Source organism: Anastrepha ludens, chromosome 3 (assembly GCF_028408465.1).
Source record: "Anastrepha ludens isolate Willacy chromosome 3, idAnaLude1.1, whole genome shotgun sequence".
NCBI lineage: Eukaryota > Metazoa > Arthropoda > Insecta > Diptera > Tephritidae > Anastrepha > Anastrepha ludens.
Window position 1 is genome coordinate 27,843,369 of NC_071499.1, and position 132,897 is coordinate 27,976,265.

General features: G+C 36.5%; 2 protein-coding genes across 14 annotated transcripts; one reads left to right on the plus strand and one right to left on the minus strand.

Moving 5' to 3' along the window:
- Positions 1-37,765: 37,765 nt before the first annotated feature.
- Positions 37,766-112,474, minus strand: LOC128857249 (myb-like protein AA). Of its 4 annotated transcripts, none has more exons than XM_054092911.1 (3): positions 111,293-112,474; positions 109,593-110,704; positions 37,766-37,841 (listed from the first exon to the last, which is right to left on the minus strand). In XM_054092911.1, the coding sequence occupies exons 2-3, from the start codon at positions 110,544-110,546 to the stop codon at positions 37,803-37,805; spliced, it is 993 nt and encodes a 330-aa protein (XP_053948886.1). In that variant the 5' UTR covers positions 110,547-110,704; positions 111,293-112,474; the 3' UTR covers positions 37,766-37,802. The 4 variants fall into 4 exon arrangements, with proteins under 4 accessions (XP_053948886.1, XP_053948884.1, XP_053948883.1 ...); XM_054092909.1 differs by lacking the exon at positions 37,766-37,841 and adding an exon at positions 109,048-109,268 and having other exon boundaries at positions 111,892-112,474; XM_054092908.1 differs by lacking the exon at positions 37,766-37,841 and adding an exon at positions 109,048-109,268 and having other exon boundaries at positions 111,753-112,474.
- A 1,186-nt stretch (positions 112,475-113,660) lies between these two features.
- On the plus strand, positions 113,661-124,281 carry LOC128857250 (uncharacterized). Of its 10 annotated transcripts, none has more exons than XM_054092915.1 (5): positions 113,661-113,800; positions 118,651-119,252; positions 119,358-121,108; positions 121,171-121,913; positions 122,070-124,281. In XM_054092915.1, the coding sequence occupies exons 3-5, from the start codon at positions 119,391-119,393 to the stop codon at positions 122,912-122,914; spliced, it is 3,306 nt and encodes a 1,101-aa protein (XP_053948890.1). In that variant the 5' UTR covers positions 113,661-113,800; positions 118,651-119,252; positions 119,358-119,390; the 3' UTR covers positions 122,915-124,281. The 10 variants fall into 10 exon arrangements, with proteins under 10 accessions (XP_053948890.1, XP_053948889.1, XP_053948894.1 ...); XM_054092914.1 differs by having other exon boundaries at positions 118,651-118,810; positions 118,888-121,108; XM_054092919.1 differs by having other exon boundaries at positions 118,651-118,810.
- Positions 124,282-132,897: the final 8,616 nt, after the last annotated feature.

A 132,897-nucleotide genomic window follows, 5' to 3' on the forward strand; every position in this document is an offset into this window, starting at 1 on the left:
ACTGGCGCGCTTTGTTAAATTCGGCCAAAATCTCGTAAGCGGCTATCGCGCCAATTAAGAAGAAGAAGTTCAATCACCAGCGCGACAGTGTAAATTTTTAAAAATAATGTTATATGGAAGATGCACCCAGTTTGCCTGTTTGCTAAAGAGTAACCGAAAATCGATTTTTAACACCGAAACGAAGCCAAACTGAATATATTTTTAGGACTCCAAAAATAAACAAACAATGACAATTGCTTCCAACCCTTTTTTTCAACAGAAAATATGGACTTTGCTACGAGTAATTCCAAAATTGATGCAAAAACTGAAAGTTTATAAAATTTTTCACCATAAAAAAACCCAATTTTTTTTTTATATTCGCCTGTTTTTGCCGAATTTGAACCGAACTAAAACTGACCTTTTGAGGCTTTTCTCTACAGGGTCCGACACTCGACAGGGTCCGACACTCCGAATTTTGTGTTTTCTGACGAAAAATTGTTTCATATTGAGCAACTCGTAAACTCCCAAAACAATAAGGTTTATTTGACTGATCCTTAGAGTCATCGATTGGCCACAAAGAGGCTGCACCTGCCACCGGTAACGGTTTGGGCCGCTGTAACCGCAGATGTCCGCTCTCCAATCGTTTTCATCGAGCCTGGCGTTAAGGTAAATGCGAAATATTATCGGGATAGAGTTCTGGAAGTTGCTTTGAAGCCGCGGGCAAATATTTCGGTGGCAGCCCATGGGCGTTTTAACAGGACTCTGCACCGTCTCACAAAGCTCGAACGAACCAAGAATTGCTCAAAAACAACGTTCCGAACTTTATAACGTCCACAAAATGGCTCTCAAATTCACCAGACGCAACTTCGATGGCTTATTCTCTTTGGGTCATTTTGGAGAGCAAAGTTCGAACTAAACGCTTAACCAGTCTCGAGGTGCTGAAAATACCACTGTCCGCAAGTGGGCCAAAATACCTGCTAGTCACATTCGGGCAGCTTGCGATTCGTTTCTGGATCGTCTCAAGGCCATAGTCAAGGCAAAAGGTGGTCATATCGAGTAAAAGTAAAATGATTCCTAATTTTGTATTATTTTCACACATTTTTTACTTTGAATTGAATAAAAGTAATTTTCCAAACTAAAGTTAAGGCCAATTAACACTTCGAGTGCCGGTCCCTGTACTAATTGAAATACAAATGGCAAGACGCTGATCTGCCTATATTAACTCGTCAGGTTAAAATAGGTTAGGTTGCACATAGAGCAGAAATTGATGCATAGTGATACTTCGTTAGTTGAACACAAAATTTTTTAGAAGTAGAAACTGATTCAGTAAAAAACTAAAAATAAAAAAACAACTTTAACTTACATTTAATCCGAATTTATCGCTGTTTGTTACAAAGATTTTTCTTACCTGTAAAAGAAAGAAACAAAATATTTTTAATAAGAACATTCATATCCGTAGAGCAAAAGCATATATGTAAATAGAAATATTTAAGTAATATTTAGAATAAGGTGGCGCAAAATTTATCATCTAATTTTGATATTAAAATTGTTCTACTAATTAAAAAAAAAGGGCCTGAGTGATGGAAATCTTCAGTCTGATCTTTACGCGCTCCATTGCTTATCTGTTTACATATCGCAGCTGCCTACTTCACAAGTGTCAAATATGACTTCCGTACAACGCATTTGTCAAAAAATAAAATTATTCCGATAAAGTGTTTAATTCTGCGCCACCAAATAAGTACATATATAAAAATATCAAGAATTTCTATCAAAACCAAAAAACACTTGGAACTCGCAAAACGTTTTGAAATTAGAATAACGATTCCAATTTGTTGAACAAAAGCAAACAAAAATACTGCCATTCTGTCGTAACAACAGCTACTGCATAGAAAACAACAACAAGGCACTCAAGGCAAAAGGAATTGGGTGACGAATGGAATTTGGTTTGCCACGGAAATGTGGCATTTGGAGCCGTGTAAAGAGGAATGTTTGTACGGTTTTTGGCTTCACACAACTTTTTGTAACCGCAACACAGAGAGGAAGAGAGAGAGAAAGAGGAGGGAGAGTGAGCGAAATAAAATATATTGCAAGGGCGAGAAAGGCAAAAAGTTTACTTGCAAGCGAAGTTGCATGTTTTCATAGAAACAAAAAGCACCCTTTTCAGAGCGTCAAAAGGACAAGGGGAAGTGATGCTTCTGTTGTGAGCAGACAAATTTATATATTTTTGCATAATATATATATAGATATATATACATACTTGGGCATATCGCTCGTTTGCTGAAAGAAAGTCTTAATTCAAAAAATCGAAAATACGAAAAAACGGCGTCAAAGCTTGAAATTTAATTTACCAAAATGAAAAAAACATAAAAATTAAAAAAAAAACACAAAAAAATTAAATTACATGAAAAAACAACAATAAAAAACAACAATAAAAATGTATATAAAAGAAAAATATTTAGATCAAAACACAAAAAATTAATAAAAAAAATTAAAAATTAAAAAAAAAATAATTAAGAATTAAAAAAAAAAATTAAAGATAACATTAAAAATTAAAAAAAAATTAAAAATTAAAAAAAAAACTTAAAAATTAAGAAAAAAATTAAAAATTAAAAAAAATAAATAAAAATTAAAAAAAAAATTAAAAAATAAAAAAAAACTTAAAAATTAAAAAAAAAAACAAAAAAAATCAAAAATTAAAAATCAAAAATTAAAAAAAAAATGAGAAACCGACTGTTAATAGATATCGCCATTGATTTTTTACCACCTCCCCGGTGGTCATTTCTGCGCACTTGACTGAAAATATTTTTGATTACGACCTTTCTTGCTGCAAATGGGCAAATGTACCCGTATTAACCCGCGGTGAACAGCTAAGGGACGACCGTCCACATTTGAGGTTGACTAAAATATTGGGATTTGTTGTTGGTGATGGAGTTGTTGATGTCGTCTACTCCTCTTTATTTTTGTTTTTCTTCTTTCGCTTTCGTTAAGTCGTTGCGGTGTAATTAAAATTGCTTGCATAGCGTCAAAGCGGTAAGGAAATTAAATTGCGGGCAAATATTATTTAAAAAAAAAAATCCGTACAAATTTTATGATTGTGCATAGATGTATATGTGCGAGCACGTACACTCAAGAGCAATAAAATAGGTGTGTGACATTTTTTTTAACAGCCTCGGCTTTATTTGTGCAAAAGCTATAAAAATGATGGAAATTCTGCAAAGTTTCACCAAAATTGCAAATTTGTGGAATTTAAACAAAAAAAAATTTGTAGAAACATTTCGAGTATACTATTCTATAGCTTTTACAGAGCAAGTTTGAATCGCGTTGAATTTTACATTTTTGTTTTTTTCCAGGCAGTCTTGTGCCTTTTCTCCATATAAAAAAATTTCGAGCATATCAAAAATCAACGCAAAATGTGTGCCAGTTTATACTGGCAATATAGAAATTCTAATTAAAAAGTTTGAGATGTTGAAGGAAATTTTTGCATTTATTTCTTTTAACTTGCAATAAAATATGAAACTAGGATTTTATGTAAGAGAAACAACTGAATTTTCGAAAAAAATAATTAAAATTAAATAAGAAACAAATAAATTGTCTTAACTTGTGAATAAAGTTCTGACTAAAAGTTATGAGATTTGGATGAAAATTTGCTGAATTCTTTATTCAAAGTTTAAAACTTGGATTCATATGGTTTTTGTAGGAGAATAAATTATATTTTCGTAAAAAAATTATTCAAATTATATAAGGAATAAACAAATTATCAAAACTTGTGAATAAAATTCCCACTAAAAAGTGTTTGGTTTTATTGGTTTTTAGGAGTATGAATTTTCGTAAAAAACATATTCAAATTAATGAAGAAAGAAATAAATTGTGAAAATATGTTAACACAATTCCGATTAAAAAGTGTGAGATTTTAATGAAAATTTGTTGAATTTTTTTCTTAATTTTAATTTTTATTTTTTTTTTAATTTTATACAAATTTTGAAACTTGGATTTACATGTTTTTTGTAGAAGAATAATTTTGAAAATTTGTGTAATTTTTTATTTATTTCCACAAAGTTTAAAACTTGGATTTTTTAGGAGAATGAAATATATTTTTGTAAAAAAATATTAAAATTAAATAAGGAACAAATAAATTTTCAAAACTTGTCAATAAAATTCCGATCAAAAAGTGTGTGATTTTAATGAAAATTTGTTGAACTTTTTTCTTAGATTTATTGAAATTTTTGAAACTGGGATTTACAAGTTTTTTTTGTGGAAAATCAACCATACTTTCGTCTAAAAATAATTAAAATTAAAGAAGAAAGAAATAAATTTTCAAAACTTGTCAATAAAATTCCAACTAACAAGTTTGTGTTTTTGGTGAAAATTTGCTGATCTTTTTTGAATTTTTCACAAAGTTTGAAAGCTTGAGTTATATAGTGGTTTTTTAGGAGTATGAAATATGTTTTCGTAAAAAAAAATATTAAAATCAAATAGGAAACAAAGAAATTGTCAAAAAATGTCAATAAAATTCCGATTAAAAAGTTTGAGATTTTGATGAAAATTTGTTGAATTTTTTTAAATTTTGTACATAATTTGAACTTTGTATTTATAAGGATTTTTTAGGAGAAGAAACTACATTTTTGTAAGAAAATGATAAAATATAAATAAGAAATAAATAAATCATCAAAACTTGTAAATAAAATTTCGACTAAAAAGTTTGAGATTTTGATCGAAAATTTGTTGAATTTTTGTTCAAATTTTGCATAAAGTTTGGGTTAAATGATTTTATTTTGTACTATTAACTATATCAAAAAATATATATTATTATTAAAAAAAAACTAATATCTCACTGCTATTATTGTGCACACAGGTGTATGTACCTGTATGCTTGAACTTTTACGCCTAGAACAACTGTGAAAGAGCACATATACACACACACAGTGCTTTAGACACATTTTTCTCCACACAAGTTTCTACAACAACAAATCCTAAGCTGCGCCCTAAGCTTTAATGCTCTTACATAAATAAATAACATAGAAATATCTAAAAGTGTCAGCGCAACTCCCCCAGCCAGTCAGTGGTTGAGCGTCTGTACGAAATCAAGAAGGAATTTTAATTACGGTAATGGAAATTTATGCGGACGGAAATGCAAGGCAACTTGCCACTACTTCTACAAGTGCAACGCCGGAGTTTCTCTGTGTTTCAGATGCACTTAGCTCGAAGCACGCGCGTACATACATACATACATATGCACATAGAGTGAGATTGGAGCGGCAGATAGAAAGCCTACATGGCGCCAGCTCTGCAGGATTTAATTAAATTTGAAGTTTTAGTGTTGTTGTTAATGTAGCCGAAAATTATTTGATAAAAATAAACTTGAACAGCTTAAAGCTGTCAAACAAACTTGCGAAACCGCTTAGTAGAAGAACAGTAAACTTTTGCCACAAAAAAGGCGAACGAATACATTTGCAACTTTGTATAAAAATATTAAATTACTGGCTTGGCGCTTGTAAGTTAATTTCAGAAGCTCCCACGACCGCCTTCCGCCAACCATTGAACAGAAAAATCATCGCAGTATACGAGGTGTTTTCAAAAAGTAGGGTGACTTTTAACTATTATAGAAAAATATTTTTAAATTTATTAACTGAATTCATTATTATATTCATATGTTTTGGTCCCTTCAAAAAAATCCTCCTATGTCAACGCTTTTTCCAATACTCAAATCACTTCTCATTAAAAAGGACTTTGGCACGGCTTTAGCTCTTCCAGCTTCTTCTCCAGCTATGAGAAATTTATTTCGAAAATTGTGACAAATCTCCACGTTCCTTCACAAATTTTTTCTGCTTTCGGACCAATACAAAAAAGGTCGCAAGTCCACTGAGTACGGTGGTTGGGACGAGATTACGGTGTTATTTTTGGCCAGAAATTCAGATTTTTAATACATTTTTATCGATACCGGATCCATTTTTATGAAAACACTGAACTACGAAATTGGAAAAATCGCCTTACTTTTTGACACCCCTCGTATATTATATACAATATATCCAGAGCAAATGCAAGTTCCAGCTTGTTTAAAGAAATTTCTTTCATGTAGTGCCCCGTATCAGGTAGAAGATACCACTTATACAAGGTGGCCCAAAATTAATCAACCAATTTTGTTGTTCTTGATGTTCCACAAATGGAGGGACCTACAGTTTTAAGCCGACTCCGAACGGAGGACGAGCTTTTTCATGGCAGAATACACTCGGAAGAACATAGAGGGACATGGAATTGCTGATGAACTTGCCAGAAAGAGGATTGAATTGGCCTCAGTGTCTTCCTACCCGGTCATCGGCATCGCTCTGACAGTTATTAAAGGGGAACTGCACAAAATATTTATCAGGACAGCGCAGAAAAGATGGAGCTCCATTTTTTCATGCGCTATTTCAAAAACCCCTTTGCCTCAGTATACGGAAGAATCAGAAAATCTTGGGGATTCCATGACATACAATTTCCAAACTCGTAGCTGTATTTTGTTTACCGGTCACTGGACGATCGGCACTCCCGCGAAAAAGCTAGGGTTACCATTAAACCCCCATTGTAGAAGCTGGGGGACCTTCCCGAGAGGGAGACTGTTGAGCACTTTCTCTGTAAATGTCCGGGTTTGGCAGGTAGACTTTAAGGTCACTGGGTACTCCTTTCTGCGACAGTCTGGGGCAGTGCGCCAACCTAAATCCCATCAATCTTCTCCATTATATCAACAGCTCTGGTTGGATGTAGATATCTGCCTGTTGTAGGTTTCACAATGGTATCAAAATGGCGCTTTAGTGCTACTTGGGGAGTGCCAGTGTGGTACTTCAGCCATTTCATTACCTACACTCGGAGGATTGCCACTGCTTGTCGTGGGGTGACCGCTACTACTATAAAATGAAGTTTTTCTATCATTTTGTTGTTTCATGCACGGGGATTCAAACCTACGCACTTCAGAATGGTAGTAACACTCCATATTGCTAGAGCGGCTCCATTGCGAAAGGGTGTTTAATTTTGCACCACCTGGTATGTCCGTACCGAAAAAAATGTTTTTTATCGGCTACACGAATTCTATTGCTACCATAGCGTCCTCTTATTCAGAAGCAATCAAAATTGCAGTCCGTCGTGTGTCAGATATGTCCAATTGTTTCGATTGCTACGTATTTTCTCTTCCCACAAAGCTACAGGGAGTTCTGAAGAGTTCCCACATTCTAATCCTTCTTGCCGATACTGGATCATAACAATTGAACTGCTTCTTAGTTTCGAATAACCCATTTCTTCTAATCTATTTTGAAGAGATGATGATGATAACCGATCCACACTAGCTCGAACAAGGTGAGCTTTTTGTAACCCTAACTGAATATATTCAACTTCTCTATACATCTCTAGCTGCCGATGCCCATTTTTAAGGACTGATTCATAGAGCCCCACAGATGGTCCCTTTCCTATGGTTTTGCCCTTCAATTGGTTGTCGAGATTTCTTCCTATTCGGGATTATAAAAAAAGTTTCTTTCTTGTTGGAATTCCCCGCACTTCCATTTTCCTTACAAACTCTTGGTAGATAAATAAGTGAAACAATTTTCAACCGCTTCTTTGTTTCGCATTCTAAAATTAGGTCATTATGAACTACCTGGCTAGAGAGGTGCCGCATGTGTTGTTGTTGTAGCAGCTTAAAATTCCCCAGCATGTACGGGGAATGCTGCTGGAGTGCCAGTCCTTGGCCGAATATAACACCGGGTCGTACCGGTAACGTAGAACCGACTGTTGTGGGAACGTTTCCCGACTGCCCCAGTCCTCCAGGGCAGTTCTGTCTACCAGTTCTACATGATACTGAAAGCTTCAGTCTCTCAAAAAGGTAACTCTCCATATTGCATTCAATAGTCCTCAGAATAAGTATCGGAGTAATCAGATATTACAGCTGGTCGTTGCTAAGCTCGACGACCAAACTATCAGACATTCCACTCATCTCGGCTACATAGTAATACACGGCAGGGCTGGACGAGAGGGCTGAATCGTTGACAGAGCTGGGGCCATTTGTTAATTAAATTAAATCGGTGTCACTTCACTGTCCACACACACAGTGTATCCAAAAGAGTAGTGCAAAAGGCTGAAGCAAAATGAAACAAATGCATTTTCCTGCAAAACGTTTAAGCCGATTCAGTCCGCCTAAATTAAGAAAACTAATCCTCCTTAGCTTTGTGGTGCGAAGCCGCAACGTACTAAACAGGCTAACTGCCAGGCTACTTCTGGAGATCTCCTCGTGCTTCTTGACTAACAAGTGGTTTAAAGCTAGCAGTAATAGAAAATACAATGGACCATATCAGAGACCTCATTAAATAAACAATAATGGGCTAAAATAGAAACAACCGGAACTTTATTCTGGTAACTTCGAGTTTATTTATTCAAAATAGTCTCCTTTCCCCTCAACTCACAGTTTTGCGCGATCTAAAATCTCTTCGAAAGAGTGTTTCAGGTCATTGACCGGACTGTCCTTCAAGATATCGGTGCAAGCCTTTTGGATGGGCTCTATGGACACAAAACGTTTTCCTTTCATGGCCAAATGCAATTCTCCGAATAGGTAGAAGTCACAGGTAGCCATATCAGGCGAATACTGTAACTGATTGATGGTTAAAATGCGATTTCTAGTGAAAAAATCAGTCATAAGAGTGGATCGATGAGATGGTGCATTACTATACAATACGCGGCAGCTTCCTCCTTCGCAGTATTCAAGGCGATTTCGACGAATACGATGCAACAAACGTTTCAAAACGCCAAGATAGAAAATTACATTGACGCTTTGGCCCGTTGGCACGAACTCTTTGTGGGCAATCCCCTGGGAATCGTAAAAACAAATGAGCATCGACTTAATTTTTGGCTTCTCCAAACGCGATTTTTTGGATGATGGCTCGTCTGCAGCCTTCCATTCGGCACTTCGACGCTTAGTTTCAGGTTCATGTTGGAAACACCACGTTCCATCAGTAGTGACAATGGTGTAAAGGAAGTTCTCGTCTTTTCTCGCCTCTTTAAGGGGGGAGCCTGGTTTATGAGGTCTAAAAATTGCATCTTTTTGCAATTTTTTTTTTAAGGAAAAAATTAATTTAGCACTGCAAAGTTTTTTCTATCTTTTAATGAACTGGTGAAAATAAGTTGAAAAAAATGTTTAACATAGAAATTAGTAGAGCGCTGCAACGCTGGAGTTTCCAACTGGCCTACAAGATACCGCTCGTAATTATTATCTAAAGCAAAAAATTCAAATGGATTTCTAATTATCATGATTTTTTATTCTAGATGAACTAAGAAAACTGAGAGAAATTCCAAAATTTCAACTTTTTGGAGGTTTTAAAGGAAAAAATGCCTTTCTACAATATAAAAAAAAATTCACTTCAACTTGATATAAAAATCTTGAAAAAAATTTTTTTATCTATTTTGTTAGTTCAAATAGAAGAGAATTTAATACTGAAGGGAACAAGCTATGATTCATTTCAAAAGGTTCATTAGTTGCTTTTCATTCATGTACGCCAATTCAAAGAAATCATAAAAATGAAAAGTCGAGAAAAGAAGATAAAGTTTGTACTATAGCTGTCCGGTCACAGCGTAACTACCTAACGCTCGCTTTGGCTTTGTATCTACGGAAATATTGAGAATTAGGCTCTGTAACTTTGTGTGAATATTCTGAAATATATTAGGAATCGCTTAAAACGAAAAAAAAAATTGATTTTTGTGACCTTATAAACCAGGCTCCCCCCTTAATGAGGTCTTTCGCATGTTGAATTCTGAGCAATTTTTGGTCCTCAGTTGACTTGTGCGGAATAAAACGTGCACAGACCTTTCGTAAGCCCAAATGATCAGTTAAAATGGGATAAATCGATGTTATGGAGACATTCAACTCCAATTCCATGAATTTCAACGACGATTTCGGTTCATTTTTGATAAATTTACGAACAATTTCGATGGAGTTTTCGGTGATTACTGATTCTGGGCGGCCCGTATGTTCAAAGTCATTTACCTCCTCACAACCAGCTCTGAAACGTGTAAACAACTTATGAACTCTGGCACGAGATGGGCAATCATCGCCATAAACTTTTTTCATCAATTCAAATGATTCGGTAAACGTTTTACCGATTTTAAAATAAAATTTAATATCAGCTCTTTGGTCGAAACTCATTTTTGTACCGATGACACAAACATACTGACACTTTAGACGCAATAACTTTGCAGCCACTGAACCGAATGTTACAAAGCTTTCACTGGAAATCAGCTAGAGATGTAGCTTCCAACGCCCTAACTCATTGAAAAAATGGCGTCATCAAAAACATTTTTATGACGCTAGCCTTGTTTAGTTCGGACATCACCTTGTATAACAAATACACGGAACTTTTGTTTTTTTTTTTTGGTATGGAGAAAATGCGAAACATCGTTAGAGAAAAATATCAAAAATCGACAAAAATTTTTAGCGACATAAAATTTGCAATTTGTTATACTAAAGCATTTTTCATTTGAATTCTGTCCCTAAGCGAGCTCCCTACACCTTTGGTTGCATAACAAGGGACTATTGATGCGTGTGGAGTTTATCTCTTGGAATAAATTGTTCAATATGAAACGCATATTGAACAATTTAGCAAAAATATTTTTGCAAAAAGTGTCTCAAAAACTCTTAACCTTTAGATCATTTTTTGAGCAAAAAAGCTTAAATGTTTGAATTGCAGGAACCAAACCTCAGCTGCCAACCACACTAATAAAGTCACAACAGCAAGCCACAACGGGTATCGATATGCAATCGAGAGCAACAAATTTTCAACTACAAATAGAAAAACACAATAAAGCAGCAGAAAAACAAATCTATTTTATAGGTGTAATATGTGCTAGGTAGAAAAGCTGTACAGGTTATTCACCAGCTTGCAATTGCATTCGCAAAGCAGAACAGCAATCGAAGCGTGTAGCCGAAAAACAACACAAACAAACAGTGTTTACAGTTGTCCACAAACAGAGTTAACAATCACAAGAACCAGCAACCAGCAACCAGCTGCGTTCAATTGTACAGCCAAATGTTCTGCAAACTATTCGCAATGGAGATGCGCCAACTGCTATCCACGTGCATATGCATGGATGTATATATATATGTGTGTGTGTGTGCATTGAGTAGTTGGTCTCCTAGTTATAGACACGATTGCGGCAGGTACTTTCTTATTTAAACTTGCAGTGAGTAATCAAGCCATCTAGTACCGGCTCAGCAAACAGGCGAAATCCAGTTGTCGTTCAGTTCAGGACGTATTACGGCTGGTATTTGTGCTTGTGCTTGCATTTGTATTTGTATTTGTATTTATTCTGCTGTATTTTTGCGTTTCTAAACCACTTTATGGCATCGCACAGTAACAGCCAGCAATGCAAGTTGGCTATACGTGCAATAACAATAAGAAACAGACTGACAAACTGTGTTGGCACAACAAAAAGATATTGAAACAAAAAAAAGTAAAACAATCAAATGACCAATACAACTGTAAAAAGTGTAAGAATCACAACAGAGAGCGAGATATATAGAACGAGCAGCGGCTGGCAGATGATCAAACCGACTGGCGAACAGCCATAACTGCAATACTTTGATGCACACATACACGTATGTATGTATGTACGTGAATACGTAGGTGTGTAAACACCAAAGTCAAGTCGAACAAAAATATACGACTTTGGCCTTCATCGTTCGCAACGCACCGAGAGAAAATGTCGTCTGTAGTACGACATCCGACATCCTACGTCCAACGCCCGTCGCCTGCTGTCTGTCGTCTGTGATGACCATAACCAGCCACCGTCCGGCCAGTCGGCCGATGTGGCGGTGGGGCATTTCTGCCTTTCGCTGACTATGGCGCATGCAAGCCATCGTACAAGGCAAATATAAGTAACAAAAAATATATACACAAAACACACACACACATACACATTCACAACCATAAATGTATGTAAGTACGCATACAAAGTATGTATATGTATGTATGTATGTATGTGGGGGTAATGCTGCATAATAATGTTTGGTAAATCTGTTTCTGCTCGTAAGTGAAATAAGGTCAGAAGTGCTGCAAGTTGCCAAATGAGTCGCAACGAGCACCACAAGAGTAAAATCTAGTTGTTGTATGTTGTTGCAATGAGCGCAATAAAAACAATCCAAATGAAAAAGGCTAATCGAGGCGGAGCAAAAATAGAATTAGAGCAACGACAAGAACGAGCGCAAGCAAGGCGGATTTTGCAACGCTCAGCGTACTAGGGCATAAACCAAAAACATTAAAAAAAATAAATAAAAAATAAAAACAGATAATATTGTATTAAGAGCAATGAGGAATGAAGACGGCAACGGGCAAGCGCTCAAAAGAGCAAAAAAGCAAGCAAAGCAACAGCAAAAAAATTCAATTGCCAAAACGCGAGTTGCAGTGAAACTCAAAAACAAAAAATATGCCAATCTAACATTAAATTTTACAAGTAGACACTTAGTTGGACCTTAATATATGGAATTAAGTGCTTTGGCTAAGGCGCTGCAGCGAAATGTTGCTTCAAGTGGTCATTTGTGGGAAATTGTTGTTGCTACTCATTTAGTTGCAAGGCACATAACATTTTGCTATTTGAAATGGAATTAGTAAGAAGTTCGTTGTAAAATAAAAAAACAAAAACACCACACATTCACAAGTTTTGACTACATAGTATACTTTTTTTATATTAAACTTTTTTTTTTATAAAAAATATAGTTCACTTTATAACAAATACCATAATAATCCAGGTTTCCAGCTTTGTACGAGGTTTATAAAATTTCGGTAGATTTTCAATAAAATTTGAAACCTTTCACGAGGGTCACCGAATGAGGTCGTTGTCTCGCCGAATTTCTGCCTTTCTTCATTAATAGACTGACTGACTCGTCCCTGTGTATTTTTAAATAAACGGTAACTTGTAGGCGCCGTAGCGGAATGGCTTGGTGCGTGACTACCATTCGGAATTCAGAGAGAACGTAGGTTCGAATCTTGGTGAAACACAAAAATTAGGAAAAACATTTTTCTAATAGCGGTCGCCCCTCGGCAGGCAATGGCAAACCTCCGAGTGTATTTCTGGATTATGGCTATGATTGTATATCTCGTGCCAGAGTTCATGAGTGGTTTACAAGTTTCAGAGATGGTTGTGAGGACATAAATGACAATGAACATACGGGCCTAAAATCAATAATCACTGAAAACTCCATCGAAATTGTTCGTAAATTTATCAAAAATTAATTGAAATCATCGTTGAAATTCATGGAATCGTAGTTGAATATCTTCAAAACATCGATTTATCGCATTTTAACTGATCATTTGTGCACGTTTCATTCCGCATAAGTTAACTGAGGACCAAATATTGCTCAGAATTCAACATTCAAAAGATCTCATTATAGAGGCGAGACAACATTGTAACTGGTGATGAAACGTGGTGTCTTCAACATGCACCTGAAACTAAGCGTCAAAGTGCCGAATTGAAGGCCACAGACGAGTCCCCACCCAAAAAGTTGCGTTTGTTGGAGAAGTTAAAAATCAAGTGGACGCTCATTTATTTTTACGATTCCAAGAGAATTGTCCACAAGGAGTTCGTGCAAACGGGCCAAACCGTGAATGCAATTCTTCTTACTCTATCTTGGCGTTTTGAAGCGTTTGTTGCATCGCATTCGTCATATCATCTCAATTTGCTTCAAAATACAATAATAAAATTTTTTTCCAGAATGAGTTTTTTTTCCAATGATTTCGGGCTACGAGGCTGCCATGAAACGCATCATAAGTGGTGAATAACAAAGGCTGACTGTGAAAACCGCGGATAGTGAGAATTACTTGAATTGCTGGGCGAACTTGTTTGCGGCTTAATTTATTTGAGCCATTAGCGTACACCAATCTAACCCCAAAGATCTGAGCAATGGATTTATTCGTATGAGAAAAGCGATAAAAGATCGAAGAAATCGGCGCGAAGTCGCTCAAAAATTCGGATTTTCTTCTATTACACAGTCCTACAAGAATTCGATGACGAAAACATATACAATTTTTTTATTAACATTATGCAAATGTTTTCAATATTTTTGCTTTTCAAACGAGATTTCCATTGCATTCAAAAAATGTATCAGAAAGTGTGAAAAAAATAATGTCAGAACTCAAAATAGATAATTATTTGATGCAGCCTAAACACGCAAAAAATAGAATTATGCGATTTTCATTTATAAAGGGTGGTTAAGTTTCAAGGCCCGGGGTTGATTTTCAATAAAATAAATTTTTTTTTACGAAATTATTGTCATTTCTTTTTATTATGATAATAATGGTATAGCTCAATTTTGCATGGAACAAAATATTGGCCAAATGTCCGCCGCGGCCTCGGCGGCACACCTCCATCCGATGGTCTAAATTTTCGATGACGCTGAGGCATAATAGAGGTTCTATGCCGTTAATGTGCCGAATTATCTCATCCTTTAGCTCTTGAATTGTTCCTGGCTTATCGACGTACACCTTTTCTTTCAAATAACCCCAAACAAAGAACTGATATCGCCGCGATGTGAGATTATTCGGCCATCAAATATTTTGCGCAAAAGAGCCATTGTTTCGTTAGCTGTGTGACAAGTGGCACCGTCCTGTTGAAACCACATATCATTCACATCCATATCTTCCAATTCGGGCCATACAAATTTCGTTATCATCTCACGATAGCGAACACTATTCACAGTAACTGCCTGACCGGCCTCATTTTGGAAAAAATACAGCCCAATGATGCCACCGGCCCATAAACCGCAAGAAACAGTCACTCTTTGAGGGTGCATTGGTTTTTCGGCAATCACTCTTGGATTATCATTCGCCCAAATGCGGCAATTCTGCTTATTGACGAATCCACTGCTGTGAAAATGTGTCTCATCACTGAAGATGATTTTCTTCACGAAGTGCGCGAAATGCATTTTGATTTGAATCATAATAAGCCTGAATAACTTTAACGCGTGGCTCGATTGTGTATCTTTCCATGGTTCAAATTGAGTTAGTATGAAATTGAAAAATGTCAAATGAAATGTACAAAAAAACTTGACGTTTACGTGTGGTTCACATTCAACATAGGCCCTTGAAATTTAACTACCCTTTATATGATGGATATTTACATCTAGTTTGATTTTCCAACTGTGACGAATATTTATTTCATCCTTCAATACAAAGAAGCATTAGAAGGAGCAGCAGGTTAGGTTAGCCAGGTTGCTTATCAAGACACTCGGTGACCCTAAGGCCTATTGCAATACCTGTATTTGATTTTCCTCCCCTAAGTTGCTTAAACCACTTGGATTTTTTTAAGAGACACTTTGCAAGTTTCCCAGGTCTTCAAAGAAATATTGGCCAAATATTTTCGGCACGGTTTCTTTGAAGTGCAGGACATTCACAGAGGAGGTGCTGTAATGACTCAATTTCTTCTTCATCTCCACAGCTCGCAGTCTACAGTTCGTTTAGAGGAATCCTAATGACCTCTAGCACTCGCTGAAGGTCAAAGTCAGAGCATTTCCTTGTTCACTCATCCACTTTTACTTTTCCCTCCACTCCAGAGTGGCTGGAGGCCCAACAAAGTGTGGTGTTGTGTTGTTGGATAAGCGAGAGCGACCTCCTGCAGGGAGCAGCATAAGTTATATGGATGTTTAATTTGTCGACAAAATCCATAAGTTAAAGGAAGATGCAAAATCTCTAGTAATTTTTTCACATTGCCATTAAGAATGTGATAGAAAATTTGCTCTCTGAGCATTGATGAAAATGTCTATGTGCGTTCAAATGATAATGACTGTTCTTGTAGGGAGGTTTACGAAAATCATTCTAATTGTTTGTTTGTATGAAATAGGTTTCCGATGTAAGTTTATAAAAAAAATGATCAAAAATAAAAAAAAAAAATTCTCAAAAAAAAAACAAATTTTCTCAAAAGAAAAAAATGTTCTCAAAAAAAAAAATCTCAAAAATTTTCTAAAAACGCCTTTCCATTTTGTTTTTTTTTTTTCAGAGACATTTTTGTTTTTAGAAACTGTTTGTTTTTAGTCTTTTTTTTCTCTTTCAAAACACTTTTTTTTTTTTTTTTCAAAGTATATTTTATGTATTCGAAGCTCTGGAAAGTAAAAGGGTAGATAGTCAATGAGGAAAGGAGAGAAGTGTCAGAAAGAGATAAGAAAGAATGCAGATAGAGACAGAGATAGTTAGTCCCGTGAAGATTTTCCAGAATCTTTGGCATATCTGAAAATATCATCCAGTTTGAGCGAACGAATTTTACTCATTCTCATGAAATCGGAACCCAAAATTCGTAGCCTTGGGCTAGCAAAGGCAGGACACTCACAGAGAAAATGTTGAGTGCTATCCGGATACTCTAAGAAAAACAAATTGGGTCCTCCATTATTCCAATGGTGGTCACATGATGACCTTATGGGTAGTGTATTGTAATAATACCGGCCATCAACTGAGCGTCGGTAACTTCTACCAAGTTTTAGAAAAAAGTTGGACAGTTTTCTGTTCGGGCGCTTCTCACAAAACACTTTGCAGCTCTGCAGCCTTCTAGACTGGACTATCGCTCTTTATGAAAATTTCATAAATAATCGCTGCTACAATTCATGATTCCGGTAGCACTGATTTCGACTATTGGCTCTAGTCCCTGTGGGATAATCGCTGATTCGCAGCTGGTCAATTCTTCGGCAATTTCGTTTCCTTGAACACCGCGGTGTCCTGGAACCCATGAAAAAACAGGCCTTTTTCGTCTTGCAATAGAATTAAGCTTCTTCTTACATTGTTGAACAATCATCTTTGAGGTTTGCTTTGCGTTCTCCAGGGCCTTTAGCGCAGCTTGACTGTCCCAAAGATTCCAATCTCTTTCCCGCTCCATCTCCTCTGAATTATCCATTCTGCTACTTTCAGAAATTCCCGTTTAAAAAACAGTTGCCATTCCTCCCATAGCTTAAATATATTTATTACCATCCGGCTCCAGGAACTATGTCTTGGACCCATCGGTAAAAAAAATATTCGTACAATTTGTTATTATTTTATTGAAGCCTAGAAATAAACCGATTTTTAGCAGAATTATTGACACAGTCCGAATTACTTGAATCACTTGGCAGGAGAATCTCTCTCCTTTTTATACCTTTTCCACTTTGTAAGGTCAGAGTTTGCCATGTACTTTCAACTCGTGGTGATTTGACCTGCTTGTAAACTCATTCAAAGCTTGCACAAATTGTCCAAATTTACTTGTGAGCCAAATCGCAATCGTATGATCCAACTACAAATCAGCCACTCTATTTAACCGGTACGTCGTGAATCAATAACAGAAAACTTTACCTCTCAGCTGAAATTAGGATACACCAAAATGTACAGAGCAGCAATGAGGAGGTGGAGGTGGAGGGCGGAAAATATCTAAACGAGGTAATTTACTTAACACGAAAAATAAAAAGTTTTATTGAATGTGACCCACACAGCTAACCTCATTTCATTTCCATATATTTGCATGTGTGTGTGTATGTGTGTGTGTGTAGACTCGTAGTTCAACAAAACACTCTACTGTAAATAATGAAATCAAAACCGGGCAGATTGCATTACAGTGGAGTGTTTGTTGAATGTACTATGCAAATATGAAAAAGCAAAATGTCTGTTGCAACTCTTTAATTCGCTCTGATGTTGTGTGTCTTTAATTTGCAGCAGTGTTATGTGGTAGTACTGTGGCAAAGCCTGCGAGTTCATGGCTGTTTGCGCGTCGGTGCGTGTCGCAGCGCAATATAGACTTCGTACCTCTTCTGGCGCATTAACAGTTAGTTTGGCTGTTAGTTTTCCACAACACCACACACAACTGACGCATACGCCCATTCGACGCTCGACTCGGCTGGCTGCTTGCCTAACAGTGTTTTCTGTGTTACCTTCTTTCACCGACAAATATTTCAAAAGCTTAGCCACATCTGTTTGTAGGTGTGTAGATGCGTTGTTGGCAACGCTCCATATTTACTTTCAAATAAATGAAAGATTTACAGCAACTGTCGATTATCTCATTCCACGTGAACTGCGACCAGGGTTACTAACTTTTAGAATTACGAAAACTGGGTACTTTTTAAAAATATTAAAAGAGGAATGGAACGATGGTTATGTACGGTTACTTGTGGACTTTTGACTTTAAAAACTGCCTTGGCAGGTTACAATTAGGTGCGCAACTAAGTTCCCGCTGTCAATAGATGCCGCCGGCAGTGTGTGGTAGTCGATTCTAACATAACCTAAATGTCATAAACCAAGCTTAGACACATGGTAAACAAACTGCTTCGATACATTGGTGATTTTGTTTTGATATCATATACTTTTCGTTTTAAGAAAATGTCTGATTTTGTGCCGAATAATCGACATTTGCGGGAAGTGTTGATTTTCGTCTTTCATTCGAAAAAACCGAAAAACGGAGGCTGAAGCACATCGAGAGCTACAAAAAGTTTATGGAGATGCTGCTTTAAGTGAAACAACGTGCCGAGATTGGTCCCGTCGCTTCAAAGACGGTGATTTTAATGTTGACGACCGTACGCATGAAGGAATGCCAAAAACCTTCGAAGACGCTGAATTGGAGGCGTTGCTCAAGAAGAGCTTGCTTTAGTTTTAGGAGTTACCCGACAATCCATTTTCAAGCGATTGCATGCTTTGGGAATGATTCAGAAACAGGGAACTTGGATTCCTTATGAGTTAAAACCAAGGGATGTTGAACGTCGTTTTTTCGTCTGTGAACAACTGTTCCAGCGGCAAAAAAGGAAGGGTTTTCTTCATCATATCGTGACGGTTGATGAAACATGGATTCATTACAGCAATGCAAAGAAAAGAAAATCATGGGACTGCCCGGTTATGCTTCTACGTCGTCACCTCGACCGAGTATTCACGCTGCGAAGGTTATGCTTGGTGGGACCAAGTTGGTGTTATTTATTATGAACTGTTAAAACCAAGCGTAACCATCACTAGGGATCGGTATCCGGTATCGACTTCAGTTGATGCGATTGAGCCGAGCACTGCGCGAGAAACGGCCGCAAATCAGGGAGAGGCAGGAAAAGGTGATACTACAGCATGACAACGCTCAGCCTCACGTTGCCAAACCCGTTAAAACCTACCTGGAAACACTGAAATGGGACCATCATTTCCATTCGTATGAAGACATCAAAAAATGGCTTGATCCGTGGATAGCCTCAAAAGATGAACAGTTTTACCGCGACGGTATACGAGTTCTACCAGACAGATGAGGAAAAGTAGTAGCCAGCGATGGGCAATACTTTCAATGATTCACTTGTAACCATTTTTTTCATAATAAAGTTGTATTTCCTTAAAAAAAAAACAGCGAGAACTTAGTTGCGCACCTAATAAATGGCTTTAGTAGGTTCTACTTTCCACTTCAATTATTTTGTCAAATCCACACATATTATTTTGTCAAATATCCACACATAAATGTACCCACTATTAAATGGAATTGTGAACGGCCGGGAAATTTCCAAGCACTCACACAATATTGTCCATTATACAAGGAGGCGCAAAATTAATAATCCAATTTTGTTTTTAATAATATAATATTTGTATTAAATAAAAAAAAACGATGTTGTGAACTAGACAGCTGTAAATATTTCCATCAGTCAAAATATTTTTTTTTAATTTAATTTTTTCATTTAGCAGACAGTTATTCGGCTCTGAGTGAATTTGACATAATCAGTTGATGGGCTGACGTCACTTGGGACGTGTTTAATAAAGTTTAGCTTGCGTTAGTGATATACGAAAAAAATCAACCAATGACACTTCGTTGCCGTCTGAGCAACGACGGATTGGACGAGTGTGTGAATACATGTGATATGATCGTGCAGAATTCTGGTATCGAATCTCCCAAGTGTGGCAGCCGAAGTTCTCCTCACAAGTTTTTTCACCATAGCTAAACAGCAAACCTGGTCATCTATCATCCTTGCTTACTACCTAAGAAGAGAGAATTTTGAAGAAGAGGGAAAAACAGGTGTGGAGAGAATTCGTTGCTCCTCTGTAAACTGCTCAGACTCTTTAATGAATCATAACAGCTTGTCGAGGCAAAACAGATTGTAGCTAATCCATTCTCAATGCGTACGACCAAAAACGCACTATTGATGGCTGGCAAAGACCGAACAGAGGCAGAAAAAGTGTTCTGTACAATCCTCATCCTCCAAACAAGATATACAAAGTGGATCGTCGATGACCAGTCGTCAGTGACCAGAAGTCATTTTATTAGGGTTCGTAGCTTACTCGGCCTCGGTTTGTGGCCTAAGGAAATTTGTTACTACTCTGTCAAACTTTTAATGCAAACACTTGGTTGTTTTGCAGGTGCTGTACGAACGGTTTTCATGAGCTTTATTAAGGAGAACCTTGATGTAGCCGACTGTTTTCGCTATGCGTGGCCCTAAAATTGGTTCCGATTCCATTGGACGCTCCAAAATACCCCAGTTCGTCAATTTATTAGCTATAGAAGTTCTTTGTACTGAATACTGCAGAGTCCCGCGACCCAAATAAGTTCGAGCGTATTCCATCTTGCAACGAAGTTTAGCCTCAACAAACTTACATTCATAGAGTGGCTTCTGAGGCCAACTTCAACATACGAGAGGACTAACAAAACTTGTATTTGTTGATTATATAGAAAACACCAAAAACGGTTTCTATTCCATAACTTGAATATCCATCATTTTACGTTTTTTTTTTATATAATTTCCATTAATTCTTCTATATTTTAAACAACAGATAAAACTTTTGCTTTGCTAAAATAAGTTGACGTCTTTGGCTTTACAGCTTGGCTTTCATTGGTGGATTAGCACCATCGAATGATGTTCTTTGGTTTCAGGAACCTTAATAAAAAACCAATGATGTGTATCTTCACCTGTTAGGTAGGTAGATAGGTAAGAAATGGTTGAAGTACCACTCTGGCACTCTGATGTAATGGAGAAGATTGATTGGATTTAGGTTGGCGCACTGCCCCAGGCTGCCGAAGAAATGACTACTCAGCGACCCGCAGCTAGGCGAATATGAATCTAACTGTCAAACCCGGACTTTTACAGAGAAAGTGCTCAACAGTCTCCTTCTCGGAAAGGTCCCCACAGCTTCTGCAATGGGGATTAAATGGTAAATCTAGCTTTTTCGCGTATGTGTCGATCGTCTAGTGACCGGAAAACACAGCTACGAGTTTGGAAATTGAATGGCGTGGAGTCCCCAGGACTTTCTGAGTCCTCCGTCTATTATACTCGGGCCACACGGTTTTTGAAATAGCACACGAATAAATGGAGCTCCATCTTTTCTGCGCTTTTCTGAGAAATAATTCGTGCAGTTACCCTTTAACAACTGTCAGGGGGATAGCTGACCGAGTAGAAGGTCTCTGGGCCCAATTCCGTTCCCTCCCTAGCAAGCTCATCAGCAATTTCATTTCCCTCTACGTTCCTATGTCCTGGAACCCAGATCAGAGATGTGTTACCTGCAAACCCAAGAGATTTGATATCCACTTATAGGAGTTGACTAGTTTTGATCCCCACCATGGCGTCGTCAGAGCTTTGATCGCGGCTTGACTATCGGAAAAAATGTTAATAGTCGCCTCGCTCCCACATTCCTTAAGCATTTTGCATGCCTGCAGGACAGCAATGACTTCTGCTGGAAAAACACTAGCAGTATGGGGCCATTTTAAGAAAATATGTATATAAATTGGAAAGTCGGTTCTACGTAACTACCGAACGACCCGGATTTATATCCGGCCAAGAACTTTCACTGTATCAGCATTCCCCCTATACCCTATGATCTGAAAGTACCGAGAATGGTTAAATAAAACAAAACAGAGTTAAATTTCAGGCAAATTTATTTTATTTCCTTCAAAATATGACCCATCTGAAGCAACACACATGTGCCAACGTTTAGCCCAAACCTCCATGCACCCCTGGTAGGCCGACGAAAGGATCGACTGAAATCTCCTTCCACTCATCGTCGTAACTTCAACTTGGGAAGCAAAAAGAAGTCGCACGGGGCCATATCAGGTGAATACGGTGCCTGCACGATGATATTTATTGGATGTTTGGTCAAATAATCCAGCACACTTTGTGCTCGGTCCGATGACGCGTTATTATCATGCAAAATCCAAGAATTGTTTGCCCACATTTCCGGCCGGCCAGGAAAACACTAATGATCCGATGGTGCTGAAAAGTGACAGATGTGTATCTTACAGTCCTACCAACATAAGATAAAAATATCGACCGGTTTCCACGTGCCCGGTTCGTTTAAATTAAACATTCCCTGCACTTTCTGATCATAGAGTATATATGGGGAATGTTTATGCTGCTTTAACAATGATCCACTTCGGTGCAGATTTTCGCCTCGTTCCAATCCTGCCTACTTGGAGAAATTACCAGTATTGTAGATGTATGTATGCCCTCAGCTAACACCAAGGTTTTCTTACGAGTCTACTTCTTTAAATTCTTTATATCTACAAATGCACTGTAGCCCGTATCACTGGGCAAATATTTCACCAACTGACTCCGTAGTCAGCATCAGCCAATCATGTAACCAATTATTCTGTGTACATTTCACCTCATCCGACACAATAACTCCCCAATAAACAAATTGCGGTCAGGCTTGTGTGCTGCATCTAAAGTCGTAACGTCAATGCTAATGCTTTTGTTCGAGACGCAAAAGCTCCCCTAAATTCCAGCTGATTGACGCACGGAAGCCGCTGTAATAAACTCCAACTCCAACCAAGCACTGCACACTTCCCCCCCACACAAATACAAGTAGCACTCCATTTTTATATTACTTTTCCATGTTCGCTCTACCTTTGCTATTCCAATTTTGCTTGTCAACCCTCTCTTCGATTTCAAGACGAGTATTTGCAGTTCTTTTGCTGTTCCATTTGCTGGGGCCTTGCATAACTTACTTGCAGCTTTTATTATACGAGCGCTGACTTCCCCCATCGCAACGGTTGTCAATGTCACCAACGTTTTCCAATCAACTGTGCAGAATGTGGTAATATTTTCTAATTTTCGCCCAACGCGCTCCCATCTGGAAGTGTCAATTATTCATAGCTGACGCCCGCAAATACTCGTACACGAGCACTGTGGTCCAGCGCACCTGAAAGCGCATAAGGTCATTGGCACTGCTATGTATGAGGTATTTGCTGGGCGAAATGTGGCAACGCGTCAGTGCATGGCTGGCATGGTAGCCATGCGCTTACTGGACTTGGCAGTTCGTCGATTGAGCTTTAATGAATAAGTGACGCGTAAGTTTGTTAAGTGAATTGAAACTCCATTCCCGAAATTGGGTTTGAGCTCGTATGTCAAAGAACGAAATAAATAACATATGCACAATAAAATTTATGGGCGTCATGCTGCGCGTGAAACACCAATTGCTGACAGTTGTTGAATCCATTTAGACTGTAAAGTAAGAAGATGTAGCCGTATGCCAAAGCAAATGAAAAGTGCTGGCAAGTGGATGTGTAAAAGTAAAAGACGATAAGTAAAAAGCTTTGAATTTGATGCTATAAATAAATGAAAAATTTCAATTAATTCAGATATCTATCGACTGGCTGCAGCTAAGATAGGAAATTTAAGCACCCTTAAAGAGCGTCTCTCCATAAGCTGCATGGAACTTATGCTCTCCACCGAGGTTAATCATCTTGAAATAATTTTAGACAGAGAGCTCAGCAGGAATAGAAACAGCGAGTATAAACACAGACAAGCTGTCAATCGCTCTTGTACCGCTAAACACATGAAAAGCGGCTATAGAAGACAAAACAAGCAATGAAGCCGAATAGGTAGACAAGCACGGATTAGATTCATCACCCACTGCAATCTTTACCGCAGTCTTCGAGTTATTATAAATTAGGTAAAAAGTTACTGTTACTTAAAAAACCTTAGCCAACTACGGCAGAAGCACTGAAGCCTATTTAAAATTGGATGGATGGCATCACTCTTCCAAAGGCCACTGTAGATATAAGTTGATTTCCAAACAAGATGAATGCATAAGTGAAGGGTGTTTTTTTAGAGGTTAGGTTTTCAAGATGAAATAAAACGTATATAATTTAATGTTATGGCCAAGAATTTAGCTTTATTATAAAGATAAGGGTTTGCCATTATGTTTTAAAAATGATTTCGGGCAAGTGGCCGCCGCGGCTGGCTCAAATAAATTCCAGCCGAGAGGCCCAATTTTCGACCACTTTTTGCAGAAATAGGGGCCGTATGTCAGCAATAACGCGCCGAATATTCTCTTTCAAGACGTCAATCGTCTCGGGCTTATCTGCGTAGACAAGCGACTTCACATAGCCCCACAAGAAATAGTCCAGCGGTGTTATATCGCACGATCTTGGAGGCCACGCCACAGGTCCACGGCGCGAGATAATGCGCTCACCAAAAGTTTCCTTCAATAAATCGATTGTTGCGTTGGCTGTATGGCATGTAGCGCCGTCTTGTTGGAACCAAAGGTCGTCCACATCAACATCGTCCAATTCAGGCACGAAAAAGTCATTAATCATGGCTCTCCAGCGCTCTCCATTGACTGTAACATTATGGCCGGCTTCATTTTTAAAGAAATATGGACCAATGATTCCCTCTGCCCATAGAGCACACCAAACAGTGACTTTTTGAGGATGTAACGGCGTCTCAGCAATGGCTTGTGGATTATGTTCACTCCAAATGCGACAATTTTGCTTATTGACATACCCATTCAACCAAAAGTGAGCTTCATCGCTGAACAAAATTTTCTTGTGAAAATCGGGATCAGTGGCCATCTCGTTATGGGCCCATTCACCGAACGTGCGACGCGCTTGATCAGGTGTAAGCCTATTCATTATGAAATGGCAAACCAAACTGAGCATAAATCAAGTGACAGCTGTCAAAAAGACCATCTTTGAAAAAATAGTGCCAACTTGAAAACCTAACCTCTAAAAAAAAGCATGGCTAAACAGATCTCTGTCGAACCCAGATTCTCGGCGGACATGGTGGCTTGATTGCATACCTCTACCGATTTAATTTAGCAGATAATTCGACCTGCCCGAATTGTCACAGCGAAGATGAGAGTGCAGAACTCGTGACTCTTCACTGCTCTCGATTTTACGAAGAGCACTCTGAGCCCGCAAATGTCCCCGTCGTCGTCCTCACGTGAGATAACCTGGCACAAATGCCGAACTCGAAAGAGAAGTAGGAAGCAGTAAAAAAGTTTGCAGCAAGAATTGTAATAAAACTCTGAAGCATAGAATGGAAGCGTGAAGCGGAAGCAAGGCGTATGCGACCGAGCTACAACATCCAACAGATGTGGTGTAACGGCACCTTTGATGATGTTTCTGAGAAAAATAAAAATTGGAGTTTATTTTTTGTCGAACAAAGAAAGAAAGCCATGCGCTGCAAGGATGAGGCATAAAACTACTGCAAAACAAAATGAATACGCAAACTACAAATTGGAGTAGCAGCGGTTGTCCACTGTAGTACACACTCAGGCTCATGGCTCGGCCTAACTACCTGTAAAAAGTGATTGTACCATACGAGGATTGCTATTGAAGTTTAGAGATAGACAAGCAAATTACTTTCAATTTAGTTTTCTCTTATAATAGTAACCCATTCTGGACGGTTTTGACGCGATTCTTCTTGTAGCGAAGTGCAACCACGACTGAACCCCGAAAATCAGCGTAATAAGGTGGCTTACACTGACGTTGTTAGTTCCGGATTTTTTCAAACTGGATAAAGAAGCAAAGCGAATGGGTCTGGTGGTGAACGAGGACAAAACGAAGTACCTCCTGTCATCAAACATACAGTCGGCGCACACGCGTATCTCTCTTGCCAACAAGTGCTACTTTGGACTAAGTAGGCAACTGAGCAGTAAAGTCCTGTCTCGACCACCAGAACTAACACTCTGCAAGGCTCTCAAAATGTCTCTCCTAAAACATCGCGTAGACGATGACAACATCCGATAAAGCAACACTTGGAGTGTTTGAAAGAAAGATTCTGTGGAAGGCGTTTGGGTCTTTCCATGTTCGCAACGGCGAATATCGCAGGCGATGAAACGATGAGCTGTATGAGATTGACAACGGCATAGACATAGAGCAGCGAATAAAGATTCTGCGGCTTCGCTGGCTGGGTCATGTCGTCCGAATAGATACAAACGCTAAGGGGGTCTGAAAGTATTCGATGCGGTACCAGCTGGTAGTAGCAGAGGAAGAGGAAAACCTCCTCTGCGTTGGAAAGATCAGTTGGAGGACTTCACTTCACTTGGTGTGTCGGTTAGCACGAGAAAGAAACGACTGGCGCGCTTTGTTTTAAACTCGGCCAAAATCGCTTAAGCAGTTATCGCGCCAATTAAGAAGAAGAAGAAGAAGCTGACGTTTCGTCCCCAAAAGCCGAGCCGAAGAAAATTTGCGCACTAAAATTTTCAAGATTTCATTCCAATTTTCGGCCAATATGAATGTTTTGAGTACCTGTAAGCAACACAAATATCACCCATATGACAAAAATTTCTTGTGTATGAACCCGAACCCAAGCGAGGAGGGTCATACCAAGAGCAACCAATCTTGCTATTCGCTCAAGTGATTATCAAAATCGCAGGAAGTTTTGTCTTGAAGAAGACTTGGGAAGGGTTATCTCAAAACTGTAAATAAAATGACACAGAATGGATTCCTCAACGAAGAAGATGCCGGGGCAGTTGCCTGCGGACCGAGAAAAAGATACTCAGCAAACAAGAATAGATGACATCTCAAGCGGAAGTCTACGCAATAGAAAGATGCGCACACTTTAACCTTGAACGCAACTATAAAAATAAAAGTCATCTTTACTGATAGCCAGACAGCAATCAAGTCTCTCAATACTTACCCGGTTACATTAAAATTGAAGCAACATATCTTAGGCCAATACAATCAGGTACGGAGCCTATGGATTTCAGTGCACATAGGAATTACTAGAAACGAAATGTGAGATAACCAGGAAAGCCTGGATAGCCAGGAAAGGGACGGAGCCATTTTGTGGCCAAGGAAAGACTAACTTCTCCACTCTTATGCAGAAAATAGAGGAAAAACAAAGAATATCATGCAGAAAGTCAGCGTTTTACGAAGCTGGGAATATACTCTAATGGAACTTGCAGGTTCTGAAGGGAGTAGATTTAAACCGCCAAATATGTGTACTGGTATCGTGCCTAGATTAATACTGTTGTTGTTGCAGCATAAACATTGCTGTAGTCCTTGGCCGGTTATAAATTCTGGTAGTAGCGGTAACATAGAAACGGCTGACTTACCGAAGTCTATGCCAGCTTGAATGTGGCGTACTGGCTAATTGAGGAAAAGTGGCGGCGCAACAGTATTGAAATTTGTAGTGACAGTCAAGCTGCACTGAAGTTAGTCGGTGAATGTAAGACAAAACTGAACAGTGTTGCAAAACACAACAAAGTTAGTTTTATTTGGGTGCCTGGACATTGTGGTATTGCACGGAACGAGTTAGCTGACAAATTGGTTAATGAAGGCTCTGCAAGTATGCCACTAGGTCCTGAACCCTTTCTAGGTGTCAATTCCGCATCGATTCAACTATGGATTGAGGACATCATGAGATCTACCCCCAGAGGTCGTTGGTCTGAGTTGAACTCGTTGCCAAGTGCTGTGTGAAAGAACCAAACAGGAAAACAGCGACCTTTCTCCTAAAACTCAGCAGGAAGGACCTGAGAGTACCGGTGTGTGTAATCACAGGGCACAACGTCTTTGGTCAGCATATGGCTACCATGGGGGTCGTGGACAGTCCGATATGCCTATCCTGTCTTGAAGATGACGACACAGCAGAGAATTTTCTCTGCAGCTGTCCTGCATTTTCCAGAATCAGGCTTAGGATACTGGGTTGCGACACACTGAGTATGGACAAAGTTCATATTCTTCCTCTTCCGGATCTCTTAAAATTCATCAATGAATCCAAGAGATTTGCGAAATAGTGACCTCAAACTAATTTATCCGTTTTTACCATCCACCTTTTATCTTTCCAGTCTCTATTCTTTCTACTGATATCTATCCGGGTGTAGTATAATGGTCTACGGACTGAGTGCTTCGACGACTTGTCCAGCCCCCCACAAATCTAATCTAATCTAGACTACCATTCGGAATTCAGAGAGAACATAGAACGAATCTCGGTGAAACACCAAAATTAAGAAAAAGTTATTTTTAATAGCGGCCACCCCTCGGCAGGCAATGGCCAACTTCCGAGTGTATTTCTGCCATTAAAAAGCTCCTCACCATGAAAATATCAGCCGTTCGGAGTCGGCTTGAAACTGTAGGTCCCTCCATATTAATAATAATAATAAAGTGATGTTTTGAGCCTTCCGGAGGTTTGCAATTAATTTTACTTTATTACAAAAACAAAAATATTAACCAGCCACCAAAAGACAATTCATTACACGCAGTCATATCGCATAATGGGAAGAAAGCCTTGAGATATTTTTTTAATATACATTTTTTTAACATTCAATAAATAAACGAAGCAACATTTTTGTCGAAAAGAAGAAATAAATTAGAAAACAAGTGCTAAAAGTATTTGAGAAAGTAAATAAATAAGGAAAAGCGCAATTTAGCACATAAAAGAGGAACAGAGAAAATCTAAAAGTAAAAACTTGTAGTCCGCAAACTTTAATGTACAAAATCTATATATCACCAAGTAAACAAAGAGAGAGAGAGAGAGGGAGAGAAATGAAAATTTATAAGTGTGTAAATAAAAAAGTAGCTACACCTTTTATCTTACCTTGCTATTCTATTTAAGGCTCAGCGCACACAACAAAAAAGCAGGGGAAAATATGAAGCGCGTTAAGGTAAAGTGGTGCAGTCTATGTACAGTAGCAATAAGTTCGTCATAATGGACTTGCACATAGTTGTTTCCTAAGTGTTTTAAGGGGAAGGTAAAGTGAAAAACTTTTCAACAAAGGTGTTGAATAACTACTAACGGGAATTGAGTGAGCGCAAAAAGTTAGCCAGCAGGCGCTCTCCCTACATCCTACATCTACATAAAAACAAATATATACACCTACATACTTTAGAGGAAAAGTTGAAGGCAATTGTCGAACTGTTGAAGTTAAATATTTCGTGGCAGTTAAAAAGTAAATGGACAAAATAAAAAGTAAAAGACAGCAAGGGCAGAATGCAGCAAGGGTTGCACAGAATTGGCTTATATATTTAACTATTTTTTATTAAGAGTGATTTTATATAAATATTTATAGTTGCGGTCAAAATCTTAGTAGCGCACATACATAGAATGGAATGAGTTAAAAAGGTGCGTGTACTCGCTTTTATAAAAAATTTTATTTTTTCCCACATATAGCCCAAATGTCCAACAAAACAAATCCCAAAAAAAATCCAACGTTTATCTCATTTCAGTGACGCAAAATTATATTTAGAAAAACTGCAGCGAATTTTGAGCGGTCAAAAACTTAGTAGTGTAAAAAATTGTACGAAAAATTTTGACAAAACTTTTATATGATGGTGAATTTATTTTTATTTTTTCATGGGGGGTTGCAACGGCGTTGCATGAGTCAACAAGTTTTTGGCATCTTTCAATCGAAATCGACTCCCATGCGCTCTTTATAGCCTCCCATAGTTGCGTGTTAGATGTTGGCTTGCGTTGGGCTATTGCCTCCTTGACATCAACCAAATCATCAAATTTTCCATGGGGTTTATGTCTGGTGACTGTGGCGACCATTCCATTACGTTGATCTGACTCTTCTCAAACCATCTTTTAGCAACTTTGCACGTGTTTTTGGGGTCGTTGTCTCGCCGGAACAAGCCAAACAAGCGGCATTTCGTCTCTGGCATATGGCAGCATGATGTCCTTGAGTATATCAACATATGAAGCGCCAGTCATCATTTCTTTAACCCAATGAATGTGTCCCACGTCTAGCTAAGAAAAGCATGCCCAGACCATAATGTTAGAACCACCATGCTTTATTGCTTTTGTTGTATACTTTGGCTGGTATTCGGTGTTAGGGGGTTGTCTTACATATTGGCGCGATCCCTTTCCACCATACAAGACAATCTTCGACTCGTCCGACCATAAAATATTGTGCCATTTGGTCGAAGGCCAATTTATATGTTCTTTGGCGAATCGAAGTCTCTTTTCTCCATGCGCTTCTGTCAACAAAGGTACTTTTCTTGGACTGTGGGCACCCAGGTCGTGCTCCCGTAAACGCCCACGAACAGTCTCAACGCTCGAAGACACTTTTAAGGCATCTTTTCTCTCAGTAGCAGCCGCAAATGGAAACTGCTTTGAGTATCTGACGATAGACTTAACTTCTCTTGCCGACATTGCTGGCTTTCTTCCGCGCTTTTTGCCACTTGGTTTGTACTTGATGGCATTACGTACCATTGTTGGTGGTGAGCAACCAATGATATTTTGCACTTCCACATAAGTTTTTCCATCAGCAATCAATTTTTTTATGAGGGCGCGTTTCTCGGGTGTGCAATTTTTCCTTCTGGACATTGCTGAATGAGGAATAATAAAAATTTGGCCATTAGCTACAGAATATCAATTCAATAACCTTATCTCACCGTTTTTTTTTTTTTCACAAAGATGGCCGCGATAATATTAATTTTTCAAACACTTTTTCACGCTCTACTAAGATTTTGACTGACTAAAAAGCCGTTGCAACTAAAATTTCATGCACAATTAACGAAACGAACAGGTTAAGTTTAACAAGTGATTGCATAACTTGAGTTGATTTTACAGTGGATGGTGAAAAATTGTTGTGATAAAAAAAACGTGGCCACTTAAATATAATGAGCCATAAGCACTACTAAGATTCTGACCGCAACTGTATATATAAAGGTTGATATCGGATGTTAAAAAGACCGAAAAAGTAAAAACAATCAAGCGAAGCCAAAAATATATACAATACGAAAAAATGCTTACCTAATACATATCTACACGACTATCGCATGCAACTGGAGCACTATGATGTGAAGAGGGAAATTAATTTGTATTGCTCGAAAGAGAAAAACGGAAGACACAAAACCACTCACAAAGTAAACACAAAGAGCTGCATATAACCTGCAAACTCGATAGCTTTCAAGAAGACTTCAAGTCACATCAAAATTCTTATCAATGAGGTTTGCACTGATGATCAGAGTAAACTTACTTTTGCACTTATTGCGAGATCAATCACAACATTTTCACTTGTCTGAATGCTGCAAGAAAATACACAGAAAAACCTCATCTATTACTTACAATCAAGGCGCATTAATTAAAGGTGATGGCACTAACTAGACCAACAACAATATTTGGACGATTGATTGTCATTGGCAAATATTGGTAAAGTAGAAAACAAGGAATGAATTCGTTTTGCTTCTTTCTGAGCTGACCGCCACATGAACAAAAAACGAAAAAACAAATCCCAGCTAATTTACCGATACCACCTTTAATATTGTAGATTCCTTCCCCTTGCTTGCAATAGTAAGACAAAATACGAATTGCACCAACAAAAACTCCCGAGAGTTAATGCACTTGTTAGCAGAGCTATTCAAATACAATGCAGAGAGCTTCATAAGGTACACGCAGCACCACTACAACAGCATATGCGCAAAAGAGCGCATATCTGTCGAATGCAATATAAGTGTGCTGTGCGTGATCCACAAGATGTGTGGGGAGTGTACTTTTTTTATTTAATTTTTTGACTACAGTTTTTTTAATTTACCTTTTTGACTATAGTTTTTTTATTTAATTTTTTTATATTTTACTGAATGAAAAATTAATTTAATTAAATAATATAATAAAAACAATGCTGACAAACACTCTGCTCCATTGCTTCAACCAAGTATATATGTATATGTACAGGTATATGCATATGAATGCACACTTGTGCTTACAAGTTTAAGTCACTTCACATCTTTTTGCAATATTCTTAACACGTTCGCGGACGTGAATGCTATAGCATTCATTTTTATTGTGATGCAAAATGACGTTAATGATACAGCGTTCAAATTTTAAAGCCAATTTGTGTTCATTTAATTTCACGTAACCTTAAGTTTTTGTAATTAATATAAATTTCAAAGTAATGACCAATTAATTCATTAAGTAGGTACTTTCATATTATTTTATTTTTTCGCCTGGTATTTACAAATTTCCTTAAGCCGGCACATTGAGTAAACTAGAAGTGCAATACTTGACGCGAATACTATAGCATCTATATTTCGTAGAATTCTCAGAGGGAGCTGACACTATCATTGCACATTTTTCTCTGAGAATTTCTCTTACCTTCAACAATGTGCATTGCAAATGCTTAGGCATTTCATTATCTGCTTCAGTTAGACATTTGAGATTAAAGTGAAAACATCAGTTTTTTGAATTATCGTATAACTTTTTTGAAAAATGAATTCACGTAAGAACATACGCGAATTTTGAGATTATTTGATGATTCTGATTCAGATCAAGATATAGGTTAGTGTATTACGGATATAATTGGAAATGAAACCAATAAATTTATGGAGACTTTTGTGATAAAATATGGACAATTCAGCGAAAACTCAAGAGAATGTACCCCTAATATATTTTCGTCAAACAATATGGATTTATCAACATCATCATCTTTTGATTCAGAAAATTCTAACGGTATAAATATTTCAAATGGGTTAGATGAGACAACTACCTTGTGAAATGAAGATACTGCAGAAGACTTTCATTTTGATTGGTCTTAGTAGAATGGGTATAGCTGATGATCTAAAATATTGTAAAACTCAGGAAGAGATTTTCGGTAAAATTTGTTCTACGAAAATAATGCATTTAATTGTTAGTTGCACAAATGAATATGGGAAAAATATGCTCTCACTATCGCGTCCACATACATACGAGAAATTGCCGGATAAAGAGTGTCATAGAAACAAATTTTCAAGAAATGGGGTATTCTTCGGCCTTTGTTTGTTGCCGGCTCAAATAAAGACATCTAAAATTCGTTCAAATTGGTCTAACAATCCCTTATATTACCATCCAATTTTCGGGGCATCTATGACCGGGCGCAGGTTTGAACAGCTATTGCGTTGCTTACATTGTGAATCCGTACCAAATAATGACAGGCTATCTAAGATTTCCGCACTTCTGAAACTTGTAAATATTTCATTTCAAACGTCATACCTGGAAAAAAATTATCGCTAGATGAATCTATGATACTGCATCGACGGAGATTAAGTTTTCGGCAATTTATAAAATCAAAGAAAAATAAGTACGGAATTACATTCTATGAGCTTTTTACACATGATGGCTATGCTCTCAATATAAAAATATATGAAGGCAAAGTAACATATGAGGTGTCTTCCTTACCTGTAGTGGATTCCGTGGTTATGAGACTCATGGAACCATATTTATCGAAGGACCATTCATTATTTATGGACAACTACTATAATAGTGTTGGACTGAGCAATCTATTACTTAGTTTTAAAACTCATACTACTGGAACCTTACGTACCAATCGCAAAATGAATCTGAAAGTCGCAATACAAAAAAAATTGAAAAAAGGAGAACATATCGCACCCTAAATACAAAAGGGGCACAACTAAAAATTTTCCACACTCGAGCTTGACTTGTTTACAGTAGCACAGAAAACAAACTATGTGACATATCACGCTGAAATTTACCATGTAAGCTTATAACAGTCCTACCAAAAAACAAAAAATTTATTTTTGCCATATGTCATCCGCGGACTGTTTTATTGATAACGTCTCGTTCATATTTGAGCTTCTGCTCATTTTGAGTTGTGACCCTTTTGTATTTAGGGTGCGATATGTACAATATATGGAGAAGACAGGGCAACGTCTATATTAGTAAGTGGAAAGGCAGTCGAGATGTGCTTTGTATCACAACGGAAAATTAATTGGCGTGCATAATAAATATGGTATCTTGAAGAAAAAAACCAATCGAGATTGCTAATTATAACGCAAATACGTCTGGCATATACAGATGTGATCACTTCTGTTAGGTGTACACTTCTGTTAGGTGTTTGGCCGAGCTCCTCCTCCTATTTGTGGTGTGCGTCTTGATGTTGTTCCACAAATGGAGGGACCTACAGTTTCAAGCCTACTCCGAACGGCAGATATTTTTATGAGGAGCTTTTTCATGGCAGAAATACACTCGGAGGTTTGCCATTGCCTGCGGAGGGGCGACCGCTATTAGAAAATGTTTTTATTAATTTTGCTTTCACCGAGATTCGAACCAACGACCTCTCTGTCAATTCCGAATGGTAATCACGCACCAACCCATTCGGCTACGGCGGCCGGCCGTTGGTTGGATAATGAAACTATAATAAAACCTTTTTTTCTCATGTATTCTATGAATGAATGCTATAGCATTCACGTCATCCTAGTTGAAAAATATGACCTATATTGTCGTGGATGCTACAACATTCATTTCAAATAACAGTTAAAATACGATGTTCTGACTTCTCTTATAATAAATTTCAAATCAGATTTTTGATATTACAACTAGTTTCAAAAATAAGTGACTGCCTATTTTTGCAGCTTCCTGAAATTTTTAGTGTCCGCGAACGTGTTAATATTTTTCATGCACAATTTTTTTCTTTAATTTTTTTTTAAACTATAGTTTTTTATATAACACAAGCCACATAAATTAAAATTCTAACCGCTGCACGATATTAACAAACATTTAAAACAACTGTCATATAATTTTTCAAACTTTTAATCAGAATCTTTAGAAAATTGTTAGGCGTGCAGTTTTATAGTGAAAGTTTGAAGTCATCCAAAAATTGGATTGATTTTTGAAAATTTTTGTCGTTTACGATACAGAGAATTGTCGTCCATATGCAAAGGCTTCCGAAAATGTGCTTTGTAAAAAGATAAATAAATGTGAAGTGACTTAGTGATGTAAGCTCAAGTGTAGGCAGGTATAATGCGTAAAAATTTGCCAAAGGCAACACTAGCAAACGGAAGCGAGTACTGATATGAAAAGAAATGTGAGAAGTTATTTTAAAAAGCAACTGTGCAAAAATTGCGCAATAAGACGGAACTTACGTGTTGAAATATAATTAATTAATATTTTCATTACGAGTATAAGCAAAATTTAAATCCAAGTAAATACACAAGAAATTGCATAACCTGCAATTGCTATGCATGTCTGAGTGTGTATGTGTAAGAGCGCACATATGAAAGTAGTGGCATCCGCATGCGAATACTTGGGAGGCTCGCAAACTGGGCTAAATCAATTAATTGAAATTTTATGATTTTTTTAAGTTGACCAAACAGATTGGATATTAATATTGCTGAAATATATTTTTGTATATTTATTGCAGTGGCACGCATTGCTTAAACAAATGAAATGATAAGTGCAGTGCAAAATGAACTTGACTTGAAAAAAAAAAAATTGCATATAGGAGTATTTTTAGCTTAGGGATACAGGATACATTTAGGAAAGGTTGTTGTTGTTGTTGTAGTGGTTAAGTATTCCTGCTGAAATATTCGTAGTTAGTGACTAGCGCCGTTTTACTACTACTGTATTTGTGAGATGTGCTTGTTTTTTGTTTTGTTTTTTGTTTCGATTTGTTCAGGTCGCGTCCATTTCCTTAGATCAAAAGAAAAATCGTTTGGAAAAATAGGCATTTCATATTTTTAACTAAGTATTTATTGTTATTTTCTTATAAGATTTTAGGTGAAGATTTTTAAGTTTACTTGAATACGCTGGGTCTTGCTGGAGTCGAGATATTTCTAAAAAACACCAAAAGCTAGAGATAAGTGGGTGGAGAAAATAAGTTACTAAATGGCTGGCCCTAGCAGCGAGGTTGGATATACATATTTAATAACTTTATGCTAAGGTTGATTGGTTGGTTTAAGTGGTGATTCGTCCGGAATCCAACTAGCGCTTCCGCACCATTTCGTTGCCACATCCTCGTTACCAACTTGTTTACCAGCGATTTACAGCATGACTTTATTTAGACTGTGCGGTTCACGAACCTTATCAGGTTGTTGACATCTAAGCCGAGCAGTTGTTCGAGATTCTTGAACAGCGGTTGGCCCAGGGTTAACATTCTGTCCTTCTATAGAGCAGGGCATTCGCAGAGCAAATGGAAGATCGTTTTTTTTTCTCCGGTTGTTTACAACTGTGACGGTATGTATTGTGAAGGGCGCTCATTTTGGCGCTGGTTCTCCCACAGACCAAAAGCCAGTTATGACTCCAGGCGTCCCGTCGTTTCATGTTGATCAATGTTAACGATTGCTTAAGGTTGTAGGTGGGCCATAACGTTCTGCTAATTTTGGATTTCATCTGGTCTCTCCATCTACAATCCACGATTCGGAGGCATTTTAGGGAAATTGCACTCTTGACTGCATCTAATGGTGTGTATACCGATGCTGCAAGAGCGTTATTCATGGCAGAGCCCCCCCTTGCCAGTTCATCTGCTTTTTCGTTACCTTCAATGCTCCGATGTTCCGGGACCCAGATTAAGGTAGCTCTATGGTTTTTTTTTCTCAAGGTGGTGAGGCTATTCCTACTTTGTTCCACCAGTTTAGAGGCTGTTGTCGTCGAATCCAGTGACTTTATTGCAGCTTCGCTATCCGAAAGAAAAGCGATATTGCCCTTAAAAGAGGGATCTGCGATTAGTAACCTACAAGCTTCCCCAATTGCTAGTACTTCCGCCGGAAAGACACTGCTGGTATTAGGGAGACGCACAGATTTTTCAATTCCAAGTCTATGAGAATATACTCGTACTAGCTTCAACACCACAATCCATTTTACTGTCATCTGTATAGACTGTAGTGTCGCAGTTGTTTAGTGAGAATCCCTTATTCTATTCCTCCTTAGATGGAAAGAGAGTGGCAAAATTCCTGTTGAAAGTTACCGTTGGGATGATGTAGTCAGTCTTCTTCAAGGAATACTGTGTTTTTCACACTAATAGACTGGCATGGCCTTGCGTTTTTTCCTTCCAGCGACCTGCTTCATTTAACCTAAATGCACTCATGGTTGCCAGGGTCTTGATATGTAGATCTACCGGAATAACGTGCGTCAGAGCGTTCAAGGCCTCCCTAGGACATGATCTGATTGCACCGACTGTTATTGCACAGGCTGATCTTTGTCAAGTAATTTGATGTGGTATTCTCTCTCTAGCGCTTTCAACCAAACCACCGAGCCATACGTTAAAAATGGTTGTATAACCGCCTTATACAACCATAATGCATACTTGGGTTGAAGACCACATCTTCTTCCTAGCATACATTTACAGACATATACAGCGATTTCTGCTTTCTTTATCCGTTCTTCAATGTTTAATTTCCAGTTAAGTTTGGACTCCAGAATTACCGCTAAGTACTTTGCACTGGTTGAAAGTGAGAGGGTTTGTCCGTTAATATTTGGTAGGGCAAAAGTTGGTACCTTATATCTGGTCGTAGATAGCATGAGTTCTGTTTTACGCGCGTTTAAACTTAGGCCACAGCCTGTAGCCCAAGAGTTAAGCTCGCCTAGCGCCATAAAAAAGTGGTATAAATAATTTCAGAAGGTTAAATTGTTTTTAATGATTTGACCGTTAGCAGACTCTGAGCGAATTTGGCTGACGTAGCAGGGGTAATGATTGGTTTGTTTACGTAAACCCTAATAATGTGTAAGTGATATACAAAAAAAAACAACAACGACAGATTGGACGAGTATGTGAATATGTGTGAAATGATCGTACAGAATTCGGCTGGCGAATCACTTCCGTGGCATCCGAAGGTCCCCTCAAAATGTTGCCCTTCACCATAGTTTTTGTCCAAACCTAGTAGTCTTTCATCCTTGGAGTTCGGATTTAAGTCCGAAAGAGCATGTTCGGTAGTTTTTAGAGAGAAAAAGTCGACAAAATAGAGTAACAAATACTACTTCAACTTACTTTTAATCAGAAATTATCGTTGCTTGTTACAAAGCTTTTCCTTACCTGTAAAAGACAGAAAAAAAAAACATTTTTAATACGAATATTCATGTACGTAGGACAAAAAGCAAATAAATAAAAATATACAAGGTAGCGCAAAATTAATCATCCAATTTTTATATTCAAATTGTTCTGCTAAATGAAAAAAAATTATCTTGAGGGATGGAAATCTTTAGCCTGATCTTTACGCGCTTCATTGCTTGCCTGTTTGTATACTGCAGCTGCTGCCTACTTCTCAAGTGTCAAGTTTAATTGACGTACAGCGGCATTTGTAAAAATTATAAATCTACCGATAGGGTGATTAATTCTGCGCCACCTTGTGCATATATCCAAATAAGAATATAAAAATATCAAGAATTCATCAAAAGCAAAAAACACTTGGAACTCGCAAAACGTTTTGAAATTAGAATAACGATTCCAATTTGTTGTACGAAAGCAAACAAAAATACTGCCATTCTGTCGTAACAACAGCTACGGCATAGAAAACAACAACAAGGCGCACAAGGCAAAAGGAATTGGGTGACGAATGGAATTTGGTTTGCCACGGAAATGTGGCATTTGGGGCGGTGTAAAGCGGAATGTTTGTACGGCTTTTGGCCTCACACAACTTTTTGTAACCGCAACATAGTGAGGAAGTGAGAGATAGAGAGACTGCGAGAGAGGGAGACCGAAATATAATATATTGCAATGGCGAAAATGACAAAAAGTTTGCATGCAAGCGAATTTGCATGTTTTCATAGAAACAAAAAGCAAACTTTGCAGAGCGTCAAAAGGACATGGGAAAGTGATACTTTTGGGAGCACACAAACATAAACAAGTTGAGTGAATTGTTGTAGCACAGCTCTATTAAACTATGGAAATAAGGTTTGCCCAAAAACGCCGCATTCTCGCTGAGCAGCTGCAGAGGAGATGCTGTACCACGGGATCCCTACGAAATTCTGTATTTCAAAATTCTGTAAAAAATATTTTGTATTGCCGAAATGCTGTATTGACGAAATTCTGTATTGACGAAATTTTGTATTGACAAAATTTTGTATTGACGAAATGCTGTAAGTAAATGATAAGAAATTCAACAAATTTTATAAAAAAAAGTGCGCAAAAATACGGTGGATTGCGTAGCCGGAGTCGGGCTGATGAGGGTAATTTTTTTGAAGCACAGCCGAAGGCCGCCCACGCGAAAAGAAGTTCTACGCAAAAATACGGAGGATTACGTAGCCGGAGTCGGCAATACAAAATATTCTTTACAGAATTTTGAAATACAGAATTTCGTATACAGAATTCTATAATACAGAATTCTGAAATACAGAATTTTGTATACAGCATTTTGTAAACAGAATATTGTATCATACAGCATTACGTACCCAACCCGCTGTACCACCTCTATCTCTGCCACTTTTGGGAATTATCGGCTTGATCAACCAGTGTCCAGTGTCTTGTGAAAACAGCAAATAGATGACATCCTTCATGTAAATCCAGATTTCGAATTTTAAAACTTACTGTTGTGCTTTATATATTTAAGCAGATTTAAAAACAAATAGCAAAACAAAAAATATTTTTAAAATTTTAAATTAAAAAAAAAAAATTTTTTTAACTTTAAATTTTTTGAAAAAAATTTTTTTTTTTAATTTCAATATTTCTATTTATATAAAACAAAGCGTGGTATTATTTTTTTGTCTTCTTTGTAATGATATTGATCCAATGTCACACATTGGACTTTATCACCACTTTCATTGCCAGAAACATTAAGAAAATCATATCTGCTCAACAATACTTTTTCCCTTTAATTTTTATTTTTATTTCCTGCCAACCATTTGTTGAAGTAATTGTGAAATAGGTTTCGCTTATACGAAATCAACCTTTGGCAACAAATTGAAACGTTTTATATCTCAAAGTTGACATTCATTTGACAGCTGTCCAGGGTAAAAATATTGGCAAGCATCAGCTCAAAACTACCACTGGAAGAGGGGAAATGTCCAACATACAAAAACAAAACAAACAAAGCTCTTTACACTACATCACTTTTGGGCAGCATACACGTGACAAGAGCCAACATACACACACACACACACACACGGAGGCAAAAATATATATGTATGTATGTGTGTATGTCTACACAAGTCTACAACACACAGCTGGGTTTTTATGCGCCAAGCGCTGGACCTTTGGCGAGCAGAAGCGACATCTGACATCAAAGTGTAATTTTTCATGTCCTTTCTTTTACTTTTATTTTTATAGCCATTCTCTCTCCCTTCCTTTTTTTGTTTGGCAAGAACACACGGAACATATCGCCCTAATCGCTCTCCTTCCACTGGGGTCCCAGTTCGTATTTCAACTTTGTGCCACTGAAATGTAGCTTTTGAGCCTGTGCCAGTTCTCTGTATGACTGTGAAAAGTAAGTGTGCGTGCGTGTGTGGGTGTGTGTGTGTATGGGCGGGTATTACATGAAAAATATGGATATCAGCAATTTATTACATAAAGAGCATAAAGTATTTGGTAGATGGTGGATTATAACGAAGTTGGACAACTTTACGTACAGGGTTACTTAGTGACAACGAATTTGACTTTTCGTTATTTTGGATTTAGATGACCAAAGTAATGTGGTAACACCTACTGAGCTATAGATTTTATGTAGTATTGCTGAAAACTTATTTTTAATATAAAATCTATAGTTCCACGTGCATATGAGATGATTTTTGTACCACAGTGTATTAAGTGATGTGATAGAAATTCAGTTTATTTTATTTAAGTCATTCACAAAATTGACCGCTAATAACCGCAATTTTTTGTATGGACTCCTTGTCCATCGTTAAGAAGCTGGAGAAAGTCCAAAGGTCTGCCCTCATTGGAATCAGTGAGGCCCTTCGGTTCCGATCCACTCCTACTTCAACGTTATGTTGAATGTGATACCCGTGGCCATCGCAGGGAAAACTGCCGCTGCAGGCGTCGCAATCAGATTGCGATGTTCGGCCACAATCTCGACTTAAGCTATGGACACTCTAGTATGCTTAGAAACTTAGAGTTCATCCCCATGGTGCTTGATTAACGTACACCTTCGCTGCGTATGAGAGGTAAGTACATTTTGCATTCATTTTCCCTCAAGAGAGGAATGGGCGGTGTGCAACATTTGGTGATAGGGCATGGCTAACATGTTTACAGATGGCTCGAAGCTGGACGGAAAGGTTCGTGGGGGAGAAGCTCTCCATCAAGCTCAAACTTAGGCTTCCGGACCAGTTTTCCAAGCAGAGGTAGCCGCATTTAAAGAAGCAGTGGATTGACTGCCTACTTCTGTAATTATTGTAAGCGAGATAAATATCTACCTTGACAGCAAGACGACAATTAGGACCCTGGGCTCATTGTTTGCGCATTTAAAATTAGTGGGCGAATGCCTGATTTCTCTCTCGACTGCATTCGAATACTTCGATATTAGGCTTATTTGGGTTGCCGGTCACAGCGGCATTGGAGGGGGAAACGTTGCGTTGACCAGCTGGCAAGGCAGAGTACCCGGGAGGCGGTTCCACGCGAAATGAGAGCAATGGGGTTCCCTTGACAACCAGTGCTCTACTCCTGGGAAGATGGGTCTCGCATCAACTCAGCGAGGTCTAGGTTAATGCGCATACGTACAAAGTCGCGGTATCCATCTGGCCACCAGTAGATCGGATGCGTTTAAGGGAACTTCTAAGGTTAATAAGCCCGCAGCTCTCGAATTTGGTGGGTACCCTTACCGGGCATTGTCCGTTAAGTATCCATGCACCGAGATTTGCGATTACTTCAAATTCTTTCTGCAGAAGTGGACTCATTTCAGCGCCTTCTTCTCAGCTACCCTGTTCTCGTCGGGGTAAGATTTAGACATCGCGGCTCTCACTTTTTTACTACACCTGCGGATATAGCAGTTGTCAATATGACACACCAGGCGAATTTCATCAGCAGCTTGAAGCGGTTAATGCAAAGGTAATTAGCTAACGTTGGTCGTCATCCTCCAATCCAAAGCCTCCTTCTTCCTTTTTCCCCTCTATTTGGTAGTTTTCCTTCTGTTTCTCCTCTTTATGACATACCAATGGACGAATTTTAATTATTTGTCCAAGTGAGCCCCTCACGGGGGCTGCCCTTTATCCTAACTTAACCTACATTAAATTCCAAACGCTAGATGCAGCACCCTGTACATATATTTGTTTGTGTGCATTTGTACATATTTATATAATTTTTAATACCTAACAGAGCATTTATTCTACGAACATTTTAAAAGTTTTAAAGTAAATATTGAATTACTACGCCCTCATTTCCAAAGCCACTTTTCCACAAATCCCATCTAATACCGATGCTTGTCGCTACTTTTTCATTTTATTTTCTTATTTTTATTTTTTCGGTTTTTGTTTTACTTAGCAAGTACCACAGAAGCATACCTTAAGGCGTTTAAATGAAAATTCGCATTCTAATATACTCTCCGTCATCAACGTCATCATCTTTTCACTCTTGCCCTCCTCCACTCTCGCATGCCGTCTCCTGTGCGCGCACCACTTGCCATCAACCAACATCAACCCGATTCAATTTGTGCAAGCAAATTTGAGAAAATGAAAATATCAAAAGGCACAGCTCTTCTGTGGTAGGTGTGTCGTCGTGTTTTTTTGTGTTTTCGAAAGCAAAGGAATGGCGCGAGTTGGCAGGTGGTAACGACAACGAATTATAATGAGGAAGTTTTATGCAAATGCGATTACTTCGCGCCACAAAGAGACTACTGAGAGAAAAGCCAAAGAAAATACCCGTGCATTACACGACGATGAAACAGCAAAGCGAAGAAGTAAATGGAGGAAAATAATAATAATAATAATAACAAAAAAAAAACAGTTAACAACACTCCCTAACACTTACGTATGTACTTAGGCATGTATGTATGAATGTATGTGTGTATATTAGTAGACATGTCCGTTCACCGACTGACGGCGATGGCAACTAAGAAGCACGTCAAGTGTACCGCCAGAGTCGCAAACACCTGCATACCTCCAAGTACAGCGCAGCAGATAGCGAAATGGGCACGCGGTGTAGTTTGCAACTCTACACGCATACACACACACACATACATCCGTGCATACCTACTGATGGCACGCATCGCACGCGAATACGCAAGCAAAATTATAACAGCCAACCGCAAAACAATAGAAATAGTTAAGTCAACAGCTGTTAAAATGCACTACTGCTTTGCACATGACACCCAACAACAAATTATATAGTTTATTGCATAAGTGCAAAGTAACATTAAATCTGCTTCGTTATGTGCGGGTGTTGCGCCGAATGGCTTCGGTTACAATGGCTGGAAAATTTAGTTATTATAAAACAAACTTCAAATTTGCCATAAATTAAATAAGAAATTACAATTGCGCGGGAAATTAATGTTTATGTTCAAAAAAAATACTACAAAAAAAATACTACAAAAAAAATATATAATAATAATAATGGACTGGCCGCGCCAAGCATTCCTGAAAGGTATTAGTGTCAAACGCAGCTTGGAAGCTATCATTTTTTTATTTGTTATTATTTGGTCTAATAACTAAAGTTTCTTACAGACTATTTAGAACGAAAAGTAGCCGAATGAATTGGTGCGTGACTACCATTTTGGAGTGCGTATGTTTGAATCTCCCTGCAGGAAACACCAAAATGATAGAAGTTTTTTCTAATAGCGGTAGCACCACGGCAGACAATGGCTAATATCTGAGGGTATTTCTGTCATAAAAAAACTTGTCACAAAAAAATCATCTGCTGTTCGGAGTCAATTGTGGAAAAACATCAAGACGCACATTAAAAAAAGCAGGTGCTCGGCGAAATACCCAAAAAGCGTGTAACCACCACTTTGTACGAGTATAGTGACGAACGAAAGTATTCGCACAGCAAGAAACTTCCATTTTAACATTATTTTTTGTCCACTTATGAAGTGATTTTTAATCACAAAAAAATTGCTAGACAGAAGGACAAATTATATAATATATCATATGCCCTTTAACTCATTTTGTTATCTATTATATTTAATTCACACTAATTATAAAATAAAAAAAGTACTTATTATTTTTACAAAACATAACTTAAGGGAGCAATGAGCGGCGAACGAAAGATGAGCAAGAACGAGCGTTCTTCCGCGTTGTAGAATATAACTCAAAAAGTAATTAAGATTTAGACTTAAAATTTGACAGGGATATTCTTTTACATACTTATTGACCTTTGCACGTACCTTAAAATTTTATTTTATTACTAGCGGACCCGACAAACTCCGTACTGTCAAATAGAAATGAAAGTTTTTTGAACCGTATCGTTACTGGTGATGAAAAATGGGCCCTTTACAATAATCTTGTTCGCAAACGCCAATGGTTAGATAAAGACCCCTAGAGATGGCCTTCACCCCAAGAAGATTCTCCTGTCTATTTGGTGGGATATGACCGGTATTGTTTATTATGAACTTCTGGAACCAAAGCAGACGATAACTGCTGATTATTATTCCCATAAGTTATCAAACCTGAATGAGCCACTTAAAAAAATCGACCGTCTTTAGTGCATAGACGCAAAGTTTTGTTTCACCACGACAACGCAAGATCTCATACCGCAAGGAAAACATTAGGCAAGCTGAACGAGCTCGGATGGGAGCTAATGCTGGTGGTGGATACTCTCCGGATATTGCACCTTGGGATTATCACCTTTTCCGTGGACTTCAATCCCATATGAGTGACAAGAACTACTCTTCAAAAGAAGCTATAAAAAGGGATATCGAAGCGTATTTTGGCTCCAAGGACAAAAAATTTCTCGAGCAGGGAATTCAAAATTTGCCTAAACGTTGGGAAGACATTGTAAATAATGAAGGAAAATATATTATTGATTAATAAACACTTTAAACATCTTTTTATTAATTTTAAAACCACCTTTAAAAAACGCCCGAGCTTATCGACTGACCTGATATCTGCCCGCAGCATCCGCCGCATACTGAAAAATGATCTCAAAGTCAAGCCTTACAAGATCCAAAGCGCTTGATCTCACACCAAAGCAGCAACAAGTCAGACTTGAGAGAGCGAAAGAGTTGCTTCGGTTGGTCGAAAGCGGTCAATTAACGAACATTGTGTTTTCTGACGAGAAAATTTTTGAAATTGAGCAATTCGTAAACTCCCTAAACGATAGGGTTTATTTTACCGACAGTTCATACGAGAATTTGAGTCATCGATTGGCCACCGATGGCAGTACCCGCCACAGGTAATGGTTTGGGCCGCTGTAACCGCAGTTATGCGCTCTCCATTCGTATTCATCGAGCCTGGCGTTAAGGTAAATGGGAAATATTATCGGGAAAGTATTCTGGAGGTCGCTTTGACGCCGTAGACAGACAAACATTTTGGTGGCATACCATGGGCGTTCCAGCAGGACTCGGCACCGTCTCACAAAACTCGAGTGGACCAAGAATGACTAAAAAACAACTTTCTGAACTTCATAATTTTGTATTCTTAATTTTGTATTATTTTCACACATTTACTAATTACTTTGAATTGAATAAAAGTAATTCTCCAAACTAAATTTATGGCCGTTTTAATTGGTTACACTTCGAGTGTCGACCCTGCAGATGTAGCGGATAGAGCGCATCTTAGACTAACGAAGTTAAGTTTGAATGTGAAAGCCGCAGGATGGTTTAAAAGGGATTTCATGGTGTAAGGAAGAAGTTCCAGTGGCATCACAATGAACCTACGACAGGTTCGAGCGATATTTTTTAAATGTTATCGCGTTTATGGATTTTTTCTAGGTCAATGCAAAAGGACCTGGAAATCAAATTTTTGCCCTATGACACGAAAACACTGGATCATTGAATTTAAACAATGGGAACTGTTTGAGCGAAACATGGCTGCTAGGTAGAGTTTTTTCAGCGGAAACCTCTGCTGTCAGAACGAAATAGCAAAAGACGATTTAAGTTGGAAAAGAATTTTGTCCAGAATGTGCAGGTTAACGCGCGATAGAAAATTTAAATTGGCACTAGACTTGTACGTAACAAGTTGTGACCCTAGATGACCAACCAGAATAGGTGGAAGCATTAAAAAAAAAATAAAACAAAATTGAATTCTCCAAATCGGAAATTAAACACTTCCGATAACAAAAGTTTATATGAAATGGCAAACTATTCTAATGGAGTCTGTGATGCAATCACAAAATCTGTTATGAGTACCCCACATATACCGTTATTAACATATGTAGGAATATAGTTCTTTGAATAGGACACGTGATGTGATTTTATGATGAGTCCACCATTAAACTAAATGTAGCTAATTCTAAAAATCCACACATGTGCGTGCCGCCACTTAAACACCGAACATAGCACAGCACCGCACGTAGTTAAAGTATAACACGCTCCAGCGCCTAAAAGCACTCCATGCACACGTATTTGTATTTGTATTTACGCTTGTATGAAACTCAGAGCTCGTTTTGTGGCGCGTACTCTTTCTACCCGTCACATCCACTAACAGACGACAACTTTGTGATTTCCAATGCCAAAACACAAAAGCAAACCATAACAAAGGCGGGCACAAACACCCCAGTAGCAAAATATAAGTTGATAACAGCCTAAGTGTGGGGTCACACCGGTGAAGTTTTTGCTGAATTTGAAAACAGTGATGGCAAGACTATTTCGCTTGAAGGATAACAGGGTCCGAAAAAGGGACTAATTTTTAGGATTTATTTTGGAAATATGGAAAAAAGGCTAGCATTTCATTGCAGAAGATTTATTCAGCACATAGCCGAGAAAAAAGCGTTTCATTCTGAGGCAAACTGTCTTTTACTTCAGCACTCGCATTTCCAGGTAAAGTCTCTTGTAAGGTGTGAAACAAGAAACAAAATATTTCATGACTTAAATAATGTTGCTTTTGAAAGTATACATCACTTTCTTTTAAATGAATTTTTTTTAGAAATGGAGAGTTTTTGAGAAAATTGTTAGATTTTTTTTGCAAAATGGCGGCTACTTTGAGGTACGAATGGCGCGGTAGAGTCCACAACAAGAACACGAAACAAAGTTTTGTAAAGGTTGGTTAAATTTCAAGGGCCGATGTTGAATGTGAACCACACCTAAACTTCAAGTTTTTTTCTGCATTTCATTCGACATTTTTCAATTTCAGACTAACTCAAGTTGAACCATGGAAAGACACACAATCGAGCAACGCGTTAAGGTTATTCAGGCTTATTATGATTCAAATCAAAATGCATTTCGCGCACTTCGTGAAGAAAATCATCTTCAGTGGTGAGGCACATTTTCACAGCAGTGGATTCGTCAATAAGCAGAATTGCCGCATTTGGCGAATGATAATCCAAGAGTGATTCCCGAAAAACCAATGCACCCTCAAAGAGTGACTGTTTCTTGCGGTTTATGGGCCGGCGGCATCATTGGGGCGTATTTTTTCCAAAATGAGGCCGGTCAGGCAGTTACTGTGAATAGTGTTCGCTATCGTGAGATGATAACGAACTTTTTATGGCCCGAATTGGAAGATATGGATGTGGACGATATGTGGTTTCAACAGGACGGTGCCACTTGTCACACAACTAACGAAACAATGGCTCTTTTGCGCGAAAAATTTGATGGCCGAATAATCTCACGTCGTCAAAATCATGTGATTTGACACCGTTGGACTTGTTTCTTTGGGGTTTTTTGAAAGAAAAGGTGTACGTCGATAAGCCAGCACCTATTCAAGAGCTAAAGGATGAGATAATTCGGCACATTAACGGCATAGAAACTCAATTATGCCTCAGTGTCATCGAAAATTTGGACCATCGGATGGAGGTGTGCCACCGAGGCCGCGGCGGCCACTTGGCCGATATTTTGTTCCATACCAATATGATCATAATAAAGAGAAATGACAATCGTTTTCTAAAAAAATTGTATTTTATTCAAAATCAACACCAGCCCTTGAAACATAAACCACCCTTTATAATCGACTTACTTTCGGAAGTAAATACGATGTTTTTTTATCAAATTTTGTAAAAACGAATTTTTTTTTAGATTTTTGAACAAAAAAAAGTGAGTAGTAAACTGTCAATAAAAAAGGAAACTGAGGCATTCCCACGACAGTCGGTTGGTTCTACGTTACCGGAGCGACCACCTGGATTTATATCGGGCCCAGGGCTGTCACTCCAAGAGTACTCGCCGTACATGAATGTATGTTTATGCTACTGGAACAACAAAAAAGCTTGGATCTAATATTAGAACGGTTATGCATTTAAAATTTCTTTTAGGGCATTCGTTTTGACCATTAATGTATGTTTTAAACTCAATAAAAACAAAAAATATATAAATAGTTCATTCTATAAAAAATACCATAATAATCAAGGTTACAAGCTTTGTAAAAGATTTACAAAAATTTAAAAAAATTTCATTAAAATTTCAAACCTTCATTTGTTTTGATTTGCGTGCGTTGAAAAATTTATCTCGCCCAAAAAGTGAAAGTAACTCATGAAAATGTTCGTACGATGATTTTTCTGCATATAAAAAAAATCTGTGATATGAAGAAAGTGTGCAAAACCATCAGTGAAAAAAATTATCAAAAAGCGACAAGAATTTTGAGCCACTTGAAACTTTCATTTTATTACACTAATTTATTTATTTAATTATTGGGCCAAACATTTTTGTTTTTAACTTTTTTTTTTTAATTTTTTGTTTTTAACTTTTTTTTAATTTTTTTTTTTTCATTTTTTGTTTTTAATTTTTTTTTCGTGTTTCCTTTTTTTTTAATTTTTTTTTTTTAATTTTTTATTTTTAATTTTTTTTTTTGTTTTAATTTTTCCTTTTTTTAATATTTTTTTTTGTTTTGATATTGGTCGAGTTTTATAAATCTTGTACAAAGTTGAAAACTTGGATTTCTATGATATTTGTTGTAGACCGAACTATATTTTCATACGAAATTAATGAAAAAAAAAATTAGTTTGGGAGAAAAATCCATAATGTTTTTCGAAACTGGTCCAACCAACGCATTTCCAATTAGGCCGCTTAAAAAGGTTTCGAAAAAATGCGAGCAGATTCAAGGCACTGCGGCAAAGTCGGGTAGTTCATCATTAACATTTTTTTCCCCTCTACCAACTATGTAATATATTGGAGACACTTAGCTCCTATTAAAAAAAATCAAGTTTTCTAAAATCTTAAATTACCGCGTTCTTTCGCCTTAACCTACTACCAACTCGTCCAATACTCGCTTTTTCGGTAGTGCATAACTTCGCTAGTGGGGCACATACACACCACTGGCAGTCACGTGTGTGGGTAAACACGAAATAGTGGTGCGCCGAAATGTATGCAAAATGAATTGGAATTGCTCGCAGGTACATATGTATATGTATCTATTTAGTCCTTCGAGTGGCAATAAATACAAAGCAGTGAAGGTGGTGAAAGGGTTGATGGCAATGGCTGAGAGAATGTATAGTACGCACACATGTATGTATATGTGTGTGTGCGTGTTAGTCTGTTCGTGAATAAAAGCATGTGCATAGGCATGTGTGCGTTGAAGGTGCCAAGCAATTAGACTAATTTCGCTGGAAACAATTTCAAGGGAACTCTTAGCAAACACAGCCAATTCATTTGATAATGCACACATAAGTAAAATGTTACAAGCAAATTTTATGAAAGCATACTTTAGGGTGTTTGCATTATGTCAGTGTGTGTGTGTTAAAATACATATTTCACAATAACCGTATAATCTGTACAACGGCAAAGTGAATAGACAATAGACAAATGAGGCTAAATAAACCAACCGAAACGAAACATTTTCCCCAACTTTTTGTTTGTAGAGGCGCATATGAAATATCCTCATAGAGCGCTCCTCAGCTATAACGGTGGCTATGTGTGTATGTGGAATGTGGGTTGTGATAGGCAATTATTATATTTACCTGTTTCATTTACACACACACACACACACACGCACATGAAAGAGAGTGTAATTTGTTATGCGCCACATGAGTAACCCATTACGGTTATGTTAACTTTAAAATTCAGCAAATGCTCAAGCGTTTCAGTAGATTAAGCAATTCAAATTAAATTCTACATCAAATATAATTTTAAATTAAACTTTCTTTAGCAAATTCTTGGTATCTTAAAACAAACTACTTGCAAAGCATGCAAAGTTATGACATCTGGAAAAGCATTTTACTCGTTCACATTTGAAAAAGTCGGCATTAAAAGCGTTGCCCTATGTAATCTCATAATTAAATTATATTCAAATATATGTATGTAGACAGTCCTACACTACCAAGCCAGCCGCCAGCCAACCAGCCAGTCAGTCAGCCTTGGGGAAAGCATGTCATAGCCTCTCATCTACACCGACAAGTACACATATACATACATGGCATGCTTGCACTCTCAAACGCATAAATATGGCGCGCAATTGGTGTGTATGTGTGTATGGATGCATACATAAGAAAGCAACAATAGCAAAGCGACTTTTCATTTGAGTTCATTGCATAAATCGTGACATGCTGGTGTTGTTTTCGTTGTTTTTGTTGTTGCTGATGGTGGTAGTGGTGAATTTGTTGCAATTCTGCATAAGTACCTAAGAGCACCGGCTGGTGACAAGGGTCACCAAATGCTGCCAAAGGCGGCAGCGTCGGCAAAAGTATAGAAATCTTAACGGGTTATTCACAGACATAGATATGTAAGTGAGGGTGTAAATAAGTATGTTAAATTGTGATGGTGTACAGCAGTACAATTTTATGCAACGCTGAGTCAAATTTTGACCGAATAACTCATTAAAAGTACCGATGCGGCAACTGACTTAGACAGCATAGAATTAGGAGGAAGAGCTACTGCTAAGGGCAGTTGGTAAACTGATGGTCTCTTTATAACGGATATTATGCGAATGTGTGCGATAACGGGATGTGTGCTCTGGAACCTTTCTGTATTTCTTGTTACTCTGTATATACAAAATCTTACTGTTTTATGAACTATGTGGAGCCTCATTTTAGGTGGCAGTGGTGATACACTGGAACTAACTCGTTTCGCTAGTGCAACTTGGTGTGGTTTTATGGTTGTTATTGGGAAGTTACTAAATTAAACGTCTTGATGGTCGAGTTGATGACATTAGCTTGTAAGTAAATTTAATTTGAAGTATGAAGGCTTGGTGGCAATAAATGCTAACAGTTAACAGCAACGCTGACAGTTAACTTGTAGGTAGATAAAGTCTGCAACTGGCAGTTTGAGTTCAGTAACTATGCTTCAGTTTTGAAAGATGCGCAAATATTGTGAATTTTGCATAAATTCGAGCAATAATTCGCTTAAACATTAGGGTGAGAGTCTGAATCAATAAGTTTTATTCTCATGCTAATAAATTTCATAATTATTGAGATTTTTTTTTTTCAAGCATAAATGAAAGATAGCAAATTTAATGAATTTTAATTTCGTATATTAATTATTTGTATCGGTCAATGGGTTCTTCAGAGACGAGTCACTTTTATGGCCTAGCTTTTTTCTTTAATCCAAACCCGTTATTTGCCGATATGTCAAACACAGCGACGGATTTGATTTAGGAATTGGATGGCTTTAAAAAATCATTAATTATTTGTAAAGAGTTCTATTAGCAGCAGAATTTACCGCATTGTCTTAGGGGGCGTCCATAAATTCCGTGAAGTGTTTTTTTTTTTTCAATTTTCTGTACCTCCCTCCCCCCCTGATGAGATGTCGTGAGATTTTATTCAACCCCCCTCCCCATCCCCCAATGTCACGAGAGATTTTTCAAAATGTGGGTTTCTTATGTAAACGCGTTAGATTGTTATTGTAAAAAGAAAAAAAATTGCTTCGTGCTTTTATTTACGACTAGTTAAGACTAGTAATCAATATTGCTGAGAGTTATAAGTGTAATAAAAGTTTAACAATACTCGTAGAAGACTTAAATCGTAACTACTGCGATTAAAAAAAGAATATCTACTCTAATTCGGTCCATGGAGAATCATGCGCGGTTTCAAGAGAGACTATTGGGACCAACATGTCCATATGATTTTCAGTAAAATCATCTGTTCCTTCAACTTCGTTCTGATCTATCCACTCTAAGCCGTTGACGCTTGCGCACAGTAACTCATTTTGCGGTACATACGCGCTTGCTTAGTTGGTGCAATGTGAGCTGCTCGCCTGTGCTCTGCAGCTCTTGTGATAGATGCGAAGTAAATACCGCATGTACTGCAGCATAGTTTCTCTAAATCATCACGTATACTTGGGCAATAGAGATCACAAGGCGTGCTGATAAAGGCATTCAGCGGTTGAATCGGTAGGCGTATTAGAAATGGAGCAAATGACTTTCCGTCATGTTCTTTAAAGTCCGGAATTATCAAACGTCAATCAACCTAAGTGATGGGGTATGGAGGTGGCAGAAATCGGTCGTGAAGAATCATATGCAGATCACTCCGGCGTGGGCTGCAGCAGTTCTGATCATCGCATTTCACAACCTAAAAAAAATTAAAAACAATTTCCCTTTGTAACTCTTAATAAAAATTTGTTGACATTCGCGCTCGTTAAAAAACTAAAAAAAAAAATAGGCACGCATAAAAATTTGATATGAATCAATTGCAATGTACCCGGAGTAAATATTGGCTCTCTCTAAACAAAGAAGGTTGGAACCTGTCCGTGTGTCGCTGCCACTCAGCTCGTACGCTCTTGTTCATCGAGTCGCACGTTCGGCTGATTCGGTAAATTCAGATTAAATTGAGCTATTTGGTATAAAACAAATATGGTGGTTTGACAGCAGTAATGTATAACGTCGAAGTATGAATGAAATTATTTTCTTTCGAACGAATTAGTGAATGATCTTAATCATACTACGATTACGCTTAAGATTAAATCTTAAGCATGTACAATACAATCTGGATAATGGACCAAAATAGTATAATTTTTTTTTGTTTCAATCAGAAAAAAAATTGCGTGATATTTGCCGAGACCGCCCCCTCTCTCCAACGTAAGATTAGATGAGATTTGACTCGACCCCCTCCCCCCCTTAAATATCTCACGTTAATTAACGATTAGGACCAACATCTAATTTCGTGTGTGAGGCCGTTGGATTCACCTACCAACGTCACTTGGAACACTAAGACGTGAAAATACTTACTAACATTCGTAACGTCAATACAGTGGTTTTTATTTCAGTTTATGACTAGTGTGGATTTAAGGAGTAAGCAAAGCCTCTCTATCCAATGCGTCCGCTACATCATTCCCAGTTATACCCTTATGTCCTGGAGTCACTTTGTGTTGAAAGTGCATGAAAATTTTGCGGCAAAGAAAATTTAATTTATTTTAATTTATATGATCCAAGTGTTTGAACAAAGTCGCCAATTCTTCTCAAAATTGGTTTACTTGTAAGCGTGAGCAGATATAACAAGAATTAAACTCTTTTTTAATGCCGTTCTGATAATTCAATAATAATTTAATAATTTAGTGTTGAAAATTTTGATACACAGTTTTCTGAAGTAAAATATTTTCCGATATTTTGAACGTTTCTATAATTTGTGTGGTTGGATAAAATATACTTTTGGAAAAAAAAATTTTTTTTTTCTTGGGAAAAAATTAATATTGTTTTGTTCAATCTTTTTAAGGAAAAACAATTTTTTTTGCCATATTTGAGAAACAATTTTTGCTGTCAATTTCGAAGAATTTGTATAGAAATTTTTTAAGTCTAATGCCTTACGATATTTTCAACATTTTTATATTTTTTTATTTGTTAATTTTTTTTAACAAAATATGCTTTTGAAAAAAAATTTTTTTTTTTTTATAAATCTTATATTGTATATTTTGCTTTTAGTAACATTTTTATAAAAAAAAATTATACATTTTTGTTTAAAGTTTTTGAGAGACATTGTTTTTGTCATTTTTGAGAAACAAGTTTTTTTGACAATGTTTAAAAATTTGTATAGCGTTTTTTAAAGTTTTATATCTTTTGCTATTGTTAATATTTTTATATCTGTTTTGTTTTTTGTTTGTTTATTTATTATAATTTTTTTTTTGAAAAAAGTATACTTAAAAAAAGAAAATTTCTTTTATTGTTATTTTTTAGAAAGAATTGTTTTTGTTTTTGCCATTTTGGACAACAACAGACTTGGTTGGTTGGTTTAAGGGTGACCCCGCATCGGAGTGCCACATAGACCTCAAGTTGGGTCCGTTGTGTTGCCCTAGAGCTCATTATATTATATGAAACAACAGACGTAGTTTTTGTTTTTGTCATTTTGGAAAGAACACCACAATCAGATTGTTTTTTTTTTCATTCAACACTGAGGCTATGCTAAGTAATATTTGCAAGTTTCATATTGGGATTCGCATAGTTTTTGAGTTCTATTCAAATATGCACATCAAAATAGGTGGCGCAAAATTAATCGCCCTATCGGAAAATATATCATTTTTGCACATGGTCTCATACGTTAGTCATATTTGACATTGTAAAGTAGACCGCCGTAGTATACAAATGGACAAGGAATGGATCGCGTAGCGGTCAAGAGAAAAATTTGCATCACACAAAATATAAATTTTTTTATTTAGTAAAACTATTCTCTTTTATTTAGTAAAAATATTTTTTTTTTATTTAGTAAAAGTTGTTCCTTATTTTTAGTAAAATTATTTTTTTTATTTAGTAAAAATTATTATTTTTTATTTGGTAAAAAATATTTCTTATTATTTAGTAAAAATATTTTTTTATTTAGTAGTATTATTATTTTTTATTTAATAAAAATATGTTTTTTTTATTTAGTAAAAATTATTATTTTTTATTTATTAAAAATGATTTCTTATTATTTTGTAAAATTTAATATCAAACAAAGTTACTCGAAAAAAATTGGATGATGGATTTTGCGCCACCTTGTATAAACATAACTTGTTTACGCTAATTCTGATTTTTTAGTCGTAGCATTCCTCAAAAAGTGGTTACTTCAGGCCTCCACTCCTTTCAACTTTTACTTTATCTTTTTGTGACTCTTTCCCCATCACAAAAAGTTTATGGAACAATAACTACAATTTATAGACAACACTAACAAGACAAAAATTTATTGAAGTTTCAAAAATTATTATCAAATCTATTTGATAGTAAAAACTATCCTCCCCTTGTTCTTCAACAGCCCACTGTGCGTGCGCCTGGGCTTTACATGCAAAGAAAAAAATTGCAAAAATACAGAGAAAAAAGTATTATGCGAATAGAATGGGCAAGGAAAATGTAACGAATAAATCTAACATTGCGACACGAATTCCATTTTACGAAAGCACCGTTAGACCACTAGAGCTGTGCTTGCAGTGCCCACTGACACGGCTGCTTGCTTGCTGCTATCAAGTGGATGGTGACGAATGAGATGCGTTGGAACAAATTAAAAGAAAAATTACTTGTATGAATAATTTTTTATGTTGTCACATAAAATCAAATGGTGGTGGTGGACGAATGTAGAGTTAGGCAAAACAACTAAATATGTGGGGGACCAAATTGAGAAAAGCAAAACTGGGCGTAGTATAGCCGAGGGGCTCTTCAAAAGTGGAGAGTGTAGATTGTGTAGCCAGCGAGGCGGTTTTCAAAACAAAAATCATTAAATGCTGCAAGGGTATTTACTTATTAAAATGGAAAACATGTAGGCATTAGGAAACGTGTGTGTATGTGTGTATGTACATATGTATGTGGGTACGTGAAGGCATGCATACAACACATTTGCTAGTGAGATGGGATTATACGTTTTAGTGGGGCATGATTTGCACTTATTTGGGGTGAAGTGAAGCGTATTGCTAGAAAAGATATTATAAACCACTTAAAATTTAAATCCCCAAAAACTTTAAATTAACAAACGAAAATGGCGTAGAATAAATGAACTTAATTGAAATAGTTAAAAGAACCAAGCAAACATAGAAATTATGAGAGAGTAGAAAAATTTCAAGAAAAAACTAATTTTAATACGGCATCTAACTAAATTTCGACGCTGGCTATAAATATTTACCGTATTTGCAATTTACTCTCATTTAAACATTTGAATATTCACTTTAATCCTATTGAAAATTACTTTTGATCCTCAACAGAGCTCTACTCCGCACGCTCACTAAGCAAAAAGTCCAATAGCATTGTTACGCAAATGGCAAAAAAGAGCGTGCACATGCCTGCAGCCATACACACACACATGCATACATATTACGCACAAACACATAAATCCTCATTCCAGATTCATTAAAACAAGCTGCTTTGACTTGTACACGCAATTTTTGCCACCCCCACGTAGCACAAAGCGCAAAAAAAACAAAAAAAATACGCAGAAAACCAACAAATAGAAAGAAAGAAAAATGTACGCAGTTGACTACTTGACGCACCGAAAGTAGTAGAGAGTAAATAGTAATAGCGTCTGTTGCGCTCAGAGTGGAGCAGACAGGAATTAAAGCAGCTTAACATAAATTATATTTATGCATCCATTCACTTTGCCTGCCGTCATCTGTCTGTGCCGTAGCATTTGGTCGCACACTCCTCAGCACACAAAGCACGAAAAAAGAGAGTACTTTGCATCAATTCTCCAAAAAAAAAAAACAAAAAAAGTCACCACAGTGTTGTGGATTAATGTTTGTATACGTGACACATACACTCCCACAGAAGTGCATAAATAAAATTGTTTTGACAAGAGTAGCTTTATGAAGTAATTAATAGCCTTTTTTCTTTGGTTAAAGTAAACTAAGCTTGAAAAACAAATTAAAACAATTAAAAGAAGGCTTTTAGTTATTTGAGTGAGACAAGGAAAACAATTGCAGTTATTTGCAAGTACTTTATACTCTCGTACATCGATTGATGTGTATTTAAAAAAGAGAAAAAAATCTCCAAATACTTTTAATTGCTAAAAACTTTAGATAAAATGAAAATGGGTCTGTGTATTTAAAAAAAAAAATACAAAATACAAATTTTAATAACTATTTCAAAAATTGAATTAAACAAAAAAGTAATAGTATTTGCTGGAGACAGTTGCTCATGCAAAACACAACAAAGTTATTCAGTGGAACAAGCCATTAGGTCGTGCTGTGTCGTTTTGCACTTACTTCCCATCGACTTTTACGTTATTTCCATCGCAGCTCAAAGGGCAATCACGTCAAAGGAGGCAATCTCTCAAGGGACATGGTAACATTTTCGGGCAGTTTCCACCGTATTTCTCCGAACTTCGCACAAATCTCGCTATCCACAAACTATAGTTTGAGAGTCGTGCTAGGCCAAATTTTCCAAATAGGCAGGATTGGATAGAGAGGAAAATCTATATCAATGCTTGCACCTCTGTCTTCACTGACGGTGCCAAGATGGAATCGGGAGTCGGAGCAGGGGTTTTCTCTAAATCAGCTAATTTATATATTTCCTTAAAATGCCCGCATACTGCTAGTGTTTTTCAAGCAGAAGTCTTTGCGATCCTGTAGACATGCACATTGCTTAGGGAACGCGGGAACGAGGGAGATATTAACATTTTCTCCGTTAGTCAAGCCGCGATCAAGGCGAACGAAATTAGTAAACTCCTGTAAGGAGGAGTTAAAATCTCTTGGGTGTGCAGATAACATTTCTCTAATCTGTGTTCTAGGACATAGGAACATAGAGGGAAATGAAATTGCTGATGAGCTTGCCAGGAAGGGGACTGCATTCGCCTCAGAGATCTCCTACCCGGGCATCGACATCTCCCTGACAGTTGTTAAAGGGGAACTGCACAAATTATTTCTCAGGAAAGCGCAGAAATGATGGAGCCCCATTTCTTTATGTGCTATTTCGAAAACCCTTTGGCCCCAGTACAATATACGAAGGACTCAGAAAGTCCTTTAGACTCCTCGCCATTCAATTTTCAAACTCGTAACTGTGTTTTGTTTACCGGTCACTAGACGATCGTCACACATACGAAAAAGCTAGGATTACCATTTAACCCCCATTGCAGAAGCTGTGAGAACCTTTCAAAGAAGGGCACTGTTGAGCACTTTCTCTGTAAATGTCCGGGTTTGGCAACCAGACTGGCACTTCAACCATTTCACCTACCTACCCCGCCTACCTATCCAGTGGGCAAGTGCATGATTTTATCTATAAGTACATTGGTAATATCGCAAGGTGTTCCGCATTGAGCCCTCTTCTATTCAACCTGGTATTTAACTACATAACCGCCAACATTCAACGCAACGCCCCGTGGACCATATTGTACGCAGACGACATTTTGCTAGTGACAAAACAACCTCGAGCCGCCCGGGTTAAAAATAAGCAACAACAAGCTCAACACCAAATTTGTTGAACGGTAGCCCAATAAATGAGGTCTTCAGTTCAAATACTTATAACAAATACTGGAGAAGTTAAGGAAGACGTGTAGCATAGATTTTTAACTCGGCATGGTTAAAATGGAAAACTCTAACCGGGATGTTATGTGACAAAAGAATGGCACTTCACCCAAAAAGGCAAAATATATAAAACCGCCGTGCGTCCCACTGGGTTATATGGAGCCGAATACTGGAGCCTATAAAAAAAGTCACAGGAAAGAAAACTTCAAACGGCAGAATTAAAAATGTTGAGATGGAGAGCCTCGGTCACAATGCTGGCCAAGGTGTCTAATCGATTCATTTGTGGGAGTCTTAAAATTACGCTGATTGAGCAAAAACTACAAGAAAGTCATCTTCGCCAGGTCAACCACAACATATAGGTATGGACGAGGCAAGTAGTAGAAAGTGAAGAAGCAAATGAAAAAGTTCGAACTTCAACACGGAGCGAGGGTCGAAGAATCTGGAGATTACGTACTAGGAGATCTGACGCGCCAAGTGAAATGGGATAAAAGCAAGGAGGAAGAAGAAGGTAGTATCGCAAGGCGGAACTCAGTTTCCTAACCATTTTTGCGCCTTGATGATTTGAACTCAAAACAAAGGAGCCTCATGTTTGCTAAATAAAATTTCTATTGCAACTTGCATGGCCACACATTCGCAATGCTCCAACTTGGCCCTCTAAGATTTGATGATGATGTATACAAGTTTGTTTTATTGAGCGTTCAGCGTTTAAATGATGTCGCTCATACGCCCCGTATACCCCAAACTAAATTTTTAAAGTTGTCACATAAGCATTTATGTATGTACACCAGTGTTTAAAATAATAGGAGCGCGTTTGAATTTTATATATTTTTTTTATTACTTTTCTTTTTACATAATATTTTTATAAAAGTATGCTGTATTATACAACAAAAGCCTTGTAACGTAAAGCTACAAACTTTGTACGAAATTTCCAACAATATTCCAGTAAGTAAATGAAGGACAAATCGTCAACGAGTGTATAAAGTAGAAACGCGATTATGAACTCTCCTATGAAGCTTTTGAAATCACTGGATTTACCAAACCTGCCACAAAATTTGCGGTCACTTAAGGTGGATTCGCCGTCCATAATATGTCTGCCGAACATAAATTCAGCTCAAGTTTGAAATGGAACAGACATACATGCATCCAGTTAGCGCCAAAAGAAGGTGTAAACCACATATTGATAGATTTTGACTATAATCATTTATAAATTTTGTAATTTCAATTATTATTATTTTTTTTTAATATAGTTCAGACTACAACAGAAACCGTATAAAGTAAACTTTTCATCAAAATTTCAAACTTTTACTCAGAATTTCTGAAAAAAATCAAGTATACATTTTTATAATATAGCTCATTAAATTTCGGTGTTTAAGTAAAGTACAATTTTCAATTAGGTCAAAAATCACACTGGTTTTTGAGAATTTTTGTCGGTCGTAGTCTTGCGCATTTTCTCCATTTAACGCCTAATCCACATTTCTTTTATATGAAAGAAAACACCCAACACCATCAGCAGAAAAAATTGTCAAAAATCAATGCCATTTTTTAACCACTTGAGACTTGCACTTTATTACCGAAATTCAATGAACTATAAAACTGCATGGCGCCATAACGTGGCCGAGGGTATCCGCATGCGACCCCCGCTGCAGGCTGATAAAAAAGCGCACAGCCACAACAAGGATCGAAGGGGCGATCAGATGTCCGCTGAGGGAGCGGTCCTGCTGAAAAGCAACCGAGGCAAGAAAAAGGCAGCCATTGCCACACGAAGGATCACTAGATGACCTGGCCTAAGCGTAAACCCTACAACACCAGAAGGCAACTCGGATGCCTTCAAATAAATCTCCATCACGCAAAAGCAGCCTCGGACGTGCTTACGAGGAGATTTAACCAAGAACTCTTGGATGTAGCTTTCATTCAAGAACCATGGGTACGTAAAGGAGTCATTCAGGGGCTCCAGAGCGCAAACGGTAAGTTGATATATGCTGCCAACAAAGACCGTCCCAGAGCGGCGTTGATAATAAATAATCAACTAACCTTTATCCCAATATCACAGTTCATTACAGAAGACCTGGTGACGATTTGGGTAAAAGTGCCAACGAGCAAAGGTGAGCATGAGGTAGTACTTGCCTCCGCCTACCTTCCAGGAGATGAGGTCACTGCTCCAACAAGGGAGGTTATAGCCCTGGTGGAATATTGTCAGCAAAAACGTCTCCGGTGGATCCTCTGCTGTGATGCAAATGCGCACCACACAGCGTGGGGAAGCACAAACATCAATCCAAGAGGTGAGTACCTTATTGAATTTCTACTTAGGTATAATATATCTATCCTAAACCGAGGCAACGAACCTACATTCATTAATGCAATCAGGGGTGAAGTCTTGACATCACTCTCTCTAGCCATAATGTTTTGTCCGAAGTCTCAAATAGGCATGTGTCAGAGGAAACATCTATGTCGGATCACAGACATATCAGATTCGATATAGGTGCAACCAAACCACAAATGACAATTTACAGAAACCCCAGAAAAACTAACTGGGACTACTTTCACTTCTATTTAGAACAAAGTGTTAACTGCTCTAAGCGTCACATTCAGCTTATATCTGAGCTTGAGTTCGAATCGAACGAACTACATTCAAACATAATATCTGCGTTTCACCAAAGTTGCCCAGTAAAAGTGAAAAAGCCACAAAGAAATGTTCCTTGGTGGAATAGTACACTGTCCAACCTGCGTAAAGAAACAAGAACCCTATGGAATAGAGCTAAAGCAATAGGGGACTGGTCCTCCTACTCAACAGCCCTAACCAACTACAATAAAGAATTGAGGAAATCTAAAAGGGCTACTTGGAGGAATCACTGTGAAAAGATTTGTAGTCTTCCGGATGCTATTCGTATCCAAAAAGCCCTACTAAAAGATCACTCAAACGGCATTAGTACCCTGAAAAAGCCAGACGGAAGCTACACAAGGAATCCAGAGGAAACCAGCCAACTTCTGCTGGACACTCACTTCCCTGGATCCCTTGTGCTAGACGAGATCTCTGTACCGGCAGAAACTACTACATCTGCGGGTGCTGAGAACTTAAAACTAGCAAACAAGCTATTCCATGAAAAGCGGGTACAATGGGCGATATCAACATTCAGCCCATACCACAGTTGTAAAACCCATAGTCACTTATGCATCCTTAGCATGGTGGCCCAAGGTCAAGCAAAGAAAGGCGGCAAACGAATTAAGCAAACTGCATCGCCTGGTATGTGTTGGTATTACAGGGGCTATGAAAACGTGTCCCACGGATGCATTGGGTGTGCTCCTGAACATACCACCGCTTCCAATTCTAATTGAAAGGGAAGCTCGCTCAAGTGCCTTAAGTCTAAAAGGTATATCTGAACTTAAAAGTGGGGATATGAAAGGACATTTAAAGATCTTAGAAGACTTCCTACATAGTCCCATTCTTCATAGGGATGATATACTATCACCCAAACCAATACTCTTCAGGAACTTCCAAGTTATAATCAATGAACGAACAGACTGGAGAACTAACTCTATCACTTTCAAACCTGGCTCCCAGCTATGGTTTACTGATGGGTCCAAATTGGAAAATGGTAGAACAGGGGCAGGAATCAATGGGCCCAAATTCAAAAAATCGATTCCGATGGGATCCTACCCAACAATATTCCAGGCAGAAATACATGCCATTGAAATATGTGTGAGAGAATGACTTAGAAGGAAAATGAGAGGTACTCACATCTACATACTTTCAGATAGCCAAGCGGCTTTAAAAGCCCTTCTATCAACAACCATCACCTCTAAATTGGTAAACGATTGCCTAAACCTCCTAAACACGTTAGGAAACCTCAACACAGTAACACTATGTTGGATTCCGGGACATGAAGGACATGAGGGAAATGAAATGGCTGACGACCTTGCAAAACAAGGAGCAAATATGCAACTTACTGGTCCTGAGCCTTTCTGTGGACTGACAAAAGGCCACATTAATGAATTCCTTAGGAAATGGGAGGAAAGAAAACTTGCCGCACACTGGCTAAACTGTGCCGGTCAGCGTCAAGCCAAACTATTCCTAAGTCCCAACAAAGGAATATCTGACAAACTTCTCTCACTAAACAGAGTAGATCTGCGTCTTTTAACCGGATACCTTACAGGTCACTGCAGCCAGAGGTACCATCTAAACAATATTGGTCTATCCGAGACCAATGTCTGCCGCTTTTGCGAAATGGACATAGAAAGCACAGAACATGTGCTTTGTGAATGTCCTGCGTTGGGCAGACAAAGACTTCACCACCTTGGTGGTATCGTAGTATATCCATGCAATCTTTGGAACAACAAACCCAAAACTGTGCTAAAATTTCTAAAAAGCCTAAAACTCTAGGGTTACAAAATAGGCCTTCCACAATAGATCAGCTCTGGTCGCAGTGCGTAATGGCCTTCTAATAATAATAATAATAACTGCATACCGGTAAATTTTTTAAAAATTTTGAGTAAAAAGTTTTGAAAAATTAAAATTGATGAAAATTTGTCGAATTCTTACAAATTTGTACAAAGTTTGAAACTTTGCCTTATATGATTTTCGTTGCAGTATGAACTGTGTTTTTGTAAAAGAATAATTGAAATTACAAAATAAATAAATAAATAGTCAAAACTTATTAGTATTTGGTGAACACTTTCTTTTGACGTTGACTGTGCGTACACGCTTTGGTAAGTCATGAACTTCCAGTTTTTATTTCCTCGTAAATTATTCTGTATTATCCGGCGACATATTAAGACAAGCGAGTTAAATTATATAGCAAGTGGCGCAAAATTAATCACCCCATCGGAAAGTTTAAAATTTTTGCAAATGGTGTCGTACGTCAATCATATTTGACACTGCTGAAGTAGGCAGCTGTAAGCAATGACGCGCGTAAATTAAAGATTTGCTTCACTTAAAATATTTTTAATTTTTTTTTATTTACTTTGACCGCGTAAGGGTCAACAGAAAGATTTCTATCAGTCGAAATCTTTTTTTTTTATTTATTAAAAAAGTTAATTAAAAAGAAAAAAAGGATGAAATTTTGCGCTACCTTTAATTCAAATTTGATATTTAAAACACACACATCTAAAACAGTATTCTATCAGTCGAAGCTTTTTTGTTTTTATTTATTAAAAAAGTTATTAAAAAAAACACAAGGATGCCTAAATTTGCGCCACTTTTACTTCAAATTTAATATTTAGTAAAACAGTATTTAGTCAACAGCGCGTCAAGGTCAACAGAAAGATTTCAATCAGTGGAAATCATTTTTTAATTAATTAAAATAGTTATTAAAAACAACCAAAACAACAAAAGATGATTAATTTTGCGCCGCCTTTAATTCAAATTTAATAGGAAGTAAAAAAACTGTTTTCGAAAATTCCCCAATATCTAAGTATGGGAATGGGGAAAACACAGTAAAAACTTAAATTATTTTTCTAAGCCTGGAATACTCGAATAATCCATAGAACACAAACCCAGCTACATAGAAAATTTTTAGCACAACGTGGCGTGTGTTTTTACCATTGGCATTTTACGAAGAGGATGACGAAAGTATGTATGTATGTACGTGTGTGTGTGTGTGTGTGAGCACATTGGTCGGCTGCGCGGTCAGTTGGTCGACCACTTAGTGTGGTCTGCCTTTTTCCGAACTAACGATCTGTTTACGTTATCTATTGTGCATTTGCCAGTTAATTGTTGCAATTACATACAACGGACAAGTAGAAAGACAGCAACAACACAAACAACAACAACAACAGCAACAATATAAAACAGCCAGACAATTGCAGTGTACACCCTTACTTTGCTGCTTCTTTTGTTTTTCGCTTTTCGTTCTTCTCAGTTGTCAGCTTTCACAATTTGGTTTCATTGGAGTAATAAAAATTAATTACAAACATTGCCAAGTGTACGACTTGGCATCGAAGGAGACGACGACTAAGCTAAAAGTGATAAATGAAAAACATATCGGAAAAGACAAAAGAACAACTGCATATAAATAAAACTTAGTTTGCTGAAGTTGAAGCGCAAGCCACAGACTCAAGTAGCCAGATGGGTCGTCCGTCCTCCTTAAGTCAGCTCTCCAATACAAGAAATAGCAAAAAATAGCCACAACAACACAAATAGTAAAATTACACAAAAAGGAATGCACAACGCTAGAAATTATAAGCAAACTATGTACGAGTATAGGAAAAATATGATGAAGATTCACACAGCATTTATAGCGCCGTTAAGAGAGGGAGAGAGAGAGAGGGAGAGAAGTAATGAAACGATATACCACAGACATTTACAGTAGCAGCTAACGGTTGATTAGCAGCAGCTTTAATAAACTTTGAACTCGATTGCTTCAAATGGAGTGAAGTTCGCAATGCAAAAATAGAAAATAAAAACTACAGCAACACAAAATGCTGCGTAATGGGAAGTTGAACTCGTGCGTTCTGGTCGCTGTTCGCACTCTGTTCGCATACTGCTAATGATGATGATGTTGATTTTTTCAAAACAAAAGCAGTAAATATATTTAATTTTGCAAGTTATGGGTGTTTTTGTATAATTGCAATTCCGTATAGTACGATTTGAACACAGAAATGCATAAGTATATCGGGTTGTCCAGAAAGTAATTGCCGATTTTACATATAGACGGCGGCGGTGATACTTGTTTTGAACAGCTTATGTCTATTTATGTTGATTTTTTTCTTTTGGCAGTTATTAGCTGTCACTTGCTTAGCTGAAGCTTGCTTTAGGAAAAAAGTGCGCGTAATTTTGTTGATATTTGCTTGTTTGGCGTCAATTTTAATATGGAACCCACAAAGGAGTATTTTCGTCATATTTTACTTTATTATTTCCATAAAGGAAAAAGGGCAGAGAAGGTTGCTAAAAAGTTGCGTGATTTGTATGGTGATAAAGCCTTAAAAGAAAGATAGTGTCGAAATTGGTTTATCATATTTCGTTCTGGAGATTTTTCACTTGGCACGTTCAGGTCGGCTCTTCGTCTGCGATAGGTGGTGGTTGGACTACGATAACGGCATTCGGGAGTCGGGAGCTTAGGAAGGTGGTAATGGTCTCCCGATGAATGTCGTTTATGGTATGTCTGTACACTGTCCGACCCAGTAGCTGTTTTGGATCTCGTCCGCGTACTTGAGGAAGTGCCTCCTGACGTGCCTGGGAGATTGTTCAGGCTCAAGCAGATGTCTGCATGGGTGAGGCCTGCGGTAATAACCTAGCACGAACTGCTTGCTGAGCAGTTTGTTATGCTACTTCACAGGCAACATATGGGCCTCGTCATGTAGGTGTTGCATCGGAGACATCATGAGACATCCTGTCGCGGTTCTCATAGCAGTGTTTTGGCAGGTCGGTAGTTTCGTCCACTGCGAATCACTGGTTCCAGGCGACCAGACAGGCGCAGCATAGTTTAGAGCCGGTCGGCCAATTGCCTTGAAAGTCGACAGCAACATTTCCTTGTCTGTGCCCAAAGTGCTGCCGGCAAGCGACTTCAGGGCCTTGTTGCGATTCTGTACTTTAGTTGCAATAGCGGTTGTATGCACTGAGAAGGAGAGCAAGCTGTCAAAGGTAACTCCCAATATTTTGGGGATGTTTACCGTCGGAATTGGTGTGTCATCGACTTTTACCTTAAGTTGCAGCTTGACCTCCTTTGTGAAGAGGGTCGGCGTGGATTTAGTGGGGGAAAGTTGCAAGTTCCGCACAGTGAAGAAGCGAGAAAGGCAGGCGAGGTAGTCGTTTACCTTGGAGCATAGGCCATTAATGTCATTGCCCGACGCCATTATCGTGCAGTCGTCGGCGTAGGAGACCAGGGAAACTCCCTCTGGTGGCTGGGGGAGTTTAGAGATATTGAAATTGAAAAGCAAAGGTGAAAGGAAATCACCCTGCGGAGCTGCTGACTTTATTTTCTCTCTTTGGATGTTTGGTCTCGAAATATCACCGACGAATGACGACCACATAGGTAGTTCGCGGTCCACCTCTTCAGCCCTGGCGGGAGTGTCGACTGTAAAATGTCATCTAGTAGCGTGACGTGACTGACTGCATCGAAAGCCTTTTTTAGGTCCAACGCTAATAGGACAGTCCTCTCGCAGGGGCGGTTTTGGTTAAGTCCGCGGTTTACCTGGGTGTTAATGACGGTGAGTGCCGTGGTGGTGATTTGCACTCGTCGGAAACCAAGCTGGTGTGAGACTGGGGTCAGGTGTTTCGTAAAGAGTGGGAGTAGAAGGGTTTCAAGGGCCGTCACTACTGGGGAAAGGAGAATTATCGGACGATAGGACTCCCCTTGGTTGGCGGGTTTCCTAGGTTTCAATATTGGGACCACTCTCCCTAATTTTCACTTATCAGGAATGATGTGAGTGGCCATAGACAGATTGAAGACCTTAGTGAGGTATTCTACTCAAAATGGATCCAGCTTTTTCAACATCAGCATGTTTAGTCCGTCAGGGCCGCCGTAGCCGAATGGATTGGTACGTTACCACCATTCGGGAGTGGGTAGGTTCAAATCTGCGTGCTTGGACAAGCAAAATGATTGAAAAACTGTTTTCTAATAAGGGTCGCAAACCTCCGAGTGTATTTCTGCCATGAAAAGCTCTTAAAAAAAATCTTTTCCCGTTCGGAGTCGGTTTACAACTGTAGGTTCCTCCATTTGCAGAACAACATCAAGACACACAGCACAAACACATAAGGGAAGGAGCTCGGCCAAACACCTAACAGAAGTGTGTGCGCCAAATTATAACTATTTTTTTTTTCAAACATTTATCTGGTAACCCTGTTCGAAATTACTTAAAATTACAATTTTTTAATATTTTAAATAATATTTCACTTTACTCTTCTATTATATAATATTTTTTTTAATAAAATATGACACTTGAAATAGTAAAAAACTAATAAATATAAAAAATAATAATTCAAGGAAAAAAAAAAAATTTTTGTATACGATTATATTTTTGTATAGCCAAATATAATGAAATTAAAGGCAATGGAATAAAAAATAAACAAATGAATAAAAAATTTTACTTATCGAAAACTATTAACATGCCCATAACTGTAGGTTCGCATGTTAGCTGCCGTCTGCATGCCACAAAATTAATTTACATTACGCGCTTGCAGCAACTACGTACAACTTTCAGTCAAGTTAGTAAGTGCGAGAGTAAAGTCAGTGAGGCGCTGACACTGCCCCCTGGCACTCTTCACTCGATTCGCTCACCTCTCTAAATGACAGTAATAACGTTTTTGCCACGTAGACACGCAACGCAACAGCAACAGCAACTTAGCCAGTGAACCCTCGGCCAAACCGCACCACATCAGCCCAAAATGACTAACGACTTGTGGCTGGCGACACGTTGCCAACACGTTGTTGCTGATTTCGCTGCTGCTTCTATTTGCCACTACCGCTACTGCAATCTACACCGCAAAAACAACGACAACAACCCAAAAATAAAAAACACAATAATAACATACTATTGCGAGCAAAAAACCAAAAAACAGTGGCAAAAGGCGCCAACGTGTTAACGTCTGTTTTCGTAACAAATTCATTTGCTAGCGCCCAACTTACATGATCGCCGCCGCACATATGTATGTAAATCTATATATATTTACATGTAAAAACATGCAAACGTACAAAACTTTTAATGTGAAGAAAATGAGTGGTAAACGTTGAGCGCTAAACAACCAAAGTCGAATAGGGTGGCTCGAAAGGAGCACAGAGTTCTATGTAGAAAATTGCGTAAGAGTCCATGGGTTCACTGGTTCAAAGAAATAATTTTCAGTAATTGACGCTTGCACTTCTGTTAGGTGTTTGGCCGAGCTCCGCTTCCTTTTTGTGACACGCGTCTTGATGTTGTTCCACAAACGGCCAACTTTTTCCTCGCAGAACTACACTCGGACATTTGCCATTGCCTGCCGAGGGGTGACCGGTATTAGATAAAGCTTCTTCTATTATTTCATATTCATGTACGGGGATTCGAACCTGTGCACTTCGTACCAACCCGTTCGGCTACAGCGGCCAACTTCCTATCAGTTAAGGACATTAAATGAAATTTTAAGAAAATTTTGGAATACAAAAATTTTTTATGAAAATCATTATTTTCAAATATAAAGGGTTTTCCAATAAGAGGTGTTATTTTGATAAAACAAACAATGCTTTCGTATACATAAACGTTGTCCAGACCAATACCATCCAATTTCGGCAATAAAAAATTTGTTAATCATCTCTGGATAGCGCAATCCATTCACCGCAACTGTTGCTCCAGCTTCATTTTCGAAAAAGTTAGGTCCAATGACTCCGCCGGATCATAAACCGCACCAAGCAGTCGCACGTTGAGGATAGAGAGGCAACAACAACAACAACTCTTGGATTTACAACAATAACTCTTGGATTTTCTGGGCCCCAGTTCCCACTATTTTGCTTGTTGACGAAGCCACCGAGGTGGAAATAGGCCTCATCACTCAAGATGGTTTTTCGATGGAATTCCGGATCATTTTCATGCATTTCAACGACCCAATCAGCAAAGACACGCCGTTGTTGATGATCGGCCGGCTTGAGTTCTTGTGTTAACTGGACTTTATAAGCCTTACGACCCAAATCTTTATGCAAAATACGGTGTAATGACGTTTGTGGAATGCCTAATCCCAAAGAACGACGAGGAATGGACAAACCTGGGTTTACTTCAACACTTTCGGCTACAACAGCAATATTTTCGGTTGTTCTTGAGCGACGTGCACGGGTTTTATTCTTGACATCACTAACTTGTCCAAACAGCTCGAACTTTTTCACCAATTTCTGTATTGCGGTTCGACAAGGTGCTTCACGATGACCTAAAAATGTTCGAATTTTACGAACCGTCTCTGCCAAATTTTCACATTTTTATAATGAATTTGAATAATTTCAATGCGTTGTTTACGCGTGTGTCGTTCCATTTTAATGAATGGCGTAGTTACATTTTTCTAATAGCGGTCGCCTCTCGGCAGGCAATGGCAAACCTGTATTTCTGCTATGAAAAAGCTCAAATTTCGATTTTTTTGTGGCGATATGTTGGTACCCATGTCTCTCACTCATGCCGATGATTTCGGCCATTTTCAATTTTCAGTTAATTGTTGACAGCTGCTTTGCTTGCACGTTTTTCGGCTCGTCTTCGATTTTTACATATTCAAAAAGATGGAACAAAAAACCTGTATCAAATTTTGTGGGAAAAACGAAATTAAGTGCGCGGATGCATTCCGAATCATTCCGTTGACTGTGCCATACGGAGAAGCTACTTTGAACCAAAACAACGTTTATCGGCCGAGAAGATGTGAACGATGAAAAGCGTGCCGGACGCCCAAGCTCTTCAACAACAGACGAAAAAATTGATGAAATTAAAAATAGTATTGGCCAATCGTCGAATCACTATTAGAGAAGTTGCTGAGGACCTAGACATATCAGTTGGCTCGTGCTATTCGATTTTTTTTCAATGATTTGGGCATGAGACGGGTTGCCGCAAAATTCGTTCCAAAACTGCTCAATTTCGACTAAACGCAGCATCGCTTGAACATGGCTAATGAGATGTTGGTATCTGAACTCTGTCCGCGACGACCCAAATTTGCTCCAGAGGGCCATAACTGGTGATGAATCGTGGGTTTATGGTTATGACGTGGAAACAAAAATTCTATCATTTCAATGGAAGCTGCCGCACGAACCAAGACCGAAAAAAGCGCGCCAAGTTCGGTCGAATGTAAAAGTTTTGCTTACCGTTTTCTTCGATTGTAGGGGCGTTGTGCGGAATGAGTTCTTGCCACAGGGTAAAACGGTCAATAAGGAATATCACTTGCAAGTTATGCGCGATTTGCGAGAAGCAATCCGCCAGAAACTCCCGGATTTGCGGAAGAACAAAAATTGGCTCTTGCATCACGATAACGCCCCTGCTCACACATCGTTGCTTGTGCGCGACTTTTTGACTTTTTGGCCAAAAACAACCCACTAATGATGCCACAGCCTCCGTATTCCCCAGATCTGGCCCCCTGTGACTTTTTCTTGTTCCCGAAACTGAAGAGGCCCATGAAAGGAGGACGCTACGCTACGATTGACGAGATAAAGACGGCATCGAAGGAGGAGCTGAACAAGATAAAGATTTTTTGGAGTGCTTCGAAGATTGGTAAAAACGTTAGCACAAGTGCATAATATCTCATGGGGATTACTTTGAAAGGCGCAAAATAGATATTAATGAATAAATAAATAATTTTTGAAAAAACACAAATTTGGCGATACTTTTTGAACACACCTCGTATGCAATGTACTGTCTTTTAAGCGGACACCTAAGAGACTGAAAAAGAGACTATCAGCTTATGAGAAAAGTATAAAAAAAGTTAATATATGTTATGAGAGAGAATTAAGGTGCTATGGGAGCGTTGTCCGCTCAAGAGAAAAATATTTTTTTTTTAATGTGTTTTTGATATGTACTGAAAAATTTGTCCGCTTAAGCGAAGTGTACGTTAGGAGAAAGTACATTGTATTTTAACCATTTCTTCCACGTTTTTTAAAACAACTTATGCCAGGACATAAAAACTTTAGGAGGACGTAAAAACGATATTCGAGCTAACTTTTGCAGATCCATCGAGCATTTTACTGCTGCATAAATATAATTTTAGAAAATATAGTATTAAAAAAGTCCCGGCAAGTTTTAATTCCCATAAAATTGTGGCACAGTGTTGCTTTTTTTGTTTTTAAAAGGCTTAAGGCCATAGCAGCCATGGCTTTTTTCTTTTTTTCCCTTGTTCACTCCTCTCGGGAGCATAGGACCGCGACAAGACTTTTCCATCGTACACGGTTCTTGGCTGTTTTTTTTTTCACCGTCCATGAGATGGCGGCATCTGCTAGTTCGCGCAACATCGACCTTCTCCAAGTGTTTTTTTGGTCGACCGCAACCTCAGCTCCCTTGCGGGTTCCAGTCTAGTGGCATTCTCGCAATGCTATCTAGTGGTTTTTTAAATATGTGACCTTTCCATCGTCACTTTCTGCGTTTGATTTGCCTAAGGATGGGTTCCTCATTCGTTAATCTCCACAGTGCGTCGTTACTGATGGTGTTTGGCCAGAATATTTTGCAGATGATGTGGAGGCATTTGTTGACGAAAGATTGTAGCCGCTGTGTGATGGTGTTAGAGATCAGCCATATTTTGCTTCCGTATAACAATACGGATTTTACGCATGAGCCGAATATTCGTAGTTAAGTGCGTCTGGAGATTTGCGAACTCCCTCTTTGCTTTGTTTAGCCTGCAGTTGACATCTTCATCTACTCCACCATGTGCCGTGCAGTCGTGGCTCTTACCTTAGTTATATTTTTTTTTAGACTTAGGTTTAATAATAAAACCAAATAAAATAAAATAAATACTTCGTCAAAGTATTGAAGGGTTTGAGCATTACAGCAAGCACGAACATAATTCCGATAAAATAAGAACCAAGGAGATGTTCCTGTATCCGGATAGTCTTCCAGCATTCGCTAGCTTTCCGTACCCAGCGCACGGTTTCTATCTAATGAATTCCGGCTAAAAATGAATAATGGAATATTTTTTGTAGCGCAAGTTTAATCTGCAAAAAAAATCGAACCACCCTAATGCACATATAATGTGACTAATATGTATATTCGTAAATTTGTGCAACATGCGCTGTCGCCGTCTTCTATGGCAATACATTTAACATTTTCAAAGTATTTTTCGCTTATGCGGAAAAACGTGTCAAATGCTGATTGTTGTTACAAATTCTCAAATTACAGTCTTTTAATTCAATTCCTGTTTTTCACTGCGAAGCGCATTAGCGTTTTTGTTTTTGTTGTTTGAAAAATTTTCCCCTATACGTAACAAATTCTTCACATTAACTCAGACCTATAAGCATAAGGATGGATATGAATTACAAATAAATCATTTTGCAGGTGAAAATGCGGTCGCGATGCCAAATGGCGAACAACTAAACGACGAGGGGGAGGTTGGGCGGTGGCGGTAGCGGTGGTCCAATCAAGGTGTTGTCTCATTTGCGCTGCGCGTGCGTGTTTTTTCACTTATTAAGCAGATTAGTTTGCCACCCAGGTGTGTGAATATGTAGCCATGTGGGTGTGTATGTACGTGCATACATGAGTTTGAATGAATGCGAGAATTTTAGCTAGAAAAGTACATACACACATACAAACCCAAGTGTACGTATGCAATTATGAGAACCAAGCAAATAAAACAAAAAAAAAGACAATTTGGATTTTTGGAACAAAAGTGAAATTCACGGAGAAAATAATTAGTAGATAAAGCAGTGTGCAATCAGCAATGTAGATGAAGGACGTTAGAATAGCTGGGCGAAGCTTATTTGGCAATCCTAACGCAATCAGGGGTATCTCATGAGGGGGAGGCGATCGAAAACATCCGTAGAAAATTTAAAATTTTATTAAAAACTTAGTTAAAGAAAAGTTCGTCATTTCTTAAAGCTGGTAAAATTAATTTATTATCCCAAAGCAACATAATTTTGGTGAGTTATTGGACACACAGACCCGAAGGCATCGGTATTTATTTTTATTTTATTTATTTTTTTTGTCGGGACAGACTCAGACACAATTAAGTCCATTGTACTGCACTCGGATTCTCTTTTTGATTTTTTTTAAATCTACTCGACCTCCGAAAAAATCTGAGTAGATCTTGTGGTGCCAAGGAGCCAAGGTGGTCGCTTCTTAACACATAAGTGCCAAAGACCTCAAGCCTTATTCGAGCGAAGGCTGAGCAGACACAGGGAGTGGACCGCCTCCTACAGTCCCCTCTGCTTAGTGACAGGAGGAACTGCGACAGTCAGTCGGACATGAAAGGTAACATCAGTTTAGTCCATATGCAGCCTCTCTCAGCCTGCAAAGCTCGCGTGTGGGTTAGAGTAATCCGTTTGCCAACCGTGGCTTTGATGGCTGCAGAAGGGAGTAGCAGAACACGCTCCGGTCCAAGGAAGTTGGCCTCAGAGTCCATTCTGGCTAAAGAGTCAGAGTTCTCGTTACCCGCGATACCCACGTGTCCCGAGACCCATGTTAGCATCAGGCTATTATGTCTACCGACATAGTTCAGCCTGGATTTATAGGACTCGACTACCTTTGAAGCGGTTGGGAGCTGTCTAAGGCCATGAGCGCAGCTTGGTTGTCGCTGCAGACACATATAGCTCTGCCTCTCCATCTGTTTTCCATAACAAAGTTCATTGCTTCTTGGACAGCATACACCTCCGCTTGAAACACAGATGCATGCATTCCAAAAGCAAAGTGCAGTTTTGTTTCGCTGGACTCCACGTAGGCCCCAGAGCCGGAGCCGTGCTCGGTCCTGGAGCCATCCGTGAAAATACGAGAACAGTGTTTGCCGAGCTCATTTCTGAGTTTCACCACAGTTGAGCCTCTGACAGCACCACACTGCATCTTTTGTCCATCACAACTCTGTATGGCATGGAGTCAAGGAGCATGGCGGGGATCGTTGGATCCATGCCTTCTCTGTTGTCCAATACCGGACAAGGGCCGTACCAATTACCATTGTGTTTCAGCCTGCAGATGACTTTCGAGGCTTTTCCTTGGATGAAAACATCAAGTGGTGGTAGACTAATCAGAGCATCTCATGCCGGGTCAGAAGTAGTCGGAAAAGCTCCGATCCAACAGATGGCCACAGTGCGTTGCAGTCTCGATAAGGTCCTCCAGACTCCCACGAGAGGGAATTTACTCATCCAGACCACTGATGCATAGGTAATAATACTTCTTATTATAGCCGTGTTGATCCATAGGACCTTGCTAGGAGAAAGACATCCGTATACTAGGTTGTTCAATAAGTTTTGCGGTTCGATAAGAGATGCAATGCCCTCTCTAGCCTAAATTTTTTTTATGTTGGCACACTCTGCATATGGACGTATGTGAAGCTTCATTTCAATATGTCAATTCATTCTTTAATTACAAGCCATTTAGTCGGTAGTCACAGTATTTTCTATACTGGAAAAACATCGAGTGAGTGAACGAGATTTAGTAGAAGCTGCAGGCATCTCATTGGGCAGTGTAAGTAATATTTTGACTGAAGTATTGTGTTTCAGAAAGCCGTGTGCGCAATGGATACCGTTTTCGCTATCAATGGAACAAATGCATTTAAATGCGATTTTCTCAGCAACATTTATAACGTTTTTGAAAGAGTAGAGTGGATTGTACAACAAGTCATCAGTATGGAGGAGACTTGGGCCTATCATCATGATCCTAAATCAAAGTAAGAGGCTAAAGCGAAGTGTGAGCCTGGTTCTTCGGCTCCGAAACGAGTTCGTGTCCAGAAATCGCCCAAAAAGTTGTTAGCATCAGTTTTTTGGGATGGAAAAGGAATTTTGCTTGCGTCTAAGTCTACTCTGTTGAGTGAAAGTAGCTTATCAGAAACTCCTCTGTCCTGTATTAGGAATTGTTTCACTTGTCGTTGACCAATAGAATACCGCCAGTATTTAACGAAATTTTCTCCTCACTTTCTGACAAATTCGTTAACGTGGTTTTGTAAGTCCACAGAAAGACCCAGAGTCAATTAGAGGCATATTTGCCAAATTTTTAGCTAAATGATCAGCCATTTCTCTTTCCTCCTATCCCTTATGTCGAGGACCTCAACCCAATAATACTGTGGTGAATTTCTCTAACATTTAAAGAAGATTCAGACAGTTATTTTTGAGGTGATTACAATTCAAATGAAATTTCGGTAGGTATGCGACTAACGAGTCCGAGGGTTCCGTAAGCAAAAAAAATTACTTTTATTTATCAGTTCATTTTACAAAATGAATCCAACCTGTTCTAGAGCCCAGTTAAAACTGAAGCTAAAGTTACAAATGTAATACTTATAAGCTAAAATATTATTTAGAAGTTCAGCTGACGTCTGTTGAAATAAGTATTGCAAAAAAAAATAATAATTTATTAAATTGTTATTATTGCGGAAATATTGTTAAGTGAAAAAAAAACAGTTTGTCAAACTTTGCAGTTTATTGACATTTGAGAATTATTTGTGAAAAAAAAACAGTTTGTCGAACTTTGCAGTTTATTGATATTTGAGTTCATTAAATTGCTACTATTGCGAAATATTGTTAAATGTTGAAAATGCAGTTTGTTGACATTAAATTGCTACTATTGCGAAATATTGTTAAATAAAGAAAATGCAGTTTGTTGACATTTGGGTTCATTAAATTATTGTTCCCAATTAATGGGTAGGGAGTGTGTTGAGTTATTGGAATGGGTAGTTGACGTAACTCCTCCCCCCTTTGACTGAAAACTCTCCTGAGTTTTTCTAGTTATCTCTATTTCGTTATGTTTTGATTTTTTATATATGTAAAATATGACTACTGTACCTAGGGCTATTAAACTGAATGTCAACGCTAGGCTATTAAAAATGTAGTTTAGTTTTTTGTGAAATCTGATTTCTTCGATCTTTTGAATGTTTTCGATCTGATTCGATACTAATTCATCAAACGTTAGCTGAGATGTAATATTATTTAAATTAAAATTATTATTTATTAAAAAGTGTTGTTCAAACTTATCTTCAGAATTATAATACAGATCTCCATTTATTTCTAATTTACAACCGTTAAATGTTATTAGTTTATTTCCACTTAAATTGAACTGTCTATTATTACAACTACTATTAGCTATAGAATTTACATGATTTTTTATGATTATTAAGCCAGGTTGTATTTCTATAGTTTCTACTTGTTTGTTCTTTTTTCTTAAGCAATTATTTCTGAAAATACAAAGATTAGACTTTTTTAAATTGCTTCTTTTTACTTCATTATTAAAATCATAAATTGAATTGTTTATTCTTAGGATCTCTCTTTTTTCAAAAACAAGTTCTTCTTTGTTTTCATTAGGTATAGGTACAGAAATTGATCTTTTTACTTTTCTTATATCTTTAGGTATTTGTATTATAAAAATTATTTTATTTTCTTTATAATGTCCTGCACTTAATCTTGTATTTTGCATTTTGTAGAGATCGATGTTGTAACGAATTATTTCTTCACTTGTTAATACATTATTATTCATAGTATTTGTCTTTGTGGCTACAAGATTATTTTGTATGTGTTCAATATTGTCTAGCAGAATTTTAATTTTTAGCAATATATCCAGATATAGGAGCTTATTTTCTAATTCTTTGTCATTCTTGGATATTTGATTTAATTTTGAGGTAATCTGCGTTCTGTCACTTTCTATTGCGTCTTTTAGTTTTGAAATTGTTTTGTTAAATACATGGTTTATCTCTATGTTTCCGTTAAGGGTTTTTATTATTGCATGATTGTTGTTGTCAATTGCTAGTAAATGTCTTTCTATTTCTGTCCTGTCAAAATCGTCCATTGTGCCATATAGCCATTTCATGCCTGTTCCAATAAAGTTTATTAGTCCTCTCGGATGTCTAGTAGGAATGATTGTCTTGAGTTTTGATTTTGCTTTTTCCAGTTCTGTATTAAGGAAGTGTCTGTCGTTGATATTTGCTATTACTTTTGTATTTTCTTCGAGTCCTTCTATGACATATTGAATTTCCTTGGGGTCAATGATGTGTAGAATAGTGTCGTAGTTGTAAGTTATGTCTGCGTCTTCTAGTGCTATTTCAGCGAAGCCATTTGTACTATTGATGTTTTCGACAACTAATGTGGTGTTGTTTACAGTGAAGAGCGTCATTATTATGGTTATTAGCAGTGTCATGTGTACCTGAAAATTTAGTAGTCCTTTTTATGTTAGTTGGGTGAATATTTGATAAATTCGTTTTTTTGTATCTAGGTTCTTGTTTATGTCGAACAGCCTTATAGTTTTTCACGTACCCTTCCTGATTTGTGTTTTGATATTCCTCCCTGTCAATATTCAACTTTGTAATTTTTCTCTCTTTTGTGGTCCGTAGTAAATTATAAATTTTGTTCTTTTCTATTTTTCCATTTGCTATATCTATTGGTCTTGTCTTGGTTACGGAATGGATGGATCTGTTGTACCATTCAGTACATTTGTATATTTTTTCCTGGACTGTTAAACTTGAATTTTCCATTTCTAACATTCGAAATCTTTCTGCTAAGGTGCTGTGAAACCTTTCGATATCCGCGTTTCCGGTATGAGAATTTGGCTTTGTAAAATGAATTTCCACTTGTTCTTGCCTAAGAAAATCTTTTACATTTGTTGAGTTGAATTCGTTGTCAGCTACTATGCGTTTCGGTTTTGAGGTGAGAGAGAAATATAAACGAAGTTTTTCTATAAGTGTTATACTGTTTCTGTCTTCTAAGTAAATAGTAGTAGCTTGTTTCGAAAATTTGTCTATGATGGTTAGAAAACTATGTTTCTTAATTACGTAAGTGTCCATGTGTATTATCTCATTCGTATCTGTGGGTGTTTCCGTTATAAAGAATTTCGGTTTATATGGTTTTCTGTCGTATTTACCTCTACAACAAATATCACAATTGTTAATATATTTTTGGATAAGTAGTTTCAAATTTTTAAAGTATATTGTATTTTTTAAACCCTGATAATTTTCATTTATCCCCGCATGTCCAGTTTCTTCTTTATGATATTTTTGAATATATCTGTAAGCTTCTTCCTCGTTTCTCATATCTTTAGCATGATATGAGCATCTGTAGAATTTTACACTACCATTAAATAATTCTATTAGCTTCTGTTGCACTATGTTGTAGTCTGAATCTGAAATTCCTGAATAAATTCCTACTTTCCCCGTTTTTATAAATCTTCTGAAAATGTCCGACATGAATCCACTCCTAATATCGTCTAGACTTACAAAAATTTTTCTTTTATTGTCAACTATTCTAATTTCTTCCGTCTTACTTTCTGTCAAGATTATTTGGGTATAAAAACGGTTAACGACTGAGTCTAATATGGGAAAATGATCGTTCAGTTCCTCTTCTTGAGAGTGAATAGTAGCGGTTGTACTTATATTGTCTAAGTCAATTTCCCTTGTATTTTCATCTACTGCACAAATTTCACCAGTATCTGCGTTAATTCTACTGAGAAAATCGGCTAGAGTATTCTCCTTGCCTTTGATATACCCGATGTTAATATCGTATTCACCAAGTTTGAGTAACCAACGTTGAAGCCTAGGATTTATGTCTTTTCCTTTATATTTTGTTTGTAGCCATTTTAGTGGTTGGTGGTCTGTCATAAGGTCAAAGTTTCTTCCATATATGTATGGCCTGAAGTAATTTACTCCCCAAACGATAGCCAACAACTCCTTTTCTGTTGTTGAGTATCTTCTTTCGTGTTCATTTAGGGTTCTACTTGCGTAACTGATAGGATGATTATCCTGTGTTATTACTGCGCCTATTGCGAATTCGCTGGCATCTGTTGCTAATTTAAATTTCCGTTTAAAATCTGGGTATTTAAGGATGGGTGTATCGATTAGTAGTCTCTTAAGTTTGTAGAATGCATCCGTATATTGAGGGTCATTTTTATTAATCTTGGTATTCTTTTTTAAATATTTTGTCAAACCATGGGCAATTTTAGCATAGTCTTTTATGAATTTTCTATAATATCCTGTTATACCTAGGAATGATTTTATCTGTTTCTGATTTTCTGGAAGTTTTAGTTTTTGGATAGCCCCGATTTTGTTCGGATTAGGTTTGATTCCTTCAGTGGTAAGAATGTGTCCTAGATATTCGGTAGATTTTGCGAAAAAATTGCACTTATCAACTTGAATCTTAAGATTATGTTTTCTAAGAGCATTGAAAATTTTCTGTATACTATCCTTATGTTCTTGTATTGTGCTACTGAAAATTAGAATATCGTCAAGATATACAACACATATTTTGTTGATATACTCCCTTAGTACTGAATTAATCAATCTTTGAAAAGTAGCAGGAGCGTTTTTTAGTCCAAAAGGCATACGAACGAATTCATAATGACCTAATGGAGTAGAAAATGCTGTTTTCTTCCTATCTTCCTCTTTAATAAGGATTTGATGAAAGCCTTTGGCTAAGTCGAGAGTCGTGAAGTATTGTGCTCGACCAAGCTTTTCTAAAATTGTATCAATATTTGGGATGGGAAATTTATCACTGACAGTTATTTCATTTAAAGCCCTGTAGTCTATTACTATTCTCCATTTTTTTTTCATTGAATTGTCCGACTTCTTGGGCACAATCCATAAAGGAGAATTGTATGGAGATATACTTTCCCTAATTATCCCTTGTTCTAACATTTCCCGCATTTGTTTATTGATTTCTTCCTCGTGGATCTGAGGGTACCTATATATCTTCGAATATACCGGTTTGTTAATCGTTGTCGTAATTTCGTGTCGTACTTCATGAGTGTGAGTAAGTAAGTTACCCTCTTGGAAAAATAGATCGGAATTTTTTTGAATAAGTTCCGTTAAAAATGTTTCTTCTTCTTTGTTCATATCATCACGTTTTAATCTATCTAAAATGTTATCTGATTGTATTTCTAAGGTTTGAATTTCTTCTAAATTGTATGGACAAGAATCTATAAATTTAATTTTATTGCCGTTTATTTGTAAGAAGTCTTCCTCAAGGTTTATGATTGCTGAAAAAGCTTTCAATATATTCTGTCCTATTAAAGCATCGAAATTTTTACCATTAAAGTTGGTTAATTTCCAGCACATAAGATTGTCTTCTTTAAATTCCCTAGGAAGGGGTGTGATAATTTCCTCGTCAATACAAAATTTACCATTTATTGTATTAAAGAATATGGGTTTTTCTAGTTTTGTCCTTTCGAATGTTGGTAATAATTTTCCGTTAAGCAATGAGGTCGTTGATCCTGTATCAAGTAAACATTTAATGTTCGTGTTTCCTATACTTAATTCTACTATCGGTAAATGAATCTTTGGGCTTGACACTGAAAATTTACCTCTCCTGTATTATTATTCTCGATGTGGTCTACTTCCATTGGGGTAGGCCCATTATTATTATGTCCAAGAGTTCTGTTCGAGTATTGGGTTCGTCTTGATTGCTGAGAATTATTTGTGTTAAAGAAAGTTTGTCGAAATTGAGCAGGATTGTTATTTTGACGAACTTGAGAAGGACTATTATGTGAATTTTGGGGAAATTGGTGTGTAAAAGTTTGTTTCTGTTGGTGTGTCTTGTTCTGTCCGTTTTCGTTATGGTTTCCCTGTTGTTGGAATCGCTGATGTGTATTATATGTGTATTTCTGAAACCTATTGTTATATTGTCTTAGTATCCCTGTTTCTTCCAAGACGTAGTAAGCTTCCCTAAGGGTGGATATATTCCTACTATAAATAATGCTAGCCAAATTTGGATGTATACCGTTCAAAAATGTTTTTAGTACAATTGATTCGTTTGTAGGAGGTGAAAACTCTATGGGTTTATTGATGTCAAATTCATATTTAGTATTTAATTTGTCTAATATATTTTTAAGATTTTTAAAATATTCGCTTACATTATTGTAGTTTTTTATATTAATCGCCTGATGGTAAAGGTTGTGATACCCTTCCTTGATGCCAAAGTTTTTTATTAGCTCTTCCTTTATTCTTTCCCATGTTGATTCTGGTCCTAGGGCCCTTACCACTTGTAGAGCCGGTCCTTGGATCTTATTTCTAATGTACCTCTCGAATACAAACTGCTGTAGGATGGCATTCTCTTGGAATAATGGCAATATCAGCTCCACTTCTCTTATAAAAGATGATAGATCATAGTCTTTCGTACCATGGAATTCTTTGATCCGGGCAGCTTCCTTCATCAAGTCAGATCCAGATAGTACGGCTGGTGCTGGTGAGTTATTGGTGCTTTGTTGTGTGGACATTTTTGTAATGATTTGTTTTTTCTTTGTAAAAATATTGTCTTTAGACACTTCACAATGTAACGTTTTTTTTTTTTTTTTTTTTTTTTTTTTTTTTTTTTTTTTTTTTTTTTATTTTGTGGGTTTTAGCTCCCTTTTTCGTTATAGCTCTTTGGTGCTATATTGTCTTTAGACGTTGAAAAGGTTATTTAAATGAAGTCTGAAAAAATTATTTAAATGAAGTCTTTTGACTTTTAATGTCACTTTTCACTTTTTCGCAAGGATATTTTGTCCTTTTTTTTTTTTTGTGTTGCCGGATTTAATAGTGTCCTTCAGGATAATCACTTATTTTTCCGATATTAGGTTCTTTTACGTCGACTGCGCCACTAACGAGTCCGAGGGTTCCGTAAGCAAAAAAAATTACTTTTATTTATCAGTTCATTTTACAAAATGAATCCAACCTGTTCTAGAGCCCAGTTAAAACTGAAGCTAAAGTTACAAATGTAATACTTATAAGCTAAAATATTATTTAGAAGTTCAGCTGACGTCTGTTGAAATAAGTATTGCAAAAAAAAATAATAATTTATTAAATTGTTATTATTGCGGAAATATTGTTAAGTGAAAAAAAAACAGTTTGTCAAACTTTGCAGTTTATTGACATTTGAGAATTATTTGTGAAAAAAAAACAGTTTGTCGAACTTTGCAGTTTATTGATATTTGAGTTCATTAAATTGCTACTATTGCGAAATATTGTTAAATGTTGAAAATGCAGTTTGTTGACATTAAATTGCTACTATTGCGAAATATTGTTAAATAAAGAAAATGCAGTTTGTTGACATTTGGGTTCATTAAATTATTGTTCCCAATTAATGGGTAGGGAGTGTGTTGAGTTATTGGAATGGGTAGTTGACGTAACTTGCGCACCTAATAAAACTGTTTTACTTTCAAGCAGTTGAAAGAAATTTTGATATACTAAACGATGAAAAATTGTTAAGACTCCCTGCTCCATTTGAGTAAGATGAAAATGTTTTTGATCATCAAAAAAAATGTTTTTCTTTTCAAAAATCAACGCGAATTGCCACTTTAAACTGCCAAAATTCAATGGTGAAATTTTTCTAAAAACTATGATTAAAAAGTTTTAATTTTTATGAATATTTTTATCGAATTCTTTTAGATGTTATACAAAGTGTGAAACTTTAAGTGATACGGTTATTGCTGTAGTGTGAACTATAGTTTTATGAAAAAAATAACAAAAATTAAATAAATAGTCAAAACTTTGCTATGTGTCGCGCTGCTACAGGGTCCGACACTCGACGTGTAACGAACTTCAGACCGCTGGCGCAGCTGATGCACGATGCACGAGCATCAGCTATCTGTTAGTTGACTAAATAACAGTCCACAGTATTTCTAACAAGCGCCCGGAAGCATTTTGTCGAGAGTAAACGCGAAAAAAGAAAATCAGTAATAGTGTGGCTGGAAAATCACAACCAGCGGATGTTCGTTAGCTCGAGCACCTTAAGGTAAATTAAGTTACAATGATACGGGTAGCATCGCGAAACGTCAATGAGGTGATCATCAAAAGACTGCAACGACACGTGAAATGGAAATGGTTCCAAAGGAAGAAGCGACTTGAGCAACATCCCCAACGGAGTGCCAAACAAATGGCGAAAGAACTGAAAATATCGGACCGTACCATCCGCCGCGTACTAAAAAATGATCTCAAAGTCAAGCCTTACAAGATCCAAAGGGCGCATGATCTCACACCAAAGCAGCAACAAGTCAGACTCGAGAGAGAGCGAAGGAGTTGTTTCGCTTGTATTTTCTGATGAGAAAAATTTTTCAAATTGAGCAATTCGTAAACTCACAGACCGTTCATACGGGAATTTGAGTCACCGATTGGCCACCAGGAGGCAGTATCCGCCGCAGGTAATGGTTTTGGCCGCTGTAACCGCAGAAGGGCGCTCTCCAATCGTTTTCATAGAGCCTGGTGTCAAGGTAAATGCGAAATATTATAGGGAAGGTATTTTGGAGGTTGCCTTGAAGCCGTGGGCAGACAAACATTTCGATGACAGACCATGAACGTTTCAACAGGACTCGGCATCGTCCCACAAAGCTCGAGTGATAGCCAAGAATGGCTAAAAAACCACGTTCCGAACTTCATAACGTCCACACAATGGCTCTCAAATTCAACAAACGCGAATCCGATGGATTTTTCTCTTTGCGCCATTATGGAGAGCAAGGACCGAACTAAAAGACTGATTAGTCTCGAGGCGCTGTAAAAAGCCAAATTCCCCGCGAGTGGGCCAAAATACCTGCAACTCACATTCGGGCAGCTTGCCATTCGTTTTTGGACCGTCTCAAGGCCATATATATATATAATTGGCGCGTACACCCTTTTTGGGTGTTTGGCTGAGCTCCGCCTCGTATTTTTGGTGCGCGCCTTGATGTTGTTCCACAAATGGAGGGACCTTCAGTTACAAGCCGTCTCCGAACGGCAGACATTTTTATGAGGAGCTTTTTCACGGCAGAAATACACTCGGAGGTTTGCCATTACCTGCCGAGGGGCGGCCGCTATTAGAAAAATGTTTTTCTTAATTTTTTGTGTTTTCACCGAGATTCGAACCGACGTTCTCTCTATGAATTCCGAATGGTAGTCGCGCACCAACCCATTCGGCTACGGCGGCCGTAGCCATAGTCAAGGCAAAAGGTGGTCATACCGAGCAAAAGTAATTTGATTTTTAATTTTGTATTATTTTCACACATTTTTTACTTTGAATTGAATACAAGTAATTTTCCAAACTAAATTTATGGCCTTTTTAATTGGTTACACTTCGAGTCCCGGACCTTTTATTACTGTGAACACACAATCAATCTATTATTAAACTTTATTTAAAATTTATTACTCTTTGTTGTGCTACCGTTTTCAATTTTCAAAGTTAGCAGGAAAACAAAAATATTTGAACAAAACTTATTGAACAACCTAGTATTTGTCGCTATTTCGACCTCACTTAAAATCATCTTCAGGAACTCCTGCCTGTGATTGGTCATACAAAATAAAAATATTAAAAATAAATAAATAAAATAATAATAAAAATTTCGTATTTAGTGCAATTCGGACGCAGCAAATCACCTTATGTAGCACCTTGTAAGCTAACTTTTTAATAAAAATTTTTATTGATTTTTCAAAATAATAATTTTAGTTTTTTGCACTTCTCATGGCAGCTTTGAAATTTTTACCAACTGGGCATTCGATGTTCATAAATACTTGCTTGCTTATGCTCTTGCGCATGTAAATGTATTTGAATAAGTAACACGAATGCTGAAATGTTTCAAGAATCAAATTAACTCGAAAAGCAAAACCCAAATTATGTAGCATTTAAGGTTACTGGAGCAAATTGAAAAACTCATAAGTGCCCAACTTAAATTGACAAGCGCCCAACGCGATCAGCAACAGCAACAGCCACAGCAACCGTACGCCCCAATTATCCCCAATTCTACGAAATGACGCGCAAGCATGGAAAATCAACATAACTAGGTTGATGCCTCGAAACCAGCGCAAAAACCTTGGGTGGACAAGAAAAGAGAAAACGAAAAATTTACACGCACAATTCATATAATAAACTTATTCGGGCTCATTCGAAACGCAGACAACAAACCAAAGATTTCGAAAGATTATTATTATGTCTGGCCGGTAACTTAACTATTGTTGTATTAGTTTTTTATGTACATGTATTTGTGGGTATGCCTATTCAAAGTATGCATTACTCACTTTTTAAGAATATAATTTCTTGCTTCTCTTCTTCATAGTTGTCAATTTTTACATTCTACTTTCATAGAAAACTCGTGCTCAACAATCATAACAAACGCAACTGGGAATTTATGTCAGCCAAGGGGCCTCGAGACGAGCGGGGCAGTAGACAACAGACGCTGAAGATGACCAAACAAATGGTCACTAAAGAACTGTAAATTGTATGTTTGTATGTATTCGTACAACAATGATTTGTAGAAATGTGGAACAGAGCGAGTTGGTTAGTGGCGAATGCTCATGAAAATGTTTACAAGCAATCATTTTTTTTTGTTATACTTTTTTTTTAGTTTTCTTTTGGTGTTGTTGCTGTGGCTGTGGCTTTAATTTAATGCAACTGCTGCAGGCTTTATTCGATCCGCTAATTAAAGTTCATAAACTTTTAGGCAATGAAATTTAAGCTTTACAGCAAACAATGAACGCAAAAGCAATGGGAAACAGATGGCGGTTAAATTGTTGTAAGTTGATGGAAATTCAACCAGACCTATCAATTATTTATTATTTTTTAATGGAAGTTGGAAATTTTATCGCTGTAAAAATGTTTTTAAATTCTTCTTTTGTTTTTTGTAATTTTTGATGCAGCTCGAACTTTACACCAATTTGTGGCACGCGTGGCATACAAATTGTAGTGCTTCCAACTTTATAGACAGGAAAAAAAATGCGGTGGATTAACCGCAGTCAGATTCATCATCATTTCTAACCTCTTCAGCCCCAATCAATAAACTTAGTTAAGTTGGGTTGCATGGCTGCCAATAGAAAGACCAACTTGGACGAGACATTAAATTCATGTGTCGTGGTACCATTGCAAGGGGGAAGGAGGGAAAACAGAAAAAAAAAAGAAATGGGTAAGGAGGTTGGAAAGACAAAAGGTGTTAACCGCTTCGTACTACTGATGCACAATTACCCGGTAAGCATAGTCACCAAATTCAAGAGCTGCGGCTTTGTTAGACTTAGATTAGATTAGATTTGTGGGGGGTTGGACAAGTCCAAGCACTCAGTCAGGAGACCATTGTACTACACCCGGATAGGTATCAGGAGAAGGAATAGAGTTAGGAAAGATAAAATGTGGGTGGTAAGATGGATAAATTAGTTTGAGGTCACTCTTCCACAAACCTCTTGGATTCATTGATGAATCTTAAGAGATCCAGAAGAGGAAGAGTATGAACTTTATCCGTACTCAGTATATCGCAACCCAATATCCAAAGTCTGATTCTGGAAAACGCCGGACAGCTACAGAGAAAATGTGCTGCAGTGTCGTCAACCTCAAGACAGGATAGGCATATCGGGCTGTCTACGACACCCATGGCAACCATATGCTGACCACAGGTGTTGTGCCCTGTGATTACACCCACCAGTACTCTCAGGTTCTTTCTGCTGAGTTTTAGGAGAAAGGCCGTTATTTTCCTGTTAGGTTCTTTCACAAAGCACTTGTCTACTCGGCACGAGTTCAACCCAGACCAACGTCCTCTATGGGTAGACCTCATGAAGTTGTCAATTTATAGTTGAATCGATGCAGAATTGACACCTAGAATGGGTTCAGGGCCTAATGGCATACTTGCAGAGCCTTCATTAGCCAGTTAATCAGCCAGCTCGTTCCCTGTAATACCACAAATAAGACTAACTTTGTTGTGTTTTGCAACACTTTTCAGTTTTGTCTTACATTCACCGACTAACTTTGAAGATCAGCGTGGGTTAGCAATGGCTTTCAGTACAGCTTGACTTGACTGCCATTACAAATTCCAATATTGCTACCCCGCCACTTTTTCTCAATTAGCCAGTATGCCACATTCAAGACAATATTAGACTTAGAAGGTCCCTGAATTATGAGAGTGGAAAATTTGTAGAAGATTAGACCACTTGCCGCTTTGTCTTCGAACGTCACAATTTTCTTTAGATTGTATTTTATTTTTTTCATATAAAACTTCATTTATCACTAATATTGTCTTTAAGCGTGTATAATAAACCTTAATGGCGCATATTTTAGTGGAACATTTTAACAGAATATTTCTTCCACGCGTGGGTCATTTTGATCCTTATTTTTTAAAATCTATAAAGTAATAAGTTTGTAGTGTTGATGGAGGGTTAAAATGTTCCACAAAATTATTCCCCGAAAAATGTTAGTAAGCGAACGAGTACATCACTAATTTGTGTCTAACATTTTGATCTTTTTTCATGCCGTTTTGTCGCACTTTGTTATTATTAAAAAATAACTTTGTCCACCCTGCGGAACCGACACGTAAATCAAAATTTCTTTATTACATGAGATATGTCATTAGTAAGTGTGTTTAGCAATTATGTTATTTGTTAAGGTAAGAGAGAACTTTTTCATACACAAATCAAATCAAAAAAACTTATGGAGTAAAATAGAAAATATGCTGAGGCTTTGCCATGTAAAATGGAATTAAAGTAATGAGCGTCTGCAGCCATTAGCGTAGCGGGGCGGCAGGTACATAATGTCTGTTAAATAATAAAGTTAACGGATTTCTACTACTTTCATCCATGCATACACACACAAACGTACATTTAGTTAACATAATCGACACGCACAGCGCTACAATGCACACAACCGCTGATGACTGGCATTGGTAACTGGTGTAATACAAAAGCAAAAAAAAAAAATACTCGTAAAGCATTTGAAAAAAAAAAAAAACAAAGCATGAATAAGGAACGAATGCCACCAATAACACAATGAACAATGACTAGATAAGCAGCAATAAAAAAACAGTTGAAAGCCATTAACATAAAAATGCGCTGCTAACTGCAGCTGAAGAAAATTAACATAGAAAGAAAGGTGATGCCAAAGAAAAGTAAGCGAGAAATACGCAGCGAGTATTAGCGCATATCTACAATAATTGCATTGGAAGATTATGACTTTCATTAAATAAACCGGGATCAGTGACAGGTCACTGAATTACAAAGTTGGTAAGAGAGACAAGTTTTTTTTTTCAAGTACGCAGCGGCTGTAAATAGTGTAGTAATTCATTTTTGTTTATTATATTCACAGGCAAATCCGAGGTGTCAATTCTCAACAGATTTATGAATTAATTTATTAAAGTAGTTGGCGGCTGCAAATTATGCAGAAACATTGATTTAGTGACGTCCACCATGAAGGAGTGTTTATTAGTGTTAGAAATTTTCTCTTAACCCATTCTCTGCTATGCCGATTATGAGGAGGTGTGATTTCTAGGCCGCGTGCACCATTTTCGGTATACAGTAAGCATTTTAATAATTTTTTATAAATACCCAGCGACAAGGAAAAAATTTTATACTTACATATTTAAAAAATCTACGGGATTCTCTTACAACTTGGCACTTAAACTTTATAATAACGGGTGTTTTAGCTGCATGAGAACTACTCGATAACTATGACTTGACAGCTGAGAAAGGAAAACTGTGTTGACATTCCTGGACAGTACGGTTTGGCAAGTCATCATGAATCGTTTAAACCTAGAACAAAGCTTCCAAATTGTGGAAATTTACTTTGAAAAAAAAAAAATAAATAAATCTGTTCGTGTAGTTCATAGAGCGAAGTGTTGAAGAAGAGCCGGTGAAATTTTGAATCGTCGTCGTTCTCAACTTGTTGGTCTTTATTTTAGGGAAGGAGCTTGGCTTATAAAACACAGCCGGTGCAAGAACTGAAGCGGAAAAAAATACATATGTTTATAAAAATAAATTAACTTTTGTGAACAATATTTAATAAAAAAACTATTATTTCACATCTTCTAAAAAATTTTGCTGATTGGGATAATTTAAATGTAACTAAATAGAATTAATTCTTCTAAAAATAAGGTAAACTGGATTTTTTTACTAAAATCGATTTTTTTATAAAAAAATATTTTTATAAAAATAAAAAGCCTTTGTGAAAAATATTATAAAATAAATATTGTTTGTTCTAAAATCGAATTTAAAAAAAAAAGCCTTTTTATAAAAATAAATTTGCTTTTATGGAAGCCATTAGGTAAACTAAAAATTAGGTAAACTCAATTTTTTAATTACACTCGAATTTTTCATAAAAATAAATTAACTTTTATGAAAAACATTAAATAAAAACAAATTTCTTTGTACTAAAATCGAATTTTTCATATAAATAAATTAAATTAGCTTTTGGGAAAAATATTTAATAAAAAAAGGATGTTTTATAAAAATAAATCAGCTTTCGTGAAAAACATTTAATACAAAAATTTATTTTTACTAAAATCGATTTTTTTATAAAAAAACCAATATTTTTATAAAATAATTAACTTTTGTGAAAAATAATAATAAAAAAATTTGTTTTTACTAAAATCGAATTTTTTTATAAAAATAAATTAACTTTTGTGAAAAATATTTAATAAAAAAATGTGTTTATGCAAAATTTTTTTACTAAAATCGAATTTTTTATAAAAAAATATTTTTTTAAAAATAAAAAAGCCCTTGTGAAAAATATTAAAAAAAAAATAAATTTGTTTGTGCTAAAATCGAATTTTTTATAAAAAAGCAATATTTTTATAAAATAATTAACTTTTGTGAAAAATAATAATAAAAAAATTTGTTTTTACTAAAATGGAATTTTTTATAAAAATAAATTAACTTTTGTGAAAAATATTTAATAAAAAATGTGTTTGTGCTAAAATCGAGTTTTTATTATATACAAAATATTTTTATAAACATAAATTACCTTTTATGAAAAACATTTTCCAAAAAAATGTAAAATCAAATCAATTTTTTTGTAAAATATAATATTTTAAACAAAATAATTAGCTTTTATGAAGAATATTTAATAAAAAAAAAGTTAGGGCAAGCAAATGAAATTTTTTATAAAAAAATATTTTTATAAAAATAACTTAACTTTCATGAAAAACATGTAAGAAAAAAAATTGTTTGTTCGATTTATTTATATAAAAATTAAAAAACAAAATTATTTTATGAAAATAAAACATTATTTTATGAAAATAAATCAGCTTTTGTGAAAAATATTTAATAAAAAAAATTTGTTTCTGCTAAAATCGAATATTTTTATAAAAATAAATTAGTTTTTATGAAAAACATTTAATAAAAAAATTTGTTCGAACTAAAATCAAGTTTTATAAAATATAATATTTTTAATTAAATAAAAAGCTTTTGTGAAAAATATTTAATATAATAATAAAAAATTGTTTTGTACTAAAATCCAGTTCTTCATAAAAAAAAATATTTTCATGCAAATAAATTTGCTTTTGGGAAAAATATTTAATAAAAAAATTTTGTTTGCATTAAAATCGATTTTTTAAAAACTAAATTTAAAAAATTTTTTAAAATTAAATTTAAAAAAAGAAAAATATTTTTGTAAAAATAAATTGGCTCTTGTGAAAAATATTTAATAAAAAAAAATTGTTTATACTAAAATCGAATTATATGCAAAAAAAAATTAAGAAACATTATTTTATAAAAACAAATTAGCTTTTTAAAAATTAAATTTAAAAATAGAAAATTATTTTTGTAAAAACAAATTGGTTCTTGTAGAAAATATTTGATTTACATACGACGCCATATGGAAAACATTATAAATATTTCGCTAAGGTGAATAATTTTGCGCTACCTCATATAAAAATAGGGAAATTTTAATTATTCAGAAGTAAATAAACAAAATACGAAACATTGGCATTTTATGGAAAAAATTTAATTTTGATTAAAATACTAAAAAGGTACTCTTCACTTTCTTAAACTGAAATAAAAATCTGAAAACAACTTTCGGTCAAGCGAACCCCAATAAAAATTGTCTATAGCTGGCAGTCTTTGATCCTTAAGTGCGTAGCAGACGCATACAAAATATTTTTCAATTGTAAGTGTATATTTACTATGTATGCGTAGCACCCTCCCCACCTCACAAGTTTGAGTTTTCATTGTACCGTTTCACTTTAACAGGAACAGTCCGTCTATGAAGGTGTTTTGATTTGTTAGTGCATGCATATCTATGTATGTATGAATTTATCTATGTATGTATGTATGTATGTATTTACGTATGTATGTATGTACGTATGTATGTACGCGTGTTTTATCTGTGAATGTTTGTGTGCAACAAAAAGTTATAAACGTGGCAAAAACATTAATAATTATTTTACGAGCTCTAAAACTTTTTAATTTAATTTCGAAAAGATGCTACAAAACTTTTTGATTGATGTACCGCTCAGCATTGCGTGAATGAATGAGTGATGATAACTGCAGGTAAAAAATAGGCTGAATGGTAGGCATTAAATTCTTGGCTTTCGACATTGAATTGGTAACCAGCAGCCATCAACCCCCAAATTGTACGTTTATGCAGACGTGCATACATACATACATACATACATACATACATACTTACATACACACATACATGGGCTCATACAATACTTCCATCAGTTGAATGAAATCTGAAAAATGTGCAAGTTTCATAAATTGACGGAACAAATTTACTAAAAACGAAATTGCCTATAATAAAGTGAGCTTTGGAAGTTTGACTTTTAAGTTGGCAATACTGTTTCTATGTGACAACCAGTTGATTACACTCGCAGTTTACTTTTTTTGTTGCTTTAGTCGTTTATTTTATTTCATTTGTATTTTTATAATCTCCTCCTAGTAAAATCTTTTTTCTGTGTGACGAAAATCCACTTTTTTTGTTATCCAAACAAAATTTCTTATTCAAGTGATAGTATGGATTTTGTATAGTAAATATGTTGGTACTCCTGCCGACGAGTTCGGCGATTTTGAATGTTCAGTTAATTGTTGACAGCTGCTTTGCTTGCACGAGTTTCGGCTCGTCTTCGATTTTTACCTATTCAAAAAGATGGATCAAAGAACCTGTATCAAATTTTGTACGAACAACGATATTAAGTGCGCGGATGCATTCCGAATGTTGACTCCATGCGGTGTTATACGGAGAAGCTAATTTGGACCAAAGCAACGTTTATCGGTGGTGCAAAATGTTCTCAGAAGACCGAGAAGATGTGAACGACGAAAAGCGTCCCGGACGCCCGAGCACTTCAACAACAGACGAAAAAATTTAGGAAGTAAAGAAAATGGTATTGGCCTATCGTCGAATCACCGTTAGAGAAGTTGCTGACGACCTAGACCTTTCGATTGGCTCAAGCCATTCGATTTTTTTCAATGATTTGGGCATGAGACGGGTCGCCGCAAAATTCGTACCAAAACTGCTCAATTTCGACCAAAAGCAGCATCGCATGAACATTGCTAATGAGATGTTGGACTCTGTCCGACGACGCGATGACCCAAATTTGCTGCAGAGGGTCATAACTGGTTACGAATCGTGGGTTTATAGTTATGACGTGGAAACCAAAGCTCCAGCTCAATCATCTCAATGGAAGCTGCCGAAAAAAGCGCGCCAAGTTCGGTCGAATGTAAAAGTTTTGCTTACCGCTTTCTTCGATTGCAGAGGCGTTGTTCATCATAAGTTCTTGCCACAGGGTAAAACAGTCAATAAGAAATATTACCTGCAAGTTATGCACAATTTTGCGCGAAGCAATCCGCCCGAAACGCCAGGATTTGTGGAAGAACAAAAATTGGCTCTTGCATCACGATAACGCTCCTGCTCACACATCGTTGCTTGTGCGCGACTTTTTGGCCAAAAACAGCACACTAATGATGTCCCACAGCCACTGTATTTCGCAGATCTGGCGCCCTGTGACTTTTTCTTGTTCCCGAAACTGAAGAGGCCCATGAAAGGACGACGCTACGCTACGAATGACGAGATAAAGACGGCATCGAAGGAAGAGCTGAACGAGTTAAAAAAAAGTATGTTTTGAAGTGCTTCGAAGATTGGAAAAAAACGTTGGTACAAGTGCATAATATCTCATGGGGATTTCTTTTGAAGGCGACAAAATAGATATTAATGAATAAATAAATAATTTTTGAAAAAACACAAAATTCGCGATACTTTTTGAACACATCTCGTAAATAAAAAAAGCTGTCTAGTTCACATGTGCCAAATATAATTAGCATTGAAAAAATTAGAAATCTTCCGATAGGGTGATTAATTTTGCGCCACCTTGTACATACAAGCTATTGGTAATAAGGCATAAGCCATGAGGAAGCAAATAGATCTGGGAGACGCGAGGTCTACATCGATACTTTTACGAATGCTGCTCATCTCATTAAAACCTCTTGTAATGAACGCAAAATTATAATGAGTTGATTTAGCCAATTTGGCATAAAATCTATAATGAAAATGCAGTGCCCTGGAATGAGGAATATTAAAAAATTATCTGCTCTAGAAGAACAGAATCATTGAAAAGATCACAGATGATGTCTTAGATAAATATTATGTTACGAACTGTGTAGTGCGACTGGAAGCAAGTGGCCTTAAATCCATTAGCCTACACCGGGAGCCATAGGACTGTAAAAGTTCTACAAGAAGAGATTGTCCGATAAAAGTTCCGAAGAGCGAAGCGTATGCAACTACGCTGCACTCTTATGTTTCTCTGGGAATGCGTAGAATAAGTTAAGTTTCAAACTTTTGATGCATATTCTTCTACTTTGACCTAACTAAGGAGTTGTAAAGCCATTTTTTTTGTGCAGCGATCTTTGAAGCCTTTTGTATAGCATCACAGGAAACTAGGTTAGAACCGACCTTCGGTATAATAAAGTTAATATTATTAATAAAGAAAAAACTCACTGGCAGTTGAAAGCTGAGCTTTAAAAAGGCTTATAATAAGCAGTGACTTGTAGAAATCTTAGGGAAATGGTCTCGAAGAACCAGTGCATGTGAGAGCTGGTGCATTGGTTTTCGAGTTTTCAATCTTTTCAGGCACAAAACACTTTTCAAAATACTTTCTTATAGTCCAAATAAAATATCTAAGACTGCTTCTTAGTAGAACGAATGGTACAACAGCAGCATCCGATGGCTAGGACACGTTTGCAGAATGCCAGATGAACGAATACCTCGCAAAATTTTGGATGTACGCATATATGGTGAAAACCGAAGACAGCCACCGCGGAAAAGTTGGTTAGACGACTTTGAGGATGCTCTAAGAAGTATAGGAACGACCAACTACCGTAGTTAGGCTATGAACCGAGATGCATGAAGACAAATTGTGGAGGAAGCTAAGGCTCACGCCGAGCTGAGTGCTATACAGATGATGATGAGTCCAAAAGAAATGTTTACAGTATCAGCGGGGTCTTCAATAGTTAATCAACGATTTTCGAACGAAATTTTAATTTTCCAATCACAAAATATATTTCAAAATTATTTGGCATGGACCAAGGAAATGTAAACAATCTTAGCGCGATCTCTATTTGTCAATTGGCCGATTTTTGAACAACAAATTTCCGATTTCCTTGAAAGGGTATGTATTTGGTGAAGGCATCCGAATAATGACTGATTTACGGTGGCGTTAGTCGCTTCAGCAGGCGTAGCAAAGAGATGAGAGCCAAGATACTTAAATATTAGCCCTACAAAAGCAGCGCAGTGAAGGAGAAAGTGCTGAGATGATTCCAACTCATCCTACATAGGACTGACGCAAAAAGGACGCGAAATAATGCCGAGTCGCACAGCATGTATGTATACCTCGCAGCCAATGTGCTGTAAGAACGCCCAATATGCTGTAAGGGCACCCACGAAATTCGAGAACTGTGATTTTGTTAATCTCAGGAGCTCCCTCGAGCGCCTCCGATCCACTCGTGGCCAGAAAGGCTACGCTACCTTACAAGTTCGTGTACTTACGCAGCGTTCGCTGAGTTGACGCGAAGCCCACTTCTCCAGGAGCAGACCACAGGCAGTCAACGGGATCCCAATCCTCTCGTTTCGCGCGGTAACTACCTCCCAGGTCCCCTGTCTGGCCAGCTCATCTACCTCGCAGTTTGCCGAAATGTCGCTATGACCAGGTACCGCGAACCAAGATACCCTTATATCGAAGAATTCGGATGCGATCGAAAGTGAAGTCAGGCATTCCCCAACCAGTTTCGAGTGCATCATCATCGAACCCAGGGATTTGATTGCCGCTTGGCAGTCGGAGTAGATACCAACCTCCGTGACAGTTATTCCACATGTGAGCAGCAAAGTGAGCGGCTTCTTTAACCCCTTGCCGTGCTTTAACGAGTCTGACTCATGATGAAAATTTTGGTCCAAACATGAATATGACGAGCTAGGCTCGTGAATAGATCGTCGGGCCAAACGTAAATATCACGAACAGAGGTCGTGTACAGATATTCGGATCAAACATAAACATCACGAGCCTGGGTCGTTTCTATCCGTACGTCAACAAGTTCGTCCCGAGGCTCATGCTTTTACAAAGTAGTTTATATTATTCTGATCTGCTTACCACGCGTTGCCGCGTAACACTTGGGCCGGCCCGAGTTTTCCCCCCGAATTTTTAGTTTATTTAAAATTTCATCTACTTTTTGACCACCGTTTTTTGTGAACCTTAAGCAACTTATCCACGGCGGCCGCCGTAGCCGAGTAGGTTGGTGCGTGACTACTATTCGGAATTGAGAGAGAACGTAGGTTCGAATCTCGGTGAAACACCAAAATGAAGAAAATGTTTTTTCTAATAGCTGTCGCTCCTCGACAGGCGATGGCAAACCTCCGAGAGTATTTCTGCTATGGAAAAGCTCCTCATAAAAAATATTTCCCGCCCGGCTTGTAACTGAAGGTCCCTCCATTTGTGGAACAACATCAAGACGCACACACTAATAGGAGGAGGAGCTCGGCCAAGCATCCAAAACAGGATGTACGCGCCAATTAAAACAAAAAAAAAGCAACTTATCCGTTCCAGTTGGATGGAAAATTTTTCTATAGCTATATTTTAAAAGAGGAAAAATATATTTGGACCACCCTGTAGCAGTCACATAATATTAATCATGCGCATATATGCACATCCAACTGATTTCTTATCTGAAGCCAAATGTAAACACTCTATTATCCAAAAACTTTGCAACGCACTCGAGTTATACGCAACTGAAATTGTATACTTGAAAATCCAATGTTATCAAACAGGAAAAAAGGCAAAGAATCCATGAAGCCAACAATGCATGCGACTTAAGCAAATACTTTTCTCTACCAATAACCCTGACCATTCCATGAATTCGAATATCAATACGTTGTACCAATGTATGCATAAATGTGTGTATGTATTCGAGCTTACACACACACACATATATACACACAGACACACACACACACACACACACACCGACACACACACACATACAAATGGATCTATGTTTAATAGGTTTATAAGTACTAATATGAATTTACAAGGGGCGCCAGCGATAAGACACTCAATAACATGCCACGAATAAAATTATTTTTATGTGCACTTGTCCACAGACATTGGACGCCCAACGCACTGATGGTAGAGTTTACAGGCGAAGACAGGAAATTTAAATAATAAACTCGCCGCTAAAGAGTAAGTACAGAGCATATCAACACATTGACTTTGCAACTTTGTGGCATTGCCAGTGATTGGCATTTCCAATACATAAAAATATATATAAACATACAAACATACACACATACACACATACAAAATGTATATTACATGAAATTGTAAGCGAATGTTTAGCGCCTTATCGCACACGCAAGTCAACAGTCGAATGTTGAATTTGTAGCAATCAATCGCGATAAGCGCGAATTACGAGAAATAAGACAACGAGTTGACTTTATGACTTTTTGTTGACATAATAGACTAAATGGATATCCACTGTGTGCAAAACAAAAAAAAACCAAGAAAGGAATTAAAGAAAAAAAAAATCAAATACTGTTTCAACGACCTCGGTTAGCCGCAAGGCGTTGGTTGAGAGCTCGGCCAAATATCATCACAGCGCCGTCACTTTCCATGGCTTCGCATTGGGTGCGTCGTCGCTTCGCTATCTTCTACCCACTTCGTTGGGGCGCATACATTGAATGAGAATACATTGAAAATGAAAGTTATGTGAGTCACTTGAGTCCGTCATAAAGTCAAGTGTGAGTCAAGTAGAGATTGTGACAGCAGCTGCGCCCATCACCAGCCAATTTCCCAACTATTCACTATTCACTCGTCGTATTTTACAAATAATCAAATAGTAGCGGTTACATACACAGTTACTTATCGCCCTCGTTCATTTCTCATCACACAAATTACTGCGAAACGGCTGAGAAAATGTCGCGTCGTTGTGTTATTGCTTTGTTATCGCTAAACTTATCAAACTGTAAATTGATAAGCCCTCAAGGCAATTATCTGGTTCAATTGCAGGTGACTGACTGCACTCGCTCTCATTTGTGCCGCTAAACATATGTACGCCTACAAACACATATACATACACCCGCCGACGGAAACAAGTGTTCGATTAAACGGCAGATAAATGAAATTATTTAGGCGTGCACAAAGATTGCAGAGATCAGCAAAAAAAAAAAATTGGAAGCAAAATTCATGGAAAATTTGAAAAAACATTTCAGAGATCAGCAAAAAAATGTATGTGGAAACAAAAATACATAGAAAATTTGCACTTTTTTTCTCATAAAATTTACGTTGATAAATAAGTTTAGTAGTTTTTGATGGCCAAATTTTCATTGACCTTCAGAACCAACAACCAGACTACACTTTTTCGCATAGCACCAGTACGACAGATTTTGCAGTTTAAAAGTACAAACAAAACAGGATCTTTGGCTTTACTTGAGATATGTAACATCACCAGACAATTTTTTTTTAAGTTGTAATAGTATCATATAAGTCACTATGAAGAAGACAAACCAGTACGGCTGAATTTCAAGCGACGACAATTTCCATTAACGTATCGGCTTATCGGATATTGCATTAACTATGCATCTGCTCCGCCATTTTTCTCCATATCGCAAAGGCGTTCGACAAAGTCTTGCGCAAGGGTCTAATCTACAAACTTAAAATAATATATATTTTCGATGAAGTTTACAGACGTACTAGAAGCCTATATGAATGATCGGTGTTTTCGAATAAAGCATGGACAGGCAGAAACTCAAAGCCGAGTGTCGAAAACCAACTCTTAATTTTCAATCTCGGTTCTTAAACCAACATGGACCTATTGCGTCCAGCTGTGGAGATACACAGCGAAAAGTAATGTTGAGATGATATAACGCTTTCAAAATAAGGCGCTTCACCGCTTGAAAACAACGAGTTGGAGGAATCATCGCCCATATTTCTTCAAAGACGAAGCTGGCACCAATGTTCCAGACTGTCGAACAGAGGTTTACCCAGGGTTAATATTCTGTCCTTCCATAGAGCAGGGCATTCGCAGAGGAAATGGTTGTTTACAACTAGGACAGTATGCGTTGTGAGGTATGCCCATTTTGGCTGCTTGTTCTCCCACAGACCAAAAGCCAGTTATGACTGCCGTTAGTAGCTGGTACAATGAGTTCTAACATGGCCGTTGACCCTTACAGGATGAATTTCGTGAAGGCTTTGCAAAACCAATTGTTGTGTCAATTGATAACGATAGATGGAAAAATGAATAATGGAATTGGAAACGGTTGTACTATTTTCATGTTAGCATTCGTTTGTGCAAATATTTATTTTTTAGTTTATATTTCTTATTTTATATATTATTTCATATTTTTTAATTTTAATTTTTTTTTTATATGTTTTAATTTGTTTATTTTTTTCTTTTTATTTTATATTTTTTAATTTTTAGTTCTTTTACTTTATATTTCATATTTTTTATTTTTTTTTATTTTTTTTTTCATTTTTATTTTATATTTTTTATTTTTTTATTTTTTATTTTCTATTTCTTATTTTTTATTTTTTAATCTTAATTTTTTCTTATACGTTTTAATTTGATTTCGTTTTATTTAATATTTTTTAATTTTAATTTTTTTATTTTTTATCATATATTTTTAATTTTTCGTATTTTAATTTGTTTATTATTTTTTTTTATTTTATATTATTTATTTATTTCTTTTTTTTATTTTAAGTTTTTTTTATTTCATATCATTTGTATTTTTTATTATTTATTTTATTTATTATTATTTTTTCTTCTGCATGTAATTTTTAGTCCTTGACAATAAAATCGTATATGTATTGAAATTCAAATATTTTCAAACATCAAATAATAGAAGTGGCGTCAGATAGAGATGCATTTGCGTTTCACATTTATTCATCACTGCTTTTTTCCTTTTATTTTTTTTGTTGTTTTGCCCATAAACGCTCACATACTTTCTGCAAGTATGTAATGTATTTGTTTATGTATGCCTTTGGTTTTGAGAAAGGCACTACGAATTATACTTATGCAAATGCATGAATGCACAGCAAAAGCATTACGAGTAAATGTGCAAAAACAAAGTAGCGCCAAATAAATTCAGATAATAAAGTTAGATAACCTGATGTCTGCCTACAGAGCAAATAAACGCACGCATACACACTTGTATGTACAGAGGTATGTATGTTATGTGCATACATATGTACGTATGCATGGTTATAAGCCGACAATGCCACAGACCAGATACATTATGCATTCACTACAATTAGCTGCCGATGCTGTGTGAGTGAAGAAGAGTTTTGTTTTGTTGGTCGGTACGGCCAAGTGTGGCGTAAAAATTATCCGCCATAAACCAGCCAAACCAGTTTCCACTTTTGGTTAACACAAAACAAAAGCTAAAATCAACCAAAAATGCAAGACGCTTTAGGAATTTTTTGTTATTGTAAATATATGCAATATGTATGTGCTTGCATACACTCAATACTTTTTGTAAGTTCAAAAACTTAAAAGTCGAATGCAGCCACAGCCACAGGAAATATAGCAGCAACAGCAAGCGTTGACCTCCTGAGTAGTTTTTTTTTATATATTTTTAGTATTAATGCGTTTGCGTTCAGGTATTATTTATACCGAATTTAAATTTGTGTTATAGGTATTTAAGGATAAAGATTTAGCAAGTGAGCTAATATATGATAATAACCTCTTGCGAATTTGTAATATCAAAAGATTCTGGAGTTTTTGTAGTGCATTTGCAGCTGCTCAAAATATGATATGTTGACGTGAAAATTACAACTCCCGAAGTAAAGCAGAAAGTAGTCCTGGGAAGAGTTCTACTGGCCACACCACTCAACACAACGGACACTTTGAATCCTACCTCACCCACCAAAAAAAAACAAAATAAATATGAAGATTACAACACACAGACTGCATGTAAAACATACTTGTATGATACACATCTAGTAATAAATAATTGGCTAATAAATTATGCACAGAACTGTTATATTCCCACGCATCTCAAGATTTTCAGTTATTAACTTGGTATAATCGCAATAACAAACCACAGTTAACGTTTACTAAAACGAGGACGAGCAATAGTCAATTTAAAAAAATTAGATATATAAAAAATATTAGGGAATTTAAGTAAATTAACATTTTGTTTTTTAATATTTTCCCAAATTTATTTTCGAGCCTTATTAATATTAAAAATGTTGACTTTTAATACACATAGGACAATTATTATACGTTACAAATTTACTTACAAAATTTAGTATTAATTTCTTTAGTTTCGGTAAGAACAAAATTTAGCATAGGTGGAAATCTGTCAAGTATCAACAGCCTGATAGGGGGCACAGTGTTAAACGTCGGGCTGTTACGGTCTGACTGTTAAAGGTCTGGCTGTTAGGCCGCTGCGCTGTAACTTTACAGTATCACGTAAAGCAATAGCCATACGAATGATTGTTGTTTCATACGCAAATACGAATACAAAAACGAATACGAATCCGAATTCAAATATGATACGAATAGGAATTCGCGTTCCCAGAATAATCGTTGCTACAACACCGGAACGCCACAGTTTTATATCCAGCTGAGAACTGCAGCATTGCTCAAAAATGTACGGCGATTATTATATGGATGTTATAAAGCATAAAAATGAAAATGGTAAAAACCGAAATTATTTCAGGTTGATGTTAACCTGATGCTCAACCAGGGGAAAGCGTTATTTGTAAAAAAATAAAATAAAAAAATTAAATAAAAAAATAAAATAAAATAATAAAATACAAAAATAAAAAATAAATAAAAAATAGAAAAAAAATTAAATACTATAAAGAAAAAACAATATAAAAAAAATTAAATACTATAAAGAGAAAACAAACAAAAAATTAAAAAAAACTAAAACACATAAAAAAATAGTAAAAAATATTTAAAAAATAATAAAATATATTAAAAAAATAATAAAAAATTAAAAAAAAAATTTTTTTTTGATGGTTTTGCTATGAAAAATATTATCATATTTTGGGATGTTTTCAGCAAAACAATGAAATATATAAAAAATCTGAAAAAAGTTCTTTATTATGCATGTCAAAAAAATGTGTCCGACGAAGAATTTTAGAGCCAGGCCAGGTCTAGTGGCTCTCAAATAAAATAAAAATAATAAAAAAATAAAAAATTTTAAATAAAAAATAGTTTTCAAAAATATTAAAAAAATAAATACAAAAACAAAAAATGATCACATTTTGGAGTGTTTTCAGCAGAACAAGGAAATATATAAAAATTCTAAAAAAAAGTTTTTTAGAGCCAGGCCAGGTCTAGCGGGTCTAAACTAAAATAAAAATTATAATAATAATAAAAAAAATTAATAAATAAAACATAATTAAAAAAAAATAAAAAAATATTTAAGAAATAAAAAATAATTTTCAAAAATAATAATAATAAAAAAAAATCCAAAAAAAATAATGAAAAAAAATTCAAAAGATAAAAAAAATAAAATTCAAAAATTGAAAAAAAAAATTGGTGAAAAATATGATCATATCATTTTGGAGTGTTTTCAGCAGAACAATGAAATTATAAAAAGTCTGAAAAAAGTTCTTTATTGTGCATATCATAAATTTTACAAAAACAAAACTTTAGTCCGACGACGGTTTTTTAGGGCAAGCGGCCGCACCAGCTACATACATCTGCAATTTTTAATTTGCGCTGAAAAAGCAATTTTCTTTTAATTAGGCATGTGAATAACTGTAGAAGTAGAGTAAGTTTTTTTTTAATAAATACTTCTTTTCTTTTTTAAAACATCAAAAATCATTTTTATAAATCAAATTAATTATCGACCAAGGCGAATCTATTAAAGGTGGTATTGATAAATCAGCTGATTTGTTTTTTTTTTTCGTCCGTCGTGTCCATGTGGCTGTGAGAACAGAATAAAACAAGACGAATTAATTTTTTATTTTCTACTTCGCCAATACTTTGCCGTGACAATCAAACGTACAAAACATTGTTCTTGGTTTAGTGCCACCACTTCCAATAAATGCGCCTTGTATCGAAACAACAACATATCGAAAAAATCCATTCGCGCTTCCATGCAGAATAGGTATATTATAAAAATTTGTGAATATACAGTTTAAATTTTCAATTTTTCAACCAAATTATTGTATTTTCAAGTTATTATTTCGGCCGACATGAAAAATGTAGTTTCGAGAAAAATTCGGTACGGCACGGGGCGCATCAGAATTTGCGTCGAAATTGGCAATCGAAATATTTATACATTTTTCACCATTTTAATGCTTTGACTAAGGTATAATAGCTTTTTTAAGGTATAAAGAAATATATTAAACAAAATAAAACGATTGTTCGACATTATTACGATGGCCCAGCATTTTAAACAAACCTCTAAAATAAAGTCCAATCAACATTTTAAGATCAAAAATTAATTTTAATTTAAGAACCGATATACAGTGCCTGGTCATTGAATTATGACCGATGGCTTTTTCTCTGAAAGCTTCAACTATCAGGTAATATTTTCAATCTAATTTGGGCTTTTCCAAATAAAAAAGGGTATTAAGGGGGTTTTAACCTGTTCTTATATGTTTTTAAGAATTTCCGGTCAATTGGCCTGCGACGATTAGAAAATTATCAGTTATTTTGCTTATAAGTAAAAAGTTAAGTGTGTAAGTGCCAGTGCGAATTAATGCGATCTTGTGTGAAGAGTATAAAAAAACGAATTGAGATCGTCTGAAAAGTGAAAGAATTGAATAGTGAATATTCATATATCTAAAATATAACAACAGTAAGTGCTAAATTTACATATCTCTAATTTGTCACCTGGATTATCCTTTTTTTTCAATTTAACCAGTTTTGTTTTTAGAAAATGGGCCGAAAGTCGGATTTGACATCGGGACAAAAGCAACAAATTGCAATTCTTTTGAAAGCCAAGAACCTTAGCTATGCAGACATAGCAAGAACCGTTGAAATATCCAAGGCGTCTGTGGTAAATGTTGCCAAAAAGTGGAAAAATACCAACAACGTTTTAGCGGTAACTTCAAACAATCGCCAAAACTGTCGCCGAGAACGCATCACCTCAACCAGGCAGGAACGTAAAAACGTCCAAACAGTTCTCTGGAACAGAAATGCTTCAAGTCGGATGATTTTAACAGCGAATCAGGAATCTGGAGTAAATATTTGGGAAAGAACGTTACGACGACGCTATTACGAAAACGGACTTTTTTTGCATACGACCAGCAGAAAAGCCAATCGACGGAAACTTTGGGCACAACTTCACAGAGACTTCGACGCGGAATATTGGAAAAAAGTAAGTTTAAAATAAACATTTTTTCCTTTGTCAAATAGCAGTAAGAAGCTGTGAATATTCACTCTTTTTTGTGGTTTTGTTTTTCTTCTTACAGATGATCTTCAGAGATGAATGCCGATTTGAAGCGGTCACAAAAACAGCAAGTTTTGTTCGCAGAAGAGCCGGAGAACGATATTCTGAAGATTGTGTGCTTCCAAGGGTCAAACACCATCCCAGTGTTATGGTTTCGGCTTGTATAACCTCAGAGGGTCTAGGTCCGCAACATTTTGTTGAGGGAACAATGCGATCTGTCCACGTTTTGCTGCATTATTTAGAAACCCTGGAGTGTCCGAGAGACGAATACAACTTTATGCAAAATGGAGCTCCATCCAGGATAAGCATGAATTGTCTGAATTCAATGCAAATAATGGTTTTGCCATGGCTTGGCAATTCACCGGCCTTAACCCTATCGAAAATTGCTGGACATACCTCAAATCGGCAGTATACTAGCGGAGTAATACCACATTACAACAGCTTAAGGAAAACATCGAAGATGTGTGGTATAATGACCAAAATCTTAAGATGAAGATAACACAGTGCGTAGCCAGTATGCCTCAACGAGTTGCGGCCGTCTTAACAGCAAGGGGAAGAGCTACGAAATACGAGTATTAGGTTAGGTTGATATGGTTGCCCAGGAGAAGGTGCTGAGATGATTCCACCTCATCCTCCATACATCCAGCGCAAAAAGGACTCGAGGTGATTCCAAGTCTCACACCATGCATTCCTCGCGCATTGTGTCCTGTGAGAAAACCCACGAGTATTAGTTTAAAATAAATATTTTTAATGCAAAAATGTCAAGAAGCTTTTAATAAAAAACAAATATGTAAACTTTTTTAAATGCTTTAAAACCGTTTGTTTTTTATTCGCTCTCAAAGCCATAAATATGTAATTTTTATCATCGGTCATAATTCAATGGCCAGGTACTGTATGCACGCCACCGTAGTATGGGCAACCGTGACCTAATTCTGCATGAAAAGCTTAGTGCGAAAGATCGCCGACAGAAGTTTCCTATGATATTTCCACAACTGAAAGTTATCTACAAATCCTTCAAAACCTGATAGTTAAGCGTAATGAAATCGATTCTAAAAACATTGTAGAGCCTCTGTGTAATCTCGCATCGAAAAAAACATCAAAACGATAATCAGCTTCCATAACTAAGCCAAGAGTTAAGGTATCTGAAAAGGCTAATTCGGAATATTTATTTTTGATGTCAATTAAATTTAATGGCACTTTGCAGTTGCCTTCAAGACTTTAACTGCTTCAAAGACTTCAAGCTGAGCCTGCTTTTCTTTCAATGCCGGCACAATAAAGGAACTTCTTATACCCACATAAAAGGAAAGGAACTCGTATGCGAGCTTAAGTCAACTTCAATTGCGCACAGCGCGAGCTAAGTAAGTATTTGTACTCGGTGTTTGTTTTTTTATGTCTTCATATATTCCTCTTTTGCTCCCACACTTATCTTTACGTAGAATTTCAGGCGCGGAAACGCGCTTAATGGATTCAGCGTCTACATCATAGCGCATGCACCACCACCACCACCGGCTCTTGTCCTACTCTACTCTACCCTCTTCCTGCTCCTGCACACCTTTCCTCCTTTTTGCGCTTCAATGTTCGCACAAACTGGATTTTTGATGCACTGTTTGTTCCCCTTTCGTCAATTCATTATTCTTATTTTTTTTCGTTTTTGCACTGCCAACGACATTCCTTGGCATCTTTTTGCTCCACACGCAGAGCATCTTGAAAGCAGCAACGAAAAAAAATATAAGGGAATTGTGAACAATGAAAAATTGCTTCACATTTCGTTGCATCGAAAGCGGAGTAGAAAAAGAGGTTTATCCTTGCTTATCCTTCGTGCGCTCTATGGATGTTGTTGTTGCTGTAGTGAAATAAGCACACACAAATACAAGCGCGCACTCCTCCCCCGCTGGCTGCCGCACCTGTGCACCAATTTGCTGACTACATTACTACTGCCGAGGATTATATTCCTTGAGGGTTGCGCAGCAGCAGGTATTGAGTTAAGTGGAGCAGCAGCAGCCTTTTTCATACTCTACTTTTGTTGTTGTTGCTGTTGCTGCGACTGCCGTTTTGTTTTTTAGATTATTTTTTACATAGTGTTTTTTTTTCTGCTTTGCATTGCAATGTGTTCAGACGAAGCAGTAATAATTTGTTGTTGTTAATTGTGGTGCCAGAAGTTGCGGTGGCTTTTGAGTTGTTTGTACTTTATGGTTCCGCGTCTCACTAGCATTTCGCTTTTTTGTTTCAGGTACCTATATATGTATGTGTGTGTGTGTGTACGCGTAGCAGTAAAAGGGATTCAAGTAAAAAGGTGGGCATGAATGAGTGTCTGCGATTAGGAGCGTGGGAGTGACGTTGGTTGCACATAAGTCGTTGCCAATTCAAAACTCAATTCAGAGTTCGTTTGACAGCGGTAATTGAGATTAAGCTTTGCGTAGTCAAGCAGAGTTATTGGCACAGACAAACTAGCTAACGGGTGACAACAAACACGGATCTGAATAGACAATTACATGAACGTGCATATGCACTTAGAAGCATAATCCCTGCAGGAAAATCCATTAGTTGCAATCAGGCCGGAAAATGGCCCTCGGTTCATCTGAAAAACGTTAAAGCATAGTGAGTTGTTGTTGTTGTTGTTGTTGTTGTAGCAGTTTATCAAATACTGTCAGGCGGATTGAAGTCACCAGTCCTCAACGTCAATCTCATCCAGCGACAGGCTCTAGAAACATGCATTTTCCCATGGCAACACGTTGTACGTACCAGAATAACTCAGGGTTTTGCCGGCCAAAGACTGTCGTCCCAGTAAACCAACTCGGTTTAGTGCATGGTGGGTTGTTGTTATTGTTGTAGCAGCTTACTAAACCCTGTCTGTGTAGTCCTCTAACGTCTTCGTCTAACTCATCAAACGGTAGACCCAGAAAGAGAGAGGGGTGTTAGGTGAGTAGGTCTGATAAGGCATGTGAAGAGATCGCTAGTGTCGTGCGGTGTGCCTTCACATGCTGGACATATATTGGGTAAGTCGGGGTCGATTCTGAATAGGTAGGAGTTTAACCTGCTAATGAGCCGGGTACAAGAGAAACCTTGGAACATCTTCTATGCTACTGTCCGGCTCCCTCGAAAACTAGACTATGCTACCTGGGTGCTAACAGCTTTAAAAAGCTAAAATCTATCCCTGAACTAGAGCTCGAGCGATTCCAAAAATTCACGAACAGTACGCGCATCTTGGGTTATGCATATTTTCGCAAAATATGACTCTGATCTGGTATCGCTATAGACCAAAATGGTCTCTGCGTGACTTCGGCCCGCCAATATAACCTAACCTAACCTAACCTGCTACAATACCCAGAACGCAATTGCGCCAAAGTTACGCGGGCCTCGCGAGGAAGCAGAAGCTCTTCGTCTGCAATAGGACTTCGTGAACAGCATTCAGGGGTTGGGAGTTTAGGAACCTGGTAAGATGGTAAAGGTCTCCCGTTGAATTTCGTTTAATGTTTGTCTGTACACTGTCCGGTACAGTAGTTGTAATTGTATTTTGTCTTGGATCTCGTCAGTGTAGTTAAAATGATGTCTCCTGACGTACCTGAGAGGTGGCTCAGGCTCAAGCAAATGTCTGTAGGGGTGCCATGGTGCATGGTAGATCAAGTATAATGGTGTGCGACTTCTATTTCTATAGGAGTGTTGGTTCGAGCGATTGTAGGATCAGCACACTTACGTTAATATACATACTGCAAAATGTTATGCTACCATTTACTGAAGAGAACATACAATTATCCGAAACATGCCCGTAAACTTTAATTTGTGCAATTTCTTCATATAGCGAATGCTCGACATATTTTTCTATGGAAGAAAACACCCAACCCCGTCAGAAAAAAAAATTTGCCAAAAATAAACTCGATATTTACGCCGCTTCAAACTTGCGCTTTATTATACCAAAATTCAATGAGCTATCAAACTGCATACTCGAAATTTTTCTAAAAAATCTTATTAAAAAGCTTGAAGTTTTTATGAAAGTTTTTTAGATTTTTTTTTTAATTGGCACAAAAGTTTGAAACTTGGATTTATACGGTTTTTGTAGGAAAACGAATTATATTTTCCTAAAAAAAACAAATTAATCAAAATAAATAAACAAATAAATTGTCAAAACTGCTCATGCATCCATGTACTTCAGTTGTTACATGCATTGTATTTCAAGGCAGAGTACCTGGTCGTCAATACAGACACTCGGTGTTATGTGGACGTATAGAGTCACCAAGAGACAAGAGTAACGAGAAAATATCTCCTCTGCAGTCGCCTAGTATTGCTCAGAACTCGAATGAGGTTTATGAGTAAATCTCATTACCACAAACTGCCATAGACAGGTAATGTCTATGACTCTTGAAGTCTGTTTTGGGCCTACCGTCAGGTGGGATATACGATGGCGATCGGTGACTACACCGTACAGGCAAGTATTGATGAACTGATACAACAAAAACAACGGTTAGATATAATCGGTGCAACGGCTGTTGCCACCTTAAGACCTGCCGAGGCTCTAATACACACAGGGAGTGGACTAAGCGGTTTGTGGACATGACGGTTGGACATTTTGCACTACCACTATATTGCACTATCACTCATTTTTTAGAGGAATTTATTTATTTATTTATTTAAAATTTATATGACAAAAAAATGTATTATATAAATACATAAACGCAGCACTGGCTACGAGGCTTTCAGCCGCCTAGTAGTATTAATAAGAATTTCAGTATCAATAAGTCTTCAGTTTTTCAGTGTTTAGCTTACTATACCCAACTCTGGTAGACATATGTACGCTGCTCTCGCCATCTAGCGCGCTCAACCTCAACGGCTTCTACATCTCACAACCCAATTCGAAACTCCACTGCACACCGGAGCTCACCAGAGCATCATAACTCTCCCTCTCTGAGGGGAAATTTAAAGAGGAGATTAAACATAACATTGTTAACATTTTCTGTCAAATTTAATGGAAAATGGGAATTCAATGGTAATTTTCACAGCCTTGGCGGCACGAGTAAGTATTAAATATACAAAAATAAGTGCATAATTTTTGTAGCCTAAGAGCAAATCACCACATCAAGACAAAAAAATTGTCTTAAGCCTACCTATTAAAAAATAAATAAATAAATAATTGGCGCGCAAACTTCTGTTAGGTGTTTGGCCAAGCTCTTCTTGTGGTGTGCGTCTTGATGTTGTTCCACAAATGGAGGGGCCTACAATTTCAAGCCGACTCTGAACGGAAAATGTTTTTATGGATGTATCAAAATTTCGAGATATACACGCATAAATAATCTCTTGCTAATATTTTATATTGTGTAAAAAATTAAGAGAAGTATTTAACATTAAAATATGTTTTCACTTTTACTAGCGAGGCCTGGCATTTTTCAAAACTTGAAAGGTTTTCTCGATATTTTGTTTTTTGCATAATGCAACTTTTCTAGCTAATGGAAAATTCAATTTTTTTATTTGACTTTATAAAAAAAAAATTTGAGTTCTACATCGTTTTTGAATATTTATGTATTTTACAATATATTCTAATTTTATAAATTAATTTTTTTAGTTTTACTTTGAAGGAAAAAACTAAAAAAAATTTAAATCTACTAAATTTTCAATTTTAGAAATAAATGCTTGATTTTTTCAAACTTGGAATTTAAAATTTAATTCAAAATGTTGCATTTCAGGTTTTATAGTAAGAGTAAAATTTTTGGGGTTTAGGTTCCCGATTTCCGAACTCATTATCACTTTTTGATTTACAACGTTGGAATTATATTAATTGTATTGCATGTTTCCTCATTATATCATAAATTTGTAGGTACATCCCTGTCGATTTTTTCACATTTTTATGAAGGATTATTTTAGGAAACCTTGTTAAGCGTGCAGCGTTCATTATAGACATTCAAATTAAAATGTTTGCTACCGAAGCGCATTTGTGTGTGTGTGTGTATGTGCAAAATGACCTTTGCATAAAGCTCACGCACAGTCTTCCACTCACCCTCGTATTTGTAGGTGTATGTGTATATGGCTGCAACGCACCTACAGCCGTGACCACCTCTCAGCTTGTTAACATCAATTTTTGAAGGCCAATACACGCTGCGCTGTTGGCCCTGAATTTCTTTCTTCATGCGCCTAAAATATCACAGCGTTAACATTGAAACATTCTCTCATTGCAAGGAGAAATAAAAATCAATAAAAGCGCTGAGCGATAAACAGGACAAGGTAAACACTAAGAGCATAAGTAAAAACAGCAAAGCAAAAACAACAGCGGGAAAAAATCGAAAATAACGATAAATGGCACTCAGTTGTGCGCCTAAAAGCAGATTAAAATGTGACACATTTTAATGATAGAATTTAGAAATCTACCTGAGCTGTGCATTATTTCATTTTGGCTTACAAAGTAATTATGTACCTATGCACATAAATTTACTTATCGATTAGTTGTGGCCTACTCACCTTATCTGATGGAATTGTCCTGCTCAATTTCTGCGTAATCAGTGCACCGCCGCTGCTGCTGACCACAGCTGGTGTAGTAACGATGGCAGCATTCACTGTGGAGCCAGCGGCGCCCATGACACCGACTGCTGATACCGAACCGGTACTGGAGCAGCAAGATGACGAAGAGCCGGACGAACACACCGATACGTCGGTGTGATGGCGCTTCATGCTGCCTGGCGTATTAGTCGAGATGGCGGTGACGGCCACAGCGGTCACGGTGCCGTCAGGAGTCGAGAATGACGTTGACGGCCTTGCAACGCCGCGTTGCGAATATGAAGAGTATTGTTGCTGTTGTTGTTGCTGTTGCGGCTGCTGCTGCTGCTGCTGCTGTGGCTGGGGATACTGATGATGATGATGATGATGATTTTGTTGTGGTTGTTGGTACGGATGTGAATATTGATGTGAATTATGTACAGCAGCCGAAGTGGAGGCCGAGGCCGACACTGAAGGTGATGAGGATGTCGACGATGACGGGGTCAGTAAGGAGTGAGTCGATTGATTGGGATTGTTGCCACTACCACTGCAGCTGCCGTCGTTGCTATTATTTGGGTTGTAGTTGTTGCTATTACCAATACCGTTACTATTGCCGTTATTGATGTTAACTCCAGTTATGCTTGATTTCATCGAGGCAACACCAGTGACGCCGCCCGTAAAGGAATTATTCGATGAGGACGAAGATGAATGGGTGCGATGACGACTAAATTGAGTGAAATTGTTGGCCGAATTTGTGTGATGATAGCCAGAGCCAGAGCCAGCGCCAGCGCCAGAACTGACAACAATAGCTGTGGTCGTGTGCTGATGCGGATGGTGTTGAGGATGGTGTTGATGCTGATGGTGGTGCTGTACTGATTGATGGGGTGGCAATGGAATGCTTGGAGATGTGGGCGTTTCAATGGACGAAGTTGTCGACATTATCGCTGCTGAAGACGTCTCAAATGAGTTTTTTACTATTTCACTGCGAGTGCGTTTTCTTTGATTTTTTTTGTTTTTAATTATTCTTTTTTTATAATTTTACGCGTTAGCTATAAATATTTGCTGTAATTTCCAAGTGCTTAGATAAACACAAAATTCTAAAGGAAAACAAATACAAATAATTTAAAATTTTTAATTCTTCTGATTTTTTAATATAACCCAAAAATGCTAATACTTTAAGTAAAATAAACAGAAAAGCTGTTTTCTGAGTTCTCGCTAATGTTCGAGTACATTTTTTCATTGCCCTTGAAATAGTACATCAAGTCTGACCGAAAGAAAAATCATTTGAACTAACACCTCAAAACATTTTCGTAAATCAAAAATTACTTCTTTTTTTAAGTAATAAAGGGTACGGGGAATATTGTGTAATAGGTAATGGCCCTGAGCGGCAGCCAGCGCGCCAATGACGTCTGCGTCGTCGCTGATGCTGTGGTGGATCACAGCTTCAGATGTAAATAAATAAAAGCATTTAGCAGATTTACATACACATTGCGAATATACATTTGGTAAACGCAGCGTGTTTTGGTTGTGGGCGAGTAACCAATTTTTTTTTGTTTTTTTCTTTTTTTTGTTACATAAAAGAAATATTCAACACATTAATAATTAAAATGACGCACGTAGAGATACTAAATAAACGGAACAAACGTTGCAAAGTGAAATTCTAATATGATTCTTGTTTTTTTTACTTTTTGGACTTCTTCATTTGTTTTCCAATAAGAAACGCAAAACGCACATTCACACATGCAGCAGCAGCAGTAGCACAAATACTCTTTTCAACTGCTTTTGCGCGCTCTCTCTCTCTCAGTTTTCCTATATTTTTTATTGTGACTTCTATTTTTTTGCTCGTTTCTCTAACCAATTTCACTGCACAATTTCTGTTTATATAGTTTTTTTTTAGGCAGCAACCAAAACGATACACTAAACAATTTTATTTAATTTCCTTTTTTTCATAAGTTTTTCACACACTTCACAAGATTTTATTGTATTGGCCTTCTATTTGCTTTTGACATTTCATATACAGTTTCTTGCTGCTATTGCCAAACATTTCTGATCTTCCTCAGTTTAGGATTCATACACACATTTTTTCTTTTTTCGACCAGCTTAGATTTCTTTTACTGGTACTTTATGCTTTTCTATTTTCCTCACCTTTAGCTTTGCTTTTTGCCTTCGTGAAGGCAATTTTTCATTTGGTGTAGAGAATTAAAAGTTGCTGGCAAAGTGTGGCAGCTATCCGTTGTAATTGTAGCAACAACATAAACAACACAATAAGCAATTTGATTCATACCTTTTTCACTGTTTCACTCGTTTCATATTTTATGGGTGTTTTTCTTTGAAATTTCACAAACTATCAATCATTGAATTTATATTTTGAAACCGCCTTTTTTGGTTCAAAACCAATTTCACGGATTTTATTTACTTAATCCTTTCTCTACAATTTTCTCCAATTCGAATCGATTTACACAAATTTCCCGAGCTCTCGCAAAATAGTCGCACAGTCAGTCGACCAGCAAAGACTGCAGCACTGTGCAGCACACAACAACAAAATGTTGTTCTTTTTACGTTAACAGACACAACCCAAAGGCTCAGAGCAAGGTTTGTAATTTATTGGAAAAAGCGCAATTCTTCGATTTTTTAAGCGTTTAACAATACTTTTTTATATAATCTTTGATTTTCGACCCGTTACTGTTCTATTGAACACTTTCTTTTCTCACTATACAAATATTTATGCGAAAAAGCTCGACCCGACGTTACTGTTTCATCGCCGTCTTTAACTTTACAATGCGAAATAAACACTCATCGCAACAACAAAACAATCTATGCTCAGCACTGTTCGTAGTGTTCAGTATGCTGGGCAATTTACAGGCAACCAATGTAACCAGCAGAGTAAAGTATGAATTGATCGGTTGCAACAAAAGTACGGAATGTTTCGATTGTTCAGCTGAGGCAAAATTGGCACCCACCTATCGGCGCAGAAATAATCAATTATTAATGTTGAGTCCAATTTTAGCATTTCTATGCTCATTTGAGTCTACTAAGATTTCTAGAATAAAACAGAAATGACAGTCTAAAATAATGCATAACATATAATAAAGTTTGAAAAAGTAAGAAAGTTTGAGCATTCGTGCACTTTGACAGGTTGCAATAAAAGTACTAGTTTGGTGTAGGCTCGATTGCTTATCAGAAATCGATACGCATTTATCGGCATAACGATATTATCAGCAATTCATTACGCATAAATTATTTCCAATTAATAAATGGCTTTATTAATTTCAGAGTATATGCATACAATATATTCATAATTCAAAGAAAATACTCTTCTATAGTGTTTCAGATACACAAAACTATTTCATTAAAATTTTTAACACTTTCTACTGTTGCCAGAATACTTAAAAAAGTGTTTCTTTTCAGTTATTCAGTTATCTATTGCTGCACGACACTTGGCATCCAATAGTAGCGACACCAAGTGGAAAATATTGACTTACTAAAAATCATGTGAATGTATTACGAGAGACAAGAACGTAGTAAGAAACTAAATCAAAGTGTCAAATGCAACGGATGACATAGGTAAATAACGACCTAAAGATCTAAACGCATTTAAATGCACATATTGGCAGATATTTAAATTTAATTAAAAGAAAATAAGTACCATCTTCATACAAATCATCCCTGCGACGGCGCCCTCGATGGGGGGCCACTACAGCTTACATTTATCATCTGTGACCAAGTTTGCTACTGCTTTCGGCGACGTCTGTTGTGCGGTAGTATAAACCTCGTAGCGCACAACTGTTGTGACATCTACTGTTGACTAGTTCAAACTTAATAAAATCTTACAGAAGTAACGTAAAAGCCTTTACGTCAAGCTATATTTTCTGCTCGAATTAACGTAAATCTAAACTCTGATAGACCAACCGTTTTCTTCCGGCCAAAGTCAAATCAAAAAGTCCGCGGATAGTCGTCGTTTCAGCTAAATAATGTAAATACGCTCTTCGCAAGAACGTCGGTTGTCAGTCATTTACGTTCTCTGCTTTTACTCCAATCAGAAACATATGGTAACACCGTGTGTACGTCGGTCTAGGGAAGGAAACGAACAGGCAAATAGCGATCGCTGTGAAAAAGTTTAATTGTAAATAAAATTTGTAGTGGTAATTTGTATAAAAACTACATAAAAAGTTGAATAATAACAAAACGATCAAGTAGGTAATGAATGCAGTGCAATTGAGCGTTGGATATGTGTGTTAAAATGAAAATAAAAATGTGATTAATGGTGGGCAATTTAACAAACGCAAAAGGACCAAAGAGGTGGAAAAAGGAGGAAAAAAAGAACAAAATGATTATAAAGGGGAATGGGGGATGTAAGGGTTGAAAGAATATGTTAAGTAAAAGAAGCCGAAAAAAGCGACCGCGGTGAAACTGAATGAAGACAGAATGTAAATGAGTCAAACGGCGTGCAAAACGAAAGAAGAAAGCAAAAAATTGAAGACGCGAAAAGTAAAAACGTAATATGAAAACTGCAGACGGGTTGCAAATGTAGTTTTTCGGATTTAGTAGTAAAAGAGTAAAAGTGAAGAGTGTTGGTACTGCCACATTAACGTAAAATACCAAAATTTCGCCAATATTCTCAAATGGGTTTGAAGCCATCAGCCTACAGGGCTTCAAATTAAGCATTTCGGTATTTTGTGTATATACGCACATATTATTTGGATTTTAAGTTAGTTATATTGGAATTACTTAGATGACTTAAATCATAAAATCGATGGAACTGAAATACAAATTTTTAAAATGGTTCTATACCTACCAATAGCTTTAAGTTGAACAAACACACTTCAGTAGGAATAAAAATAGTTCTCTTTCAGTCAAAATACGGTTTCTGGGAACTCATTTTGATGTATCACCGGGCATACTTTGCAAAAAACAGAAAACAAAAAACAATTTTATACGTTAATTGATGGAGTTATATTAGAATTTAAAGTATATTTGCTAGGTTTGTCCGATTAATTGTTTACTAAAAATTTTAGTTTATTAATTTCGATAAATCGTGTAATATATTACTAGATGCTCTTGTTTCCAAAGTTCGAAAATGGCTTAAATAAAAGAAGTATTAAATTTTGAGGACTTAATGTTGGCTGGTATGTCTAAAAAGTAGCAACTCTTAAATTAGTACCTAACTTATAGAACTATTAACGTATAACGTATTCTTAAAAGGCTTTTTACTGGACTACGCTGATCAGCTGTTTTCAAAAAATTTATGAATAAAAATAGTATATACTACAATTATTATAATAAATCATGCAGGGCCCACTAATAAACTGAGACACTTGTACATCCTCATTTCAAACTTTCCTAATTTGATAAATTTTATTCTGTACAACAATATATTATATCGATTATTTTACATTTTTCTAGTAAACTTCAAAATAAGTAAGTTTGACAACACAACTCAACTTGTTGTTGCAGCAGCACAAAAATTTCCCATACATGTACGGGAAATGTTGATGGAATGACAGTTCTTGGGAATGAACTCCTCACGTGGCAACGATTCAAGATCTCTTCTATTGGTGCTTTTCCCTTCAATATGAACATACAAGTGCCCAAAGAGGCTGTACTTTTTTAACGTTGTTTAATAACCACTTCTTTATAATCAGCGCCATATGCTTAGGGTAGTTTCCATGCATAAGGATATATAGTGGTTTTCAGTAAGAGCGCTTCAACTTTTGAACTTTTTTGAATAAAACACAAACGGTTTGACTTTTTTAACTAATTTTTTTTTTTTTATTATCGAGTTTGAACATATACATTTAAGTATGAAACTCGATTTCTTTTGCATGACCACCGCGTGCACGTTTTACGAAGTCCAATCGTTGAACCCAATTTTCGACCACTCTTTTGCATAAATCGGCCGAAATTCCAGCAATTTCGCGTTCAATATTGGCTCTGAGCTCACAAATCGTCGCCGGCTTGTTACTGTAGACCAATGACTTCACATAACTCCAAAACGGGACGGCTTGCTAAATGGACCGTAAAATGGCCGTAATGCTCTTAAAGTAGCAGCAACAGAGCGATTATTTTCATAAAAAATTTGCACGATTTGCAATCGTTGCTCAAGTGTGTAGCGTTCCATGATGAAATGTATACTAATGAAGTTTACAAATGACAAGCGAAAAATAAAAAATATTGCGTCGTTCGCTCTCCCTATCGGAAAAAAGTTGAAGCGCACCTATTGAATAACCCTATACATTGGTGGTAACTTTTCGACTTTTCCTAACTTACATTAAGACGGATTAGGCGTTGTATCTTCCCTCCTCTAGACAAAGCTGTATCAAATGAGTAGAATTTCGCTTCATTGCGACTAAAAATAACTACTCCAGAACCTTATTCTTTAGCATACTTGAAAATTTTATTCACGTTTTAGAAAAAAATCTTTTATAGTTTGTGGATTACATCCATAACTGCGACTCTTTTAGTGATTGGGCTATATTAACTGCGAATTTTTTGATTTATTATGTTAACGTAAAATCCTTCACGTGGTCGAATCGATTTTGAAAGCTCATTCAATACCACCTTTTCTTTGGAAATAATTGTACAGTAGATAACTGAATAATAATTTTTCAGTGTGTTGAATACTTGTTAGTTAGGCTTTTTAGATTTCAAAAAAAATGCGTGTAGCGTAGTACACATAACAGAAGTGGAACTTTCAAGGCAGGCAAAGAAAGAGGGAAAGAGACAAAATTTACAAAAAACGGAGAAGGGTCGACCGGTGTAGGTAAACGCCGGCAACAACGCGCACTACTCCGAACGTTTATCACCCGCACGAACGCAGCGATTCCAGGACCGCAGCAACGTCACAAATTACCGCAAGGCAATACCAATAAATCCGACGTCGGAATGGATGGCACTTTGTAGTACGCACAAGCACTAGCCAGGAAACGGAAATAAGCGCCAAACAGTAGGCAGTGTTATTTCTCACTATAAATTTGCAACCACAAAGAAAAACTCAGAAAAAATAGCCTAAAGTGTATCTAAGATATATGTATATAAGGTATATCTCTCTCTCTCTACTTTTCCTCTACGTTATATCTTTTTTCTCTCTCGCGGAACGAAAATGCCCAATACGTTGCATGTCCTTGAAATTGTACTCTCCATTCTCGCATGTCCATCCACGCCTAAGAAGTTTCACTTCAAAAAAATGGACGAACACTTTTCTCTTAGAAATGATTTGTTTGCTTATTCATCTTTACGCACTAAATTTCACAGTAGCAAAATATAAAAAATAAACCTAAATTTCTGTTGTAGAAAAAGTTACAGTATTAGCCTACTTAGATGTAGCAAAATTAAGGTATTCTACTTTTTGTTTGACTTTGAAAAACCAAGCTATTGCGATTATTACTGACAAAAACAGAGTTACCAAAAACGCCAAAAGGAAATTTTGCATACTAAATAACAAAATTGAAATCTATTCAACGTAGCTACGTTTTTTTTTAAATCAGTGGAGAATCTTTATATAGCTTCGAATTTCAAAAATATGAGTGCACCATTTTCTTTTCGGGTCGCTATAATATGTAGCAAACAAAATGATCAAGTGCAAGTAGTTCTTTGAACTGCTGATTGGCATAAATTACGGCTGCCTTTATGCAAATAAATGAAAGCCAGAAATATAAGATAAGAAGATAATCTGCTTGTCGTAACAGATTGCTGATTTTTCTGCAAGAAAATAGCCTTTGTAGCCTCAGCAAAAACATAAACCCTTAATTTTACAGTCAGCGTTATTTAGTCCTCTATCTAGTATTCCTATAGATTTACTCATAATTTTAAAATTAAATTAAGTAAGAACGAAATATGGAAATTACAATTTGTACTAGATACTGTTTATCATGCTCGCTAATGTAGGTACCTACTCATATTCGGAAATGTGTTTTTTTTTATTCATACCAAAACTGGGCATAAAACATCAAATGATAAAAAAATGTATATACAGATAAATACATAATTTTTGTGTACTAAATACTTTCTTGTAGATGGTACAATCTAACAAATGCTACATTATATTCATACCAGCCGTTAACAAAAAAAAATATTAGAAATTAACTTTCTTGATATTAGAACTAGAAAGCTTTTAACTTTATTAGAAAATCAGTAAAATGAGTATCTGATATTTACTCCATACCTGCAAAATGCTACAAAAAATGTAAACATGGACAGAGCTCGCACGAAACTTAAATAGAATATAAGTGAGTTATGTAAATAGTTGGGATTAAATAATGGCAATAAAATTTAACTAAGTTTAGGCAGTGTAGCTAGTGTTATTTGTTATATTAATATAGGCTAAATAACAAGCAATTTAATTTTTTGATTTTTGCTTTATTTTAAAGTGATTTTATTCGTATGTTAAGTTGATACTACATATATTAAATAACTAAATAAATAAAATGATAGTCTCATTAAAGAATAAAATATAATTTTTTAGTTTACCTAAGTTAAACGATATCTATTCTTTAAGTTATTAACTGTTTAAAATGCGATTTTTTTTTTATTAATTTCAAGGAGGTTGAATTATTTAAATTTTTGATCAACATAACGTTTTCACCGCAGCTTACTTTTGGGTTTGCTTCCGCTGGCGTGTGTAATGCAAAATCCACCCTAAACACTTGTCAAATCCCATACAAATGTCACAACCCAAATCCAAGTGAAACCCATTTTCACTGCTTATATGTGTTGGGTTTGCATACATTCGAATATTAAATGGTCCATTATCGATACAGGGCAACAATATTTTGTAGGTTGTCAATATCAGAGCTTTTTGATTGGCTGACAGCATCTAAAATGTAGATATACATACGCAGGAAGAAACAAACGTATTACAATTTAAACATAATTTCCATCAAACACGCAGTAGAAACAGTTGAAAATTTTCTCAAACCTAAAACTTGCAAACTCAAAGTTTGTCTTTGGTGGAAACGTATAACTTCGACGAGTCACGTAATAACGTAAGTGAATCTTGCGCATACGTTTAAGTACTTACAAATGCGAATCTATGGTCTACGAATAGGAGTAAGGCAACTACGATGAAAGAGCTAAAAGGAAAACTGCAAGCTCGTTGAGGGGGCGCAGCGCAAAATTGAGCAGAACAATGCAAGGAGGACGAAAAACGCAGTGAAAATTAAAGCGCACGGAAAATTTTCATTTGTTCAAAAACTGCTCATTTAAAAGTAAGATATTTAAAGTGATAAAGTGTACTAAGTGCAAACGGATGGAAAATGACGTTGTAAATTAACGAATATTGAAGAGTTTTTTTAGATTTTATATGAAAAGTTAATTTGCTTGAAAATTTCCCACACTCGCACACAATCAAACGCACACGCGCGGAGACGGCACAAAATCTCAAACAAAAAGGAAATCAATAAACGCATGAAGCGGACCGTAGTAGAAGAAGTACAAGTGGAAGTGGGATTTAAGAAGAATCAAAAAGGAAAAGGTGAAGGTGAATTGAGTGCGCGAAAGTCGGAAAGAAAAAACGAATCGTAATAAAATGATGTGAAAATGCGGGACATGAAAAAAATTCAGCGTGGATGCTGAGAGCTGTAAGAAACTCTTGACTGATTAACAAGAAAATCAGAGACAGACCAAAGGAAGTGTATGAGTGTGTCAATGGTAACTGTGAAAGCAATTTGCAGGAATAATTACAAAATAAATAACCAGAGGGCTAACTGTAATCGGCTTTTTTGTTTTTTTTTTCCGTTGTTTGTAATTTTAAAGCGCAGAAAATTAATAGTATAATTTGACAAAGGAATGGAAATGGCCAGCAGCGCCGCAAATGGGTCTGGCAACACAACATCTCGCAGTGTTGTTGTGGGCAATACTTTGCCTTCTCTGTTTGTCAGTGATCACAATGGCGGTAGCTCAATCGTTAGTGGTAAGGACTTGGATGGTTTAATAGCAATGAACGATAGCGCACTCTCACAACAAATCGAATTTATACTGCAAGAGGCTCCCATGGAGCAAGACGATAACGATGTTACCGATCATATGGACGATGACGGTTCGGCGACGATAGAAACAGCTAGTAGTGGCAACTCCAACCCTACTATCAAACTACAAAACCCACCGAATATAATAGTATCAAGCGCTTCCGATTTCTCAAGAGCACATGTGGGTAGCGACGTAGCCGCTACGATTGCGTCCACTCAAACAATGGCGCAACACCATCATCTACTGAATGGACGCCGCATTATAATACAAACAACGCAAGCTTCGAATATGATTAAAGAAGAGGAAGCGGATCCCGAATTAAATGACGAAAATTTGCAAGATATTGAGGAAGAAGAGCAAGCAGCCGAAGCTGAGGAAAATCAATTGCGGCTTCAACATACGGATATTAAATTGGAGCATAGCGAGAACACGGAACAGGAGTTCATTAGAACTGGCATAAATTATATAAGTACGCCTGCAATAACTACACACCATTCGCATCTGACTGGTGGTCAAACGCAGCAAATAGTTTTGCCGGCTGGATCAATAGTTGGTACAGCAACAGGACGCACTCTCACAGTGCCAGTTTCGGAGGCACTGGCTCAGCTTCAGCGTCGTCCCGTATATATCAGTAATGCCATGGGAGGTATGGCTGGTGCCACATTTGTACGCATGCCGGCTGTGATAAGAAGCAGTCCTATGACTGTTTTGAATGTGGTACAACAGGGTGTACCAGGCAGTGGTCCTACACAGCTTATCCTACAGGCAACTCCTGTTCCTACTACTGGAACGCCGATGACAGTGGTGACATCCACCACGTCTGCGGCCGTAACGATGCCCTCATTGCCATCAGCAACTGCTGGAAGTGCAGACGTAGTTGTAGCTACACCCACGCCGGCTACAATGCCGGCGTTGACATCGGTCACAACACAATCTTTATCACCATCAACTTCATCGTCATCGCCACTATCGTCTTCTGGTCATGTTGGATCTTCCACAGTGGTGGCTACTAAAACAGCTACTGCAGTGTCGACAGCTAAAAGTAATGCCACACACTCGACGTCAAACGGTAGCGGGAACACCAATGCGGCTTCCACCAACAATAATCCAGTAACCTATCAATGTGTCGAATGCGTGGAGGAGTTTGAGTCAAAGGAGCTATTCGACATTCATCGCTCAGGTCATGCCAATAATATGAAATGTGCTATATGCAACATGGTGCTGAAGTCGCTCAAGAACTACGAGAAACATTGTCTACGCTGCAAGCCGTACGAGTGTCAGATATGTGGACGTGTGGTGCGCTTCCGACCAAATTTCATCAAACACATGCGTGTACACACGGGCCAGCAGTCCGAACGCCACAAATATAAATGCGATGTGTGCCACAAAGAATTTATGAGTTTTGAATATTTCAAAGTGCACAAAAAGATTCACAATGAGAATGTGAACCTAACATGCGAAATCTGTGGCAAGGTATTCAGCGCTTTAGCATCGCTGCGTGGCCACTCAAAATTGCATTCAGGCGTAAAATTGCACAAGTGAGTAGTGATAAAAATACTTTCTTTTGCATGTAGTACATTTATTACTTTTTAAATTTCAGATGTGATGTTTGTGGCAAAGGCTTTGGGCAGCGTTACAATTTGAAGATACACGCGCGCACCCACACCGGTGACTTTCCGTTCGAGTGCAAGGTGTGCAAGAAGAAGTTGCATACACAGTCCTCCTTACAGACACATATGCAAGTGCATCAGCGCGACCAGACTTCGCAAGTTACAACTACAATAAAGTATGATAAAAATGCGACCAACACTACAGCGTCATCATCCACGACTTCTACAATAGTCAAACTTGAGGCCAAAGCGAACGATGACGGGCCGAGTACCAGTGGAATGCAGCGCCATTTGCAGAAGCAATTGCTTGAAGATATGGAGGATGACAATTCAGGAATGAGCGATAGCATACAGGGTTGTGGCAGTAGTAGTCGCATTGTATCCACTTCTTCCTTGACTTCGGCTGGTCACAGTTTGCTAACGACCACCGCCGAGGATTCCTCGAACGAATCTTCGAATGCATCGCATGAACTCAAACAACAACAATTACAGCAGCAATCACTTTTGGTGACACCCACCCGTACCATTGTGATCAAAAATTATATGCAGAACGATCAAAGTGTTGGTCTGTCACAGCCACAATCGCAGCATCAGACTCACGTCATACAGAGCAGTAATGCAAGCGCCAGCAGCACGTTGCAACAACAATTGTTGCGCAAGACGCCCATAATACATTCTACAGGGGGCGCCGGTACACTCTCCTCTGCATTAGCTAGCGTGGTGCAGCAGACCGGTAAGATACAGTTGTTGCTTAAAATAATTAAAGCTTGAAAACTCGCATCTTAGTTGGTGTTGAAAAGTCAGCAATAAAGGCAGCATTTACATTAGAAATTTGCTAGTATAATTTATGTGTCACATTTACTAATAATTATTCTCACACAAATTGTAGGTACATCACCCTCGCCATCGCCGTCATCCTCGTCGACATCATGTTCCTCGTCAGTGGTAGTATCCAAATCTGGCGCTCCGCTCTCGCTGGCGTCTGCCGCGATTGGCACCTCAACCATACGCAGTACACGCAACCATCAGTCTCAATTCAATTCGTCGATTTCTTCATCGAGCAGCCACCACCGTGCGTTACAGCGCAGTAATAACCACCGAAGTCACCATAATAGCCACCGACGTCGACATACGACGCATTTGGACGATGATGACGATGACGATTTGGACGGTTTTGTCGATTCGTCACATTCTCATCATCGCTCTATGCGTGTGAATGGCCAGCATTTTGATGATGATGACGACGATGAGAAATCCTCCCCGTCCTTGGCCACAACGGCCATTATCAAAGTCGAACCGAATCTGTACTCTTCGGGTTCGGGTGACAATTCAAATGAAATGCTTATCAAAGAAGAGGTGATGTTCGAGGACTCTGCAGCGCCTCATTCGCCACACTCGCCGCCAAGTTCAAAATTCCGCATGTCGAACTTTGACAGCGACTTGGTCGATCATAATGTCGATCTAAATCACTCGCTACCGCCATATGGAAATCTCTTTGACCCGCATTCCATACCCGATACCATTCCAGTGCAATTGTATCCGGACGATGATGATGATTTTCGCCTTGATCACAGTTCATTGGGACCCTTGCACCAGACCTCATCATCGACCACCGATGGTGATTTTATTAAAAAAGAATGGGTATACGGAGCTGGTTCCAGTTACACAATGAATGGAAAATTTGGTGATGATAGCGATGCTCTGTGTGATTCGGCGAATTTCATTTACGACTGAGCAGTAGCGCCGCACTTGGTGGTCTGAACAGTGGTGTGATGGTGATTATGATGATGGAAATCGAAGAATCGAAACGGAGACCGGAGACATTATCAAATACATAAATCCAAAACGAAATTTTTATATACGAGTGCCGACCATCGCAAGCAATGAAGAATGATGAAGAAGGGTTGCGTAGAACAAATGCCAATATTAGCAAGTATTTTTTGTCTGTATTGTTAAACGAAATTAAGCTAGAAACTCTTTAAAAAACTCTAAAACATTCAATGTAATGGAATATATTGTTATTTTAGTGTGTGTACTACACTAAACGAATCGCATGTGAAATTCGAAGAAGAGTCGAATGTCGAATAAGTGAAAACGCGCAATGTAGACAATGCAATCAATAGTTTAAAGTAAAATGAGTAGTGAGTGTAATAGATGTAATTGCTCATTAGCGCGATCCTCTTGACTGACCGATCGAAACAGCTGCAGGAAGTTGCTTCTTCCATGACACTCAGTTCGAAATCTAACCTATAAACTATAGTCCTCCCTCTCTCTCTCCCTCTCTCTCTCTCTCTCTGTTTTTGGCTAACACAAATGATTTTAGTTATAGTAATAATAATAATACGCAATCATGCATACAAATAATATTGTACATAGCTGTTAAGTAAATAAGTAATTAATAATTCTCCAATGTAGTTTAAATGTGTATGGTTATTATTGCATCGTATTTTCATTTATTTAAAAAAATTTTTTTTTTTTTTTTTTTTTGATTTCACTTTGTGTGTGTTGTGAGTAATACTCAGTGTAAGTGCAAAAATTTACGGAAAACGATGATGAAGAAAAAAAAACTGATGTTTTCGAAGTTTTCTATTCTTGGTTGTTGCCTAATGACTGCATGTATCCCATCCCAAAAAAAGCTATTTGACCAAAATTCATTTCATTTCGTAAGTAGCGAGTTTGTGTGCACCTTCAAAGAGTTCCAAGGGATTGCAGTGCGATTTTAGATGACTTAACTGAATTTCTGTAGCGCAGCAATGAGTAGTGAGATGCGGCAATAATCCTGGGATTAAATGTAAGGTAGCCGCATGAAGGCAATAGTTTTACAGTATTCATTTCTATCAGACTGTGTAATATAATTGGAAATGGACTATTGCGCAAGCAGCACCGAGATTAAAGCTGTTGCAACAACAGTTGAATTAGGACTTTGACAATTTATTTCTAGGCAGGTCCAGCAAAATTTATGCTGGTAATAGAAAATATTTATTTGAAATTTGCTAAAGTACTATTTCTAACAGGTCGCAGATCTTTATGTATAAATGTTCTCTAGTTTTGGTCTAGTATTGACTGCAATAAAACTCCAAAAGGTTATGAAATAAAGTTTTTATTTTGGCTTTTTTTTATATATTTTTTTTAACTCTTTTTCTGTAATTAAAAAAAATGTTTTTTTAATTTTTTTTTCCATTAAAATAATTTTTTTTTTATTAAAATACATGTTTTTTTTCATTAAAATACATTTTTTTTTAATTAAAAGAATTTTTTTTTCCATTAAAATAAAGTCTTTTTTTCACTAAAATAAATTTTTTTTTCATTAAAATACATTTGTTTTTAATTAAAATCCATTTTTTTAATTAAAATAAATTGTTTTTCTACTAAAATAAAGCTTTTTTTTTACTAAAATAAATTTCTTTTTTTTTACTAAAATAAATTTCTTTTTTTTCATTAAAATAAATTTCTTTTTTTTTCATTAAAATACTTTTGTTTTTATTAAAAAAATATTCTTTTTTTTTAATATTTTTTTTTTTTATATTATTAAAATATTTTTTTTTTTTTTAATTTTTTTTTTTATTAAAATAAGTTTTTTTTTAATATTTTTTTTTTATTAAAATGTTTTTTTTAATATTTTTTTTTTATTAAAATCATTTTTTTTTTTTTTTTTCATTAAAATAATTTTTTTATACTAACGCGGACGAAACTTGGTAGTTTTCTTAACTGAAATGTTTGTTTTTGTTTTTAATATCTGGCGGGTTTCAAGTCCATCGCACAATCCGACTCGGTAGCTTGAGACCCAGATATCCTGCGTTGTTTCGCCTTCTCACGTTAGCCTCACTCTCAAAAGGATGTTCGAAAGCTATCCAGAGGATACTTGAGCTAAGCACGGAAGTTGTTAGCTGCTTAGACCGTGCGCAGAAGAATCGTTCTGGCCACTCCCAAGTGAATTGTGATCAGGGATTTTCCCCACTTGCGTGGAACCATTCCATCACATGGAACCATCCTTCAACGAAACTATAAGTTGAGGAAAAAATGTGGGAAGTGATTATAAAGGCCGTTACATTTTTTTATATATGAAAAAAGTCTGATTACTTACTCTTACGCTTACTTCTTCCACACTTCCTTGCAAGGGGTTAATAAGAGATTGGATAGTGGTGGGCTCTATTTTTCTGCAACTCTACTTGCTACTTCGCTACATTCTTAAACAGACAGAAAACCTTTGTTGATAATAGGACCCAAAGGGTTTTGAATGGGGCGCGATTATATATTTATATGTGATTCTTTAACTCCTATTTGCGCGTCATAGGGTGTCAACCACTCCTTTTCGCCAACGCACACAGTTTTGTGCTAGAGATCTTAGTTCGTTCCGCGGGCACCGTAGATGAATGGCTTGGTGTGTTACCACCATTCGGGAGTGCGTAGGTTCGAATCTCCGTACATGAATGTCAAATAATAGAAGAATTTTTTTCTAATAGCGGTCGCGCCTCGGCAGGCAATGGCAAATCTCTGAGTATGTTTCTGCCATGAAAAAGTTCCTCATAAAAACCATTTGCCGTTCGGAGTCGGCTTAAAACTGTAGATCCCTCCATTTCTGGAACAACATCAAGACGCACACCACAAATAGAAGAAGGAGCTCGGCCAAAGACCTAACAGAAGTGTAGCCGCCAATTATTTATTTTTTTTTTTAATCTTAGTTCGTTCCACGTGAATCCAAGAGACCTAATTTCAGCTTCTGTGGAGCGTCGTCAAGTGGTACGTGGTCTGCCATTTCCTCTACCAGTTTGTTTGGGGCGCGAGCATCTACCGAAATTAGCGCAATTTGTGATTATTTTTGGAGCGTTAATATTTATCGGGCTTTTAAACGATAGGTAATGGCGTATAGGGACACTTCAATGAATGACAAATAAAATGTTGCGTCTTTACTTAACTTCCGAGTGAATTTCTGCTATGAAAAAGCTTCTCATAAAAAAATATCTGCCGTCGGCTTAAAACTGTAGGTCTATTTGGGGAACAACATCAAGACGCGCACCACAAATAGGAGGAGGGTCTCGACCAATTACTTATATTATATATGGCATATAAGGACACTTCAATGAATAACAAAAAAAAAAATTGCGTTCTTTAATTCATTTTCGAGTGAAATTTCATCAAATTAACTGTGAAAGCGACATTTGGTGTCCTGTGCTTTACGTTGATTGTTTCATATCCACTCTTTTCTGAAATGAATTGCGAGTTAATTTAGATGTTCTGAGAAACGAATTCACAAGAAAATGAATGATTAGTTGTCACTTCATTTTGATTCAATTTCCTTTTTTTATTAATTAAAAGATATATTTTTTTTTTAAATTTTTAAAATACTTTTTATTTCTTTTAATATTTAAACATTTTTTTTAATATTTCAAATTTTTTTTAAAGTTTTTTTTATTTTGTTTTTAAACTTTTTTTTTAATTGTTTGTTTTTAATTTTTTGTTTTTCTATTTTTTTTTTAAATATGTTTAAAAAAAAAAATTTTAATTTTCTCTAATTTTTTTTTAATTTTTTGATTTATTTGATTAGTTTTATTTTTTAATTTTTTTTTTTAATTTGTTTTTTAAATTTCATTTTTTAGTTTTCTTTTAATTTTTTTTTAAATTTTTGTTTTATTTTTTTTTTTTTAAATTTCTGTTTTATTTTTTTTTAATTTATTTTCTTTTAATTTTTTTAAAATTTTTTAAAAAATTTTTTTTTTTAATTTTTTTGCAAACAATTTTTTTTATAATTTTTTTTTTAATATTTTTGTTTTTAGTTTTTTGGTACATAATACAAAATTATTCCTCCACAACAATTAGCCCGCGTGATTTTAACTGTAGCCGCACTACGACCCGTTGCAATACGTGTATAACTATTTTTCCCCCCAGCTTCTGCCATAAATCTCCATGTGGAGTCAATAGTTGTGTAGGAGATGCTTCCTTTTTTTAATGGGGAGCAAGAATGTGACTAGACAGTGAAAAAAACACTTTTGTTTACTTGGTAGTTGGACACGAACTATCATTAGTTGGATTACGAAGCTTTTTTGCTAGAATAATGGCACTAATTGAGATGATCCACAAAAGTATTTACATCAGTTCATGCACATCTAAAGAATTAGATTGCTGGTGTAGGATCTTCTTTTTAAAAACGTTTTTTGCAAAAAATAATTGTTGCTATTGCAGCAACATAAATATCCCCCATTCATATACGGGGAATGCTGCTGAAGTGACAGTCCTTGGCGGGATATAAATCCGTCTCGTTCCAGTTACGTAGAACAGATTGTCGTGGGACGCCATTTAAAATAATCGCCACGTTTGCTATGCAATGCACAATTTTTTCGTTTTTTATTCGAAAATTTATTTCTAAATTTAGTTTACAGTTTCACTTTCACTAGAATTCCATTTCAATGTGACCACCCTATTGGATACTCCTATATAAACTTTAATTTAATTTTTTGTAGTTTTTTTTCAATGTTATTAAATATATATACCCAGCGTTTGTGCACATTCTTTAATGCCAAAATTTTCAGTAGTCGTAAAACTTTGTGAAACTCTTGCGCTTGAAAACATTCGAAGCATACATTTTGGCTAATCCTTTGTTGTAATCTGTAATTTGCCTAGCTTAAATCATTGCATTTGGTTTCTGTTTAAAATTTATTTAATTAAAAACTTTTTTTTTTCAAAACTAAGTTTTCGCATCCTGCATGCTGCCGTATAAAATATAGTTCCAAAAATTTAAAAAAGCAAACAAAACAAAAAAAAAATAGTTTTTGCATGAACCCCAATGAGTAAAATGTGCTTTTCCAAAAATTTAAGAATATTAGCTGCAAAACAGAAAAAGAAATTAATGATATAGTAAACTTGAATGTTGTTGCTCTTGCCCTCCCGCTAAGCGAATTACTTAATTAGAGCCTAAAGCATTGCAAAAAATCATATAGCGTATTAGAGAGAGATTGCGAATTAAGCAGCTTAGTAAAATTTTGTGCAATTAAGTGTAGTGAAAATTAGTAAAACAAATGTGAAAGCGCCCAAAATTTCCAATAATTAGCATAGCAAAGTAGAAAGCTTTTCTAACTGGCTTATTAAGACAACTAAATGATATTAAACCGAAGACGATACCGATATTTAGTGAACGCATAGCTGACTTGCTGCAAATGCCTTTAAGGGCAAAAGTCCTCTTGAATTTTCAAAAACAAAAAAAAACCAAACAAACAAATAAAAACAAGGAAAGTAGAAGCTCAAATTATAATATATATAATATTTATCAAGTGAAAGCTAAAAAGTTATTTATTTGTAATTTATAATATTTGTAAGAAATTCAAGAGCTCTTAACAGCGAATTACGAAACGTTTTTTTTTTTAATTAATTTAAAAAAAAAAAAATTAATTTTATTTTTAATATTTTTTTTAATAACCATTTTTTTATATTTTTAAAAAGATTTTTTTTTATTAAAAATTTTTTTTTCTAAGTAAAATTTTTTTTTTAATTAATAACAATTTTTCTAATTTAAATTTTTTTTGTTTTAATTTAAAAAAATAGTTTTCAATAAAAAATTTTTTGTTTTTTAATTTATTTTTTTTCTTTCTATTTTTAATTTTTTTTTTTTTTTTTTTTAAATTTTTTTTTTAATTTCAAATTTTTTTTATATTTTTTATATTTTTGAAATTTTTTTAATTTTTTATTTTATTTATTTTTTTTTAATTTTTAAAATTTTAATTATTTTTTTTAATTAAAAAAAAATTTTTTTTTTAAGTTTTAAAATTTTAATATTTTTTTTTAATTTTTTCGGAATGAATTCATGCAAAATGTCATTTCCTAATGCCGCCAGCATTGTAATATGGTTGGAGAAGAATCAGACGCGTTTAAATTTGAAGTCCAATTGGCTACCCTTTCGTTCATTTTTGATTTTTGTTTAAAAATTCATTCAACTCATTTGCACAGTTTTACATTATCGATGTACTCGTTTCGCAACAACAGGGGAAAATCATCAAAACCAAAACGAAAAATTTGTAAAAAAAATGGAAATAAAAATTGTATATGCGCAGGTGCATAGAATATAAAATGGTTGCTATTTACTTAGATTTTTTCTAACACTCTAACTTTAATTTTACTTAACTGTAGGACTAAATCTGTAACAAGTGAGATAATTTATTATAATTTTTTTATATATATTTTTTTCCAAACAGAAATGCACAAATTGTGAACATTTTTTATTATTTCGCCATTAATATTCATTTATTGCACGATTTTTAAATTAGTGAAGATTTTATCCTATTTTTAAATTAGTGATTTTATTTAACTCGGCTTTTTCAAATATTTAAAGCGCTTAAAAATTGTAAATTTTCTAATAAAATCTTCGCTGCCTCCTCAAATATGGCACGCCAATTTCCTTAAAATTATATTTTTATACTGAAATTTTTTTTGTCTTTTATAATCTAAGCTTTTTATTTTGCTCATTTCGCTTTATCTATGTATTGTTCACACCTAAACCAAAGATACGAATTGTTCGTTAATATTTCTTTCTTAGCTATACGTACATCCATACACTCATACAAACTTATTTATGCTTTTATTTCTATTTATGATCTGCACTCTCGCTTTTTAACACGTGTTTACATACATGCATATGTATATGTGTGGGTTTTACTGTACAAAACCTCTTGCAACTAAAGCTGTAATATTAAACGCATAAATTCTATTTATAAAAATTAACAAGCAAAAAAGAAAAGTGTAAATTTAAAAACAAATTCATACCCATCATCATCATGTAGTAACAGCATCAAAACTAGATATTTTATACAAATATTCAGTGAGGTTATAAGTTTCAATAAAATCCAAGCAAGACTGCATTACAAAACAAAAATTAAAATAAATAAATAACATGCGCCACACAATCCTTTGACGGAATTTCGAACAAATATTAAACATTTACATTTTTTTAGTAAACAAATTACTGCGAATGCCCTCAAGCTGTAGTGCAAAGCTCATAAAAAGCCTATCTATACCCTGAAACTTTGATTTTTGAACTTTTTGTTGTTTCATATCTTGCAAGTCAAACTCTCTTAACATATAGAGCAGAAACTTCCCCTTTTTTTTGTAATAATAATGTGTTAAAAACTCTGAAGCCATTTACTCTGCACATATGTGTAGTGAACTTTCGAGCTTTGAGCTTTTCATGTCAGTTTACATTAATTTCGCAAAATTTCAACTCAAAAAGTATTGCATTTACGCAACAAGCGAAAGCTTTCGAGCTTTTTCGCTGTATACCATAAATGTGAAAGCGCAAAAGCGCGACACTAAATTGTGAAAGCCATAAAAGCTTTTGCCATTAAAGCTTTCGCTTTGAAAGTTCCACTTTTGTTGTTTTGAAAGAAAAACCTTTGAACAATTTTAAGTTTCTGTGCAAAACAAAATCCTCTTGGAGGAAAACAAGTGAGGGCCTGCAATTTCAAAGGTTTTGAGCTTTTTTGAAAACCTCTGCTGTGCGGTAAAATAAATGTGAAAACTTGAAATTTCAAAGATTTTGAGATTTTTTTTAACCCTCTGTTGTGCGGCAAAATAAAAGTGAGTGCCAAAAATTTCAAAGCTTTTGAGCTTTTTATTGTTAACCTCTGTTGTGCGGCAAAAGAAAAGTAAATGTCTGAAATTTCAAAGCTTTTCAGCTTTTTTCACTGCACAATTGGCTTACATTCGAAAGCTTTTAATCCTCTGCTGTGCGGTAAAAGAAAAGAAACATCCTCTTAGAAGAAAAAAGTGTGAGCCTGTAATTTCAAAGCTTTTGAGTTTTTTTAATCCTCTGCTGTGTAGTGAGATCCAGAAATTTCAAAGCTTTTGATATTTTTTTTAAACTTGTGGTGTGTGGCAAAAGTGAGAGCCTCAAATTTCATAGCTTTTTTTCACTGCAAAATATTGTGAAAGCCATAAATTCGGATGCTTTTGAACCTGTGCTGTGCGACAAAAGAAAATTGCGAGCCAGGCATTTAAAAGTGCTTGAGCTTTTGTTTTGTAAACCTCTGCTGTGCGTCAAAAAAAGTGAAAGTCTCAAATTTCAAAGCTTTTAAGCTTTTTCCACTCCACAAAATTATGAAAGCCATAAATTCAAAAGCTTTTACGCTTCTGCTGTGCGGCAAAAGGAGAGTAAATGCCTGAAATTTCAACGCTTTTGAGCTTTTTCCACTTCATAATGTTGTGAAAGCTATAAATTCGAAAACCTTTAAACCTCTGCTGTGCGAAAAAAGAAAAGTGAGAGCCAGAAATTTCAAAGCTTTAGAGCTTTGCTAAAGCTAGCTTGTTAGATTTTTTTAAACCTCTGCTCTACAACAAAGAAAAGTGTAAGCCTGAAATTTTAAAGCTTTTCAGCTTTTTCCACTGCATTATATTGAGGAAGCCATAAATTCAAAAACTTCCCTACTGTGCGACAAAAGAAAAGTGAAATCTTGAAATTTCAAAACTTTTGAGCTTTCAAAAGCTTTCGGAAAAATATAGCAAACGTTGCAAATAATATCCTCTCAAAAGAAAAACATCTGACAACTAATTTTCCACTCAACGAAAGTATTGCTAGAATTGAGCTTTCTCTGCAACACCTCTTCAAAAAACCAAAAATCCGTAAAAGTAAAAAGTTTCACAAAGCCTTTGAGCTTTCTCTGCGGCACAGCAACAATTAAAGGTTCCAGGCATAGCTGGTTCTACCTTCCTGAATGTTTAAGCGGCTGTAAGAATTTTTGCTGTTGCAACAACAGGCACATAGAAATACGAAAACTTTCAAGATGCACAGAAGTAGCAATTTTTAACAGCAAAGCGTTTGTGTTGGAGAATTGGGGTGAAGATGCCAATTTGAGTGTTTCTGACGCGCCTTTGATTGATGATATTATATTTTTGATCTAAATTTTTTTTAACTGCAGTAAAAAAAATTCATTTCAAATAACATTTTCGAGTAATCGCGACTGAAAATACATATTTATTTAATATAATTATAAAAAAATGTTTGGAATGTTGATGAAATTTAAATAAAATCGAAAAGCAGAATCAGAACCTACGGGATATCGACAGCACTTCTCACTCCGATGATTAATAGCCACAAATGGTAATGAATACCGAAAAAAGCAGTAAATTAACTATAAAAAAATTATTTAAAAAAAATTATATTTTTTTTTTAGAATTTTGAAATTCAAAATAAAGTATTCTTTAACACTTATTATTTCGGGCGACACTACATGCATTTTTTTATGTTTTTAGCGGAAGCTAATATTTGTCAACAAAATTATAAGTCTACGATATAATAGGCCTATTATATTCGCCCTTTTTTTGCTCGCTATGTCTGCGCTTTGCTCATTTGACCAAAAATTTGCATGTGAAAGCGGCAATAAAGTGATCGAGCAAGATTTGCCTTTACTTGCTAACGGTTTATACCTCGTAAAACAGCTATTTTCTAAAATAATAAATGTAGTTTCAGGCAACGTTGCCAAGACATGTTTATTTATACCAGTTGCTTCATCTATTCGCCACTAACCAGTTGCCTCATCTGTTCGCCTAACGCTTGGCGAAAAAGAGGCTTAATATTTACGATATAGGATAAAGTGCTATATTTTCATGCCGCTTTCTAACAAAAAAACCTGCTTGAGCTCCGGTGAAGATTTTCGTCAAATTCGTCATTCGCTTGGCACTCAATGTGTTAATTAAAGAGCTTCTGTAGGTTGTTGTTGTTGTAGCAGCAATACTGT

What these genes read in the sequence shown, in the direction of transcription:
- LOC128857249 (XM_054092909.1), bottom strand. Translation starts at nt 110,546, where the DNA reads ATGTCGACAACTTCGTCCATTGAAACGCCCACATCTCCAAGCATTCCA. An exon ending in GGACAATTCCATCAGATAAG is followed by an intron (nt 109,269 to 109,592) that starts GTGAGTAGGCCA and finishes GTGATATTTTAG; the next exon opens with GCGCATGAAGAAAGAAATTC.
- LOC128857250 (XM_054092912.1), top strand. Translation starts at nt 119,391, where the DNA reads ATGGAAATGGCCAGCAGCGCCGCAAATGGGTCTGGCAACACAACATCT. An exon ending in TCAGGCGTAAAATTGCACAA is followed by an intron (nt 121,109 to 121,170) that starts GTGAGTAGTGAT and finishes TTTAAATTTCAG; the next exon opens with ATGTGATGTTTGTGGCAAAG. An exon ending in TAGCGTGGTGCAGCAGACCG is followed by an intron (nt 121,914 to 122,069) that starts GTAAGATACAGT and finishes CACAAATTGTAG; the next exon opens with GTACATCACCCTCGCCATCG.